Source organism: Anarhichas minor, unplaced genomic scaffold (genome assembly GCF_050575085.1).
Source record: "Anarhichas minor isolate MPS153535 unplaced genomic scaffold, ASM5057508v1 ptg000073l, whole genome shotgun sequence".
Lineage (NCBI taxonomy): Eukaryota > Metazoa > Chordata > Actinopteri > Perciformes > Anarhichadidae > Anarhichas > Anarhichas minor.
The window spans coordinates 5,822,322-5,966,500 of NW_027466519.1; the positions used below are offsets into that span (position 1 = coordinate 5,822,322).

The 144,179-nt window shown below is 43.1% G+C and overlaps 1 protein-coding gene across 1 annotated transcript; it reads left to right on the plus strand.

The window, feature by feature from the left end:
* The first annotated feature begins 11,704 nt into the window (after nt 1-11,704).
* On the plus strand, nt 11,705-107,972 carry LOC142935248 (leucine-rich repeat transmembrane neuronal protein 4). The gene is made up of 3 exons (XM_076079463.1): nt 11,705-11,717; nt 12,548-14,109; nt 107,658-107,972. The coding sequence occupies exons 1-3, from the start codon at nt 11,705-11,707 to the stop codon at nt 107,970-107,972; spliced, it is 1,890 nt and encodes a 629-aa protein (XP_075935578.1).
* Nucleotides 107,973-144,179: the final 36,207 nt, after the last annotated feature.

A 144,179-nucleotide genomic window follows, 5' to 3' on the forward strand; every position in this document is an offset into this window, starting at 1 on the left:
GGTGCAACGTGTGAGAATTGGCCAGAATTTTAGTTTAAAAACATTCAAAGAAATTAACCAACATTATCAAAAGAATGTGAAGAAGCAACAAGTTTGTGCAGAATGCGTAAATGTATTGTGCTGATGTCATTCATTTCATAATATGGCAGAAATTAGAAAATGACTTGAGCCGTCTCGCCTCGTCCAGCCTCCTCACTGCCGGGAGGCTGCTTGCTAGGGAGAGCATCCGGCAACAGCTAGCTCAAGTTCAGCCAACCAAAAACCCCGGCAGTGTTGTAAAAATTGGCCTTCCTCCCATGAGACCGCTGTTCGTTCCTGAAACGATAAGTCAAGGATGATTTATTTGTCACGTGACGTCCATACTGAAGTAACTGCCCTACTGTAGTTTTGTTGTCCAACTAAGTACTTCATGATCTTTTCCTAAACTTAACCGAGTAGTTCTGTTGCCTAAACCCCACTAAGTTGTTTCCTGTAAAGACGGAGGTTTATTTTTTATTGGAACGTGTGTATGTAACGCGCGGAAAGTGACACATGTTGCTGAACTTTCGTAGGAAAACGCAAAAAAAAGTGAGGAGTAACTTTCTCGTAAGATATCATTCAAACCATTGGATCAGGGATACATTGGCAGATTATAAGCTGTTTCTTTGACCGGCTCTCAGAGGTTCAGAAATGTAGTTGAATGTTGTTATCTTACTGCCCTGGCTTTTCTTTGATAACTGACGACTGCAAATTGATATTGTTAGGACCCAGTAGAAGAGGTAAAATACTGCCTCCCCCCCCCCCCTATTTCTTAAGAGCAGATGGCGAGACATTACATGTTGCACATTTAAAACTATATTTTGTTAGGGGAGGACACAATCTCTCATGACAGCGACCGGCTACAGTCGGCTGAATATTGTCAAAAAACCCTCTAAATGACTCTTCTTTTCCCCAGCTGTGCAGATGTTGAATAAGACCTACCTGACACTTAAACCAACAAGCAAAGGCAATTCATTGGTAGAGTAAAAGAAAAGGTGAGGGTAAACTACACACAGTTATATTTCTTCAGGATAGACACCACTGCTGTGGGCTGGCACTGTCTCTGTCTCCATAACTTCACAGGGTATTAATTGTTTCAGCGCCGTCAGCAGAATGGCCTCTGCTTGTTGAACCACATCCAGGAGTAAAGTCATCAGACAAATTGCACGGGAGCCAATGCTGAGGCTGAGCCACGGAGCAAGATGCTGAATTTGAAGACGGTGCCGGAGAATCGTCCGAGAGGTGCATTGAAAACAGGTAACCGAGCAGATGAATGGGCGCGGCCGGTCGATAGCATGGGAAATAGCTAATGCATCAGGACGGGATGACTGTAAAATGACGTGATAGAGCTGAGAGATGTCATTGACATTCATGCGACATGTCTCACCGACGCTGATCTACAGTGCTGATTAGTATGCGAGGATATAATATACCATGAGATCAAGTGAAGAGAGGCATTTGGTGGCAGTCACATACCACAGTGATTAGCTGGGAATAAGTGCAGGAGGTGCCGCAGGGTGTAAACCTCTGTGCTAGCTTAAAACGCTGGGGGGACACTTTCATTTAAATAGTCCGACCTTCCACAGGGAAAGACATACGTCACCCAGAAGGTTCCATTTAGCAAGGTCTCCAAGAATGTTAGTGGTGGAAGTGGTATTCAGATCCTTTATTGAAGTAAAAGTACTATGATAGAAAACTACTCCATTTCTGGAATTTGGTAATTTGCTAAAGTAAAAGTGCGAACATGTAGCTGGAGCATATACTGGAGTAGCAAACAATACAAGTTCTCTCTGTGACGGTTGGTACATTGAGAATATTAAATCATCATTTCAGCTGTATATATATATATATATATACACATATATATGTACATATATTTAAATGTATATATACAAAGATAGTGAAGAAATAAGTAGTAGTTATTATTAAAATGGAGAAAAGTTCAAATATGCAAAATGTAAAAACCCAAGTGAAGAACCAGCACTTCTGCCAGTCCAAACAAATATATAACAAAAAAGAAAAACAAATTACCAAATAATTCCTGACTTAAGAGTTATTTATAGATGATATGGTTGCATGGAAGCCAGTAGGAGGCAGCTGTATTGCAGTCTGAAAGAAAGGGGGAACATAGATTAGCAACCCAGTGCAGATGCAATCCACATTAAAAATTCAGCTGCCCGTTCCTTCCTTAAATACACCCAAGCTCTAAAAAGGCAGCTGGGGGCGATGTGGAGGGAGGCCGCTGTCGATTAAGTGCCGTTTGCGTTTCCATCCGGGTTGGTGCAGAATGTTAAGTAGGATTCTGTTCATGACTTCTGGTTCCGGTCGTTCCCTAGAACCTGTCACTGTTAGAAACTAGGAAGCAGAAACCCTGGGCAGTTCCGAAAATCAGACACATTTCAGCACCACGGACAGCGTCCTGGAGCTGTCTGTATTGGTTCACAGTATGTAGGTTACCCTCACAATGGACCTCGTTCCCACACACGCAGGCCGGTGCATGTTCTTTACAACACAACACAATGCATTTCAGCGATTCTAACCACAGACGTAACGACAATAACCTGCAAGCATTTATCTAACCTGAATCTAAACCTTATTCTAACCTTGAGTCTGAAACTCTTTCTCTGCCCTTAAACAACATGTCACTCTGAAGGTGTCACACTCGAAAACGGTCCTCACAAATATAGAAGAGCACACACACACACACACACACACACACACACACACACGCATTTAAGCATTCCATGTTTAGGAAATGATAACTAATTAATTCCTTATTATATACAAATTCCTATCTACCTGCGCATATGCTTAACACAGGATTTTGGAAACACATGAGGCTGTTAAAATAATGAAGGGGTCGCTTGTGATATTTGGTTTTCGGTTCCTCCGTGATGGGGGGGGGGGGGGGGGGGGGGGGGTAGTGTCGGTGTAGTCCGTGGCAGCACCCTCCCCTAACACACGTCGCACCCTCAGACGAGTTCACGGGTCGCGGTCTCGCCAGAAGAGGGCATTCCGATTCTGCCTGACAAAGTTGCATTGACACGCGGACGTGATTAACCACGGCGTCACGCCTGCATTCCAATACCGAGCGGCGACGAGACCGAGAGGAGGATTTGGACCAAAACAATTAAACAGATGGATATTCGGATGGGTGATTGTTCCGCGTGACTCCTTTCACGGCGGTTTCGCAGTGACTTGTGGACAGCCGACCGTTACTTTTGTTTCCTTCTGTGCGCCATGCGCGGATCCGACTGAGCATCCTCGAGGATAGAGACGCCAGGGGTTCACTTGGTTGAGGAATCTAAGGGCTGCTTGACTCATTTTGGAAAATAACGTCTTGTTGGTTTTTCTGTGTGCACCATGCCACCCGATTTGTGAAGTTTCTTTTGCGACAGGATTTCCCCGGATTCTTCGTGTAAGACTGACACGAATCACTTGGACGTGGCTCCGTTATTGTCTGCGCCTACTGCAGTACTCTTTTTGGCTGTAACTTGAAAAAAAAAAGAGCGATTCTCCCGCTGCGAAGACATGGATAGGGAGTTTTGAAACCGGATATTTCTTTTAATCTGGAGTTGGAAGTAAATGACATTCGCTCCGGTGTGGCTGCGCGGTTATAGATGCAGAACTAAACCGGATAGCACAACCAGGTCCGGGAGAGTAAAAAAAGGGCAGGTGCGCTCTGGAAATCGGCGGCTGCGCGGAGAGACCGGGCTAGTGGATTAGGACGGTACCTGTCTGTGGAGAGCGCGTCATGCGGACTCGGATGTCGCGCACCAGAAGCCATTAAAACCTGTAGGCTGGAGCTGACAGAGACGCGGACATGGGTGAGTTCTGTTTCGTGTTATCATCTTTCATCATATTCAAAAAATATATATTTATATATATTCTCCTGCTGTCTTTCTCACAATACAACACGAGGACGCCTCTGTGTCTCTTCCGAGCGGAACCTGGGTTACATATGTGTGCATCAAAAACGGTCTTCTTTTTTTTCAAAATGCACACTTGCAATGTCTAGTATGGGGGTTTGGTGTCTTTTGTGAAGTGGTTCGGGGAGCTTGAAGGATGTGGCTGAAGCCTGTTAGTCGCAGAGCTGCAATGTGTTTTTCTCCTCCATTTCTTGCTGGTATGTGGCTTATTAGAGCCTCTACTTATACTTGTATTTTACAACGCTGTGCGCTAAAATATTTGGTTCAACAATCGCTAGCAGAGCAAATAAGCTCGTGTGTCTAAATGAGGTCTATCCTTTTTTTTTTTTTTTTTTTCCTTGACTAGTTAGAGTCGCTGGCTCATTGGCGTGGACTGAAATGCTAATCACGGCAAACGCTGGACGCCAGTCAACTTTATAAAGCGTGGCCCTGCATAATCATTGATTTGGGCTTAATCTGTGCGCACGAAGCCCCATTGTCCAGTTTCAGCCCGGTGCTGACGCCTCCCCCGAAACTCTTTGCGGGCTGAAGGCGCGGGGGTCGTGCAGGTTTTTTTCTTCTTTTTTTTTTTTTGCTTAGCGGACTGATTTTCATTCAGAGACAGCCGTCGTGTTCTGCACCTGGCACCGAGAGGGACTCTCCAAAATCCAGCAGAAAACTGCGCGTCCATCTATCGATATACTCTGCGCCTGTGTGTGTGTGTGTGTGTTTGCAGGCGTGTGTGTGTGTAAACACCTCACTCTTTCAGCAATGCATCATCTTGTTTCTCTGTCTGCGCGCGTGCACGTGTTTCAACCACCTTGTTCGCAATCATATATAATGAGAATTAACCATTTTTCGCTCCGTTCTGTGTCCTTTACGCGTGCGCCAGTTGCACACTCGTAGCCCCCCACTGCCCCCCCCCCCCACACACACACACTCTGTCCCTCTCCTGGTATTTAACTGTTAGCTGTGTCGTAGTAATTCATGCCTTTCCTCCAGAAAAAAATCAAATCAAATCAAACATTGAGCTTCTTCTCCTCCATCTTTTGTTTTTGCATTGTCTCGGTCTGATTTCATTGTCTGGGCTTGCCCTAATCTCCTCAGCCATCCTTAACTGGTATACAGATGGCCAAGTTCACTGGTGGTGCTGTGCCATTAATTGCGAGGCCGCATGATGTATCGACCCACGGTGGGTTACTGCACCACATCAATATAAGCTACAACAGCGCAGAAAAGCCATACAGTATGGGCCGGTGGGAGCTCAGATGTAATTTATGTGTGCTGCAAAGCAACCATATATTGTTAATCATAGAGGTCCAGTTTATGGGCCCCCGTTCCTTAATTTAATACCAGAGCGTGTCAAAAGAACCCTGCATAGTTGACGTGCAGAGATTTTTTTGCTCCAAACGTATTTCAGGCCAGCCCCCGAAACTGCAACTCTTGTCGACCACACGGCTTCACGCTGGTGCCCACAATTATTTCACGATTATGCGTCGCCGTAATCTCAGTCATCCGCCAGTGTAGCTGACAGCGATGCTCTTCATTAGCAGCATGCAATGCACTTATGTTTCATGGGCCATATCATTGGAGATCTCCCTTGCAGGAGAACAGTAGGGTAGGGGTTGTAAAAATTAAATAAATAAATAAAAAGCCACAGCCAATGAGGCGGTTGCAGAGCTTTAAGATGAATTCACAGGCCTGAATGACATCCCACATGGTGTCTGCATTATACAAAATAAAAACAGATGCACTGTTTCTTTGCATCCGTGCGACAGTGGCTCGTCCGGCGAGCTCACAGTACTCAGTGTTATGGGCAACAGATGACATTCTTCTAGCCCTCCAGCATCCAACAGGTAGCATTGTTGAAATGCCATGGTAAAGCAAGTCAAGGGCCGGGGATTAAAAGGCCCTTAGAGGGCGATATGGGGCCTTTTCTTATTGACATTTACTTATTTTGAAACGAAAAAAAATCAATTGCTTGTGAGGCGCTTGGGATCCAGCATTCATAACCTGCAATATACATGCTGATCCTGTCCAGGTTCTTAGGGCCTGGATGCATTGAGCTACACCCTGGAAAGGTTTGCCAGTAACATTTCATACGTGTACTAATGCAATCTAATCATCAGCAATGTTAGGCAATAGTCCCAGTCAAAGAGATATAAATATACTGTTTTTTATTTTCTCTACAAGAACACAGTTGACATGGAGGAAGTCAGTTACAATGCTAATCTAAACCCTAAAACAGATCTTTGAGGAAGTGTGGGGAAATCAAATGTGATCCTCACAAATGAAAAACCAGAGCAAGGCCAATTTTCTACTTGCAGAGTTATGCATGTTTTTATTGTTCCTTTGCTCCTTTGTCGGGGGGGGGGGGGGGGGGGTGTTGCGCAGTCAAGAAAGCAATCCCATCACTATGGATTCATTAGTTCAACCTGACAAGGATGCTGTTCTTTTGTTGGGTATCTGAGCTATTGAAGGATGACATGGTAGAATAAAAACAAAGCACAACCTTGACATATGAGGTCAAAAAGTTTGTATTGAGCCCTGAACAGGAGGAAAGCTGTTGCCTGGTTACTGTTCATTTACCTTTTGTTCTGCAAACTGGATGGGATAAGGGTTAGGTGATCACTTCTACTTTCACATCATCCATTTGGGGTTACTCGAGATCGCCAATAGGTAATCTCAATCGCCAGGGGGGTGGAGTGGGAGAGGGTGTTATGTCACAGCACGCCAGTGAAATGCCATCATGGAAGACTTTGTCTTTGTGTCAAAAATATGTAGTATCTTGTATTTGGGGATCAGATGGGTTTTACCCAGATGTCACGTAACTTCAATGCATAAGTAATGCCACTTCCATAGTTACTTTTACCAAAACAACAATCTTTTCTTAAACCTAACTAAATATTTTGTTGCCTACCTGCGACCCAAAACCAAGATGGCAAAGGCCAAAATGACTACATATCACAAACCAATGAGTGACGTCACAGTGATTATGTCCACTTCTTGTATTCAGTCTATGGTTCCAACTCACACAAGCTCCGCCCTCTGCTAGAGTCCATGCATAGTACTCTTCTCCAATCACAGGCGTGCATTTAGTCCAGTCGAGGGCCAAGGCTGAGTTTATTGAGCTAGACTTACAGTACTGTAACCTTCCTATAAATTACGTGGATATACATTGATAAAAAGAGTGTGAACATTTTATGTAAAACATTGAAAAAAAATTGAAAGACGGCCCTGCTATCCACTTAGCCACAATCGCCCCGCGGTATTGTCACATAGTGCGACAATACCACAACCTACTTGTTCCATTTACCATCAATATATTATTTTAATATCTCAAGATAAATCACATCCCTAATGTTAACTTCTCTTATGGAGCACAATGCAACATTCGTTGAGTGGGCATATGGATATCCATGGAAAAGAGACGGCAAACTGGTTCATAATGAAGGATTTAATATTCACTTGTAGCTCGTGATGATTAATTGCGCTCAGTGGGCGGACATGCCATTCCACCGGAAACATCTCTAAATACACAGTGGGTCTCAGATTATAGAGATTTTTTTAAATAACATCTTAGGTCTGATAGCAAGTTAGTTAAAATCGCTTTAATATCGTAGAAAAAAAAATCGATGTATACGATCCGATCGCCAACCCGCATTAGCCTAGATTGTACATTAATTTCAGTCTCGAAAACTTTGGGAGATGTAGCATTATAATGCGTTATCACAGTAACCATAATGAAAAGTAGCCTATTAGGGCAAGAGACTTTCTCCACTGCGGTACAGTGAAGAGTGAAGGTTGATTGGTCATACTGTGTGTGTCTGTGTGTGTGTGTGTGTTCACAGTATTCATAACAATACTCCCTGTAGTGCATTTCCATCTTCTACCCTAATCAGTGCTACATATACAAGACGGGCACGCCAGGACACACTGTTTCCTAACCACTGTTGAGATGGGCCTAACTTGGCAGGCCTTGCTATCATCTCAAAGATAATTGGAGACTAATAGGATGGCTTAGGCTGGTCCGGGGACGTCCTTCCCTGTGTGTTCGGCTCTTGTCCAGCCTTTATGTGCAGTCAAGGCTGAGGCTGGTAGCCGCTTTGTCAATGACAGGCAGCAGATAGCAATGAGCCACTCGTGTGCACTCAAAGTGCACCAGTTAGCGAGTCCATTTGCCAAGTTATTAAGCTACATTTGGTTTTATTTTAGGTCAGCAGTAAAGTGCACTTACTCTCTCCATGCGTTAGGGTTGAGAGGCAGAAAACGGCTATCTTCCCGTGCTGAGGACAGCAAGGCCATCTGCTACACAACTAAGCTTGACGAACATGCCTTGAGACAAACTTGAGCTTTGACTCTTCCATTCGTATTAGATCCAGACAGATAAACTGCAGAGGGTGACACATAAAAAATGAGAATCACAGGTGTCCTAAAAGCTGGATCTGATCGAGGCAAGGAAAAAAAGACGTTTGGAGGGCGAAAATGGAAATCAGCAAGGGAAGCGAAAGGGCCGCGGAGATAAAGAATAGGCATCACATTCTAGCAACAGCCTGATGGCAGCATGGTTCAAGGACGTGAATAACTAGCATATTTTCAAAAAGGACAGAACAGAATGAGGGAGAAATTATTCATCTCACTAGATCCTGCATAAGAACAGTAATGGTGGGAGGTGCATCAGGTAAGAGGTAATGGAGACACAAACCTCACGATGTGACAGCTCAAAGGGTGACTTGTGCTCCTTTGTGAATAAGATAAGAGGAGTAGAAGGGAAGGAGACGACTTACAGAGGCATTAGAGCACAGGGCGCTCATTAAACCGCATACAGTGTCAGTGTGTGCGTGTGGGGGGGGGTGTGGTCTTGTGAGGCAGGCTCAGTCTGAAAGAGATGGCGGAGTCACTTCTAATAAAACAAGCCTATTATGCACATGGTAAATAAAAGCAATAGGGGTCTGTTTCTACAGCCTCCTGGGAGTCGCGAGTCAGACACAAAATTTAGAAAGCATGCATTCATGTTTAACAGCCCACACATTCTGTTCCCCAGTCTATTAAAATTGCTTTAAATGCACATGGAACATTACACATGGCCATTGTTCTATATCGGCATTCGTCTGCCGTTTCTACCTTTTTTTCCTTTGATGCACCGTGTTGTTGGCAAATTAGTTGAAGCTACATTCAGAAACCTGGCCTGTAAAAAAGCAAACAAATTGGCTGCACTCGGATGTACTGCGTCTTGTGATCGCCGTCTTTTGTCTCCGCAACGTTCACGGGAATGTATAGTTGTTGGAATCCAAGATGAAGAAAGGTGATTGATGTATCTGCTGGTATAATCAATAGCCAGCACAAATTATCTGTACAGTTCCATGGTTCCCTCAATCTGTAAGGAATGATGAAAGATTCCTCTGAAAAACAAACAGTAAGTGTGTCTCCCTCCCTCAGTCAATACCCATATGGGATCAGCAGATGCTTGGCAAGGAGCGGAATGGCTATGTTAGATAGCATATGCTCCATGATGCCTCTCAGCCACTCTATGTCAGGGAATTATTTCTGACAAATCCTGCAAAGATTACAGAAAACACTCGAAAAATCCAAATAACGCTCATTGCCTCAACTGTACCGGTTATTCCATGTTTTTAGCTCATCCTCAATGCAACACATTCATTTCTGTTACAAAAATCATCATGGTGCGTGCCAACACATTTTGTCAGCTATTTAAAGTGTGGACTACTTCCATTGTGACATATTAATATTATCTCACTATGATAGTGGTAATAAAGTCCACACTTGATGATATTGCCTTGAGAGACACATATAAGTAGTGAATCCCAACATACCACGCCCTCAAGGGGAAATCAATGCATCTTAATGACACATCATTAGTGGCTCTGTAAAGGGGAACGATTTTAATGGAAACAACTCTGTCTCACCTCAGAACAAGGAATGATATCACAGGGAGCTACTGACCACTGCTTTTCACTTTTCAGATAGTATTTGAAGCCCTGCTGCACACACACACACACACACACACACACACACAATCATATTTCCATGACTTTTGGGGACATTACATTGACTTACATTCATTTGCTGGAGACTTACCACAACAGCTACCAGCTTTTTCCTCACCCTTACCCTAAACTTACCCTAACCTTAAAGCAAGTCTTCACCATAAAATGTAATGACTTACGTTATGGAAAAGCAATTACCGTATTTTCCGCACTATAAGGCGCATTTAAAAGCCTTTAATTTTCTCAAAAAACGACAGTGCGCCTTGTAATCCGGAGCGCCTTATATATGGATCAATTGGTTAATTGGTTGATCCATACTGGTTGTACACGGCGCTCTGTCAAAATGTTTCAGTACGACTGGTAAACTACAAAGCCGCACCGCGGTAAACACCGGTACTGTGCTTACTCCTAGTCCAACACCACTTGTGTGTATAAAGACCCCAAAATGGCACCTTTCAAGAGACACGCTTACGACGCTATTCTATTCTATGCGCCTTATAATCCGGTGCGCCCTATATATAAAAACAGTTCTAAAATAGGCCATTCATTGAAGGTGCGCCTTATAATCCGGTGCGCTTTATAGTGCGGAAAATACGGTAATCCCCAAAAGCAAGGCTAGTCCACACAATGTCACGGTCTAAACAGAGCAATGTTCCCACAGGACAGGTAAAACACGCCTACACACACACACACACACACACACACACACACACACACACACGCACACACAATTAAGAAATTTACATCATAGAAAAATAGCAATTCTCCACAGACACATTTTGGCATTCAGTTAGTTGTTTTCTGCAGCACAGATGAGTTGTGTAATTCCATAGGATTTATAGTGATTTCTTTAATCTGAACCAGTGGAAAGCAGAATCGATGATTCATGCTGAACCTGTACTCCTTCGGTTTTGGTTATACATGAAATGGCTGGAATTTTGAATTGAAAACGCCTCCGGGATTGTATGCACAACCACCAGCCCCTGAATGATAATTTGCTCTGTACACGCTGCCTTTCACGACTTATCTGCCTCTGCCATTGGTGCAATGATGGCTTATGGGTTGACTGAATACAAACACAGATAGAGATATGACTGAGCAAATTGTAAGTTGCTTCGCCTCAACACTGGTTGTCAGTGTGTATTCGTTGTAAACATGCAGGGGCAAATTACATTAATTGAAACAGATAAGAGCATGTTATTTGAGGTCATGCATCCACACAATGTTCTGCATCTGATTATAAAATGTTTTTGTGATTTGAAATAAGACTTTGGCTATACTATTCGATCATTAAGTGGGAAAATTCTATTTTCAAAAGAACCAATATTACTTAGTATATAACAGCTCCTACTGCTTTAAAATAAATCAATAAAAACGTACAGTCAATTCAAATTAACAAGTCAGTCTTCAAAGTTTTAAGTCACAGTAAAATCACAGTGATGATCATGGTCATGATTAGGCACAAGTCATGAACCCTCGGGGTCCAAACAAGTCATGCTATAAAACTAAGCTTGTGAGATGTACTTTGGTTATTATAGATGACAAATCCCTTTACATCTACTGAAGCTAAAGAGGCGTCTATCTTTACTAGGCAAGGCTTCCTTTGCCCCAACCTACATAGAAGTTGCACTGTGGAGTTTTGTAAAACATATCTATAGCTGCAGTGGTGGTTTGAAGGCACCAGGTTTGATGACTTACTGTAAAGGACATTCTCCTCAATTGTAAAATGGGATGTGACTGGACCTAAGTGTCAATAGTTTTGTCGTAAGGATGGTGAACAAAGGTCCGTGTGGCGTGAGGTGTTAACAATGTATTTTACAACCTTAGAGACTGAACATTTTCACAGGTTGATTTACAACACTGCTGTGACAGTTGAGTGGAAGTAGGGGGTTCCCAAGAAAAGGAAAAATGGAAACTGGAAATACTGAATGGACAACCAGTTTTGAAGGTAACAAATTCTGAAAAGTGACCCTGACAAGTGGACCTCATTGTTAAATTCTTCCTTCCTCTAGTGTAAGGGGCAGAACTGGCAGGCATGATGAGTCACAAGTGGATTTAAAAAAAGAGGGGTTATATACCCCAAAATAAAGCCAGCAATTGTCAAAATAAGTAAATTAGGTCTGAGCTCATAAAAGGGGTCAACTAAACAGAACTACACTCAGGCTACAATAACTTAACATAAATGGATGAGAACTGAACAGACTAAACTGACCTAGTAATGACAAAAAGTCACCAAACAAACTGAACTCAAAGGGTGGTGGATGATGGACCATTATATTTGATGCCGTTTCTGGATACCTCTTCAGTAGTGGTAAGCAAAACCGCAGAGTTTGCTGTGCCTCAAGTTTGTATCGGCAATAAGTCAGGTCTGGATGTGTTGAAATATATTCTTATTTTCTTTTCGAGAAAACAACAACCATTGGTTGGTGAACACCATCATTTACAATACTGAACACAAGGACAAAAAATAAGCTACTCAGTTTGTAGCATGCATTTGTTTACCTAAGGAGAATTATAAATGCTGGTTTAGGGTTTCTTTAATCAACTCATCTGCTTAACTTTTTTTTCTCCTTTGCCATTTTCCTCTCCCCCTCCCCCTTCCCCTTCCTGTAGGCTCAGCTTTGCGGCGTCGCTGGTTAGTGGTCCAACTCCTGATGCAGGTGTGGCTGGCGGCAAATCCATCTCTGAGTGAGCGCGCATGCCCGAAGAGTTGTCGTTGTGATGGAAAAATTGTCTATTGTGAGTCAAGCGCCTTTCGTGATGTCCCCAAGAACCTCTCAGGAGGCTGCGAAGGCCTGTCTTTACGGTACAACAGCCTTGTCAGTCTTCGCGCAGGCCAGTTTGTAGGCCTCAACCACCTCATCTGGCTCTACTTGGACCACAATTACATTGCCTCTGTGGATGGATTGGCCTTTCAGGGGGTCCGCAGGCTCAAAGAGCTGATCCTGAGTTCCAACAAAATCACGTCGCTCCACAATACCACATTCCACCCTGTCCCCAATTTGCGTAACCTGGACCTGTCGTACAACAAGCTGCAAGCCTTGCAGCCTGGGCAGTTCCAAGGCCTACGGAAGCTTCTCAGCCTTCACATACGCTCAAATTCTCTAAAAACTGTCCCAGTGCGTCTGTTCCAAGATTGCAGAAATCTTGAGTTCCTGGATCTGGGTTACAACCGCTTGCGCAGTATCACTCGGAATGCCTTTTCAGGCCTAGTCAAGCTCACTGAGCTGCATTTGGAGCATAACCAGTTCTCAAAGATCAATTTCTCCCACTTCCCTCGCCTCTACAATCTGCGGGCACTTTACTTGCAGTGGAATCGAATTCGCTCAATGAACCAGGGCCTCACCTGGACCTGGGCCTCCATCCAGAAACTGGATCTGTCTGGAAATGATTTGATGGAAGTGGATGCTGTTGTTTACCAATGTCTACCTAACCTGCAGACCCTCAACCTGGACTCCAACAAGCTGACCAATGTCTCGCAGGAGGTGGTTGATGCCTGGATCTCTTTGACTACGATAAGCTTAGCTGGGAATGTATGGGACTGTGGGCCTGCCATGTGTCCTCTGGCGGCCTGGCTGAGAAACTTCAGAGGGGCAAAGGAGACCACAATGATCTGCGCCTCCCCCAAGAAAGCCCAGGGGGAGAAAGTGATGGATGCTGTCGAAGCTTTTGGTATTTGTCAATCAAATCCAGCGACAACGCTCACTGTGAGTATCCCTCCAACCCCATCCAGATTCCCTTTGCAGACTGAACGCCGACCAGCCATTCTGGCTTCACCTACTGGTTCTGGAAAGAAAGGAGAGGGATCTATCAGGGGTCCCACATTGTCAGCTGTTACCCCACCTGTGGCCCTTCCCCCAGAGCAAGACATGGAGCCTGTGTCCTTTCACAAGATTGTGGCTGGAAGCGTTGCCCTTTTTCTATCTGTTGCGATGATCCTGTTGGTGATCTACGTGTCTTGGAAGCGCTATCCTAGCAGTGTGAAGCAGCTGCAGGAGCATTCGGCAGCAGCCCGCAAACGCCGCAAGAAAGCTAGAGAGACGGAGCGCACCCTGAGCTCTCCACTTCAGGAGTACTATGTGGACTACAAGCCCACCAACTCTGAGGCCATGGATGTGCTTGTGAATGGGACCGGACCCTGCACCTATACCATCTCAGGCTCCCGAGAATGCGAGGTATGACCCACACCACCGCCACTCCTCCTAAACAAAACTCTATCCACAGCGCTGCGACCAGAGGTAATTATTTACACTGCTTTGATAGATGATTACATCTGCTACTTGATTACTTAGCCACACAGCAGGTTAGGTAAACACTATATACACATGGATTATTACAGAAGTGGTTTAGCATCACTTTGTATACTACGAGATATCTGCTGTTTTCAGATGCTTGTTTGCATATTCGCTTAAACCTTAATCTCTGCTGAGTTTGTTTTGCTGCAAAAAAAGTGAACAGACATACAGATAAATGAGACTGATTGCATTTCCTATTACGCATAATCTTGAGCCTCAGCAATTCCGTTTGTGATGAGACATTTGTGCTTGTTTAGGTACTTGTTTGCTTGTTTTTTTGCTCGGGTATCACAGGCTTTGAGCTTTGTGTGTTTGCTCTACTGCTATTCAATCTTTGATGAGGAGTATTGTGTAGGGACAATAGCTGAATGGTGGTTAGATTCACTTCTGGACACTGGATGTGAATGCTAAAAGAGACTCTTGTCACTGAATAGAGCTTCCCCTGAGCATATGACTGTACACTTTTCTTGACATAGCTATGGCTCAAGACAGTTGGAAAAGACTTAATGCCCATAGTCCCCCAATAGCACATCCTTCTCTGATATGTTTCCTTCATTTTCACACGGACTTGCTGAAGTTACTCACTGCCTAATCGATTAGTCACACAAACTGAAATGCATGCTTTCACTGGCCATCCACCATTTAACTAACACAGGGATAGGAAAAAAATGCACATTTTGTGACAAACAGACACAGAAAGAAGTAGCGTTTGAGACTCCCGAAAGGAGTGGGACTCCTTTGAAATGTTTTGTTCACAGGCAAGTGAATTTCTTCAAAACAGTTTTTACAGACTACAGCAATGTGGGAATACTACTTTTCTCCCTTTGCTTTCAGCTGCTGCACTCTTGTGTACCTGACATACTGTACCATTCTTGGTTAAACATTGTATTCTACTGCTGAGTTTATCCAGGTTTTCCGCACAATATCTAATCAAAGCTTGTGGAGGAACGTATTCATCATCAATGATTAACCGGCATATTTGTAGCGTAAAGAATGAGTAAAGAAAGGGCTAAGCCCACACGGATGATTAGGTAGCCCACCATCAGAAGCTGCAACCCAAGCGACATAAGACATATTTTGGTTAAGCTCTCTATATATTTTCACATTACCAGCCCACTCATACTAAGTCTAGTTCCAAGATTCCTTCGGCATTTCCATCACATGAATTTCTGGCAGGCTCTCTCTGGAGGAATGACTATAAATGCAGAGGTTTAAACAGCATGGCGGAGGAGGAGGACTCTATACCTCAAATTATTTTCTATTTCTGTTACTGCCCGTCTGGCTTTCCTGCAGGTCCCCTGGTAATATGTTATACTTGCAGGACTGTGAAGAGGGACCACCAATCACAGCTGCCATTTTGTTGTTATTTGCCCTGCCCTCTCCCATATATGCTTTCGGTGCCTCCTTGCAGCCTACAGTGCTGTTTTCTGTTTGAATGTTAGACTCCATTGACAGTGATGTTGGATGGATGGAAGGGGAAAAAAAGAGGATGCTGCAGTCAATTTTCAACGGCTGTACTTCAATGCTGTACAAACATCCATTTGAATTATGCGCTTTTCACATTATTGCATTTTGATTATCTATAGGAGAAAGGCATGAGTTGCAATAAAGATGAATATTCTCAATTACTGAAAAAGGGAAAAAAGTTATATGGATACGGATTACATTTTGATATCCTTTGTCAGACGAAGATAGTTGTAATTAAAACATAATTGAAAATAGTAATCAATATGGACCCCTGGATTCTCACTGTGTCTACGCCATATTTAAATGTGTCTCAGGGAACTAAATAACAGACAACAAGCATATGTTACCATTGTTTGGTAGAGAACTGCTAATGCCGACAGCTACATGATAATATACAAACAATTGAAAGGTAGATGAAGGCGAACAAAAAAGTGCATTGATTGCCTTCCTCTATGTCACGTCACAAGGGATAAAATGGCTAATTTTTTTCACACTCATATTGCACATATAGAAAGTATCTATAAAAAGGTGCCCCCCCAACCTCACGTCGCTCTAAGGGACCCCCACACAAACTACCTTGCAGCCTCTCCATCAGCGTAAGCTAGAAGCAGGCCTGCAATTTACCATTGAAATCATTGCATCTATCATTAGCCTTTTATCTTGACTTGATTGAACTTGGCAATTTAGCTGGCTCTTTTATCTTTCATCTGAGCAAAATAAAGCAGGAATTAACCCAGACTAAGAGGGGCAAGGGCCAAATCAACATTAGAGAGCCAGCCGAGTGTAACAACTCACTGGAAAATAAGGTACTGGAAATATCTGTGACTCATAGACAAGGGTATAGGAATCGTCAACAAAGAAATAAGATGCAGAAGAAAAGAGTTTAAGTTTTGTCATTTAGGGCAAATCAGGAGTAGATCAAGTAATTCAATGAAAAGGTGGATAAAGGAGAGAGTAAGTGAAGTGAGCCATTCTCTCTACAAAAGTACACAGTAAAAAATAAATATATTGCCAACATGGTAAGGCTCCCAATAGAAAGTTGACACAGTCTCATGAACCACAATTAAATCAAATGATCTCCAGTAGGTTCATTCATTCTGATTAACCGACTACCTAAGCTAAGGAGGGAATCCGGCACACACAGGTGACGTAAATCAGGCCATTAGCTGAATTATTTTTTGTACTCTTATGAATGTGAGGTGTGTTAACATTCTGTAAATATCAATAGAAATACATGTGAACAAAGCTAATCAAAGCATCAATAATTACTGGGAAAAAAAGTAACACTAGATGCAATATGGAGCCCTACGGTCCACATTCTTACCTTCTTTTGGTCTTCTTTTGTTAACACTGCAACAGAGTAATGCATTGTTGAAAATGATTACATTAATGTCTTATATTCTTTTAATATTGAGCAGAATTTCTTAGATTTAGCATTTGTGAAAGTGAAAGACAGACCTGTCATTCTTATGCAGGGCATACATGAGGAGTAGAATAGCAGTATGGGCTCCACGTTGTCCACCTTGTGTGTGTGCCTCCCTCCCCTGCTTTCTGCAATCTGCTAATTCATTCAATACACCTGTAGGGGATTGTTACTGTCAGCACTGTGGCATGTTGGCCTCCGGTCTCTTACAGCTACAGCCTCTCTGTAGCCATATTGCGTGTAAAGCGTTTAAACTCTTTGTGTGAACACCTGGAGGAGAAGCGAGTGACGGCCCGGCTTCCTTTTCTCTCCCTCCGCTCTCCTCCATTTTGTTTCTTGAGATATATCCTTGGGAATGCATTCTTTCCAGCCTTATCTGTCCCTCTGTATCGTCCCTAAAACATTGCGGAGGGCGGACGGGAACTATCAGTCAGCGGTCCCAAGTTCATCTCAGAATGTGCTCCGATCTTGTTCCTACATTCCGCTGCTCTCGCGTGGACATAAATCACTCGGCGAGAAGGGGGCGGCAGCACCTGCACTTGCTCTCTCCACCACCTCACATCCCCGGCTGCATCTCCTTCAGGCTCCAGGCCGTGGCGGCTCGGGGCCTGTTCATCTCCTCTGAGCTAGAATTGTTTATACCCTCCCGTGTGTCACTCATACCTTTTTCTATCATTTGGATTCCGTGCCATCACCATAACTCACCGTGGACCTCTTCACATGATTGTCCTTTATCAGCCCCCAGGTCCAACCCTGACATGGATGCGTGGTCGGTAGCCTTTCTAGTGAATTGCCAATCCTCATTTTTCCGATGTCACTTCAACCTTCCCACAGCGAGGCTTATTTGTATCACTTCACCCCCATCTTCTGGGCTCATGTTTCCTTTTCATGTCTCAACATCACTATTCCGTTCTTTGCATTTTTTTTTCTGTATTCCATCTCGAACCTGGCCACACTACAAGTTAAGACTTGCCGCCATTTTAAAAAAAACAACCAATTCCTTTCTCATTTCCTTTCACTTTGCTCAATCTGTCTAGCAGCTCATATCATCATCCGTTGACCTCCGCTCATTTGTTGTATCCTGCCCCCTTTGGTGGTCTGAACCCCAGTGAGTAAGTGATAGAGAAGTGGCCGAAATCTTCTTTTTTTATAAATGCTTTGGTGATATGCCAAGCCTGTTCTGCCATCTACCCAGCAGTTCTATCCCTAATTGACTCAGTACTGTCTCATCTTACCCAACATTTCTGCAGGCAGGACATGCTATTTTCCCTCTTTCGACTCTACCTCCTCAGCTCTTCCTTTGTTACTGCTGCTGACCTTTTCCAAACTGCAATCTCATCCACTTGCTGTAATGTCACACTGCATTTAGCTGTTTTTGAATTAATTAATGTTGTGCCTATTTTTGAGAAACTCTGACATCTGATGCGAAAACCTAGACAAATGATACCGCACCTACTTCTCCTGAATGTGCTGCCCTTTAACCAACTTACTCAATAGGTCTTACAATGCTGAGGTTGCTCTCATTGCACTCACAATTGTAACTCGCTACAGCAAAGAGGGAAATTACTCAAACTCTTTGAACCTACTGTGCTACAGTATTCATGGTACACATGCTGAACTTTGACCTTGCATTTGCTTTAATTGGCTCTTACAGCCTTAACAAAGTGGGGGGCTTCCTTTTTTTTATTTTGCAAATAAATATATTTTATCAAACCGCTGTTTTGGACATGAATACATTCACACAAAACATGAATATTCCGTGGTGAAAAAATTATATTTTTCTCGTTCCCAACGAGAACAAAGGCATCAACCAATCACATGCGGAAGAGACTTATTTAATATGTACACTACGTTATACAGTAAAACGGCAACAGACTGCCAGACATTGCTCTTGGCCAATAGGATCTTGATAGTTGATCTTCTATTCAAATCTTTTATTAAAAAAGCGTTACAACTGTCAAATTCCCATATAGCCAGGCACGTTGTTTATCGAGCAAACGCGGGGAATGCTAGACACCGTTCCACTATGAATAGCAAAATACATGCTAGCTGTAGCACTAATGATTGGACTCATGCCGATGACGTTCCCCTTTATATTCCATCCTGGTACTCAGAATTAAAGCAAAACTTACCGTACAATGTTACCATTGCATGGTTCTGTGTAACAAAACCATCTGGCAGGTCAGGTTACACACAATGTAGGTTTTGTGTAAACTACTTGAAATAAAAACTTTTAAGATTCTCTTCATAGTTAAAAAGAAACAACATTAAATGTGTTTGGTTAGGTTAGGTGACAATGCTTTTTACGCGAATTGAGGCACTTACAAACTGTAATTGCTAATTTCATTCATATCCATAGTGCGGATTGTTGCTTTTGTGTATTTTTCGCAGATGTGTCAAAGATTTATGATATGAGAAAGCATTTTGTGGGGTTTGTTGGATGCCTTTCATAGTAGACGTAGCTACTGAAATGTGACGCTTCTGTGTCAGTCAAAGGCCATGATGTAACACTCTGAAATGAAGAAGTGCACACATTGTTGTGCTAAAATGTAAAAAGGTTAACCGTACTGTTACTAACGTGACCTGTGTCACCGCACAGTGGGAGCTGTTTCTTCAGGTATGAGGCATTTTCTTCTCTCCCTGCCGCTCTCCCCTTCTTTGCCCGACGCAAGGTCACGGTATCAGATTGTTAATTGCTCCGAATAAAATCAACACAAACACTGGGAGGCGAGCCAAGGGCAAGCGAGCTATCTGTAATTCAGTGGGGAGGCTGAACTTCTCGATGCTAGTGTCTTCAGTCGACAATTAGCCGTGTGGGAGACTTCAAACATGCACTGTGCTTGAGAGAACATCTCTCTCATCCTGCTAATCCTGTCTGTTTCACACTCTGGTTCCATGCCGCTGCTTTCTGCACCGGCGTTTGATCCATGCTTAATGAGGGTGTTAGATCACCAATATAGCAATTACATTACCTTGGAAGAGAAGGAAGACTCTTTTCTTTTCGCCCCAGTTTCCACCGTGCAAACTCTTGTGCATCGTTAATGCTGAGCTTCCTGACTCGCTGCCTCTGTTAGGGTCGCTGCTCGTCAGACATGCTCATCTCAAATCCTTTTACAATTTTCATGTAGTGCGCTTGCTTTCTACCTTCCCGCTCAGCAATTATTATTATCCCCCCCGGTGGTGTGTTCACCCTCAAAGGCTTTTTTGTTTTACACAGGTCTCTTGCCATTTTTACTGCCACTTACTTGTTTCACTACCTACTGATACAAGTAGTGTTGCTCTACACCGCTTGTTCTATTCAGCCCCCCCCCCCCCGGTTTGGATCAGAATACTAGCATTGTATATTGTAACTGCATGTGAATGGATGAAAAAAAATAACTCATCCAGTTTTTATTAATTGGGTATCATAAAAAAAGCCTAGATTATGAACACAGAACAAATGCTGAAAGGGTAATACCACATTAGAGCCACTACTTGGTTGCTTGCCCCCGAGTGATCGGTGTTTGTTGTCTTTTCAATTTTTGACAATGCATTTAATTACAGTGAATCCTTCACCTTTTTTTCCAGCATGAATCCTCCCCTTTGAGGATTTTCCACATTTATGTCTTTTCTATATTGAAACAAGAAGGAATAAATCTGATTTGGATTCAAAAGAGACTTATCTGTTGGAGGGAAATACGAGTGATTAAAGCTGCAGTTGGTAACTTAGAATATAAGAGAATTATTATTTTTTTAAGTCTATTTTTCCTGAGTCTAGGACATGAGACAATCTAAAATAAAATCAGGTTCCTCCGCCTCATCTTCATTTTAGTGCTCCTAAATGGATTTGCAAGTATCCACCAAAAAGATTTGCAAGATTTCCACCGGCCGTAGAAAACGTTCTAATTGGCTAAACAGTCCACTAAGGATAGAAATAGGCTAAGCAGTAACAGAGTCTCGATTCATGTTCGATTAATTAGTTTGACAGTTTGATCATAATTCACGTGCTACGCGAGCAGTGATTGGAAGCTGCGTTATACAGACTGCTCGGCTCTGATTGGTTGTTTTCCTTTGGGCGCAGTTAGAATCTGGAAAACGCCATTAGAAGCACTAAAAGGAGGCAGAGAAACCAGATTTTTTGCAGATTATATGTCTTGTGTACTACTGTCAGGATAGTGAGTTTGAGCAAATGTTCTAAAAAGGTTTTTTTTTCAAAGGAGTTACCAACTGCAGCTTCAAGTCTTATTTTTGATGGTAAATGGAATTTTAGCATATTTTTCAAAAGAAAAAAAAATCCATTTCACGAAGCAATTTGACTCTTTTCATAGTTGATTGTAGGTGTCTTGTTTGTAATGATAATTGCTCGGAAGCTGTGTGGAATGAAGGGAAACAAGGTTAGACATTAGTGTGGATCCAGAGCAATGGAGCACTAATTTTTCCTCATTAGTGGACAGCCTTACTATCACTTTGCGCATTAGTCTCAAAACTAAAATACTTATCAGCTAAGCATGAGGGAGGATGAGTCACTCATGGACCTGCATCTGAGTCCACACCTGCAGCAGAGCATCTGTTCAGCCCTAAAGTGACATAAAATGAAGACGTGAAAGGCGAACTAGCCATACCTATGATAAGCTTTTTAAATCATATCTTTCTTTTTTGTTCTGTTTTCAGAGCACTTCTGCTAAAGTTGTGCAGACTTGTTCACTCTTACCAGAAAAAAGTATGCGCCATTTTATGATTTGACAAAGAGTGAAGTGTAATTAGCCTGTCATCCTTGCATAACGCCGCTGTCAGATGAAAATATTAAAGCTCTCCAAAGTCCATCTTTTTAAGTTTAATACGTTTCACGAGGGCCCAGTGTCAAGAAACGTACGTAGAATTACAACACTGCATCTTTTAAGGAAATAAACTCTCAATTCATTGCTTCTTGGAAGAGTCGTTATCCGGTTCTATAGTGCGTCCTAATTAACCAACTACTGTAATTAGAGGAACAGTCTGAAAAGAGAGGGTAGAGGCCTTGTTCTCTGTGGGTGAACTGAGTACAAAGAGACCACAGATCTGTGTCTCAATAGGATTTCTGTTATCCAGCCTGCTTTTTTTTTTAACCGTTCCTCTAACTAAAGAACAAAGTACATGATCTTTCCACTGACATTTAAGTCTCTTGCGATAGCGCTTTCATGTCTCTCTATGAAACCATTCACATAGAGGAAAGAGGGGAAAAAAAGGGATTTTGTGTGAAACAATTCTCTCACTTCCTAACCCAGAAATCATCTCGGGACCCCTTGGTAGGGGTCAGCGATGCAATGTGTTCTCGGCACACCCTCTCAGCTGTTTCCACTTAACTGATTACACGTCTTCACAGCAACGTGTGGGCATGGACGCGCTGCGCGTGATTGGCTTCCCTCTAAATCTCCTGTTACTGACGGAGCTCTTGTACCGGTTAGGATGTGAAAATGTACAGCTCGATCGGTCCTATTCATGGACTCACGTGTAACCTCACCTGTAGACATTAGGTCAGCAGCCTTACATACAATAAACCTGCTCTCAGACTGGCTAAAGTAGTATGATACAGTAATATACAAAAATAAAAGATTTCTACATTTTTGTAACGCAGTAAGAAAGCCTATGAGAAAATGACTCTACTCCTCACTTGAGTGTATGGTCTCAATCGCTAGTTTTAATTCTTCTTAAATACACTATAATGTAAATGATGGTCCCCCTTAGAGTCAAATAGACCATTAAGCAGGGTATGCTTTATGGCAGGGCTACCTCGTGATTGACAGGTCACTACCACGGCGTTTAACCCTTTCGCTGTTTTTTCAGTTCATGAAAGTTGTAACATTTTGTTTCCCAAAAAAATGTCTTGTTCAGCATCTGGTTGTATTTAGCTCCACCCTCTTCTGTCACTTCTGGTTGCAATAAACCAAGATGGCGACGACCAAAAACCAAGTTGTTGACGGACAACATACAAAGATGGTGACGGTCAAAATGCTGAACTCGAGTCTTTAAAAAAACGCAGTCCAATGGGTGACGTCATTTTGACTATGTCCACTTCTTATAAACTGTACTGTCTTTGGTGGCTATTGGCCGACCGCACAAATTAAAGTCCAGACATCACCTTGAATAAAGGATGAGCAAGGAGGAACCCACTAGCTTAATAAACTGTACAAATAAATAAAAAATAAAACAATAATAATAATTCAGCATATTTTAAATGATAAAATATTCACATTGTATCAATGCATTGTATTAAAACACATTCAATCTTAAGACATTATGTATCTCTATGAAGTCTTCAGAAAATGTCTCCAGTTTCCCCAGACATGAGAAGACGCATGTGCGCTTATTGGTACTGACAGCATTCAAGTCGCCCTGTTCAGCAAATTCAACAGGCGAAAGAGATAGACCTGCTCGGGGTTGAAGTGGAGTCAGACAGGTAGGCAAGTGAACCTGGCAGAGAAGCACGTTCAGGACAGAGCGGTGGACAGGCGGACAGGAGAAGCAGTTAGACAGCCAGCAGAAATCAGGCAGTCATCCAGACTCAACAGCTAGATTGGCAGGCGTCCGTCCACAAAGACACACAGGCCTTTGTCCGCGGACAGCTGTCCAATCCTCTGATCGGTGATGGCTCAAAGCCTTTTTTTTGTTTTTTGAAGTAAGATAATAAGTTGGAGGCAAGGCCCAGCAGATTGGCATATTTTCCCCCCAGTGGTCACATCAAGACTGCTATGCACCGCCGATGGTGTGTGCGTTTTTCAGAATTAAAGGGCACTTTTGATCAAAATTGTGTCAAACTTGTTGGGTTAATTATGCCATTTGGAGTGGAAAAATTACAGCTGAGATGAAAAAGTTAAAGTACAAATGCATTAACTACCAGCCTATTTTAATACCACTGTTGAACAGACTCCACAATACAGGCCCAGACAAACACATTGTTTCCTGTCCGTATTGGACAGATCGGAGATATTTCCATTTAAATTGCTATTTCAGTGCAAAGTCAATTAGTTGATAATTGAGTAGAGTTGATACTGAAATGTAATCAACAACAATTAATGTAAATGCAGATTGAATATCTTTGGGTTTTTAACTGTTGGGTGAAACCATGCAACCATTTTAGGGTTTAAGAAATGTCTATGTATATATATATATATATATATTTATATATATACAGTATGTATATACATAACAATTTGGGTCCGCTCCCAGCACTTTGCTTTTTTTTTGCTGAAGTCGTTTAATCAATTAAAATGAATGCATAATTTAGCTCCTTCAGTTTCACATCCCATTCAAACCAATCACATCACGTGCATTATTTACATCAAAGCGCTTGTGCGCTGCGCGAGAGTGTCGCTCCCTAACATTTCTACAAGTTACGCCAGTCCAACGCGAGCACAAGCAATCAGACATCGCATTTCCCCCAACGTCGCTGTGATGAGCTGCCAGCCTTGTATGCTGCGTATATGAAGAACTCGCATGAAGGGCTGCGGGTGAGTGAAATCTATTGATGTTGAAAATCTAATGAAACTTTCCCATGCCTTTCAAGTTTGATCCTTCTCCGGTGTTGGACCTGCATGTGCCCGCATCCACTTGCATCTGCATGCAAAAGCAACCTTCATCTCTCTCCGGCTAGGCTATTCTCGGAGGTTTCATTCCATTGTGTCTCCTATTTCTTTTTTAGCCCTTTTTTTTTTTTGCTCGGCAATGTCGAGCACATATTATTTTTAGTTAATTACCTGTCTCTGTCAACCTCCAGCGTCCCACGCTGTGGCCTCACTGCATCAGCCTGGAGTTCAGGCTGTCTTCCGCTGCAGGAAAATGCACAGCTCTGATGATTGATGACTTCTATTCTCCCACGGCTTCACTTTAGGATTCCGGCCTCACGTGTCCGAGCTGCAAGGAACATAATATAAACACTTGGCCTGCAGAATAAGTCCCAGCCCATTGTACACTGTTTTTTTTTTGTCATGTGTGGTGTTCCGACACAAACAGAAAGACATTTTTTATTTTGAAAAGGGAAAGATAAGGGGGGAGACGGAAGTATTAGAGCTCTCGAATACACATACTCGAGCAATATCCACTCTACCGTGCAACACCCTCCATGTTGCAAGTCATATATATGGAGACCATATTTCACCGTAAAAATATAACGGTCCCACTTTTCTATTGAATTAGCAAGGTAATAAAAGCTCTGTATTGACAAAAGTGACAATGGCTACGTTGGGGATTGATGGTGCCATGAAGCTAGCGAGGCTACTTAGGGATCCGCACTCCTCTCTGCATTCATCAACTGCCTCTTGGAAACATGAAAGAGAAGATCACAGATAATGATGATCATAAAATGATGAAATAAGGATGAGTGCAGAAACCCACCTGAGCCCCGTGTCTTTTTATATATCACGACATCTGTTTCCCCACAAAGTCCTTGGACATCTTTTAAGAGTACACGCAGTAATTACGGTATTTATTTGGAATGACCACATTCGTATAATTGCAAATTGCTCTCAAGGTCAGCATTTGAATATGTTTCATATGCTCCATGGAGAACGAGACAGAGTCAAACCAGCCCTCCATCTCCTGGGGGGCGGAAACATTTTTAATCTTACGTAAGCACAGTACCAGCAATTAAAACACCGTGTATCTTTTTAGACTTAATAGCTCATCTGTGGTTTTGGCAGGGTGCGGTATTAAAGCAGCGGCGATGCTTCGTGCTATCCCTGCAAGAAAGCAGTGCAGTTGTTTCAGCAGTCAGACAGTATCTCCAGCCCAGACAAGCTGCTAGATTTAGCCCAATCAGATTGTGACACAGCCCTGGTGGGTCCCGCCTACATTAATTAAACCTTTACTAATTGATTTTCTGACCTTTTTGAGAATATAATATCCCACAGTTAATCGACTGGTCGACTAATTTCTGGGAGTATAGTTGGTGACTGCTAAAATACAGCAGTTGTGAATGCCCTTGCTGCAACTGGCATGAAACGCCCCATATTCTATCAAACTTGAGATGCATCGTGGGTAATATAGGTGCCTGGTTTTGACAGGGAAGAAGAATGAGAGGCATGAAAAAGTACAATATCTCTGGTTCGGCTTTTCTTTTCTTTTTTTTTAGAATGGGCCCCCGGGGGCAGATTCATTCATTTTGACTGGTTGGTAATACAGCCTTGTGTACGTAATATATTTGGTAATGTTGGAGTATATTTCCCTTAAAAGTTAACTTCTCTGTAATCATTTTGCGGAGTTGCTGTCAGCGAATCATGCACCATCTGAGCGGTTGAGTCAGTTTTGTCCTGTACGTATAAAATAATAAATTGATCCACGATAATGGATAATGAACGCCGCCGCGTTGCCTCCTGTTACCCTCCTAATGACTCCTACAGTGAATGACTGGTGTGCTCTACGGGCTCTAAAAGGGCAGTTATTCTTTGTGCGACCGCTTATTGTTGTGAATTTTAAACTGAAAATCATTTGCAAAAGTCATCTCTCGTGCTTTCTAACTGTTGCACCACTGCATGAATATGATGATCTGTTTTATATCATTGTTAATGAAATATCTGATGAATCAGAAATGAAACATGATCATCAGTTGCAGCCCCTAATGCAACTGTTCTTCTTCGACCTGTCTGTCCTTCATGGCGAACCCATCAAGAGACCGTCTTTTTCATCGTTTCCTACATTCCGTCCATTTATCTTACCTGATACGCAGCCTTTGAGATATGATTCTCCGCTGCTATTTTGCCCCCGATTATAACTATTAACAAGCAGAATGGATGGGGTCACTACCCTCAGCATTAAAACATTCAGTATGATTTACTGGGTGCTCTCACCAAGCGGGAAAACTGCGCTCTTTGCAACGTGGGACATTCAAAAGGGGGGGACGCATTCCAGAGTGCATCACAATCGACGCATATAGAGCGTTTTAATCACCTCCGCCACTCTCCTCCAACTCTGTTCTGATGAATTGAGTTGTTCACTGCTGCGTGTCTGATTTGACAATGTGGCTTGAATGCTATGACACATCCGAGCCCTTGTGTATATATAAATTGTAACTTTTGGAGCGGAGAAGCATTAGTGTGGTTGTAATAGTTGTGTACTTGAACAGTAATAATTCAATTCTGCAGTCCCATTTTTTTTAAAGATGTGAACTGCCCACAAATTAAACAGTTAAGCTGATTTTTTTTTTCATCATAATAAGGGGCAGAGCAGGGCAGTAATCATCATCAGGCCAACCATAAATGGGTTAACAAATTGATGTTTTGGACCTATGACCGCTATAGGTGATGCTGGCAGAACAATCTGCACAGCGTGCATGGGTGCACAGATTAAAGTGGTGGGTGTCAGTCGGGTTATCCTTTCAACGGCGAATTAAATCACCTGTAAGGGATAAAAACGATAAAAATAGAGAGCAATGCAGGGAATCGTGACAAATACAGAAAAAGGTACAATAACACAAGGTACTATGGGGAACATTTTACGCTTTCACCTACTGTATATTTATCAAAAATAAAAGGTGTGGTACAGAAAAAGACACAGCAAAGCAATGGAAAATTACAGGTTGAGCCAAAAGATAGGAGTAGACAAAAGGCAAGAGATAGAGAAATGGGCAGGTGGACCCGGAGTGGTGTGGGATTGGGGACGGAGAGAAATTGATAGTTGGAGTGGCGCAGGGCGCACACACAGTCGCGCTCTCAGCTCTCTCTGACCTGAGAGGCACAGCCGGTTTGATTTAGTGCCAATCAGATTTTTTAATGTCGGTGCAGTGCATCATAATTTATTAGGATTATCATAAACTTGCGCTGGGAGTTGGAGAGGGGGCACTTGTGCCTCCCTCTCAGAATGAATTACTTGCTGCGAGCTGGAGTGTCAATCAGGCCAGAAATGGCGACACCAGCTCCCCCTCCAAACACTTTGTTTTGGTTCTTTTCTCGTCTTCAACCTTTCCATGCGGCCCATGAAAGCCGGGACCCACAATGAATATTCATCCCATCATATTCCACCCTAGATGGGGTGGCAAGGATATGAGGTGAAGGAGAACTAAAGAAAGGCAAGTTTAAATTGCATTCTAGACTGGAGCGGAGTGTCTCTGTCATCAACAGCGAAGGTGGGGGCTATTTTTAGGGGAGGCTTTGGATTCATTATACTAGTGCAGTACCCATTTGGGGCATGGCTCTTTGGGAGCGCGTGCCTGCTCTTAACGGGTCCATGTCATGGCTCCTGGCATTGCTGCTAGTAGTGTTGTCAAGAGGGCGTGCCCGTTCAGAGCTCGTGGCCATTGGGAGCATGTAGCCATTTTTGGCGCATTGCCGCGTGAATGTTCACAGCGGGGCCCGAACAAGTGCTGCTTGTGGCGTTGTGGAGGAACCAGCTCACCTCTCGTTTACTCCAGCGAAGTTATCTGGATTGTGGGTCGGGTAGGAGCAGTCGACTGTGGTCAATGAGCCACGGCCTGTAAAGGCTCGCTGGAAACCACATGCAAACCCCCGAAGCCTCGCCCCCCCACTGATGAGCGTGTCGCGTGGTCGAAATGTTCCCAACTTGGACACTGCACGTCCTTGGCTCCCTAGCAATACAGACGCCAAGTGTGAAGAAGATCGGATGAACGGTTCTCGAGATATGCAATGGTCACACAGACATCGGACAGACAGAGATTCCTTGATTTATAGTGCGAAGCGCCTAAAACTATAGAGGCAAATTCTTATGTTCCTCCTCCATCCAAAATATATTAACAGATGAGGTAAAGAGCAAACACAATCTCACAGATATACAGACCAATTTGGAATAGCAGCTTTTCTTCCTCATCGTGGACAATGACTCATTTGATTTGCATCTCTGATTTATAGTGGAATTATTGCCATTAATACAATTAATAATTATCACTTTTTTCAACTTCGTCCCACCACCCCTCCTGCATATACCGTATTTTCCGCACTATAAGGCGCACTTAAAAGCCTTTAATTTTCTCAAAAACGACAGTGCGCCTTGTAATCCGGAGCGCCTTATATATGGATCAATTGGTTAATTGGTTGATCCATACTGGTTGTACACGGCGCTCTGTCAAAATGTTTCAGTACGACTGGTAAACTACAAAGCCGCACCGCGGTAAACACCGGTACTGTGCTTACTCCTAGTCCAACACCACTTGTGTGTATAAAGACCCCAAAACGGCACCTTTCAAGAGACACGCTTACGACGCTATTCTATTCTATGCGCCTTATAATCCGGTGCGCCCTATATATAAAAACAGTTCTAAAATAGGCCATTCATTATGCGCCTTATAATCCGGTGCGCTTTATAGTGCGGAAAATACTGTAATTCCAATATTGACTAAGTGAGCTTTCTGCTTCCTTTTGTGACAGCTGAGATTCCGGCTTAATTGGAACGCCGGGTAAAGGGGACACTTGTCCCTGGCTGTGTCTGTCGAGATTGAAGAGGAGACTCTTCTGCTAAGCCTTGTCATTCCATTTTAATCACGTAAGAAGGAAAGAACCATTGAAAGCACCGCTTTAAATAATACCGTGTTGAAGTGTTAGTGTCTCTTTCGACATGATGAACTAATATTGAATTAATTTACTCCGGGTAACAAATGGGTGAGTGGGAAGAAAAACAAAGGTGATGATGTAAGTTGAGAAAGATTATTAGCTTTTTATAAAAAACAAATCCTTTTGTACTTTTGTCAAGATGTGAAATAAATACCAGATATTAATTCATTTGGAGTTCAAACGACCCTGCGAAAGCCTCAAAGTCTAAATTGACTCATTTAAGTTTTCTCTTCTTTTAAAAAGGGAAAATCTGTCAGTGGAGTCAGTTAAGAGGAATAATAAGTATTTGAACTAGACATAAGTCCACAATATTAAATATTTCAGTAACTCATTTCTAGAAAATACTTGAATTATTTATATGGAAAAAAGTATTTTGTGAACAGGGTGCACATCCCAAAAAATGGAACTGGTGCTGGATCAAAAAGTCAACTAAGGCACGAATACCCCCCAAAAATCTGAAATATATATATATATATATATTATCCCATTAAAGTTACATATTACTCTTTCCCTACTTTTTGTACTTTTTGTTTATATTTTCTGATATTATTTTGATCTACTATTTTTTCTACTTTTTCTAGGAATTTTTGTATGAAGCATAACTAGAACAATTGGGGTTTTTCCCCGTAGGAGACTACATTTTGATCTTATATTTAATATGTGCTTGCCTAATATTGATCTTGATGTTTCTAGTTCATAGGTCATAGGTGGGAGTTGCAGACGGCGTTGTTCAGCTCTGCTCTGATTGGGCCAATTTGAGAGTAGATTGACTTTTATGCCCTGTCCACACTACTCCGTTTCTCCTTGGATGCAGATTTGTCAAATAGAAACGATCTCTGTCCACACGGGAGTTTCAGCATCATTCTCGAGTTGATCTGCGTCCACACGGCAGCCGTCGAAGGCGGACAGCACGTGACCATTAACTACACTGGGCATGCGCGTGACGGTGTAAACAGGAAGTGAATTGCTTGCTTAGTTAAAAAAAAAAAAAATACTCGCTCTGTCTCTCTCTCTCCAAATTTACTTTAACATCAACACTTACACATAAACGTTTACTAGATTATGGGTCCATCAATGTGGTCTCTCACTCGTTTCCTCCGTGTTGTTGATGTCTGTTCTCACTAGTAGCTCTGAACGTCATGTCCGCCTAGCTAGCTTCTAAGCTAATTTTAACATTACCGCCAATGGAGAAATGCTAACCGCGATTAGCATTACAGCGGTGCGGGTCTATCTCTCTCACATCAAATTTACTTTAAAATCAACACTTACACGTAAACGTTTACTAGAATATGGGTCCATACATGTGGTCAACACACGTCTCTCACTCTATTCTGCTCTTCCTTCGTGCAGGAAAGCTTAGCAGATCGCTAACAGTAGATCCGTGAAATAAAGACCATGGAATCCATAGAAGAGTTTCAAGACTTCAGTGTGAATCTTTATTTGTAAAACTGTGGAAGCACAATATGAAATATGGCTTTACGAACTGTCCCTATACACATTACACGAATACAAAACAACAATCCATGATATAGCCAGCATGTAACATGTCCGCCTAGCTAGCTTCTAAGCTAATTTTAACATTACCGCCAATGGAGAAATGCTAACCGCGATTAGCATTTAATACAACACAAATGTTATACTAAACACGCGAATAGAATATATCTACGTACATATTTTCATGCTCCATAAATACATACTTACAGACTAAGGTCTCTCAAGGCTACCAAACGGAAGAAGTAAAACGTTAGAGCAGCATGTCTTCTCATTAGAATCTAAAAACAACGGGCTGCTCCATAGGGCTGATGCCGGTCACGCCGCTCGCTAATCACTCCAATAACAGCTGCTTCCTCCACAGAAATGCAGACTTTTACTGCATAGCTGCTGCTAGCTGTTGTGCTAGCAGCAACGCTTGCAATTAGTTATCCATGTTGAAATGAGTCGCTGGTAGCCCAGTTTGTTTTCTTCCGGGTACGGGTCATGTGATAGAGTGTGACGAATCAGGGACAGAGACGTCATGGTTGCCAAGAACCAATCCAGTAGCGAACACGGGTGTGGGCGTAATTTTTTCTAAGCACATCCGTATCCGACCGTCCACACGCAAACGCAACCCCGGAGTTCTCAAACACCTCCAACCTCGCCGGAGTTTTCAGATCCCTCCGTTTAGGGTGCTCCAAAACTCCGGCGTAGTGTGGCCGCTCAGTGTAAACGTAGCAAATACGGAGTAACACTACTCCGTAAAAACGGAGTAGTGTGGACATGGCCTGAGGCCATGTCCACACTACTCCGTTTTTACTCAGTCATGCACAGTCATGCAGATCCAGATCACCTGAGTGAGGAATGTGTTTGTGTCCACAAACTGCTTTGTGATGGTGATTGGATAACGTCTGACATAAGATCTTGGTTAGATCGAAACATTGCATTACTAAAAAATGCAGGGCCCTTTCAATTTGTCTTTTGTTTGGACTGGGAGATAGTTTCCTCTTAAGATAAGCTCCATTGTGGTCGGATATTACTTGAAAAGCAAATATTTGCAGTAGTGCAACCTAAGTGGGCAGCATCACGAGCACTTCATCACAAAGTAAAAAGGACCTCAACTACTAAACATTTCACCTTATAGCATATAAAGCCTCTTTAACCACATGTGGCTCGCAGTAAATCGCATGTGCTCAGGCAAGCACCAGGTTGTGTCTTCCCTTTTTAAGGGTCATTTTACTGTGATTTACAGAATTTACAGCATGGCTTTTAAACCCCACAGTGGCCTGCAGTGATAGTGGAAACAGACTTTCCAGTCAGTGAATGGTAAATCTGTGGAACAATAGATGGGCTGGCTTTTGGGAACTGGTTTGGGGCCTGTATGCTGGCATGAAGCTCAGTGGGAGTATGAGAGGCAGGCACACTGGAAGCCTAATTAATCCAGCCTTCCTTAATTAGTCTCCCTCACTGTCCGTGACGCGCTCGCCAACCTTCTGACGCTCCCCTCTCCCTCCTCCGCTCTTCCTGAAAAGTGCTCTCTTCTTTTCCCCCTCAATCCACATTCCCCCGTCTATTGCCTCCCTTCCACTCCCGCTCTGTCCCGTCTGCCGTGCTTTTGCAGGCATGACCGAACGGTGACAATATGTTCTGAGGTGATAAAACACAGCGGCACGCTGCTGCAGAGGGCAGCTCAGGCAAAAGCTACGGCAATCTGTGCCGTGTGTGTCTGCCCAGCTGTAGGCGGCAGAGATTGCCGGCAGCCGCATTGTTTTTTGGAGATACACGGGCGGGTCTCACAATGCAGGTGGTCGCCCGCGCGGCTGGATGGCGCGACGCCCTCGAGCGCTCATGCCTCCTTTGCGTGCAGTAATTGCGCCGGTAATCTGCGAATGCGGGCGCAGGTGGGGGGCGGAGCTGCTGAATGCATCCCTCCAGTTTGGCAGGGAAAACAGGCCAGGGCAGTAGCTGTGACCGTGCGCGGCTGAGCTCAAAGATGATGACATTAACGGCCCCGGCCCTCTCACTCTGTGCCCAGAATAATGAGGCAGTTATTTTCACTTGTGGCCGTGGCCAATCAAAATGACTGCACTGTGTGAATACTGATCAAGACTAAAACTGTTGACATTTTCACGCACCATGCTGGCTCCGTAATGAGCTGCATGATGAACTCATCAGGGTTTGCTTCATCTTTCTTGCGGGAAAAGTAATGTACTCCACTTCAAACGTAGAATCTGATGTTGCAGCAAAGTAAACTGTTCCTTATTTATTAGTGATCAGTGTTACGCTAAAAATTATGAAAAATAATGAGCCTAGACCATATATTTCCAGTGAAAATGCGTCTTATTTTAAGTTCCAACATTCTTACTGTATTGCTGCATCAATCTTTTTTTAAAAATACAAATCTATATTGAAATTTGATAAAATAACAGGTAATGTAATGATGAACCCATGGAGGATAACCACTTACTCGGCAGCTCTGATAAACCCACTGGCCAATATCTGCCCATGCAGCACAGAATAGCAGACAGACAGACAGCACCACATGGAGCGGCTAAACAGCTAGATAGATTTCTCCCGAGTTGGTGGGGAACAAACCAGAGCTCATAGGAGAGTACATTCAACTTGCGGACATAAACATGACACCAAATGAATGGGAATGCATCGTTCCTGTCACGGGACATGATGAGGACTCAACTCCTCCGAGGCCGAGAGTCAGAGTCCACAACCGGGTGGGTGGAGGGGGTCCGGAGGAGGGATGGCCGGCCTGGCAGACTGGGGAGACTGAGGGTCCGGAGGACGGAGCTCTGGAGACTGAGGGTCCGGGGGTCGGAACTCTAGAGACTGGGGGTCGGAACTCTAGAGACTGGGGGTCCGGGGGTGGGAACTCGAGAGACTGGGGGTCCGGGGGTGGGAACTCGAGAGACTGGGAACCAGGAGGGGAACTGCACTCGAGAGACTGGGAACCAGGAGGGGAACTGCACTCGAGAGACTGGGAACCAGGAGGGGAACTGCACTCGAGAGACTGGGAACCAGGAGGGGAACTGCACTCGAGAGACTGGGAACCAGGAGGGGAACTGCACTCGAGAGACTGGGAACCAGGAGGGGAACTGCACTCGAGAGACTGGGAACCAGGAGGGGAACTGCACTCGAGAGACTGGGAACCAGGAGGGGAACTGCACTCGAGAGACTGGGAACCAGGAGGGGAACTGCACTCGAGAGACTGGGAACCAGGAGGGGAACTGGACTGGAGATCGGACGGGGAACCAGGAGGGGAACTGGACAGGAGATCGGACGGGGAACAGGGCTCCAGGGGCTGGAGATCGGACGGGGAACAGGGCTCCAGGGGCTGGAGATCGGACGGGGAACAGGGCTCCAGGGGCTGGAGATCAGACGGGGAACAGGGCTCCAGGGGCTGGAGATCAGACGGGGAACAGGGCTCCAGGGGCTGGAGATCAGACGGGGAACAGGGCTCCAGGGGCTGGAGATCAGACGGGGAACAGGTCTCCAGGGGCTGGAGATGAGGCTCTGGGCAACCGGAGTCCATAGACTGGGGCTCAGGGGGATAGACTGATGACCCAGCGGGGTAAAGGGCTGGAGGTCGTTGCAGCGCGGAGGCGGCAGCGGCCGGGACTGGAGGTCGCTGCGGTTCGGAGACGGCGGCGGCCGGGACTGGAGGTCGTTGCGGTTCGGAGACGGCGGCCGGGACTGGAGGTCGCTGCGGTTCGGAGACGGCGGCGGCCGGGACTGGAGGTCGCTGCGGTTCGGAGACGGCGGCGGCCGGGACTGGAGGTCGCTGCGGTTCGGAGACGGCCGGGACTGGAGGTCGCTGCGGTTCGGAGACGGCGGCGGCCGGGACTGGAGGTCGCTGCGGTTCGGAGGCGGCCGGGACTGGAGGTCGCTGCGGTTCGGAGACGGCGGCGGCCGGGACTGGAGGTCGCTGCGGTTCGGAGACGGCGGCGGCCGGGACTGGAGGTCGCTGCGGTTCGGAGACGGTGGCGGCCGGGACTGGAGGTCGCTGCGGTTCGGCGGCGGCCGGGACTGGAGGTCGCTGCGGTTCGGAGACGGCGGCGGCCGGGACTGGAGGTCGCTGCGGTTCGGAGACTGCGGCGGCCCGGACTGGAGGTCGCTGCGGTTCGGAGACGGCGGCGGCCCGGACTGGAGGTCGCTGCGGTTCGGAGACGGCGGCGGCCCGGACTGGAGGTCGCTGCGGTTCGGAGATGGCGGCGGCCCGGATTGGAGGTCGCTGCGGTTCGGAGACGGCGGCGGCCCGGACTGGGGATAGCTGCTGCTCCGAGGCGACAGCTGGAGTCGGCTGGATCGCCGACCGGACACAGGGATCTGGAGTCGGCTGCGGCCCAGCGGGAGCGGGGAATAACTGCGGCCCAGCGGGAGAGGGAGTCTGGCCCTTCCTCTGCCTCTGTCTCCTTCGAGGTTTGACCGATATGTCCATTAGGTCACGGTCTGCCTTCTGGACACTTCGAGGTCCTCCAAAGGCCAGACGGGTTCCCATGAATTGTTCATACCAGTCGGGAAGACGACACTCCATACTGTGGTCTGCTGAGTCCATCTTGGGCCAGATCATTCTGTCACGGGGCATGATGAGGACTCAAAGCAGACAGTCAGGTGTAGTGAAAAAATAAGGTTTTTAATCAACCAAAAACAAAACAGGGAATCCAGGGACAAGACAAAAGAAGAGGGGGAAAATCCGGCAGGAAAAGGCAGAACAGGCAGACTGGAAAACCGGGAACAGGACGAGCAAAACGGGCGGGTTGGACGGAAAACAAACACAATGATCTGGCAGTGAGTGAGTGAAAGACAGGGGTTTAAATAGTGACTAGGCAGAGTGAACAGGTGAGAGTAATGAGCTGATGAGGTGAGTGTGACTGGCAGGTGCACTGAATGAACTGATTAGGTGAGTGAGGAGCTACAGAAAGAAACAGACACAGAACACACAGGGCAAAGCCTGATCGTGACAGTTCCGGCTTTTTCACACCCAATACAGATACCTGTGCTTTGGGTTATCGGCCGATACCGATTACTGATCCAATACCAGTGCTTACTTAACAAGCTTTGCATCAGTCTTGATTTAAACACTGCTTTAGCTGTGTAAAACAAAATGTAACACATACATAAGTAGTTGTAAATTTACGGAAATGTTATTTATAACTTGGTTAAAAATCTCCAAACCTACCAGGGATTACAATTCAACTGTAAACCTTTTTTTTTTTTTTATGCAGCAACAAATTATCATTTTAATTCCTGATTAAGTTTTGACTAAAGTAGTAATAAGTACCGGTCCATCCCATAACGCGGGTCTGTGTCTGCTGTAAATAGGCAAATTTACAAGGTGATATGTTTTGTTTATGTTTTTTCTTTACAATATTTTCCAGGATAATTGATTTTTCCAGATGATTTTAAATTCCATATATATATATATATATATATATGAGACTCTATCCCCCATGTGGGAGTATGAGACAGCCTCGTTCAGCTCTGCTCCGATTAGGGCCATGCTTGACAGTAGATTGACTCTCAATCATGCAGATCACGACCACATGAGAGAGGAGTGTGTCCAGCACCTGTTGGGATCTTCTCTGGATGTGCCTACCCTGCAACCTGTTCATCTTTAGCATCAATCTTCTCATCTAACTCTCTGCAAAAGTTATAAAAAAAAGAATTTCCTAAAATGTCATGCTATTTCTTCAGGCAAATCAGAGGTATGTTTTAACCACATTATGCACTTTCACTGAATACACGCTCATCTTTTTATCTCAATTTTGTTTGCATTAAAAATACTATTAGACTTTTTATTTAATGATAAATGACCAAAATATTTGATCTGAAAGACAGCGTATTAAGACGAAGTTAATGGAGTTAAGTTGGATGGGGTTTGATACTGCACCATGCATCTTAAGAGGCAGCTCCTACCCCACCTTCACTCCATGTATATAAAAAAAGCTGGTGAAAAATATGATAGAGCAGAAGGTGATAATTACCTGAGATCTGCCACACTGCCAATGGACCATAATTTGATAAATAACTCAAGGGATTATTTCCCCCCTTTAAAGATTGGCTATTCCTGTATCAAGGTCATCTTGCATCCTTGCTGCATATCCACAGAACACTTGCCAGTGTTTTGTTTTTTTCTTTCGCTCTATTTCTGTCTCTTTACTCATCACCATCTATATAAATAGCTATATACTGTATATTTTTTTCACTTTCACTTCTGACCTCTTTATTTCCACGGGGTCTGAAATAGAGACCAGAAAAGGGTTGAGGTGAAAGTTGTCTTTTACACTCCAGGAGCTGAAAATTCCTTTTTTTTTTCTCCTCCGTGCTCCCCTGTAATAATGTTTCAAATGTCAAACCTTGGTCATGATTGCCTTCCACCATATCAGATGAGGCTTTGGTGGCATTTTGCAGTGAAGTCGGTTTTCAAATGAGATAAAAACACCCCCAAAAAAAAAAGAATTGGATTGTTTCAGCTGGTATTTTTGGGGGGGGGGGGTTTCAGGAGGAAACTTGAAAGGTTTACGATTGAGACATGAACACCATCTGCAGTGTGCTGTAGCTTTGTGTAACTCATACAGTTCAGCTCCGGGGAAAAACCCGCGGACGGAGTGATCCCTTCTAAGAGGCAAGCGTTGCCAGAAACACAAGCCGGAGTTGTCAGCTTCTTGTAGATTGTAGCGTGTAGCGGGCTTGGCGAGTTCGTCTCCAACTCCTTACCCCCTGCCTGTAATCCCAGGTTACTCCGAGGACGTGTGGGTCTGAGATCTAGGAGCTTTCAAGGTTCTGCACTCTTAACTGGTGCATATAGTGACTCACCGCTCACACTACAGTCTGCAGACTTAACCGTCGCAGTCCCCGAGCGCTGAGCGTAAATCTGTTCAGTCTGCTCCAGTTTCTTCTTTCCCCCACATTTCCTGTATATTTCATGCCGTGATTCACCGGCTTTGCATCTCCTCTTTGAGAATATCCGATTTTTGGTGCAAAAAAACCCTATTTTTTGGCCTGTTAAGTGTGGCCCATTTCTTCTGTTTTTTTTATTTTGGCTCTCTCTATGTCTATATTTCTATCTCTCTCTCTCTCTCTCTCTTTCCCAGGGCCTCCTCGGCATCATTTGCATGGCCTACTTTCCATACGTGGTTTGGTTTAATACCCACAAGTAGACACTCAAGCAGTAAACACTTCCCTTGCCGGCCTGACTACCAGCGGGCTTTCCTGAATGAACTGATCCACTTAGGGCTTGATCTGTGTAATGCCCGCTATACCATGCTGGACCATGCTTCAGCATCTTGACCGAGCAATCGCACACCTCCGCAGGGTCAAAAGAATTCACTTCCCTCTGAAAGACAAGACACTTATTACAATAATGAGATTCATTTAGTTCTTAGCAGGGCGATATAATCTGCACTCATTTCAGCAGTTCACTCTCTCACATAGAAGAGTGAGAGGTCGTAACGAGTCCTGTGTGAAAACCTGAGTTAGCTCATCAGAGAATACTGAAACCTGCATTTTGTAGCAGTGAGGATTGTTTCAAAGAGCATTGGCAACGCTACCTGACTGAAACAGTATAAGAGCCATCAAAATACTCAACAGGAGAAGAAAAAAAACAAGGAACATGCTGCAAATTATGGTTATTGATCTTACTGACAGATTTTCAGCAGACAGGAAGACACAACATTTTGACGTACAGTTCTTCCAGGTTCCCGAACAGTCAGTGCGGTGCGATCACTTCCACCTGTCACGGTCCCTTTCAAATTGAGCTTCAGATGTGCTACAGCTGAATCTAGTCAGGAGCTGACAGCTGCGCGCCTCTTTCACTTGAGAGGAAAATCTGTTCCTCCTCGTCAATTTGTTTCCTACTGTGCTCATTACAAAGTTGAAATTCCTCAAAACATATTCAAAAAGTTGTGAGATGAGTTGCAATGTTTGTTTTTTTAAGCTGTAACATGGATTTTCTAACTTCAAATTCATTCCGTATTAGTTCCCCTGTATTCAGCATTTATAAGCCAGCCATGTGTTTTTTTTTTTACACATTTAAATTGCCACATGCACACGCACGAGGCATAAAGGTGCAGGAATGATGTATTTTTGCAGGCCAACCCAGGAAGTTAGCATCAAAGCCAATGTGATTTTTCCAATAAGCTCTGTGGCAAACAAGCGTTTATGATACTTACATGTTGGATTCAGCAAGATGATCTTCTCAAATCAACATCACTTTTCTGATTTTTGAAGTGTGAATACAATAGTCCAAAGTAAAAAGCTAATGTGAGTGGGCGTGATGAATTTTTTGTCATCTTATTTCGCCACTTGTTTTTTAAGACACTAAAAAGCTTCAAAACGTACAAGAGGGGTATCTACTGATGTATTTTTTTTTATGGTAAAACAAAAAGTTGAAGACCTTATTTCAGGCATTTAACCAAAAACCGATTAAAGTAACCCATTGACTTCAAGCAGGGGGAAGTGCAAAAATGCTGACTCATTTCCGGGGTAGTCGGACTCACTCCTGCAGCACTCTATTATGTGCATATAGACACACAGCCACATATAGTGTATGAATGAAAAAAGGCAGAGTATATGCAATGCACAGGCCTACAAAACAACATCAGCGACGGGCTTCACCTGTCAACCCGAGCGCCGTTATCCATATACCTCCAGGGTACTCCACTATTTCTCCATGAAGTGTTCCCTACAGAGATGGGAAAGGAAAATAGTATCAAATGCATAACTTCACAGCAAATGTTCGGCAGCATTTGCATTCATTTCTTCGGTATTTGGGAGTTGGGGGGTGGAAGATGTGGGCTGGGGGATGAGGATCTCAGAAAGCTAATCTCCCACTGCATTTGCAAGGCTTTCTGGGACACCAGCACCCCAGGAGGAAGCTGTCTGCGCACTATAAACAACTTCTCAGAATTTATTTTCTTCTTCTTTGAGAGAGAGAGCGGGAGAGATAGACACGGAGGTTTGTCTTCCCTAAGATGGGAGCGGCGAAATAAGAGATGAGCAAATGCATGAGAGATAGAGAGTGTGGGAGCAGGGTTCATACATAATGGCTGACTGGTAGAGAATGAGAATTGGCTGTTTTTCATTTCACCTGTCGTCGTCGTAAAGGAAGCGCCTGCCACAATCGGGGGCAATGTCACCAGGACGGATGATGTTTCCATGACAACTGGGAATCCCCCCCCCCCCCCCCCCCCCACCCCTCCTTCGTTCTGATTTGTGTTGAGCTGTAGGATGAGGTCTTTAAGTACTGCCGTTCTACCTTTTTTTGTTACACGGAACGTGAGTGAGCCCGCGTTATGTCCACTCTGAACAGTGTTGCGTCTTTCTCTCTCTTCGTCGTCACATCGCTCTCCGTGTCGTTGTCTCCGTGCTGCTGTTGCTGTTTAATCCCGCTCACTTCAAGCTGCGGCCTTTTGATCGTCACTCTGCTTGTTCTACATCAAACGCCGGCAGGGAGAGTGAATTTAACAGTCTGTCGTGCTGTCGCTAATGTGTTACATCTGTGTTTAACATCTTGCCAGCATTTAGGTTGCCATTTGCAGATACTCAGGTACTCTCCCAAGTTTTGCTCGTGTTTTGGGAAGAGCTGGAGGAAAAAATAATAAATAAAAGAGGCACCGGAGATACCGCTTTGTCCAACAGAACAAAGAGCGCACAGGTTAAGATCCCCATGGCTGTCTATAAAGATAACAACAGCCCATCGTGGTTCAGGACGTCTCCCGTGCTATCCGTGAAATCCCCAGGATGAAATGTATCAGCGCTGTGATCCAGGATAAGACCGTGCTGCATACTGACACACAGCAGTGACTCAGTTCATCCGAGTGGTTTAATAAGAGAAAAAAAAAAGAGGGAACATCCTAAACCCCTGCTCAGTTATCATCACAGTGTGTTTGTGTGTAAAGGGTCTGTTCATACCAATCACAAATAACAAATGTGTGATGTTAAAAACACTTATTAAAATACTTTATTTTAAAAAAAATCACTTGCAACAGAATCAGTGTCTAAACTATAGATAAACCACAAAGCACGCTGTCATTTAGGGATGCAGCGATTTATCAGCTGAACATCTGTACTGCCCAGCATTGCCTAAGTAAGGTATATGTGTGTGTAACACTGCTTATATGTTTCAAATCACTTTAAATATAAATATTGTTTTTGGTGGTACAGAAACACGCTTCTCATTTATTTTTTCTTTCATTCAAAAGAAGGTTATGTTAATTAAAGACTGCTTCATGAATTTGTGCTCTGAATAACTTTAAAACAGCTCAGTTATTTAAGTATTTTTTTTATTATAATAAAGATGTCTTTTTCTTCCTGGCGTCAAAAGTTGAATGAATAACATCAAAAACAACCAAAACATCAGTATTGACCAGGAATTTCACAATCAGTACTACTGAATCAGTCCCTAATTTCAATGATGTTTGTTTTTTCTTCTGTAGACAGTTGTTGAAAAAGGGAAAAAAACCTTCACAGCAAGTAGATAATCGACAGTAACCTGTTTATGGAAAGACACATTGATGTTGAATTGTTCTAATGTAATTTCACAGTGCCGAATATCTCAAAAACCTCAACAGATAAATCCAAATCCTACCTGCATTCGTAGATACCACTGGAGACGAGCAAGAAAATGTGTTTCCTGTTGTAATTTGGATGAACCAACACTGAAATTGTGTGAGGCGCTTCGACCGGGGGGGGGGGCAGGATGTAAGTGATGGCACTGATTCAGATAAGATCTCCCACAAAGCACCACGCAAGGTCTTTTGTGGTTGGTATTGTTCCGACGTTGTATGCTTGCTCACAATCAGACCTGACGTGGAAAGAAGAAGAAAAGGAGTTTGAGCGAAATCAGGGGCCACTTTTCCATTGTCACGCAGTTGGAAAATGATGAGGACAATCTGTGCCACGCTGGGAGAGACAGTCCCCTGTAGGCTTACTGATTTTAAGGAAGTACGTTTATGTCATGTTCCTCCATCTCTCATTTCGGGAGCTGCAGGTGGGCTTTTTTTTTGTTTTGTTTTCTGGCATTGAGTCACTTCCCGACAGACCTACAGTAGCACTGCGCCATTTTCAAGATGTATTTACTGTGGTCAACAGTTATAATCGAGGTCCATTTCACCTCCACTGAAGCACATTATTAGGTGCTATATCGCAATAATACGTTTTGGTTTCAGAAGCATTTCTTGGATATCATATATATATACAATATATATATATACAATATATATATTTATATATATATATATATATATATATAGTGTGTGAGGCAATCAAATGATGTTGATTTGAATTGTGTGGTCCAGTGGAAACGGTTGGAACAAATGGAGAAGTGATGATAAGCACTTATATTCCACATATTGATTCCCATCCGAGCCGCACATTCGTAATCATCTGTGATCCAAATCTTGACCACAGAGCTTCATTAAGATTCTGACAAAGTACAGTATTATAATTATGCAAATGTCAGGCTTCTTTTTAAGTCCCTCTAAAAAATCCAGCCCTGCAAATGTGATTTATTCACATCGAATCGGTGGAAACACACAAAAGAGGAGACTGTTTGTTTGACATTGCAGGACTTGGTGCTGGTGAAACCGTATTTTCAATTAAAGGCTGGCGTTCTTTGCCAAGAAACTTTTTCTAGTTTTTCTATAACAATCAACTTGAGGCTGAAATAAGGCCAAAGTATTACTCGCTCCCAGAATCAATCAGCTATTTTTGTCCTTTTTCCCCCTTTTTTTTTTGTTGCTGTCGCCACTTTGTTGATCGGTTTCTTTTTTAATCAATACGTGCTTGGATTTCTGTTTGAAAGAATATCACTTCATTTATTAGATAGATTTGTTACATAACCATGTCAATATTATCGAGTGCGAAATATGAGGTCGATCAAAGTAAAACATTGTTTTTAGCAAGAACAAAAAACAATAAAAAGGTTCTGGGCTGAGTGACATATAACTGGAAGAACATGGATGAAGACGGATGTGTATTAAGCAGCATTTACTGGTCCCCACACTTTGATCAACTCCACATGAACAATACCTCCTGGTTTCTCTCTGGCATGAATTAGAAACGGATCGAAAGCTACAGGACAACAGTACTAAATGTGAAGACAAACAACAAGGGTGCAAGAACTGCAGCAGTTTATTGGTATTCTCTAAGCTGCTGGTAGCATTTAAACTTGTTAATATGTAAACACTTGAACTCTGTGTGTATACACTGCAACTAGAGTTTTTGTGTCCCTGACTAAGTATTCACATTGTCAAATTTGATAGGTCAAGCCTTTCCTACCGTCAAACGATCGTTGAATCATGGTGTCCTTGGCATTTCCAGAAGAATAGGATCAACAACGTTATTGACTGTGATACATGTGATTATTGCTTGGCTGTTTCAGAATAATGGGTAGTGTGAGGGTGTGGGTGGATGTGGCACTTCCCAGAGTACTGTTCTGGATCGATAGATAGACACCGTTTTGTCCTGCTGGCTTTTCATGGTAGTGTTTCTACGCACCTCCTTCTGATTTTAGAGAATTTTTCATATATTCAAATAACTATTTTGCACTTTGACAGTTCTATATTCTTATATGAGTACTATGATCAATCAACGTGTTCATTGATTTATTTAGCTTTTCTGAGGCCAAGATGCTGCTCCGATGGTCCTGCAAATTTGAAAAGTGCAACTTAGTCTACGTGGTTCATGCCCACTTGATTGAAAGCTAAAATTGTTATTCACAGTATTATTAATAGGCTGATATGTATGCCCAAATAGGCTATGATTTAATGACAGAAACCAAGCAATTCTATGTATAATCAGACATTCAGCGCATCATTTTGTTCCTTCAAATAGCTGACTATTCCGGGTCACCTTTCATACTTTAACTTCTCAAGCACAATAAGAGGCTTGAAGGACTGGCAGCAGGTTTGCTGCAGCCTACAGACATCTGGACAGCACATCACACATCTAAAGTCTTATCCACGCCTCATGTAAACGTTGTGAAAGTAATCCATTAAAGTTCTGGTCACGGTTGGTATGGAGAGCTGTAAGTATAGTCAGTTCGGGCACTTGGCTTGTCATGAGAAATGCATGAAGTCTGTGGTTCTATCACCTCCCCGACTCCCACGGTACCAGCCACGCTTGGTTCGATCAGTCTGGAGCCGGGTTGTCAGTTTGAGGGGTCAGAGTTGAGACAGAACTCTTAATGACTCCCAGCAGAGACGACATCAAGGCTGTGGTCTCTCACTACTGGCGTGATGCAAATACACTGGAAGTGTGCATTGATTTCCCCATCATGTCAGGACTATTCAGCAGCGCCAAATCCTTTCCCAGTCTCTCCCAATTAGCTTTCGGTCCGGGGAACACTGTCGATCCCCATCTGCCTATCTGCCTGTCAGTGGCTTCATTCCACCAAAAGGAGAGAGAGAGAGAGATAGGGAAGGGGAAGCAGGGAAGGAAATGAGCAAGAGAGCAAGCAAGCAATGGATAATTCCGTGTTTGGCGGCTACGGGCGAGAAAGCTTGGCAGATCTGTCCACAGCTAAAGCCAGTAGGGGTGGTTTGGAAGCGGAAGGACTCCCTGAGAGAGATACTGTTGTTTGGATGATAGAACGAGGCACAATGCCCACTTGCTCTCTCCGCAGCCATTTATCAATGAAAACATAGGACTCGTTCTCCGTACGGCCTTTGCCAAAAGGAGGGATGTAGATTTCTTGTTTTCGCTGTGTTATTCGTCTCCGTTTCTGTCCATCTTCCATATCTCCCCCTCGGGATGGAGCTATCACAGCGCCGCCCTGAAGGTTAGGGAAACTGGTCCAGATAATGGCCTGTCTGAGAGGACTTCGGCTGAGTCTTTCATTCTCCCAAAAGGCCTTGGTGTTTGAAGTTGGCAGAGCCAGATGGACGCTCTGTATGATTGCCGTCTCATCACTTTCCTCTGGCTTCTCCCCCCACCCCCCCGAAAAAGAAGATAGTCCCCCCCTGAAATTTGACTAGAATATATCCTCACAGTCGCCAACCGCGTCAAACATCGCTCCGTATCCTCAACTGCCCAAAAAAAATCTGCCACATGCCACAATCGTCAATTTGGTGGCTGGATTGAGAAATCTGCACAGAGATGAGTAAAAAAAAAAAAATAGTCCTGTCTGTCAAATTTTATTTGACATCCAGTTTTATCCTCGCAAGGAGTGTTCTCTGCCTTGCCAACCTCCCACAGCTGAACAGTGCATAGTTGTATTCATATGGAGTAGCTGTTGTATTCAATTGGCCGTGAGTGGTTCCATCCTTTTGGCTCATGACAGAGGCTTTGTCCACTCACATTTAAATGAGAGTCGACGCCGCTCTCCTCGCTCATTGGTATTCCTCCTCACCCTTTGTCCCCCATGGGTGTAATTACTGAAGCCACGGGGAAGTGGCTGGATTTTATATCGTTCGTAAAAAGCCTGCTGGGAGCTGCCCACTAGCGGGGAGGAGGAGAAGGACACGCCGCCCTTTCGTGACCTCATCGACTGGCCACTAAAACCACAAATTTGATGAGAAAAAAAGTAATGCATCCACACGAACACAGTTGTTCAGTCATGATTGGACGCTATCATCCATGCACACAAAACGCCGCTTGGAAAAACACTCGTATAAATGCATGCTCACACGGCAGGGCATGTAGTCACACATTGTGAAAAAGTAGCTGTCCGCCCCTGCACGCAAACAGATAAAGTCGCCATTGGCCCGGGCTGCAGGCCGATAAATCCCCCCCACTCCATCCCTTTATGGGTTGTGCTTTATTTTGCTGCTGGGGTTTTATCTGGGGGCAGCAGTAGCTGAATCCGCATATCCCGGGCCCTGGCACAGCCGAGACTTCGCCTACAGTGCATTAGCTCTCACATGAAGAATGAGTTTTTTGATGAAACGGCCCACCATTCTCCGGCCTGATGGAACACCAATGCAGGTTTAGCCACAGTGATCTAATCCGCAGCTAGGTCCAGACACCGGCAGATATACCGGTGAGAGGGCAGGCAGACAGAGAGAGATTGAAGGAGCTGAATAGAAGAGATGTGGAGTAAGAGCGGGGGGATTGAACCAGAATGAAAGGGATACACTCTGCGAAGGAGAAACAGCGTGAGAGGATCTTCCATTGGAGAGTCCATATTTGGCATGTGTGTGTGTGTATGTGTCTCACCCATCTTGCTGGCAGATAAACAACGCCTTGCATGACTGCAGGCGCACCGGTGGGTCAGCGCGGTGTGTTTGAGGGGGTAGATCGCGAGAACAAACATTGATAACAACAGCCAAAGTAAGCAACAACAGCGGCGGCGGCGGTAGAGAAACCCTGGAGGAGCAGAGGCTACATTCAGGATTGTGGGCATGACTCATCGGTGGGCTATAATGACCACAGATGGCCATTAGCGAGGTGTGAGGTGAACTGCGCACCGGGCCCCTAGGGCCGCAGAGGTGCACGCTGCTCAGTTATGACAGGCTCAGACTTGATGGGCGTCTAACGAGCCCCCTGGTAAGTTGTTCTCGTTGTACGGGGATGGCGACCTCTTTTCACCTGTGGGAGAACATTTTGTTTGCTGTAGGAATACTCCACATCTAAAATCATGGAAAGTCTTGACTGTTTTTTTTTTTTAAACGGATTCTCCGGCTGAAATAAAGTCACATTCTCTAGCCTGTCAATCAAAATGTGTTTTGAGTGGGATAAGTACTTTTACAGGATAAAAAGTAATTCCTTCATATTTTAAGGCAATGTGTTTTTTTTATTGTTGTTGTTGTTGTTGTTGGCATGCCATGATTCTAACTATGCTAATCTTCACACACACAGTAGATGGTATTCCCTACCTGCCCTCCGGTAAGAAATAATCAATTTCCATTGATCACACTAATTCATAAAAACTTGGGAATAATGTGGTTGTTTAAATGGATGCTGAAAATCTTTCTATGGAATCTAGTTTTTGGAGAAATCAGAGCAGCGCACGACTTCCCTTTCTTTCCTTTCCGGGCCTTGTGTGAATTTTGCATGCGTATGACCCGCTTTCTCAAGCATCCTTCTCCCTGCATCCTTCCCTCTTCCCTTATATCACCTCCTGTGCGAGGAGGGTCTCACTCAGCTGCCTCAGGGTCTCATGACACTCTTATTCCCCAGGTGCTTTCTGTGTAACTGTACGGAGGGGGGTTGCTAAGCCCCCCCCCCCCTCTCTGCTGGGGAGTGGGTGCTCAAACACCTCGAGTAGTTTGGCTGGAGTGGGGGTTTGCTACTTCCTCTATCGCCCGCGGTTTGTCCCACATCCCTGACTCTTCCTCCTCTCCCTCTGTCTCCCATCTTTCTCTATAAGCTCATTTAGATTTCCTGCCAGGTTCCATTGTAGCTAAGTTGAACAAATCCCTGCATATTTTCCTAATGGCAGCAGGGCTGGGACATTTGGGTTTTATTTATAAAAAAAAAAAAATAGTGAGGGAGGAGAGGGAAACAGACTTGTAGTCGGATCTAAAGCAGTATTGGCCTACTAATATGTGTTTTCCTTTATTTACACACAGACTAAAGGGGGTATGTATTCAACCAACCATGATATTTTTCCAAAACTTAATTAAGTGGTCTTGTTGCCTAAACTTAATGTTTAAATATGCCACCTTCACGTAATGCGCTTTTAAGAGGTTGTGGTTGTTTTCATGTATTTCTGTGAGATCACGTTGACCTTTTTCCTCAGTATTTGTCCACCTGTTCTTGTCTGCCACAACATTGTAAGCCACATTTTTTTTTATTTTGCTCTACCACTGACACTTGCACACCTTGGTCATGTGGCCTCAATAAGAGGATATAGCTCACACAAATTGGGATGCAGCCTGATGCTGTGAACACCAATCCTCTGCCCGCCACATACCGGGTGAAGCCATGTATTATTAATAGGGTACATGGCACCAAGTCTGGAACAGCCAGAACCTCTCCAGAAAGGGAAATGCGACAAGTCCAAGCAAGTGCATGGACACCACTGTCCCATTTTCTGGTGTGTTCCTCTTTGTCAGGTTTAGTTTGACACTTTTTTCCAGTTTTACTTGCAATTTCATAGATTGGAACTCCGGTCACACACCTGTCCCAAATCTGCCTGCAGAGTTACACCTACCTTATTTTTTTTTTGTTGCTCTCTCGGCTCTACTTTCAACTCACCTTATTGTATTCTACCCATTATATTTTGAAAAGCATAAACCCTAAAGCTATTCACGGATTGTGCATGCGTTTCACCATATTGAACTTGGAAAATCGTAATCCAAACCCTTCAATGTGCACATACTTGAAAAGTTGCTCAAATTGAGCAGCAACATGATTTGCTTTGATGTGTGGTCACCTTTTTAATATTTAAGTCGGCTGCATATGTAGATATTAGGCAAATGTAGAAAAATGGCTATAGCACTATGTGCACAGCCGGATCTCAAGTTCTGTTCTGCTGGAAAATAACAAGCATGTCCTTTCAAATATATTGGCCTAATTCCCATTCAGATAATGCCAACGTGCATCCATGGGCACAATATTTTAGATTTTTTTCCACAATAGTTGAGTGACTGTTTCATAACTTTTCCCATTAGTGTCTAACATGACTAAAACTAGCTTGCACCTTGCAACAGGATCAAACAGTTTTCATTTGCCACATCCTTTTTCCTGAAGCTCAAAACTTCTTCAAAGAAAAGCATTGCATAGCAAGAATGATTCCAACTAGTTACGCTTTGAATTTCTCTATCCTGTCCTCTCGTTCGTCAAAACAACAGAGTCTGATCCCCCATGCTAATAGGTTCTGGGCGTCCTTCGTGGTCCGTTATGGTGCATCAGGCTGTGTGACGGAGCGGCTTTGCTCGACTCAGCAGGTATCCGTCTCCAACTCCTCCTCTCTTGTGGGGAGCTCGGACACCGAGCGGACAGAAGCGCAGAAGCCTGTGGCGGGGCCCGAGCGATTTCATCACATAAAACCAAAGCAAGCTGACTGTAAATGAGCACGGGAGCAGACAGTGGGAGGGGGGGGGGGGGGGGGGGGGAGTGGATGCAGAATGGCGGCGTCTGGGTGAGGCAAGGAGCCAACAGGCCTCGGACCAGACGCTCCGATTCAACACATCTAATCATTCACACTGCCTTGCGCCACAGCGGGGGTATTATTGGATTCTTCGGGATTTTCTTTTTCAGCTTTGTGACTGACAGCTATCTACATTGATTGACACTGAGGGAACTAGCAGCCCGCTGAGAGGCGGGGGTGGGGGGGGGGGGGGGGGGAGTATGGCTAATTGACTGTCTTCCAGCTGGTTGATGGCTGACTTCGGAAGAAACGGCTGGGCCCCGCAGCCCACCGCCATTTTTTTCCCTCTGCAGATCTGCCTGGAAGTGATGAATCGTAGCTGCTGGAATGTCTTTGGCAGAGATGCATGAACTCGGCTCAGCCAATTCTCACTTTGTCTTTTTCCATAAACATGTGGATGTGGTTAATGTGAGTCACCAGCGCCGCCACCCTGGGTGTGGTTTTTTTTTGTTGTCGTTATGAACACTGTCTCCACGCTCCAAAGGCAGGAATTGGAATTAGACGGAGCCAAGGGGGTCTACTGAATAAAGCATTTCAGTGTTTGAATTATTGAACAAATAGAGATGTATACCTGCGAGCAAAACACTGGGGCCTGATGGTCTTTTTGAACACAGCAGCAGAGTCATTCATGTATTAAATTACGTGTTCCAATTATTTGCTCCAGCGTACAGCGTTGGACTAGGAGGTTATTTTTTTAACAAGACCATGATTGGTAAATAATAGATATTGCACGTAGAACATAAGCGTGCATTGGAAGTAATGACAGAAGCTTCTGAGAAGACGAGCCAAAACTGTAACTGAAAAGGCTGCTGTAGTTTGCCACGGCAGCACAAATTCACATAAAAATGGATCATCATTTCATTCACCAAATACAAAGCCCACGTTGGCCTCAAACATATGATTATGAACACACCGAATACCACGGTTTATTAGGGCGACATGAAATTAATTTAATTTTTTTCCAGATTCACTTTTTTTCTGTTTATATTTTGCTGAATTCTGTGTTTTACGACACGAGCATGTTTTGTCATCATGTGGCGGATGAATACAATTTCAACAATTCACAAGAAATTCTTCAAAATTGAATGAATATCAATGTATTTGAGGTAACACAACATTGAAAAAACATTGAAACCCATTCCATTACTTATTTGTCCAATAAAGGGCTCTAAATGTAGCTGTTAGTGTTAACTTCCTCAGGTTTTTGGATGACTAATAGGTGAACACTCTCCAAAGTTCCTCACCAACACATGTCCTATGCTCTGTTTGGCTGTAGCTCCCCAACAGGTCAGATATTTAGCCTGCTAGGTGATCCATCTCGCCTCGAGTCTTTGAACAGCGAGCACCGAGCCAACGCTCCTTTGCCTCTGATCTGGGGCTTTCGTTGGGAGAAAAATCAGGGCTGAAGTCATGTAGTGAGAACTATGCTAGCCGTCTCAGAGGGCCTGTTTGTGCAAATTCCACGACATTAAAAAACAAAAAAAAAAAATGATTTATTTCTCCATCTTACTTTAGAAATGTCTCCTCTCTGTTCTTCATGCAGAACTTTAAAATAAACTTTACGAGCGAGACAACGTTAACAAAAACACCATTTCAATCCATTTGAAATATCTCTTCAGCAATGCTGATAAACAATATCTGATCCACAGCTAATATCCATTTTAATTTGCAGCAGATACACAATGTCTGCACTGAGGTCATCCCATTGATTTAATGTAAGCTGCCTCAATGGGAAGAAAATGACATTCATTGAACCCACACAAAGAGGGTTGCATTCGAAATAGTTTTTGCGAGACGACACAGTCGCTGTAATGTTTCAGTACACCCCGACTATGAAATCTTTAACACAAATTAATACATTTGATCTAACTGTGGCTGTGGAAAATGAATAGCTAAGGTGAAGGCTTGATGAACCATAAAAAACGTCCTAGTCAACTCTTATGTAAGCCACAAGGGAGAGTGGCCGGCGTGGAATTTGGATAGACCATCCAATTCTTTGCTCCAGCAGATGTCTGTGGGTGTTAGGTGTGCTTGTGGAAGGCCACACTTTGGTGGTACCGCATGGAGACTTCAGTTTAGAGTCAAAGAGTGTACAGAACTAAAACAGGTAGGTAGATAGAGAGGCCCTGACTAACCGTTTGAAAGCACTGGCCTGCATTTGTGTGTATGGTGTTGCTCCACAGCTCTGGCTTGGGCCTCGGCATTGACGAGCTGTCCACATCTCACTGTAACTTAGAGACCTTATCTCGGAGAGCGGGTCTGAGTTATAAGGTTTCTCTCTACCCACCCTTCCTACCTTTCTCGCTCCTTCCTCCTCCCTCGACCCATCCTTCTTTTTCCAATGTGATTTGGTTTTTCTCCTCGCCATTGAATTTATTAGAGGGGGTTCTTTGGGTTCCTGCGACTTGGATCTTTCATACTTATAGCCATCATTCTTGTCATTTGTCTGAGACGCATCAGGCTTTATATCTATGGATGGTTGGGTCAAACAGACATGGGAGACTGCTGTTTGTGTCCCGTGTGAAATCGAGTCAACATGACTTATTTAACCCAGCATACGCAAGTTACGCAACAAATTATATTGTTGCCTAAACCAAACTAAAACTAACAAAACTAGTCCGACGTTACAGGTTGATTTTGAAGACAGTTTACGTATGTAACAATCTCAGAGCCCATCGGCTATCAGTCCGACGACGGATCAGCCTCTTGGGGCAAGGGGCTATATATCTGGGTTTCTGTCATAACCAGCGCATATCCAGGCCAAGACTTCCTTTTCCTTGTGCTTCTCATGGTTTGCACTCCACTCAGCAACTAGAGTTGAGAGTTTGAAGTAGAACTCAAGAGACAATATATACGACTGGATTTTTTCACAAGTAGGCGGTTTACAAGCAAATTTGAAACCAATAATAAGCTAAATCTTCATCAGACGACAGACGGTGGCCCCTTTTAGCCCCAACAGCAGCTGGTTTGGTGCCGCACTCTAAAAGAAAACAACACCAATCTCATAAGTGTATTTTTCTACGTGGGTTTAATGGAATTCTGAATGGAATTTTGCATCATCTTGCCATTATAATGCACAGAAGTGTATCTAATTTTGACAAGTAGATTGGAATGGAACGTTCTCTGCTCCGGGATACTGCAGAGGTTAGTAATTGTAAAAGCTTTTCCCCCCACATCTGAATATATCCTCTGTGGTCCGAACCTTCTTTATAAAAGCACATGTCTCCAATCAGCCGGAGTCCTTGCTCGGGTGTCCCACAAGACTGGTTAGAAGTTGTTTTTCTTTACGCATGACTGAGAAACAATTACATGAAATGAAAATGGACATCCCCTTGGGCACAAAAGAAGCCGTTTATCAAAACTTTCATTTTGTACCAGAAAATTACCGCGTAATTCTGTCCTCCCGCTTCCAAAACAGATGCCTGTGATCAGCTCAAAATTTATTCTGACAAACGTTTCGGTTTTCAAAGCGGCCAAGGTAAGAAGTCGGTTCCAGAGAGGTTCCATGCGCCTCATCACTGTTGACATTTCCATCTGATAGCAAGAAATTAAGACCGGCCACTTTAGATGCTAATTCAACGGTTTAGCACACGATTTTTCCATTCTCGGCAAAGCTTTACTCCCACCATAAAGCTTTCGCTCCTTGCAAGCTGAGGTTCAGAGGTACACAGCAGTCCTCCCCCACCCCCGCCGAGAGGAACGACAACCTTCACTCTGTTAAGTTTTAATCACTTAATCCGTGCTTTAATACAGAAGTAAACAAATAAAAGCACATCTGAGTAAATGAACGGTTGGAGTTGTTCTATAATAGCTCGTAAATCTTTCAGAGTTTGTAATGAGCTCCTCTCTCCTCTGGGCTCGGCGGCAAGAGATCGGCACTTCACACGCGAGTGAGAGCGCCGCGCAAGCAGATTCCCACTCCAAATGTGCACTATTGGGAGACTTGGAGGGGTTAGATTGGATTGTGTGTTTGGGTAGGTTGCGCTAATCTCTGTCTGTGTGTGTGTGTGTGTGTGTGCAATTTTACAGTGCTCGCCATTTGATGAACGCCTTCAGGAAACAATACGGGAATGTGGCTTTGTTTAACATGCATGGATGTAATCACACAACTATCGAACTATCGTGTTTGTGCTCAATTTAAGCATTTGACACCTAACATTAAGATTAGGTGACCACCATTTCTTTCCTGTATCTAGGCAACAAGAAAAGCACATGACATTTCCCATCTTTTCTTTCCGTCTCCGTCTCTAACTCTCTATCTATTGCGCTCCGGGGAACACTCCGTCTTACTTTACAAATTAAAGGCTCATGCAGAATATTTTTCTTTTCCCTTTAAATGTGTATTCACACTTTCCCTTTAAAGGCAAAGAAAAAAAGAAACAAAAAGATGTGCTGGTGTGCTCCTGGTGCATCATCCGCTGAGCAGTGACTGTGTTTTATGGGTCTCCTTGAGGAGTGATGAAATGTTTACCAGTGGGTGAGGAGCAAACAGGGCAGAGGCGGCGGAGGGAGGGAGGGAGGGGGGGTTGGTGGGGGGTGATATGTGGGAGGACTGGCTCACTCTGACCACAGGAGGGATGGGCAGGGAGGAGGAAGAGGAGGAGGGGTTTGATGTCATCTAGGCACAACCCCCACAGAGATAAATCAAATGTGTGTACAAAGTTATAGAACGCCGTGTTTTCCTCTATATGTGCGTCACGTCCACATGGACGTTTTTTGCCGCAGCATGCATTTCCATTTTTTCCCTCCATGCCATTGGACTGTTTTTTTTTGCAATTTATCCTGCTCTAAATGTTTCTGTTTTCTGCCCACCAGTCTTCAATTTGCAATGATTTCCGGGCACCAGACTTACATAATCTTCATTTGCCCATGATGTCTGGTATTCAGCACTGATGCTTTGAAATCCAGTTGCCACAGAAACGGTGCTAGATTTTTACTGCTGGCGGAAAAACAAGATAAAATAAGACGGCTTTGACTAACAATTGAGTTTTAAAGGCACAAGGGGGCCATTCATTGTGTTGAGTAATAACCATTCCTCAGTAGCCTATGATCAATTATTTGCAATTGTTTTCTTGATATGACATGTCGTCAGCGTTGTATACACATAGACTAGTTTAATTTGATTTAAATTTGTCTGCTTTCAACTTATAAATATGTGGGTGATTCATTTTTTCTAATTAGCCTCAGATGATAGGAACAGAGAGCTGCCTCTTCCAGGAAATCTTTTCTTATTTTCTTTCCCCTATTTCTCAATCATCCCCTCTATCATTGAGATTTCTTTACACACTTTTCTCTTTTCCCATCTTTTTTTACATTTTAAAAATAAACAAACTGAGGATTAACTTGCACACGAGCCCCTGGTGCATAGTTTATGTTGTCTCTTTGTTTAATCTCTTTATTTTACTCTGCCACATAAGCTTTTAATAGTTCAGTAGTTCAATTGATGTATTGGTGGAGTTTCTATGCTGAGAGGTTAAAGAGTTAATTTGTCTTTATTTTATATTTTTCTCTCTCTCGCTACCGCAATCCCCTGGTGTGCATAGCATAATATTAAGTGACAATACACAGTATCTGTAGCAATACAAATGACAGCCTCCACACAGTGAGAGCTATTTCAGGCGCTGGGTGCTGTAAACACAGTGTTGCCCTGCTTGTTTCCAACGTGTACAGTAAGGAATATCTTTTTTTTTTTGTTTTGAAGTAGAGAGAATGTTGATTGACTGCACAGATACTATCTCCAAATGTTCATCCCCCGTATGATAACCCGTTCACCTTTTTAAGTGACGAAGCATGAAGAATGGAAAGAAAACGTTGCAGGTGTAGCTGCTGGTACGAGTTCCGCTCATGTTTTAATTTATTGCGCTTGCAGCAAAATAAGTGCACCCGCTGAAGTCCCAAAGTATCCATGCTTTTAGTTATTCCAGATTTTTTTTTAGTTTTTTACTTTGAGAATATATGGCAGAAAATAACCTAAATGCTGTAGCACAACCTGGAAAATATGTGTATATACAGATATATAAATTGTAATAAGTATCAGGAAAAGGATTGGCATTCAGTTTGGGGGGCAACAATGTGTTTATAATTTTACTAAAATAGATAAATAGATAATATTTTGGAGATGCTGGAGGATTAATAAAATATGCAGGATGCAGATAAATGTACCAGGTGACCAGACCACTAAAATATACTGTATTGTACAGTTGCTTTGCAATAGTCTCTGATTTATAACTGTCAACATGTTGCAATCTACATGTCCAACAGACACAAAGCAATTAGCATTCATCCTGGGGGAAAGTTTCTATCCAGGGTAGGATTTTAATACTGCAATATCTGGCTCTTAGCTTCTATAATTCACATTATGTGTGTACAAAAAGAAATAAAACAGACTAATGGAGCTGTAACAAAGAGAATACTTGCCCAAGATGCATACGTTTCACCTGCACTTAGATTTGCTCTTGATCCTCAGAAAGCAGTAAGGAAGCAGGAAGGCTACGGAGGGAGATGAGACACTGACTCCGGCTGATAGCTCTGCATGATGGATGTGGCTCACAGGTGACAATTCATGCTGACAACCCCAATGACAGCGCCATGCTTTATAGCGGGCTGGTGAACTACTACCTGCAGCTCAGTATATCCTCTGCAGTGTAAAAATCACTTGTGCCACAGTGATTCCGCAGAGTGATGCCATTGAGAAGTGCCACCATGTAGGGGTAAAGCGGGGTCGGCTGCACAGACTGTAAAGTCACAGCCACACACACACACACAAAATGTTGTCGGTGTTTAGGTTCTTCAACGTGACTGACATAAAGCTTTAAGGAACAACCTTGAAAACATTTGGAGCAACTAACTTAATCAGACACTTGTGTATATTGTAATTCATTCCCATGCATGATGCTCAGAGTAATCGCAGGTCTCTTTCTCGCACAGTTCTGCATGTAACAATGCTAACCGCTAACATGAACGGCGGTTGCATTGACTTGCAGTAGGTTGCTTTCAAGCTCTGCTCAGTAAAACTGAGAAGTGGGCGAAGGCTGTCGAGCAGTATACCCGCCATGAGTTGCAGCGACGAATTACTAGTGCAGTTTTTAATTATAACCAAGGTGCATTGCACAAGCACATATCAGGGCACTGAGCTCGAAGCGTATGTGTGTGTGAAGGTGAGGGTGGTGTGTTTCTGTCCGTGTAGCCTGTAGACATGTGCATGTTTGTATGTGCACCTCATGTCTGTGTGTAAACGGCATCATGCCACACATTTTCCCAGGTACTAGCGTTAGCATTAGCATCAGAATTTGAGATATGGCTTACAGGAGGACGCAGAGAACAAACACAGAAATCCCACAGCCTATAGATATTTTTTTTTTTATGGGAGGTAAAAGAAAGGGGGGCAAACGGGTTCCTGTCAAATCTTACCGTTCGCAGATTCATTCCATGACCTTATTTTTCCTCCAAAAAACCCCCATCCTTTCAAGAAGAGAAACCTGCGGGGGAGAAAACAAAACGTCAACACCTTGCTGTCTACTTTTCTATTGTCTCACTCTTCTTAGCGAACCGTACTATGTGGCAAACCGAGACTTATTAGAGGGCATGAGAAGAACTGAGTAAGGAAGATAAGCTCAGACTCTACTTTAAATACCTCTCCATCCATTAAGATGGAGATTATAGTTTCAAAGCTAATTTTTTATTTTTTTCCCCCTCTCTTTATTATTCTTTTCATGAAGAATGTGCAGGAAGTCAAGAAGTCTTTCTTTTCAATTTCCTTCCTAATAAATCTCCCCCCTGCTTTTATCCCTTGTCCTAATATATAACGGCAAATTAAAATTCATTGAATTTCAACATGTTCATTAGGCTCTGAAGGTGAGCTCTCTGCGAGAGGATGTGCTGCTCTGGAGCCACTTGTCTCCCGCTGTATAAGTGAATGACAAATAGAGATGGAGTGTCATAAGTGAATGCAGAACGAGAGGCGGCAGAGGCTCCCTCTTTCGCTGAAGCAGTTTCACTTAAAGTGTGCCGTATACCATTATGCTTAGAACTCTGCACTGCGGAAACACAATGGATAGCCGATGGCATACGGATCCATTCATACTGTGCTAGCCCCATGCACTATGCACCAGTCATGAGATGGTTGGCTACTTATTACAGATGACAATTCAGGAGTTTCGGATGCTGACGCGACGATACAAAAAGTGGTTCTGGCAGCTGTCGGGGAGTCATGTGCAAGAACAGACAATGGGTCAGTAACCCTGACTTCCTCACGGAGATGCAAGCAGACGGTCGCGAGGGGAAACACTGAGAAGAAACTGACTTGGTACGATGTTGATGTACACGTATAGTTGCCAAATGTGATTATATGTCATTCTAATAATGCTACCGTCACACTGCTGCTTTGCTCAAAGCAACAACAAAACAATGGTGCATCATTATCAATCTTTAAACTCTCTTTTATAATCTTGAACAGACTTAGAATTGTAGTTTGGTGAGATTACAGTGGTATCGGTGAGGTCTGACGTGAGGCGGTGACTGTGTATAAAGGGGGTGATTCTGTGTAATGCGTGTCGGTGCACCGTACCAGGCTGCTGCTGCTTCTATGTATTTGTCCTGTCAGGTTGTTTGGGGTTTTTTTCAGCCTCAGACGAAGCCCAAATCAAGGTGTCTGCAGAGTAAAATTGGGGTTGAGTCACCTGAGTTAGGTTTTATATAAGTGATTATTTTGAGGTCACAGCAGGACAATGGAGTCTGACTTGACTTGAATGCTGGCATCTGTGTATGTCTTAAGAGCTGGGAAGATCTTTCTTTTTGTTTTTTTTCCCAAAATCGACATTATTTTTCATTGTCATTGAAGCAAGTTATAGCTACCATCTAGTAATTAGAGGCTAGAGACATTTCTTAACACGACCTGTGTATGCTGCTAAGATGTGCTACACTATGTCTGCGTGACATCAATAATGCATTGTGAATGATTGCAGCCAGCAGTCAAGGTAATGTTTAAGTATTATCCCAAATTGGTCGAACTTGTCATCATTGTTAGCTATAACTAAAACTGCAAGAGGAAAACAAGCGTGTAGAAAAAAGTAAATACAGATTTCAGTGTCATTTCAACAGATTTGGTTCCAAGAAAAGAGTCATTTGGATCCCAGCAGGGAGATGGGGGAATATAGCATTTTTTATTGCGGTGAAGACCTTAAGGTTAAGTGATTAATTGTTTTGATCGAGGGAGGGGGCAATTCTCCACTCCGTAAAAAAAAAGAAGAAAAAAACCTTCTGGGTATTCGTTTGCTGCCTGGGATGCAATAAAAAATACGTGTCTGAACAAAATGTAAGGCAAAGTGATTCCAGTATATGTTTTACTGCCATTTGATAGAGTCTTAGACCAGGGGTCTCAAACTCCTGGCCCGCGGACCAAATCCGGCCGCCACGTCATTTTATGTGGCCCGCGAATCCGCCAGCAAAATAAAAAAAATAAAATAAAAAAATGAAGTTAAAAGTTAGACTTGATAATAAAAATATCCCCATAGTCGAAGTTATGAGATAGAAAGTCAAAATGATGAGATACTTAAACACAGTCACAGAAGCAGCTCTTTGGCTGGTTACTGTACACTTGAAATGGAAATATATTGTGAGTACATTGAAGACTACTTTAAACGTGGCTTTAAACACATGAAATACTTCACGTGGGATTGTGCAAACGCACCCTTGAAAGGATTTTAAGCATTGAACAAAGTTATTGTAATAACTTGTGTTTGATATTTGTCTTTGCTATTTTCTTTAATAGTTTGATCTTTGATAGAGTAATGTGGGTTTCTTAACCCTAAATTAAAAGGATTTAAGTTATAACAACAAAAATGTGCTTAAATATATTTTTACATTTATATAACTGCATGTACAATATTTTTACACTTGAATAAACAATAATCAAATGCAGACAGTTATTTACCAATATGTTAGGAGTAGATACATTTACAGAGTCTTAAACTTACAACCGGCCCTTTGAGGGCGACCGTGATGCTGATGTGGCCCAGAGTGAAGAAGAGTTTGAGACCCCTGTCTTAGACAGATAACATTGTGAATCTCAGCAACTTTGGCCGGGATAATCGGGACACTTTCATATTGTCCTGTGCCTACTTCCGAGTACCCATACATGAATGGAAATGCCGTCAGTTTTTTTTCTACTGTATGTCTGTCTGTTGTTAATGCAAGTAACACTTAGATATGAATTTAGATGCATGCATGAAAATGTAGAAAAAAAAAATGTATTTTTACAAACAAGTAGTGCAAGCACTCATAGATACCATCACCCCTAATGGATTTACATTAAACGTAATACCGTAGATATGAATTAAGCATGTAGGATTCCCAGTAAACGATCGCATGATGTATCTAAGCGGGTGCATTAATTCCCTCCCACAAGCTTTTGACCTTGTTGTTTTGTTCTGAGGGAGAGACAATGACAAAGAGAGGGGAGAGGGAGAGGTAGATAGTGAGGTGATGGACAGAGAAAACAACAGAGTTCCTAATGTCTCGGGCCTACTGCGAAGTATGCGTGTGGGGGGGGGGGGGGAAGAGTCTGAGCGTGTGAGTGTATTGGGATTTCAGGGTGATGAGAAAAACCAAGGACAGCCGCCTGTGCCTTCCCTAACTCTGTTAGGCCAGACTGGCATTTTAATAAAGCCTGCTGAATACCACTGCTTCATCCCCTGGGGAACAAACACAAATCTTCGGCCACATGCACACAAAGTACACAGAGAGAGGTAGAGGCACAAATCAGGTCTGAATGAGCGCTAACACACAACGATGCTATGTAGGCCTATATATGTATTAAAATAAACTCCATGTCTATATATTATAAAGATAGCCCACCGGTTCGAGATATTGAATTACCTCAAAAGTGAATCTATAAATGACTTAAGTGGCTGGCAGAGACCATGGGAAACCCTTCCCCACATTGCAATACCATTACTGTCCATACAAGGGTGGGCCGTGTGAATGCGAGAGAGCTTCACACATGTGGAGCACACAGAGGCCGCAGACAATAAGGGGGGGGGGGGGGGGTGACGAAAAAACGGCACGGGGCTCGCATTAGCGTCAGCGGCCTCTGGTAGCGACACATCGGGCCACAGTCGGCGGAAGAATGCAGATAGATGAGCTCTGCCTCGTATTGCCCATCGCTGATGAAAACAAAGAGTCGCTGCACGGTGTTCACACGTACCAAGTCCGCTTACTGCGATCGATTCCCAGGCGTGGAAGCAGCGGGAGACGGCGGCCGGGCTGCGATGCACTCATTGGATTATCCTCACCCGCGTCACAATGTGCGCAATGCATCTCTGCACGGAAGCTCGGCCTACAACACTCCCTTTGTTTAACCTGCTTCGATTAACAAACAAAAAAAAGAAGAAATGCCATCAGCTAGAAAATGCAGAACATTTTTATGTAATTTGTTTTCATTTTATTTCGAACAAGAGTGGAAACACAATGACTTTGACTCCAACGAGTCGCAAATGCAGTTTGGGAACCAAACTAATATTTTGACCTTTTAAGCTGACAAGTGTGTAATGTGATTGCACGCACGCGGATCCGTTTCTATTTTGCTAGTGCTTCGTTTTCACGCGGCAGGGAGAGCGGCTCGTGACGGGGATCAGATCGGTTTGCGATACCGCTCGGCCTTTTTTTTCTTTAATTAAAGAGATGAAACAGAGCAACGTCCTCATTGAAGATAAATGCACCCCGATTAGCTTTGCTTGGCTCCTTATGTTCTTGTTGCTACTCCTACTTTTTCTTCCCTGTACTTGTTTTATTTTCTTTTACTTGCCAGTCCAACCGTAATGTAAAGTCTGTCATAAAATACTGATAAGCTCGGATAATTATTCTCTCTTTAAAAGCTCATTTTCAGCTGATATCAGAATTGTACTCAAACGAATAAACACCAATGAATAATTTGATTTCAGCTGAAGTGGTTGGAGGGTCATGCATGCATGCAAACAGGGGCATGCATGATTACATTGTGAATTGTCATATGCATTACTTCAATTCAATTATTTTATAAGAAAATATTGGTTTTGCACATTACATCTTGATTTATTCATTTTCATTTTCCCACCAAGAGCAATGGAGAACAGCAGGGTCCGTGCGTTTAAAAAAATAAATCGTTTTGCTTCCATTTTGACCTTATCTATACACACCTATGTATAACCCCAACATGCATAGGCTCTGGGTCGTCCCTTTACATTATTGGAATTGCCCAATGGGCATTGACAGTGGGGTTTAATGAATTAAAGTGGACATAGCTGACTCAGCTCAATCGATAACTGGTCCCCTGTGGAGCACTCTGCTCCGTGTGCCAGAAACAGCAGAGAAGGGGAGATAGAAAGACGGGGAGATAGAAAGACGGGGAGATAGAGTGACGAAGAGAGCGAGAGAGGAAAATGAAAGAGAGAGAGAGAAAAGAGTAAAAAAAAAGCATAGATAAAAGGGAAAACGAGAAGGGACTAACCCTCAAGAGAGAGATGATGTGAGGGGAGAGAACCAGGGATGGAGCGGAATACAAAAACGAATGGAAGCGATGAATGAGGTCCGGCCGATGAAAGGGTTAAGTGTTTTGCAGTTCCTCACCCTAATGGCTCCTGAGGCTTCTCCTCAAGAGGGCTAGTTTGTACTATATCCCCCCTCCCCCCCTCCAAAGATCCTGGGTGATGCACACTTGATTCCTGTTTTTTTTTTTGTTTTTTTTTCATCCCAACAGCGGCTTGTTTGTACTTTACAGCACCAACAAACTGGGACTTTATAACACATGTGGCCTCATTCAGTCCAGCGCTCACAGAAGCAACATTTGTCTTGCTCGTCATCTCAGCGCTGAAATCTTAATCGTTGCGGAATAAACACTTTCCACGGGTACGCTTTGTTCCAACACGCGATCCGGCAGGAAAGAAAAAGCGAGGTTTTTTTTTTGCGTCAAGATACTAAAGAAAAATGCTGGCCTCGAGAAAAAATGCAAAGCACACCCATCTCACAAGGCTGAATTCTCTCCGTCTCCGTTTCCAACCACTCTTCATTAAATGTATTTTGGCGGTGTCATGAGTATTTCACATGCGAGTATAGATGCTAATATTGGCCACTGGGTCAAACAAAACAGGACAGACATAGTGTGACACACGATTGTTTAATTTGTTAGCGAACAGTTGCCGACACATCCAGCAGGCATTAAGCAACACAAGCATTGATTTAGGGCCACCTATTGTTTGTCCGGGTCCAACGTTCACTCTCCTTTTAGCTCTGGCTTAGTCACCACCAAACCCCTGTTTGTTCGCTGGAAACGAGGTTGCTAAATGTGCCATACAACCAAAAACAATAATCTAAGGTCCCGATCAGACGGAGGTTGAAAACGCTATATGCCTTTTTTTAATTCAATTGATAAAAAGAGCAGCTCGCTGATAGCTCAAACAAAAACTAAAGGACTTTCAACCAGGAGACAGATCTTCATGTCCCAAAGTGTTGTGTAGTTATTTTGAAGTTCTGTGTTTTCGCTACAATATTTAATTTGCATATGTTTTACTTATCACGCATAGTTATTTTAAGCCCAATCGTGACGTTTTTCTTAAACTAAATGTTTTAGTTTGAGTACAACGTTAACCACGTGTACCCAGTGCATTAGAAAGTGTCGCCAAGAGTTCCGACTAAAGCGTCAGTTGGGATAAGAACGTGTTGTCAAATGATTTAGTTCCGGTTATCCGGCAACACCACTAAATTCATGCGTTTTTACAATGGCAAAACAAAACGACGATGTCAATGAGTAGAAAAACGTGAGGCCGCACGGATGGCATATAAGTAAAGTTTAGAATAAATGTTGGAGAATAAGGTACAGTAGAACATGAATCGAATATTGTGTTACCTATGAAAATCTCATTGTAATATCCAGGTTCAAAGACTGGACAGAATATAACCACGCCAATCTTACACAGGAGTAAACACATCGGTCCGTTCTGAAGCGATCGCCTACGTCAGGTCCTGTTCTCATATTCTATTATTTTTGTTTTATTTTGTTTTAGTACCCCCCGCCCCCCTGTGCTCTCTTTTTGTATTATTCTGCCTTGACAGGAAACGGTCTCGCCTGTCATGTCACACTTGTGACTGACTGCATGATGGATGGTATTCTGGTTAGAGCTCCGCTCTGTTAAAGGCACACAGCGGGGCTGAAGCAACCCGCCACCACCCACTCCACCTGTCACGCACCGCACCCTACTCACGTCACCCCGTGTTAGGTTTTTCTCTTACTGGCTCTCCATGCATTTGTTGTTTTTTCACTCTTCACATGGCACCGTTTGTCCTTCTGCTGTGTATCCGTCTGCTGAAGACGGCAGATCATTATCTTATACTTTGCGCTGTGATTCTTTCTGCATTTACATTTCTGCCATTGTTTTAAGCACAAGGTAATAATTACCTCCGGTAAACATAGTCGTAGAGTTTTATATATTTCCTAAAGCTCCTCTGCAGCTCCTCATTCCTCTCTCCGCACTATTGTCTTTCAACAAAGACAGTGTAATCTAATGGTAGCTTGTTTAACACTTCTACCATCTTCTTGTTCCCCTGCAGTAGCCCATCTCGCTAACCTTCGGTGTGCGTGTGGACAAGAAGTGTTAAAATGTAGTTATGCTAACAAGGAGCGGGGCAAACTGCAGCATCTTTCCGGCGTTGCCCCGGTAATGGGTCCTTGACTGATTGACAGGCCTATTCTCTGCTCCTCCTGACTGACAAGTCTGCAGTCACCGCTGCGTCGTAGGAAATGAGAGTGGAATTACAATACCAACCATGTCACCTCCTCAGGGGACAGGAAAATACAATCACAGTCCCCATCAAACACACACACAAACACACACACACACACACAAAGACGCAGTCTCCATTTAGCTGCACTCTGGTGGAGAAAAAAAACACGCATTGCCCGCACACACTTAGACCCCAGCAATGTTTTTACCTGCTGTTATACTGGTCGGTACTTATAGGGAAAATCCGCCACCCTTTTACGTGAATGTCCAATCAGTGTTGGTGGTAAATGGAGTGGATTGAAGCAATACATTCCTCAGTGTGTGCAATATTAACCATGCTGGCAGCGCCTACATGTACCAGGATGCATTGCGTGCAAGGTTCCCTACCAGCCGTATCCTCTGGCATGTCTTATGCGGCCTCTTTAGGCTGTATTCCTCTGGCTGCACAAACTGGCTTGAATAAATAATATCCAGCCAAAACACTGTAAAAATGTATCGTCACCCGTAACATAGCTAGCTTTCCAATCCAAGCGAAGAGAACAAGAACGTTCTGTTAAAGGTGTCGACTCGAATCCCAAGTAGAACTGGCCTGTAGTTGCAAACTCAGCTGTCACTGTCAATTTAACTCGCGCTGAGGAATTCATCGTTTCAATCGACCACATTAACCATCAACACTGACATCCACGTAAAAAGGTTGGCGAATTGAACCTTTTAAAGCTTAAAATGCAATCCAGTCCAGCTGTTAAGACAATTACAATGAGTGAAAGGCTGTATCTCTGTGGACATGTAGTGTTTGGATAATGGTGCTTGTTTTCTTACAAGAGAAAACCATGTAAAATAAAGCACACTTGATCAAATTCAGTCCATTATATTTTATTAATTAAGGTTGTTTTTTTTCTGTTTGGAAACATTTGGGCTTTGGAGCAAGTGACAATGTGAATACAAGACGAGGGCAATCCATTTCATCCTACTGCGGGGACATTTAAGTAAGTGGGTGAATAAGTGTGGTTTTCTAAGAAAGTACTGTGAAAACACCCTTAATATTTTAGGGTGTCCCAGGGATTTGTTTAAAGAAAAAGGAAAAAAAAAAAAAACTCTCTCTCTGCAAATGTGTTTTCTACTTGTGCATGAAACTGAAAGGACAGGGGGGGGGGGGGAAGAAAGCATGCAGGAATTTCGAGGTATCTATTTACACCACACGAGGAAATGCAAATTCAAAATCCGCAGATTTCTCCTCTGTCAGTCAAGTCTAAGTAATATAATCCTTGTAAGCATGGGGTGGGGGGGGGAGATACTGGTGTTGACCGAGGCGTCAACCGCTGAGTGAACCGCAAGTGCCTTTTTTGCCAGTTTGTGCTGCAAATTTGCCTGTGTGCACGGGACATCACCAAGTCTGGTTTTAATACAGTGCCAGGGTAGATTAAAGTCTAAATTGGGACGCTTTGTATTACGGAGTCCGTTTGTGCTGCATTTACTGTGGTGCGAGCGGGGATGGGGGGGGGGGGGGGGGGGGGGGTTATGAGTTCATAAAAGGCCCATGACGCATCACCATGCTTTTACAAATTCAGACATGAAAACTCGGCCCACATGTCCTTCCCTCTTCCCCCCCCCCCCTTGTTAAACTGGGCCGCTTTGGGGTTGTTACATGCCGCCGCAATCTCTGGCAGGGGATTCATTTCCACCACCGTTAAAAACGAAGGGCAAAAAATGGGTTCACGTCGGCCATATATAATTTACAGATACCGAGATCTTTAGAGGAGGAGGAGGGACTGCTGTGATGTTACTTGAAGGTGTGGCCTCTGGGAGACAGGCGTCTAGACACGAGGCAGGTTGGTTAGCGCTCGCAAACGATGGCGGGGCCTCTTCGTGGCGTGACAGCCCAACAAGAAGGGAAGGGGTTTTCGGGCCCGTAAGAGCGGGAGAGGTCCGGAGGCAGACGGACGGATCCGTCTATGGACGGGTACAATAATGAACTCTATTGAAGGTGAGCAGGAGCCAGGTGGCCGGCCCTTTCAGGGGTGGATAAAAGGCAATCAGCCCTCAGCCCCCCCACACACACACATTGTTTGTTTGTTTGTTTGTGTGTGTGTGTGTGTGTATATGATGCACACGTTCCTGTACAAGAGGGAAGAAGGGATCAGTCAGAGAATGGAATTGTGTGCGAGCGTCGAGAATTGCTTCCAGGGGAGCTGGTGAGTGCTGCTGTAGATGGACTGGTTCTATAGCCTCAGCTAGACATCCATTGGGAAATCCCCTCAGGATTCGTTGTGGTAAGAATAAAGTCCCGATGTCAAGCATAAGACCGTTCAATAATTCTCCACTGTAAATTGATAGTTTGGAGTATGTTGCTCCTCATGGTGTCATGGGCTTCTCAAACAGTTTTCTTCTTCTTTTTTTTGAGCTATACGTTTTTGCATCCGGCAGTTAATGAAACTTGTGTTTTATTCTCCCAACCGCAATCATCCATACTTCGAGATTCAAACCGAGCAGCACCTGTTTGAATGAGTGAGGGCCAGCGCAATATTGTGCTGTTAAGGAGCGTCATATGGGGGGGAGAATGATGATTGTCTCCTTCTCAGAGAGGTTCCTCGGAAGGCACAGCATGGCGCCCACTCCATAGATAAACCATCAGATGTTTCGCCTCCTTCGATTCAGGCTATGAATCTTCTTAACTGCGGCTCAACCCTCCCTCCCCGCCCCACACAAAATGACAGAACAAGTAATGGTCAAATCACTATTTGTGACCCCCCTACAATTTCAGCTCTCCCGACAACCGCCGTCGAAGCTTTCCCTTTCACTCGTCCCCACCCCTTCGACTCCACGGCCCTTTCTCACCTTTTTCCGACGGGGTTTAGCTCCTGTGGCATGCACGCTGCGCTGTTCGCTGGCGCTAATGCATTTACTATCAATGGCTAATTAAAAACGGAAGCATCGCTTTGGTAAAACATCTGTTCCGTTTCTCAATGAGCGGGGGCTGTCTTGAAGCGATTGCACTAAGTGTCATTAAGTGCTGATCAAACGATGCTGCCCGGTCAGTGGTGGTGAATGTTGCCGGATGTGTGCATGCCCTGAATCCAAATACATCCAATACACAACAATCACAGTTTATCTTCTTCTTCCTTTTTTTTTTTGTTTTGGGGGGGGTCTATGCTCTGCCATTGCTGTATGTGGTCTGTTCTTTCTTTTGCATGCAGTGTGCTGCTTTTCTTCTTTAAATATCTTCACTTTGTTACCAATTCATTTATTTGGTTGTGTGCTTCTTAACATCTCTTCAGGGACTCTATGTTAGCCCTCTAGGCTAATATAAAGTTTTGCTGTAAATAAAGATAAAGAAAGAAAAGAAAAAGGGTCATTTTGAAATATTGTTTCAAATATTTATGATCCACATTCTTGGTTCTCATGTTATTTGTGTTCTGGACCGCTTGCCCCTTCACGCATGGACATGTGAATGTTGTTCTAGTTGTTGCATGACAACTTACTTAACAGTCTAAATTGTCCCTGATTGTTGGTGTTTTGACATCAACAATGGGGATTTTGAAACCGTTTACCAAAATGAAGCTGTTTCCAACAAATGCTACCCCTGCATGTATCTGGGGCACACATTTACATACAGACAAAACCGAGACGGGGAGAATGAGAGAGACTGGGGAGAGAGAGGAGAAGAGGGAAAGATATCCCAAGACAAAAGAACCATCAAAAGGGGAGTGAATTTTAAGCGAGGTGCGGGATACTTCAGAGAGACTGATGGTGTGTTTCCTAACTAGGTCAGACAAAGGAACCCTTGACATCTGAGTGACTTTAATGATATATGGTGAGATAATGTAGCTGATGGTCTGACTTCTCAGGCCAACCCTGTCTCCTACAGAATTACCTTCACGTACAACTAAACTACACTCTGAATTACGTTTTGAGGGAACTGTATTACACTCTCTGATTAAGGTCGCAGTCTTAAACACATGGTTGACGTTGTAGATTGTAACCAACCCAACAACCAGGGATCTTTCAGCCAGGCGGCCATTGTTCTTGCCCATGTTAATGTTGGAGTTTTTTTATTTTTTTTTAACTTAAGTTACGCCACTTACGTGGTTATGTAAACCAAACATGGCTCTTTTCTGTGAAGACGGAATTTTATTTTGAAAAGACTGTCTGCATGTAACGGTAGCAGTAATTGACACGCGCTGCTGGCTTTCGTAGGAAAACGTACGAAAAATGAGGAGTAACTTTTCCCCGTAAGCTATCACACGAACTGTTGTATTAGGATACGTTGCCTGGGTGAAAGTCACACACCATACTCAGCCATACACTTTGATTTGAAATGTATGTTAGCAATTTGGTGTCACATACACAATACCCTACAAATGATCAACATCAGCCCTTCTATCCTTTATTCACACAGTGTCACAAAGAAGACAAGGATCAGTTCACTAACGTATGTCAGTTATGGTTATGCATTCAGCAGCAGGTGAGCTCCGTTGGCTGAGAGCTCATTCCATATATATGCATCACTATCTTTTATTTAAAAGTTTGATTCTTAAGATTATCTCGAGGGCGACTGAACGTACTTTGTTAAACCATAAAAACAACAACAAAGTGAGTCATGTCAAGGTTTACAGACTGCATAAAGTTTATTGCCCATGTGATAGTCTTTTTTATTAAGACCTAATGGATTTGGCCGGTAAGCGCAACTCTCCAAGGCTTTTGTGTTTCCAAAGATGCTCTTTTTTAAACTCCCCCCCTCCCCCCTTGCTCTTTGCTATCTCCTGCCGTCCCTGCCCGAATCGTCACTTTCTGAATTACTGTGTTTCCCTTCTCCAGTCTTTTCTGTGCATCCCCTCTATGTGAGCGTGGTCTGTAGCTTGTGCCCATATAATGTCTAAAAGGCAGCATTCTAGGTCCTATTGTGTAACGCATTGGTGTGCATTGCTGAACTAATGGCTTTTAAGATGTCAAAAGGGAAATGTAGCGCGCAGAAAAAGAAAACTCCCTGCCCTGTGTGGCGTTTTCATCTAAAATTGGTTCCTGTGCACTCGGACGGCTGCCATTCATTCTGCGAGAAACCTCTTTCCCCCTCTCTCTCTTTCTCTCTCAAAGAATGGTTAACAGCAGCAGGCAACCGTGGCAATTCAAGTGGATGCATATTAAATTCTCTTAATGTTCACACCGCCTTGTGAACTTGAAAGCACGGCGTACAAAAGATGTCGACTGTCTTTTTTTTATCGTTTCGTGCGACTCTCGAATGCGGCGCTCTCGGGTGGCAGTGGGATGGATCTGAATCAGTTATTTCCACTCCTGGCTTTGTTAAAAACAGCGTCCGGTCCGCTCTCAGGTGAGCAAAGAAATCTCACACCCGCCCCGCCGCCACAACGGCTCGCACGGCGCTTCTTTGCTCTGGCAATCTTTTTCTTACCCGGCAAATAAAAAGGAGCTGCGTGAGTTTTATCGGCAGCACAACGCTCCCTCTGAAGGCTCCCTCTCAGGAAATGGAGGAGGAAGTGAGGGGTTGTGCACCGTCAGTTATCAGATATACAGTAGTTGCTCTGGGATATTACTCGCTGATAGATTCTGAACAAGACATCTGCCGGTGCTCTTCACAGGAGAGCGGACACTATTTGATTCCGAGATTGGAAATCCAAAGCAAGTTGCAATTGTTCCAGTTGTTATCGGGGCAACATAGTGAAATTGCACAGCCGTGCTGACTCCCTCCACACTCCCTAATTTACCAAGCCATGTAGGTTAAGAGGATGTGTAACCAAGACAAGGGGACATCTCTGCTACATCCACAACACTTGCACGGACACATCCAGACAGGTGCTAAAATGAGACATAAGGGCCTGTAAAACACGGAAGGTAGCTGAGGAGCTGCAGATTCTGAGGGGACAAGGAGACTCCGCCGTCTCAGGCCATAACCCCCCCTCCCCCACACACACACACACACAACAGCATAACCACATACCATTAGTCTTCACGGATGTGACACTCTTTAATTATTTCCAGGGGAGGCTGAATGATTTGTATTTCCGTCGATGAGCTACGGGCCCCTTTTCTTCATCTCGTGTTAATGATTTAACAAAGTGCCTCTCATGTGCTTTATCTGCATATGTATTCTGTTCCCCATATTTTTATTATTTTTAAAGCCCATCATATTCCCACTGATGGCTGTATGATTCTCTGGCTCCTGCTTCATTGTCATTATTATTGGAGTATAAGGTAATCACTACCGTTGCTATTGCTATAATTGGCTTTACTGCGTGTATATGTGTGTGTGTTGCTGTTTTTTCAAAGAGATGTCCTTCGGTCGACATGAAGCTCTTTTTGAGAATCAACCTGCGAGCTTTGAAGCTCTGCCTCTCGCTCTGTTTCTTTGTTTTGGTTTGTTTACCTTGTACATTGGTGAAACCTCTCCTGAACCCCCCCCCCCCCCCCTTTTTTTTCCCCCCTCCCCATTTCCCAAGACATTGTCGCTGTAAATAGATTTACCTTTCCCCATAGTCCTTTCTGCATATGTTTCATCTCCCCGATCAAGCCTTTCATCCTCCCTCTTCTCACTTTGGGACTACACTGAGGGGGCAGATTGATTCAAGGTTTCGCCCCCCCCCCCCCACCCCATCTAGCATCTCAATTGTGTCGTTAAGTTTGGTTCTATTTGTTCTCTCACACCATTAAGCGCTAAGGACTTCCTTGTTGTTCTATCTGCATCTAATTAATTGTGTACGTCCCTCTATTTCATTAGAAAGCAGCATAAACAAACCCGAGATGTGCTTTTTCTTGAGGTGAAAATGGCCTGTTTTAAAGATGCATTTGCACAAGCCGCCATTATAACAGCCTCGCTAAGCTGACAGTGTTACCTCTCCATTCATTCAACATTTAAATCTGCCTGCCACATGTCGGCAAACAATGGAGGAGTGGCTTCCAAAATCCCCGGTAATCCATCTTCTCGCCGAATACCGTGAAAGGACTGGCTGGTAACTGCTTGTGACAGCCAACACGACGCGCCGAGACAGATGTCATAAGTTATTTTCGTTGGCAGTCAAGAGGCGTTATGCAACTTTAATGATGACTTTTCGTCGAGCCTCACAAAGCCCCCCTCCGACTTCGAGCATGGATGTCGTGTGTCGTACGATGTCTCCACGAATGCCCCCACGAATTCGCCACTCAAAGAGCCCTGAGCCTGCTGCTAGAGGAGGCGTCGCTCCCCTCCAGCCACCTTGAGTTGTGCCGCCGCTCCTCAAATAACTCATTGTGCAGAAGGAAGTTGCTTTAAGCGCAATGGATGTGCTCAGTCGGCAGCGATGGCCCCGAAGGAGTCCCGAGAACACAAATGAGGCCTGGGAAATAACGATTCAATCCCTCCCTCTTTCTCCTCTCTCTGTCATCCGTGCACGCATGCACAACATGCGATGCCCCCCCCCATGTCTCTTTTTCTCTACCAAGTTTGGTTCTCAGAACATTTCACTGCGATGGCGGAAGAAGTCCTCCTATTCCTCCGCTCGCTAATGTTCAGACGCAGTAGCTCCTGTTCCAGCTTCCTTCCCCGACCCCTCCAACATGTCACCTGCCTATTTTCGCCCCCATAGCTCACGCCTAAATCCTCCTCCGTAGGTCTAGCATGTCCCACTGTCTCCCATTACCCTCAGTTGCCCCGGCCCCCGTTCTGTGCGGCGTCGTGGAAACCCACTCATCTACAAAATGTTTCCTTTTCACTTTACGCATGGTTACCGGCCGACCACGGATACATAATCCTCTACCCAGCTCATCGGGGCTGCCGACAGCGGCGGTCGCTCTTGCCAAAGCCACCCAGAGCGGAGGAAGAGAGAGAGAGAGAGAACGAGGGCAGGGGCCGGGGTTTTCGGTCTGCAGGGTGGGCGGAGACAACTAGGTGGGGAAGCGAATTATCCCGAGGATGATCTGGCTTCTGGACTGAGCAAAAAAAAATTCATATTAATTTGCCAAAGACCAAGTGTAATGTGCAGCCCTAATGAATGGGAATAGCAAATTATAAACTGGCATATACAAACACAGGCTGTCTGAATAATTCCATTAGAAAACAGTCAATGTTAATTTGGGCCGTAATTAGGCTCCTTCTCCCAGAGACATGCTGGCCTGATTGATAGGCAAATTGCAGGAGATTGTGTTTACTTTTTCATCCCATCTAGTTAGGAATTCTCCCTACGTCGCATGTCTCATGTTCTGTCTTTCATCCCCGACCCCCCCCCCCCCCCACCCATAACAATCCGTCTCATGAATAAACCAACAGAATGGCCGGAGGTTTATTCTTGGAAACAGGAAACACAATTATTGTAAACTCCAGGTACACCTCTCTAAAGGGAGGATTGAGGGGCTAAAGCAGTTTAATTTCATCACTATGTGTGTGTGTGTGTGTATATGCTTGCTTTTACCCCCCCCCCCCCCCATAAAAAATATCATTTGTCCGTCAATGCTCACAAAATGTGGCTTTTTGAAACATTTAAATAGTGTTTTCTATTGTGCCTTTGGTCGAAAATGTTTGCTTCCTCCATGGCTCGTGGCGGAATGTTTAATCTGCGAGAGTACAGGTATGGCATCACGGTGTCATCATGGTCCTTGAAATCTTTAGCCCCGGGGCGGCGCACGCTTCCCACTGTGTTGCAGTGTTTCTGCAGAGGAGGAGTGTGCCTTCCAGTGCAGTGTTTTGTGCGGTTAACATTTTTTGTTGTTGGTCCTTTTATGTCACCGTGTGGGTGGTATTCGCTGCAACGTTGGATGTCACGTGCTGCTCTCGTAGCGCACTGAATGACTTGAATGAAAATCCGGGTGGATCCTGATTGCGTCCAAACGGCCAGTCGGTCTGAGTCTTGTGATTGTAATGAGCGGCTGTTTTTTTTTCTTGTTTTTTTTTTTTTAACGCTGCTCGGATGTATTTACAAAAATCCATCCGTCTGGCTTTCCAAATTTTTGTTTTTATCCGCCCTTCCTAGATTCCTCCAGTGTCCCCATTAATACAAGAAAAAAGGGAAAGCAGAAAGTGACATCCTACTCTTTTTTTTCTTTGACCATTCAACCAGCTGAAGGGGGGCCGGTGCATTTCATAAGTGCCCCGCGACAGCAGTTTTGTTTTCTTTATTGTCCGCTCAGGAGTCTGGGGGCTGCTGAAAAAAACAAAACGAAAAAACACAACACCGCCCGCATCCAATGGCAGCACACTCGCCCTATGTGCATAATCGGAGTGTGCTGGCAGCGCCTGCAGTAATGACTTAATATCAGTCCTCCCACGGCGGAGCAGATGAGAGCACAGGTGTGCAAACTGTCCCCCTGTCACATGGCACTGCAGGGGCCCACACAAGCCATTCTCCATTACTTATCACCACCATCGGGCCATTAATGCACATACTGGCATTGACATATATATATGTCCTCTACTCTGGTAGCTCTTCCTAGCTCTTTTGCATACGAGGCATGTGCAGCCCATTGCCCCTTAGGTGTGGAAACATCCTACCCTCAGGTGAGGATGTGCTTCCACTCGCCCTCTTGTCTCTTTCTCCCTGTTTCCCTCTCTCACACACACACACACACACACACACCCATGCACCCGCAAGTGCCAACACGACTACATTGTCTAGCACAAAAACGCAGCAGGGGAGAGAGGAGAGGTAAGGTGAGGAGAGAGGGGAATGGCGATGACTAGTGATGGGGATGTGTTTCAGCTCAAATCTCATCCAAAGCCCCCCCCCCGTCCATGGCAGGACGGACCCAGCTGCCATCAGGACAGAGCGTGCACGGCCCTGTTAACAGGTCAGGTCGGCTCTGCTGCCACCGCACTCCGTTACTCCTCTCTGAGTTAGCAGCCTTTTTTTTTTTTGTGTCGACAAATGGCTTGAAATGGAGACAAAATCACAGCATGCATATCAAACACGTATTTCATTCAGGCTTGAAAAGAATGATTTAAAAATGGGTCCCATTTGAGTAGTTTTGGCCGTTGTTTTCGTTCACGCCGCAATGGTTGCGTTTACCGATCTCAGCAGTTACTTTGGTGTAATCATCACCCAGGAAAAACACACAGCCGAATCCATTATGATAACTTTATTTCTTTTTTTTAAAAATAAGCTAGAATATCCTTTAACACGCTTCATTTGACACAGCTGTGGCACATTGCAGGTGAGAGACGTGAAGTCAACGAGAAGAGGCCGACTCTTTTTCACGATAATCTCAAGAGCATTTTTGCATACAAGTTATGGCAGCAAGTTGATCTGACCATAGCTGCCAAAAGGTATAAGACAATTGCACTAAAATACAAACAAACAAACATCATAACATGAATGTTTCATTTGAGTAATTCTACGGCTGAGAGCATCATCTCGTTGGGAATTTAAATGCATTCGGTGTGTATTCATTGCACATATCCTGGAAGCAGCTGCAGCACGTTGGTCTCAGCTCACAGTTCGAAAGAAAACACATCAAGGCAGTTTGACTCGCTGCTGGACACCAAAACATTTGCTGCGTTTGAAAAGAGAAAAAAAACAAGAAAGAAACTGACTCTTACAGCGTGCTCGTGGCTTCACAGCTAAAACAAGTCGTACTGTAGATGAGCTAGAGCGGGATGAGATGACCGAAAAGACCTGGGAAACCAATGGTAATTGACTTCACGCGGTTTTCTGTGAGTAATTATCATTTTTTGTGTGTTGATTATAAACGACAGTGTCTGAGTAGAGAAGTTCAAAGGGAAAGTTAATGTTGTTAGTTGTATCTCAACAATAAAATAACCATGTAATGTAGACCAGACATTACAGACGTCTGCATGACACCGTCGTGGAGCACAAGGTCAGCTGTGATGTATATTTTCCAGGAACATAAATGCTTGATTTCTGTCATTGATTTCCTTCTTAAATCTTGTTTAAAAATTCATGCAGAATTAATTTGCACTGTCGAGATGATTTTCTAAGCAGCAAATGTAGCCCCCAACAGGCTGTAGCTGCGTTCCAAGGAGCCGGATCTGTTCAAAGCAGTAGATGTACATATCTGAGAAACGTCTATTTCAAGGTTGATGAGTTTGTGTAACAAATGACAAAAAGCCAGAACAGAAACATGATTTGCAACCAGCGGAGACTAAATTACCTCTGACAACTGTTTTAAATGGTTACTGTGATGTCAGACGAGGCCTGTTCAAACCAATGAAATATAAAACAGAAATAAAGTAATGAACGTAAAGCGTAAAAATACCACCCACTGGTTTAATGTTTCCTAGATACGTATTTTTTGACCGAAATTGTCGCACATTAAAAAAAAATAAAAAATACAACCTCATGCTGTGTCAGTCACGTCTACACACCGACTCTGAAACCTTCTGTAGTCACTAAAGTTTTTGGAACAGGTTTGATTTTCAGTGTTTTTTTCCCCATTATTCAGTTGTTTGACCAATCAGAGCCACCTTAAGAACACAATGGCAGCTGATTCCCTCAAATCCATGCATCTCCCAGCACAAAGCGCTCCATGACAAACAAAGTGAAGAATACAGCGATGCAGAATTTATGCATTATTTCTGAGCATAACATTTTATATTTGATGGTGGGTTTAGAAACTCACCGAACTGATGACACGGGGGGGGGGGGGGCGACATGAGAAACAAGCCAGTCTTCACTGTGATAGTGTGCGTTTCTCTTCCCAACACCGTAGATTTTGCATCAAGCATTCACTCCCATGATGTTCTTCCATCACTGGGAGGTCAAGTTCAGGCCAGCGTGCTATTTCCCTGCAACATAGCTTCAAAGAAATGTGGGGCCATTCAGAAACTCTTTGAGCTGGCTTAGTTCTGTTTTTTCCTTTCATAGATATATATATATATATATATATATGTGTGTTGTGTGTGTACATGCTGGTAGCAAGGATCCCACTGGTTGCTGTTTGAGATGTTGTGTTGTCGTCTTCAGACCAAATAAGTCCCTGTATGAGTGGAGTAAAGGGAATCCCACAAGCTTAAATTTAACCTTAAAACATGAATAATCTGTGAGGTCCATGTCATTTTCAAAAATAAGTTTCACACTGAAAAAGTAGTCTCCACAGATATGTTACTACATGTATCGAAATCTGGTGTTTTTATGAATTTGGTTCATCACTATTGAATTTCCAATCTTCTTTGCAATGCCTTACTAAGTCTAGTACCTGCAATAATTTGCGTTTTAGACTTATTTTAATAAACATACCTGTTTTAATAAAATGTTTGAAATATAGGCTGTTTTCAGGCTGTTAACCTGGCTGAAAAGAGCCTAAATTCCTATCACCACATCCGCACAAGTAGTGCTATTCAAACATTAGCTGTTAATTTGGCTAACCTTATGACATGTGGGGTACCTCACAGCTTCACAAATGCATGATTCATATTGTTCGTGGCGGAGCGGAGTGGCTTGTGGGTGTCGAATTTGAGATGAGCTTGAAATATGAAAGGCTGTGCGCGGAGTTCATTATTTGGCGACTTAGGCATTCAGAAATAGTGCTGGAAGATCAATAAAACCCAGGCACTCTTTGATAAGTTGAAAAAAAAAAAACCTCTATAGATGTCTTACCTTGTATTGAGAGGGTTAGGGAAATAACGCTGAAAAGTGAAGTGCAATTGGAAGGGGGGGGGGGTTGTGATAACTGCATCCACCTGAAGTGAACTGTGAAATCATGAAAATACAAGTTGCATTTCCAGTGAAGTAGCTGTTATGGAATTGTGCTTCCGAGAGGTATGTAATCCATACACGGAGTGATAATCTGAAAAAGCAGAGCAGATGTGCTATGCACGTGGACTCATGCCCTATACAATGAGCAAGATCCTAGGGAAGTGACCGCAGTCTAATCCAGAAGAGCTCAGAAAAGAAGGTGCTGTACAGATGTTGGTTGCTAATATTAGAATGTTAACAAACGGAGAACAAACCGGAGATCTAGGGCAGGCAGGCTGATTGTATTTACACATACAGGTTCAGTTCATTGCTCAAGAAGCTAGGCACGTTAACTATTAAAGAGTCCATACTGACACATGAATAAAATACCGTATGAGATGGAAATGAAATAATGATGATTGCACAGTCTGTAGCAGTTCAATGAAAGTTATGAGGATCGCATTTCATTCCGTATTAATTACCATTTTCGCTACGTAACTGGAGGGTACAAGTCGCCCTTTCCATTGAGAGCGGCTAGTGTGGATGAAAAAGCCCATTGTTGGAGGGGTTCTCTGGGGCCAGCGTTTTGTGATAGCTGTTCAGCTTGCAGCCACAAATATCACTTTTCACATAAACCCCCAAATACAGCAAGAGGAACATTGAAGTTACTCTAAAGCAATTAAAAACCTGATTACTTCGCAATTAAACATTCTCCCAGAAAGGTTTGGGTAATGCCAGTGGGTGTACTGTCATCGATACTGGGACCCGGTTAATGTAGAATTTTGTTTGACAGATATTACACACGGAGAAAAAATAACAATGTTCACCATGAGTTTACTGCGACCACAGTGGAGCATCATAGTTTGAAGAGCTGTGCTACTCAGAGCGTTAGAAAGTGACACGAAGGGTCCTGACCAAGAGTCATTATCTGACCGGTTAGAAAAGAGAACGGGTTGGACACATCTTTATGTCTGGTATTGTATAGGCACCAACAATTGTTAAGACCTTAAGACACAGGGGCTTAGCAAAAAAACAACACAACAATGTGAAATACTCGCTTGCAAATATTACATGTCGAGGGCTTTTATTGTGAAAGATAAGAAGAGAAGTCTGCATCGGTATGCGCTGCCTTTGTCAAGGTTTAAGGGGATGATTAAGTTTGCCATCTTCGTTTGGAATACGGAGCCACCGAGATGTTAAATATGTTGATATAAACATAGGCGTAACTCAACCCTTTTCGCACGACTTCATTGGGTGATGCCTTTTTTCGCTGTCCGAAAGCTCAGAAAAATTTAACTTGTTCTGGAAACAAATCACGTCGCTTTGTCACAGCAGTATATTCATATTTGGCACAAAAGTATTCATGACAAAACAGCTGTTTGAAAAATTTCCTGAAGTTAAATTAATCGATTGAAAAGAAATGCCCCCCCGATAACAAAACAACTGTGAAGTTCACAGTTAACACTATGTGTTAACATTATTAACAATTTATCCAAATCCCAAATCTCTCCCGAACCTTAACCAGAGTGCTGTTGTTGCCTCAACCTAAAAACACACTGGTTTTAGGATTACATTTTTATTAACCCTGACATCCTCCCATCAGACTGTTTTCTGTTCAAAAAATGTCAGCATAATCCAAACGGCAACTGCTGTATTTGGAAAATACATAATTGCTGCTAGCAATACTGAAAATTGGCTTCCTTGATCATTTGTTGAAATGCTTAAAACATGTTCCCTGACCTCTTGTTATCATGCAGATGAACACTGCAGGTAAGTCAGGTCAGTGAAGCATTGGAGCCTATGCTAGGGAATTATCTATATTGTACCATATGTATCCATATGAATGTCTGTGAAAATCCAATTATTGATTATTCACGCTGGACTTAACCTTTAGGGCATTGGTGCCTTGTTAGTATTGACCTAATGATACGCACACCGACCTGCTTGACTGCACCTGTGTCAATTATCCAGCGCCGCCTTGATTGCAATTGGCGGTCAGCTGACACCAGCCGTGGTATGTCTGTGAGCTTTTCACACAACCTGAAGAAGGCTGTGTGTTGAAATGTGGAGTTGCTAAGACAATTTGTTTTGTATCTATTTTTTTAAGCTTCATATTTTTGCGTTATGACTTATTGATCACAACGCTGAGTACAAGTCTAACCTTTCTTTGGTCTCTTGATATGTCCTTGGATCCAAAGAGCCCCTTTTCTTTATTTTGTTCTCCTTTTATACCTGCATTCGTGAAGTAGCACTCCACAGCCAATACCAGCATTTTGGACTTTCCATTGCAAAATGAGTGTGACAATGTGACAATCACACTGCATGGTACCAGTGTTGCTTCAACGCAGGGGAGCGCAGTTTTAGGTTTTGTCTCGTATCAACAGTCAATATTAGTTTATTTGAAAGTTTTGGGTTTCCTAAACTCTTCTTCACTAATAGGGGCTGCAGATCACAAAACACTCCATGAGTCATGTAGTGCTTTTGGAAGACAAACTACCTACAGCATTTCATCATCTTGTGTTTGTAAACTTGCTTTAAACCTTACTCTGTGCCGTTTGTTTCCCCTACATCATGTGGAACACATTCCCCTTATTTTGAAATAACTCAAAAGCCTCATCTTTCCTTTTTTTTTTTTTGAAGGAAAGTGATGGAGACAGTGTTTTTTCTCAGAGTGTAATACGATTGACTCAGATGACACACCCGCTTCATCACCGCTAATTGCCCTTTCTTGCAACTACGCCACAGAGGGATTTGTATGAACCCGCAGGACATCAAAGACAAGCATCCGTCTGCTCATCCATATATCCCCCGTCTCTTTAACATCCCCTCTTATAAAAAACAGTGGTTTGGCTTAATTGACTCTGCCCCATCCGGAGTAGCTCTTCCATATTACTGAAACCTAAGCTGCTTGCGAGTGTCATGAAGCAAGCCAGCACGGGCCCGGGGGGGGGCTAGAAAATATTCTGCGACAGCTTCCCCCTCTTCCCCGAGCCCTTATTGTTCTTCCTCCAGCGCCATTGGCTGAGAATGGAACATTTGGTTGATTAAAGGGGATTTGGTGGTGCGCTGTGTCATGTTCCTGTAATCTCCCAGATGATGGATTATGGGTCTGCCCTTTCATATTCCCCTAATCTTGCGGCCCGCCCCCCCCCCCCCGATGACGTCTGTGCGGCGAGTCCCAGTTGCCTTGACACCCACGTCGCCTTCCCAGAGGCCTCGGCTGTCCTGGAGGAGCAATTTGATCCAGTCAGCCAGATTCCTGAATACAATTGCATTGCATGAGCGGCTTACAGTCAGCGAATGCCTGGCACTTATCTCTCTGCATTCCTAAACTATAGCCATAATAGAGAGATTGTTGAATATTCTCTGTTTTTTTTTCCGTCTTCATATTTGATCCATATATCCCTTTTCTTCGAGATCAGAAAGGGTGGTGGTTGTAGAGCGAGATAATTACTATTCAGAGTATTTTTAAACCCAAGGGAGCGTCAGACTCGCCATCTGTCATGACGCATATTCTCACCTGACACCGATGATTCGGCCGGTGGGTCTCTCGGGATTTTGCATATGATGAGGCAGAAATATATTGAAATTAATAAGGTGAAATAGACGGACGCGAGCCTTGGCCTTTGCCTTTTAAGTGGCTGACAGTCATCGCCCTCCGAGACGCTTCACGAGGAGAGAGGGACGAGAGTGAGAGAGAAATAGAAAAGGGACAGAGTTGGACGAGGCGAGAGAATAGTTTTCCACTGCCGCCGCCCCTAACAATAGCCCTGTCATTTCCCTGCAAGGAGCAGATGCCCAGGTTTCCCGGTGGCATCTCCAGAGAGAATGTCAGGGGAGAAATAAATCTCCCAGCCAATTTATGTGAGGAAGGTGAAGTTTTTTAGTTTCTTATTCTTCCTTTCCATGGTAAAGGCGAGAAAGGAAAATCACTGACAGCTCTGAGTGGAGATTTTCTTTCTTCTTTCCTCGTTGACATGGCATTTTTATTCATTGGACCTCCCGAATGCACTCTTGTGCAACGTGGGGGTGAAAGAGAGTCAAAACCAGTCCATGTGAAACTCCCCAGACAGCTGAATGGTAAAAAAGTGAGAAATGTTTCTTTTTACAATAGAGCTCGAAACCCCACCGATCTACTGGCTGTTTATTTTTGTTGTTGTGCGGTAAGATTCCATAATAGCCAAGCTGTAAATACTCATGCGAGGAGCACATTGTGTCCTTGAAAACACATGACCCCACATACACCTTCCTTTACAAGCTTCCGTTGTACATGTTATGTGGCATTTACCTCAAAGCAAAGTAACAAGAACATCCAATGGCAAACTGAAGCACATACAATTTGCTGTAATGATCTGTTTGTGTTGCTCTTAGTGATCCTGAAAAATGAGGACAAAAAAAAAAAATCAAGCCAATCAGTTTGGTGGTAAAAACACATATTTGGTTGCGGGTCTATACAGTAACTGCCTTCAATATGTCTGCTCTCACAAAACACACTGTAGCACGGGGGAAACATGCTCGGGATTCAGCACACGTCGGACACGCTGATGTATCATTTCACACCAAACAAAGCAGTTAATAAGCTTGAAAAGAAGTGAGGGGGAAACCAAGAATCCTGCAATTTACAGCATAGCAGACGAGAGGAAGAGGTTACAGAAGCGTAATGTGAATTTACGTAACAGTACCACCTCGGAAATGCCATGCAGAAGAGAACACCCACATCGCTACTCTTCTACGGCAAAAAAACATCAGAATTATTTGCATGCTAGATTTGGTGATTAGCTCTTAACACTAAGTAGAGCAGAGGCTGATGGGATTCAATAGTTTTGCAGGTATTTGTAATTATGAACCAGTATTGTAAGAATCAGTTTTTTTCTCTTGATGATGCACCTAATGAAAAGTTTAGGGATTGGTTTCCTCACAATACATTTGTAGTTACAATTCTTCCTGAACACATGGACGTCTGTACCAAATGTCATGCCGATCCATTCAGGAGTGACACTCTGAAAAAGCAGAGCAGATGTGCTATGCACGTGGACTCATGCCCTATACAATGAGCAAGATCCTAGGGAAGTGACCGCAGTCTAATCCAGAAGAGCTCAGAAAAGAAGGTGCTGTACAGATGTTGGTTGCTAATATTAGAATGTTAACAAACGGAGAACAAACCGGAGATCTAGGGCAGGCAGGCTGATTGTATTTACACATACAGGTTCAGTTCATTGCTCAAGAAGCTAGGCACGTTAACTATTAAAGAGTCCATACTGACACATGAATAAAATACCGTATGAGATGGAAATGAAATAATGATGATTGCACAGTCTGTAGCGGTTCAATGAAAGTTATGAGGATCGCATTTCATTCCGTATTAATTACCATTTTCGCTACGTAACTGGAGGGTACAAGTCGCCCTTTCCATTGAGAGCGGCTAGTGTGGATGAAAAAGCCCATTGTTGGAGGGGTTCTCTGGGGCCAGCGTTTTGTGATAGCTGTTCAGCTTGCAGCCACAAATATCACTTTTCACATAAACCCCCAAATACAGCAAGAGGAACATTGAAGTTACTCTAAAGCAATTAAAAACCTGATACCTTCGCAATTAAACATTCTCCCAGAAAGGTTTGGGTAATGCCAGTGGGTGTACTGTCATCGATACTGGGACCCGGTTAATGTAGAATTTTGCTTGACAGATATTACACACGGAAAAAATAACAATGTTCACCATGAGTTTACTGCGACCACAGTGGAGCATCATAGTTTGAAGAGCTGTGCTACTCAGAGCGTTAGAAAGTGACACGAAGGGTCCTGACCAAGAGTCACTATCTGACCAGTTGGACACATCTGTATGCCTGGTATTGTATAGGCACCCAACAATTGTTAAGACCTTAAGACACAGGGGCTTAGCAAAAAAACAACACAACAATGTGAAATACTCGCTTGCAAATATTACATGTCGAGGGCTTTTATTGTGAAAGATAAGAACATATGTCTGCATCGGTATGCGCTGCCTTTGTCAAGGTTTAAGGGGATGATTACGTTTGAACAAAAACATGAAGCCAATCAGTTTGGCGGTAAAAACACATATCTGGTTGCTGCGGGTCTATACAGTAACTGCCTTCAATATGTCTGCTCTCAAAAAACATACTGTAGCACGAGGGAAACATGCTCCGGATTCAGCACACGCTGATGTTTAGGGATTGGTTTCCTCACAATTCATCTGTAGTTACAATTCATCCTGAACACATGGATGTCTGTACCAAATGTCATGCCGATCCATTCAGTGGTTGTCAAAACAACCACGATGTCAACATTTGTGGAGTTCCAGGAAAAGTCAAAAGGGAAAACTCATGAGGCTTCACCCTCTGTCACCGCATGACTGTCTTTATAAAAGTCTTTACCAAAGTGGTCAGCAAACAAACAGTGGTTAAACAGTGAAAAGATCTGGCAGTTCTGAAGTTGATGTAGCACTCGTTACTCATGAACAATGCATGCTGCAGATGCAATGAGGGAAAGGTTTGATTTTATACACACATATGGGTGCTCTCCCAAAAGTATCAGCCCCTATACTGGATCTCTTGATTGTACCACATGATAGCAATTCATTCTTGATCTCGTCAGACTGTGACTTAACTTTTCTCAATTACTTGAGTGTCTCTAACTCAAGATTTTGGCCTTTACAGCCCTTATTGAAGTAGTTTTTGTTCCAACAAGTTCTCATTCCAACTTGTCACATACTTGCACTTTGCCAGATCCCTTTGCATCATTTTCTAAAGCGCTGGGTAGCCCAGCACATGGACGCAGTGAATACATGGTTAGTGTTGTGAATTCAAACATTTGCTAAGGTTTAGGAAACACATCACGGTTGGGCTTTAAACAACTACGTAAATTAAGAGAAATGCAAGAAATGCAAGTAAGTGCTTTGGGACACAAACACCGGCCCTTTGTGCGTCGGTATGGACGACAAGGGGTGTCACAAAGCGTCTGTGTTTTGACGCTCTGGGAATGTTTGTTTGCGGAGTTAAAGAACAGACATTAACTAAGCCAATGAGTTAAATGAATGAATGGAAGCAGTGTTCCATGCCAAGTTCCATCAATGAAAGTGAAACATGATCAAAATGTGGAGATGCTGTGTCAGCAAGAGAAAACTGAGGCTATTGAAAGTTTGAAAAAGTTGAATTTCTCGAAGATCACGTACATTTCTCAGGAGTGGGACCCGTGTGTGCTGGTATGTTAGTGTGTGTCTGTGTTTCCTCTGGTGTAAGCCAAGGATGACAGCGTTGTAGGGCACCAGAGGGTTTCACACCGCAGAGGTCAGCGACTACTTTCATTCGTTCAGCGATGACGAGGTTTTGCACTTAAGAGCATAACACTCAAGTTTTGCCAGGCAGCGCAGCGAAGATATTGACAAGCCACTACATGACGATGTAGATAGCGAGAAGTGTTAATTAGAGAAAGAAAAAAAAAGCTTCTTCACATCGCTGGTTGATGACTCAGTGGCAGTCAAAGCCATGAAAACATTTTTTTTTTTAAGCTGTTGTTCGCAAGAAACAGTGAAAAAGTATTTTTTTTTTCACTCAGGATTTCAATTAAACTGAGTATGAGTCTTCTTGGCCTTATTGCACAAGAGGAAAGTCAAGAATAATTCAGAAAGAAAATCATTAATCTTTGTGCCACATCCAGAGTTCAAGTGGAAAGCTGGTGCGGAGGAGGTCTTATTCACATCCACCCTGTTCCGTCTGTCCCGCTCGGCGGAGCCTCCTGGCCCCGTGGGGGTCTGCCCGCTAGCGTGGCACACAACTTGGCGCAGGGATCCGCAGTGCCGGCTGGTTGCCGGGCAGAGTTCACATCTATTTCTGTCCGTTGCGGTGCATTTTCTTTCTTTTTTTTTTTTTTTTTTGTTGGGGTGGCTCCTCCTCGGCAGGAATGTCAGCTATAGGCCTACCTATAACGGTGTGCAGAAACGTTAACGTGCGCTGCCAAGGCGCTACCAGAGAAGCCCGCTCTCTTTTTAATGAGCCGGGCCCCATAAACTGGCACATCACCTGCACTGCCTGGGCACGAGGAAGCTCATTGGTATGTGCATAAAACACAAGGTGTACAAAATGGTATGCCGTCCCTCCATCCGATGTGGTGTTATTTTGTGCATATCATTCCCTCCCTGGCCGATGTATTCAATGTGTAGAGTGTAAATGTATTTCGCCGTAGGAGACTGTCATTGTGAAACTGTTTGTAGGTATTTTTATCTGTTGAACATCACGGCAGCATATTTACAGTGAGCCAGATATTGTTTGGATGCCTGAATACAGATTGTACTGTGCGCCTGGACGACAGGCTTATTCTCTTTCATATTGCCACGATGCTGCAACCATGTAAGTCACTGTCATTATCTATTGAACACTAGAGGAACAGTATTGACCGAGAACATTGGACGTGGTGTACTGTGGCAATTTTTGCTGCCGATTCCATATCGAGCTCTGCTTTTCTCCAACGACAAAATAAGTTGTTTAGATTCAAGCGATGGGTTTGGTCAATTTCAGTCTAAAACTGCTTGGTCTAGGTTAGAGAAGGATCGTGGTCATGGTCAAAGGAAACTAGTATCGACTGTTCTCAGGAGATGGTCAGACACAATGTGCAGGCAGTTATCCTTGCTTGCAGTCTGGTTTTCCAATTCATCCCGACAAACAAACACGGGACTTTTGTCGAGGAGACCGCTGTTCGTGTCCCGTGCCAAAATTGAAGTTAAATTGACATGTTTTCTTTGGTCTCTTGATTCGTTTGTGTGGTTAGTCACCAGTCACGTGACTTGTTAGTTTGTTTAGTTTTATCAGTCACATGACTCACGTGAGATTGGACTTGGCGTGAGTCATTAGTCAAGTTACCGTCAACTAAGCTCTTCCTAAACATGTGTTTTTTTTTTTTTGCCTAAACCTAACTTCCTGTGACGATGGAAGATTATTTTGAAAAGACACTGTGCATGTTAAGAGTGTATATTGACACGCCGTCCCTGACACGTCCAAAACCAACACTAGAGTGGTACGTAGATTATTAAACGACAAAGTGCTCTTATATGCGACTATTGCTTTTACAGCTGAGCTGATCAAAACATTTCATTTTTTCGGGGGACCCTGTGCTAAACTACACATGACTAAAAATTCTAAACTTGCAACATGAATTTCTATTGTCATCACGTGCTGTAGCGTTACGACACTGACAAACATAATCAGACCAAAAGTACTTAGGCGGGTGGCTGTCCGAATACTTTTGGCCACATGTGTTTTGTCATTTGGTTGAACCAGTCCTTTATTTTGGGTCCTATTCCCGGGCTTTTTCTCTCTCACTTATGTTTTTTTTTTTTTTTCACAATGCTGCAACCACAAAATTCACAGTCAATATCCATTGAACACTGGAGGAGCATTACGGAGTAAGCGCATTAGACGTAACAAATTTGCTGTTTTCTGCATGTCCGCTTCTGCTTTCATCCAGCCCACTGTTTTAATAACGGCATCATCTCCATGTCACATCCCACATTACAGTGCAATTTGTCCTGATTCGAAGTGTATTGTTCGTTTGGCGGCGACACGCGGGCCACGTTGGGACGTCGTTAATACTGTCAGATGGCATCGCTTTTCAGCCAGTGTATTTGTGTGTGAATGTCTATGTGATTTTCCCCTTTTTATTTTGTGTTGTCGCCATGTGTGTATATATGTGTAAGCGTGCACGTCCACTGTGGGACCGAGCTCTCCTCTGGACATGCCAGAGAGGGGGGGTAGGAGGGGGTTTCGGGTGATGGGATACACTGCCGCTGTCGGCCATCCTTCTGAGATAATGTCATAATGGGGGGGACAGCTGGCAGCTTCGTTTCCTGTCGGCGCACATTTTCTACTACATCAATAATGAGTGCCACAGCCCAGCCATGAGCGCCACGGCTCAGTAGGCGCATGACTGTATTCTCATGTGTCCTCTCGTTCCGCCTCTCCTTTCCCCCCCTCTGTCTGCATATCCTCCCTCCCTCGCTTATCTGTTGTTGTTTTTCTTTGTTTTTTTCATCTGTATTCTACCTCCTTCACTCTTTTTTCCACCTCACCATTTCCAACCTCAAGTATGTGTGATATCAATTGTTTCCTCCCACACAAATCTGCTGGTCCTCATTGCTATTCGCCTCTCTAGATACCTTTTTCATGTGAAATGAAGCATAAAAGCAAGCACGGTTTACTGTGTCTCAAAACATGAGCAGCGTTGTGATATTAGAAGAGGTTTTCAGCAACGCCCAGGTATGTTTTTGGTAAATATTGCCATATTTCAGGGCACATACAATGTAACTCCCATTAACTCAAATATAATATGGCCTATGTTTACGCGCAGCTCGACAGGACTCCTCCAGCCTTAATTCTAATTACGAAGGATGCTTGAAAGCCATTGAGTAGATGATCCATTTCTGTTTCAATTTAATTTTGTTGCTCGACCAATATTGAATTTTGGGGGTTTTCTAGTAGAATTTTGCTCGGCCCTGTCCCAATTATAAAACAACATATTTACAAGGTGCACAGTAAACTAGAGACAGTTCTGCTCTCGACATGTTTTGCTATAAGGGGTAAGGAAGTGACAGGGAAGTCAAAGTGGGCAAAAGTGACTACTGTGTGTCATTAGGGACCAGTGGTTGACATGAAAATGTGGCTGTCAAATGTAACTTGGGCTTTCATGACTACACATGTAAGCTGAAGTTATGTGTCTTTCAAAGAACATGAACGAAACGCAGTAGAAAATCGGAGTGCAGTAACAGGAAATTCCCCGCATTTCAGTACAACCACCTGTACAGACTTCAACTGAGATGGGATATATATGTACACATATTGTTATTGAGCCAAGAAGCCTTGTAAAGTAGCATCACACGGTGAGTCATTTATCAAGTTGCCCAGCAACAATCTGACAACATATGACCATTGCTGGACCAATGTCATCCTAAATTTAAAAAAAGACCTCTGTAGGACCTTTCAGCTTAAACCCCTGTGATTAAATCTAAACTTTGACACACAGAGACATGAACATGACAGTCAGAGCTCCCATTTTGCACCAATCAGCAGAGGGAAGGCTCCCCCCCCCCCCCCCCCTTCCACACTTTGAATGCATCGCATGGGAAATTCCACACTCCAATCTGATGTCATTTGTAGACCATGTGTTGGCCCTCCGTCGAGGCAGCGTTGATGCGTGGCAGAATTGAGAGACGTCGTTATAGCTTACTGTTAGGCATATTTTTCAGCTCCAGATATCTTGACTGACTACACAACTGAAGGAACACATCAGTAGATAATGAAAACATGTTACGATACCAAACTGTAAAAGTATTATGTTGTCATTGTCACAAATGAGTTGTACAGTGTGATGCATGCACATACATCGGTGCTGTCATTGGTTTATAGACATGGCAATGTCCGTCAGTCGGCCTCCGCCACTATGGTCCGGACATATCTCAACGATCGTTGGATAGACTGATCAAATATTGTACAGACATTCATGATCCCCAGAGGATGAACCCTTTCAGGCACCACAAACAGGTCTCAACAATGTCATAGCTAATCTTTAAGCAATTCATCAACTCTTTTATTTACTTTTTTTGTCTTGTACTTTTATTCTTTGCAGTAACTGTGAGTCATTCCTGTTGTTTGGCTGTTTTGCATTCTCTTCCAGTCTTTTAAGTGTTTCAATCTTGATATGTGTCTGTAAAGCACTTTGCGACTTGGTTTTAAAAAGCACTTTAGTCAAGTAAAGCTCATTATAATTTCAGTTCGCCAGTCCATTATTGCAACTTTGGTTTTGATTGTACCAGGACTGAGTAATGACCTGGCAGAACCAGTTTTTTTTAACAAAAAAAAAAAGAATTAAACACACTCAATATTCACTCCTTCCAAACACAACAGTGTCAGAAGGAAATAAAACTAGCATGTGGGCATGCAAATCGCTTTTCTACCATAATTAAGATAACAATTGTTTGAACAACATAGGCCGTGGGTGCCAGATCAAAACGCTGGTTGCAGTTTCCCAACATGACGGTTCTATTATCCTGCTACTAGCTGGGCTGGTAGCTTTGCTGCTGTTGCAGATTGAAGGGGGGGGGGGCTTTGAAAATGTTAACGCAGAGTGCAGAGCAGAAGGAGATGGAGCCGGCCAAAACCTGCTGGAACCAATGGAGGCATTATCTGGAGTCAAACATCTGGTGAGTTAGACTATTGTTAGGCTGCCAATATATTTTACTGGTTGTCTTTATATTTTTTTCTTCCTTTCATTGAATATTGGATACAGGGGCAGTCATGTGGCCCACTGCTGATATGATGGAGGTGCATCCCAGACCACAGCTAGGACAAAATGTGTAAAAACCTCCAGTAACATTTGATGGTTTTGCAAATCGTATCTACTTATTTTACTTTGGTAAATGGTTTTTGTTAGCAATACGTTTTTCAGGTGAAGTCAGCATTGTGGCCAGGATTCCACTATCATTAAATGTATGAAATTAGTCACTTTCTTTCAAATTCAGCCACTGCAAGTATTCATTAAATCTAAGTATTGCCTGGTGACTTAAACACTTCTTCTTAGGCATGTTTATTTAGTTGGAAACTCAGAAGTCTTGACGTTTTATCGCATTGCTGCGTTGAACTTTTCTGTGTATATATTTGAGTTTGGAGCCTCGCTACATAAAAAACCAACATATAGCTTTAGTATGGAGCCTGCTCGTTATCCATGTCCCTCACATTTTGTAACAAGTCATAACGAGCGTTGTCTCATCTTGATATCAAACAGCTGCAACATTTGTTTCAAGTCCCTTTGAGTTAACATTCTGCTGCTGAACATAGTAGCTCTCGTCTGAAGTGCCTCTCCGAGATAAACACGAAGCCAAATCATTCTGCTAATATGAAGACCTGATGTCTCATATTACAATTCAACAGAACCCATAGCTGTGGAAGCATGCCGCAGAGAAATTTGAGCATTTACCAGACTTGCAATGCATAAACAGTGTAATAATGACAGCCACTCTGGGGTGCCCCATTCTGTGATTTCAAACAGCATTTCACAGCCACACATGAGACAAATATTCACACCAAGATGGCAGTGAAAATCCTCTTAACAATGTTGTGTGATTTATTGTTTCTCAAGACAACATATTTTGCAAGAACTTACAGTTGAAACAAAAAAAATGTGGTAGTTGATATTGCACGTCGACAAGGCATGAGTGACACTGCAGAGAAAACAATCAATTGTTCCCAAAAAACCGAGCCTTAATTGAGTCGACTTTGCATCAGACGCTTGCGAGAACTTTTTGATGCGTGTCTGGAGGTGTCGCCATGGAAACGTCGCTCTTAATGCCCAGGACATGACCGAGCAATCAGACCACTTAGGCCGGCGGTCTGAGGAAGGTGCTTCTTTGGCTCCCTCTCCTCCCTGTAATTCGGTTACCACTAGGCTGTCATTTAGCTCCGGTAGACTGACAGGGCTTTAAAAGTAAGGAAGAAACTGCAATTACCCCGGGAGGACTGCAATAAAAAAGGCTGGAGCCATCAGGCCACTTTCATGTCTACTCCGACACACGAGAAGTGAAGGGAACGGCTTTGCGTTCCGCATCACTGAGACTGAAGAAAGCGTCTTCAATCTTTTGATTCCCTTTTTTCTTCTTTCTCCGTACAGAACGCGCCGCATTTTGAGGCCATTAGATGTGATAAGACTCTCGTAGCATCGTCGGTTGGACCGCATGTCATGTATATCAGTGTGCTACACATCAAATGCAGCCAGTATCTGTCATTTGATAAGGAGCTGATTCAAATACAGAGATACGTCTGCCCGCAGGCAGTTTCTGACACATCCTGTCCAGTTGATGATATTTTCTGTAGCAGATTTGTTCTTTGGAGCCTTCACATCACAGACTGGACCTTTCTAACTTCTCGCCGTGTAGCTGTGTTTGACTTCAGTCTGCAGTCTATTCATATCAGCGTTTAATCCGCGGTGGCAAGCCACGGCAGCAAGATACGCTTGGCAACTGATTAACGCGTCTTGTGTGAAAAAAAACAAAAACCTTTGTGTCAGTACTCATTAAAACTAGAGCATACAAACATCATACACATCCTGTTCAAATGAGCAGACCTTACTCTTTATAGTGCTTGATGTCCGATGAAGACGAATCACCAGTAAATCAAGTTGAATTTCATCCAAAAAAGGCATTCCTTATTACTTCAGATCTGGCATGGTAGTCACAAGTAATCAGGTTTATGTTCTTTGTACATAGAGTACAGTCACATGATTGGACCATAGTGCCAGAAACTGAATGACAGTAGGAGGGATGAACTGAACCCAAATCATATGAACCAACTGTGAAACACTAACTGAATAAATGATTACAACTCAACTCATTATTATAAAAATGTTAATATGATTGTAACACATTTCATTTCATGTATTTATTTTTTTGACAGCAGTGCTGTCACCATCCTTTCACGCTTAACAACTGCTGCCAGATGCAGCCAAATGTCAAACTAATTCTGAATCAATTAACATGTTTTGTTATTTTTTAATTTTTTTCACAAGTAGTAACAATGCCTCCATACAGGGAGTGAAGACTGAGGAGAAAAAATATTGGAGCAATAATTATCATAATTATCTAGCATTTTAGTCCAGAATCACCCATACAGACACAAGCTGGTGTGTAATTAGCCAAACAAAGAGTTCACTTTCTAAATGAGCGCGAAACTAAAACAAAATTATCCTCAGATCACCTCATACTGCCGCAATAACACACAACGTAAAATAAAAAATGATATTTTTCTTATCATCGTGAGGGATAACGAACTGTTCTGACAAGGACATCCAACTACGCTCTATTAAAAGTCTGACGAGGTTTCAATAGGGTATGCAGCTAGGTATTAGTGTTCCAGATCAGTATGAAGATGCCCTGAGACAGTTCGGCTGTATTAATGAATATTTGTATTGCTCCATAAACATGAGGATTTGTCTGTGATGCTGCTGCGGGAAGAGAACTGACTTCACCGAGGACAAGAGGGATCCCCGAGGTCTTAAGTCCTTGGTCACCTCTCACCATCCGCGGTCCATTGTGAGTGCCGTTCCCACAGATTTACACTGTGGAGGGGATGTTTGATTTTGCAGTCAGGGCAGAGTGGGCCAGTTATTCTACATCTGTCAGCTTTAAATTCCGTCCGAGTACATACCAGGATACAAATTGAGCTCGCCTGCGTGCGCTTCGCTCGGCTCAAAACCCGTGTTCAGTTGTTGGGTTCTGCCAATCAGTGAAATGTAATTTGGAGTAGAACTAGAGGGAAATGTTACGGGTCTGGTCCAGAAGAGGGAAATGTAATATCTGAAAATGTACCATAAAAAGACAAGGCGGCGTGTGTGAATCTGTTTCAGGAGTGTACAAGACCGAATATGCGTCCAGCTGGACCGAGTGAGCGATTGATCGTCAAACTTGCCACCGGCAAGCTGACTATCAGCCAGAAGAACTCTGGAGTGCTAGTTTGGGCTGACACTTGACTTGGCCGGGAGCAAGGTGGTAAAAAAATGACACAGCTCGTCTATTTATTGTCTCCGAGCACGAGAGATGTCTTTTCGAAAGACACGGCACCTACCAAAGTGTGTTTACTTGAGTCACTACTGTATCTGATGTTTCTTAACAATACGTCTGCTGCGGTGTGCAGTCTGCCAGCTCATTAGTCAGCTGCTCACTGGAGGACAGGCCTGCCAGGCTCGTCTTGAAGTTTACTTGAGCAGGGGGAATTAAATCATGACACTGATTTACCTCCAGATGAAACATCCGCAGCGTTGTCGACTTGAAACATAAAAGTGTGAGGTTCCCTTCATCGTTTCTGTTTGGGAGGGTTTGAGGCTTTGCATAACACCTTAACTCCGAACCTTTTCAACAAAATAATAATGTGACAGCAAAAGGATCGTTCAAAATGTCATGAAAGCTAAGGATTAAGACCAATTTTGTTTCAACCTAACTAATGTACATGGGCGGGACAGTGTGTTGGTTTTGTTGGCATCTAGAATAAATATTCTGATTATCAATTTGTGTGCATTATGTCCGTGACACCTCGTCCTACTGGCTCTGACCGATGCTAACACACTTTTGTTGGAGGCCCTGTTTTTTATCTATTCCTGTCGCTCACTTTGAAAGAGGAACGGCTTATTGGTGAGGTTTAAATGAGGAGTTATCTCTGTGATACCTCCTTATTTCACAATATAAAAAACCTAAACAAGGCTGGCTGTTTCCTACCCGCTGTTGTTGGCTAAATGTTACGCCATTTCCAGTGATTATCACAATATATTTAAAAAAATGTGTTTAAAAAGTACAAACGTTGGGAGATAACAAGTAATACCGTCCATCTTTTGGGTGGTTAAGTCTCCAGTCTGATCTGGAGCTCACAGCTGATGATTTACGTTCCGTTTACATGAAGTAACGTAGCGCTTCCTGTTAGGACACGGTGTTCTCTGCCAACAATATCGTTGTTGTTATTCCTCGTTACATTTCATTTTCAATTGATAAAGTGATGTTGTGTGACTATTGAATATTGTGTATATATATATATATATATATAATGCTAGACACTGGCCCTTTAAGTGTCCAGCATCTGTAACTCATGTCCTGCAGCTACTTCACAGTAAGGTAGTGCTGTTTGATTTTGAATCAAGAGAACTCTGAAACTCGTTGTTCCTAAGCATTATATTTAGTCCATTCATTACATTGTTCAGCCATAAATTAAATGATTTAAGGACTTGACAGGAGAAACCATCTGATTCTGAGAATAGCTTCATTTTAAAGTTATTTAAAATCATTTCAAACAAGCAAATTAAAGCATAAAGTAGACACGTGCAGAATCATCCAAAAAATACTCATTGGTTTGAATCAGACAAGCGTGGGCGACTTGATGACCACATACTTAGCATGTAGAGCTCTGCATGTACTCGTATAGTTTACTGTGTCTCTGAATCATTTGTGCGACCTGCGCTGAGCAACAGAGAGGAGAAGATGATGGACAGATGAGGGAAAGAGCAATAAAACGAGGTAAGAGAACAGCTCGTAGGCGAGAGACAGTGACAGGGAGCCTGGCGGTGCATGTAAACACATTGCTGTTGGCTCGGACCAACTGCTGTTCAAAGTGCAGCAGACTGGGGTATTTTGATGTTAAAAAACTCAGGTTTCAGACCCCCAATTCTAGTTGTGTAACCTTGTATGTTAACAGAAGTGCTTTGAAGTCCTGCAGTGCCCCCTCAGGGTTTCAGACTGCAATATTTAAAAAAAAAAGTTATGCGGGTCCAAGAGGATCATCACTCAAACTGATTTTCTATAGATCTTTCAGTCACCGACAACAGAGGAGCGATATCTTTTATTCACATTGACACGTTGTTCATATTGTACATTGGTGTGACATCCATCCAGCCATCCAGCCATCCATCTGTCATACACACTTGTCTATTATCTGGTCATGGAGTTGTACAGACTTGTCCCATTATGCATTGGGTGAAAGACAGGAAATAAATGATGTTCATGTATTCACATTAACTGTGTGTGAACCAACAAAGTCAGTGAAAAATGCAGTTCTGTTCAAAGACATATTGTCAGTCCCATCTTGTGTATTTTCATTGTGCAGAACTTGTTACAATTCTACGCAGTGTTTATTTCCTATTGGGAGTGTTTACATATGAATTCGAGCTAATTACTATATTGCTGAAGTTCTGAACAAAATAGCACAAGTGTGATTGTTTGCTTCTGTAATAGCAGCCAGACGCTTCCTGTGAATATGCATGTGTGATTGTGTACGAGCATGACAAGTGCCATTACTCACCGCGCCGTGTGTGTTTATATGCATGCATCTGTACGGTACTTGTATGCTTATGCAAGTTTGTGTTCCCAGTGCCATCTGTGAGACAGAGAGTGGGCGGGAGGGGGGGGACTACTAAAGGCAATTTGAATACTGTTGCTCTATTACAACAGCAATCACCAAGAGCCACCTGATGAAATATCTATCAGGGATTTGAGGATTCAGGCGGTTTTAATTACCATTTGCCAACCAGGCATCTCGCAAGGTTTACTATGGCGCCGTCGGTCCTGTCAGTCATTGTTTGCTTGTCTCCTCTGCTTGCAGCGACATGTTTTGTTCTGTGTGCGTTACAAGATGAGGAACATGGTAAACTAACACAGGAAACTTATTGTGGTTTCTTTTTGTCTGATTTCATAGCCAAAAGGTTGGTTTCCCTTAAATTACAGTGGCTTATAATATGGCATAGTACAACACAGATAAGTCAAACTTAAGATAGACATCTAATTGCATCTGTTGCATAAAGCTGTGTGCTAACAGCACAAACAGTGCAAATATATTAATGCTCTCAATTCTGACTGTAACGCCTTTTAAGTGGAACTCATTTGCTGTGAGAGTGGGTGTATTGACAACTGAAATCGGCAAAAAGAAATGTTTGCCTTCTGGAATAATTCATTATTTGCACTTACATTTTACTGTGGAAATTCAGTAAAATAAAATAAAACGTCAACAAATGCAAACCTGAGGTGAGACGCTGTGATTTCTTAATATGACATTAATGGGACTTCTGCTGACTCATCAGTCGGGCTTTGGATAGTTTATTTGGGCAAACGAAAACTGCCTAGTCTTATTGTAGGATCAATAAGATTAAGATTGGCCGAACACTTAAGACCAGTCTAAAAGCTCTTTGTGAAAAAAATCCACACTACATTTTTCTCCAAGGGCTTTACAATCTTTAGCATATGACCCCATTCATCCTCAGACCCTCTATTAGGATTAAGATCATTTCTCATATGCAAAGAATCATACTGTAGTTACAATATACAACCAAGGACTGAGAATGAGAATTAAGATGCCACAAAGCAGAAGACAGCAACACTATGGCGTAAGAAGTGACGACTGTGGGTCAAGCTGTAGATCAATGGAGATTGAAGGAGATGACAAAAGTGTTTTGGTAAACGATTGCTGCGATACAATAAAGAGCATGCCATTCAATTATAATACGATTATTTAGGTGATGGTGTTATGCAGTTGATTTTAAACTAATGAATATGGATTTATAGTCTTAGCTGGGAAATGAAATATCTTGTATCAAAGTAAATGAAGAGAGATGAAACGGGCACCGGGCTGCACTTCCTGTCAAACAATGGAAAGATGATCAAAGGAGTTATTTGCCACAGATTCTCTGAATTCCACATGACTGCATTGCTTCGTCGCTGTCGGGTTTAGTTCCATTTGCACAACCTCTAATTGAAATTCAGACTAGAGATGTTCTGGCCCCTGAGGAACAGTCTGGTCAAGGTTTCTCAGTGAACAGGTTCTCTCTCGGGGGGATTCGCTCTGCAAAAATGTCCCCTCGGGGACTGCCTGCAGCGACCTGGATTTTCCCGCGATTACTTCAGCCCTATGGCTAATTACCTTTTTCAGATGAAAACATACGCCTCCTCATTAATTCAACACTCCACCATCTATCATAATTACTGCCAAATAAGTTGTTGTTATCGCTTTAATTTAAATTAGTGGCTGCTCCATGCATGTGTGTGCGTAGCAAAGTAAAAGAAAAACACACCCAATGTAACCTTTTACTAGTTCAGAGTGTGTTTTTTTTAAAGCGTGCTAACTCTAAGGATTCTACATTTAAGCTATACTTCTAAATCTAAGTTTTGTAAAGCAGATATATGATATTAATGTTTTGTAAATAGCAGGACCATACATTTTTATATTAGTGTGTTATGGCATTACATTTGAAAAGGTCACAAAAATCTCTTACGTGCCAGCCAGGACTTGTGATACTACCCAGAAGCAGCCCGGTCTCCCTAACAGGGCGTCAAATACCGATGCTTGGTCAGCGCCCCTCAGCGTCTTTATACTGTCGCACAGGACACCCTTTAGCATCTGTATGAGACACACCGGGCTTTCAGCTAACTCCAATATACATCTGTGTCATTATTAGACCTAAGAAGAAGAGAAGTCCTCTAAAGGCCGGTGGTGTATGGGACAAACAAACAGGACTCTGACTTAGGGGACCTTACACTATTTGCCTGAAGCACGTGAAGTTGTGTCCTTATTTTAAGCCAAACCAGATGTTTTTCCGAATCGTTACTTACTTACAGCCACCGTTTCACAGCGATGGCTTTCCACAACCACGCCTTACAATGTTATACAATGTTGTTACAATGCCCATAGACTGTGTAGAAGAAGTGGACGCTGTCATCATGACGTCACCCATTGGTTTGTGGACTGCCGTTTTGAAGCCTCATGTTTGGCAATTTGGCCGTCGCCATCTTGGATTACGGCTGTCGCCATCTTGGCTTTTTGCAACCGGCGAACAGAAGTGACCCTATTTGGAATGTGGAGAAGTGACGTAGGGACGCAGTATACGGCTCTGGTAGCGGCAGTAAACTTAAAGCATACTCTGCTTAATGGTCTATTTGACTCTAAATGGGACCACAATTTACAAAATGAACATCATGCTGTATTGAAGAAGACTTGAAACTAGAGTGAGACCATAAACTCATGTTTACAATGTTTACTGAGGTAATAAATCAAGATGTAGAGTCATTTTCTCATAGACTTCTATACAACCACATGCTATAAGTTATTATTAAAAATAAATACTAGCCCTTCACTAATCAGTTTCCAGTAGCTTCTCTATCTGACGTTCTAATCAAATGCTTGTCAATAATCTTACAAGGATAATACCCCTTACACCACCGTATTGCATCAGCAATCGTTTGTTCAATTAAGTGCATTAATGCCATGTTTTCCTTTTAAATTGAGGAGTATTCCTACCTGTGTTGTATAACAGATCAGTCAGAGCTCCCTATACGTGTCCATCTCCCCTATTTTTTGCTTTCCATCTTCCTCTTCAATCAAATGAGGTACCAACCGCTCAATCACTGCTGTGTGCCAGAGGCCGACAAGAGTAGGTGGGGAGGAGTGCCTCGCCAAGCAATGATTAAAACAAACAGGCATTTCACACATTTAATTCCGAAACGGAACGTGTTGATTCGAGGAGGCGAATCTGCAGTGAACTTCGGCTGTTCCTGATCCTCGTCTCAACTTTTAAAACGATCACGCAAGGGTTGAAAATCCGCTGAGAGCCAAGAGAGAGAGACAGAAAATGATTAAGCGTGAACGCCACATGCTGCGTTGAGATGTTTTTTTTTTTTTGTGTTGTTAGTATGCATTGGTGAATATCTAGCTTTGTTAAATAAAAAAGGCCATCTGTGTCCGAATGCTGTCGAGGCAGTGCGCGGTGAGTCAGGATGGGGAAGCAGATATGGAGGTCTGCGTAACGGCTCTGGCTGCTGCCCAGCTCCCTTTGACATGTCTTATTAGTCAGGTCTTTAAAAGCCCCGGCATTGCCTTCCCAGGCACACTCCTGCCCAATATCCCTGATTAAAGTGCGACTGACGCTCCCGCTGTAGAGCCAAGTTGGCCACACAGCGTTTGTGTTGGGTCATGCTCATTACTCAGAGCACACTGCCAGTGCCGCTGCGACTGGAGGCGGCACATAAAGCGAGACACCGACCAGCCGAGAGATTTGGGGACTTTGAATTCCATGTGGGACGGCAGAAATGGAACTACAAATTGTTCTCCTTTGACACAACCGTCATTCTGCCTTCTTAATATGCGCTGGGGCACCAGGGAATGGGTGAAGGAGATTTATTGTATAAGTGGAGCTGGAGGCAATTGAAATGTGTTTCTTCAGCGTGCCCTTACTTTGATCATTTGCATGCATGTAGATAACATAAAAATAAAAGGACATAGATGGTTTTATCTGCACATGGTGCCTGTTATAGGGTTAATTTATTCTACACCACCCAGATTTAATAGAAGTGATGGCAACTAATAACTAACCAAATATAAAATACAATAATTGTTTAGTCCTCATAATGTTTTATCTCCTGTGATTAATATGTGCTATTCCTAAAAACTAGAGTGTTGAGTTGTTTGTGCATGCAGAAAAGGCAAAATGCTTTCTTTTTGTTTTGCCTAAGTTGCGCCTAAAGGTAATAACACCCAGGGCAGCTTGTATGTAGCCTGAGAGGTAGACCCAGGGCAACAGAAAATCACTCGCTTCTGCTCTTTGAACTGATTGCTGAGAGAATCTGCAATTATGATAATCAATTCACCATCAAATCCTGCTTCCAGCTATGAAATGTGAGACTGTACAGTTGTTGTTTTTTGCTGTTTTATTTAATTACAAATGGAATATCTTTGAGCTTTGAACTGGTGGCCGGACAAAACAAGCTATTTTTAAGGTTTTTCTTTGTGACGTTTTAAATATAGTAAACTAATAATCGAGGGAAAATAGTTAACAGTGATACTAATCATTAGTTGCAGCCCTAATCTGTACTGACAGAAGTGAGCCAACATGAGACTCTTAGAAAAAAACTAAACGTAACAACTGTAAGCATGTACTGTACACGGCAAGCTCTGCCATTGTTCACACATTCTCAGCCCCCGCGTTCATTAGTTGCTGTAATTGTGTGTTGTGCTGAATGCCTGTGTGTGTGTGTGAATGCTAAGTAACGTGTCGAGCATTGAGTAACATTTCACGGCCCATTTGCTGTGGTCAGTGGAAGCTCTACTGTACGTACCGTCGAGTGGGAGGAGGCTGTGATGAGCCGACCCATCGGTGCGTGAAGGGGGGCCTCCATCCTTGTTCTCTCCTTCTCTCCCCAGTTTTTCCTCTCTCTTTCTCTCGCTTTCCCTTCCTCTAAACCAGCTCCCTAAATGGAGTTCTGCATGTATTTACTAGTGTGTCCATCTATCTGTGTGTGGTAAATGTGTGTGTGTGTGTTGTGCCAGGGACCTGTAATCAAGAGTCACGGCACATAAAGGGACCTCCAGTCATTAAGGAATTAGTGGGAGGCTAACGGCTTGTTTAGAGAATCAATTAGTTTAAAATGTGGACATGTGGGCTCATTTTCACACACAGCTCTGCGAGGGGAATGTCAAGGTTGTACATTCTGCCTCTGAAGTTAACTGACCCTTTATGGCTCCGCGGCTATCGAAGTCCTGGGAGGCCTCTTGAATCCACTGGAAGTTTGTCTTCGAGACACAATGAAGCAGAAATTAGAGCGTCTTCGGCTTCCGCCATGTGATCTGGGTGAATTGGAATATGTGAGCAGGGTACAATTTCAGGAAAGATTTGATGGGATCGCTGGGGGGAGGGGGGTATTCGATCATTTGAAAGCGGGCGTTAATTAATGAGCACACAGCGATCCCTCAAATTGCGTTGTTGTATCGGGACGCTGAGGGAGGAGGAAGAGTGAATCAATTGCAGCCACTTCGACCGCAACGGGATTTTTTAGAAATGTGACACATGAGAGGAGACATGCACACACACGCTTGCACACACAGCTGGGAAGTCTTCCTCTTGGGGTGCACTGTCTGAAATCAAACCGATGGTGTTTAGCTTCACACCCCCTCAGACACGTCCATGCACACCGCTCTGCTGAAAGCCTGACTGGTGGGCTCCGTGTCATTGATGCCCACCTGGCAACATCTGTGCTGACTACCCTCACATGCTAGTGCCGCGTGCAATTGGAAGACGGCGCGTGCAAACCACCACAGCACGCGGTGTCATGGGTGGACACTCACACACACACACACACACACACACACACACACAGGGGCGCTGTTTGCAGAGGACGTGTGATATAGTTGTTTCAGTTTTGAGAGTGAACTTGTGAGTTTATGATTTCACAAAGCATGATGAATCATTTGATGAGCAAGAGACATCTGTATATACATATTTACACACCTCGAGTATATGCTATTAACATATGGCATTTTGCAAGCTGTAGCTGTTTAGGATGCATCACTCTGTCACTTGTTTCACTGAACTGCTCACACAGGTACTGAACAATGCTGTATTCTTAAATCTCTTTTGTCATGTGTTCAGTTTTGTACCGTACATGACTACAAGTTGGAATTAACCACCATCACATCCAGCACTACTACTACCAGTACTGCCACTAGTACTACTACCACCGCATCCACCACTACTATTTCTACCACCACTAGTACTACTACAATCACCACCACATCCACCTCCACCACTAATACTACTACCACCACTACCACGACCACTATTACTATTACCTCCACTATCACCACATCCATCTTCACCACTACTACTAATACTACTACCATCACTACTAACAGTACTACTACTGTCACCAATAAGACCACCACAACTATTGTTACAACCACCAATACTAGTACTACTACTATTACTACCGTCACATCCACCGCTACTACATCTACCAACCCTTACTTTGCTACTACCACCACTACCAGAGCTACTACTGCCACCACCACCAATGCTACCACTACTTATACTACTACCACCAATACAACTATTACTACTACCACCACCATCACTAACAGTACTACCACTGCCACCAATACTATTGCTAAAATCACCACTGCTACCACCACATCCACCTCCACCACTACCACCACATCCAATACTGCTACTACCAACACATCCACCACTACTATTGCTACTACCACCACTGCCAGTACTACTACTACCACCACATCTGGGAAGCTGTGGCTCAGGTGGAGCTGGTCGTCCTGTGTGCGAGTGTGTGTGAATGTGAATTAGTAGTATGCTACTAACGTGAATGCTTTAGAATATATATATATATATATATATATATATATATATAAATGCATGGTATTAACAATCTGTACCATTACTTTCTGATCACACATTCAACTTAAATGTATTATAAAGCAATGTAATACTAATTTGTTATTTCATTAAACAATATGCAAGTAAAAGCGAAGACACGATAGTAGTGGAAGAGGAAATCATTTTGTTGTGGGTGGAAAAAGCATGGAAGAAACAAAACCCACAGCTCAGTGGGAGCTGAGATGTATCCCCAGTGGCAGCAAGTACTTTGTACAACAACACAGCACTGTGGGACATGGTGATACTGAAACAGTCTCAACAACATAAACACTGGACCTTTACATCAAATATGCATCACAGCCTACTTTTAATATAAATGGACAAAAGTGATTATTGGTAATATATCTCTAGACTTCTACAAAGAGGACTAGAGGGATGAGAATTAGACAAAGAAAATAGTAATTAGACAGTTATTTCCAGTAACTCAGTTTATTTCAATAATTCTCCAAAATGAAGAGTAAGCCTTGAAATGTGTTGATAATTAACAACGCAATATAGATAAACATATACATGCTGAAAACAATGTTATAGAAGAATAACAGTCTTTAAAAAAAACGAGTGATTTTTAACAATGTATGAAAAAATATCTTTGGGGGAAATACAGTGTGATGTCCACAGAGGCAGACAAAAAAAGAACTCAAAATGCTTTAATAACAATGAATTCCCAACTTGATTCATGGGAGTACATACATAAAAGGCTGATCATTAATGAGAATAAAAAGAAAGTTACATTTAAGTGGGAGTGTGTTGCACCTCCTCTTCACCGTGTCGCCCTGCTGTGTGCCACAATACGGTGACTTGAGAGGATCAAAGTGTTTGGCCGTGAGAGCGGCAGACTTTTGAACCGTGATGCTCCTAAAGCCTGGGGTGGCATTAGCATGGTCTGCCTGTGGCACAGTTAGTGTCTTCCTTAGCTGCTCATGAAAGCGTAAATACAAAAAAAAGAAACACAACTTCGGAGGGCCGCTGGAACGCTGTGAAAGAATGAGTTTATGGGGATTTGGGTCTCCTTTTAAGAGACTCCCTTTGCAAATTAGAGCTGCTCTGAGGAAGTAGAAATAGCCACAGATGGAGGGATTCTCTAATCAGGTTTTTACAGTCTGGTTAATCAGGCAAGTGTTTGTGCACAGTGGTACTCAGGTGTCAATAAACAGAGAAAAATATGAAAACAAAAGAGTCTGTGCAATAACAATTTTAGTTGAACAGCACCTTCAAATTGTACCAGCAACAAAATATCACACAGCTGGTATTTCAACATACAAAAATCAAAAGAAACATAAGTCTCTCAGATGAAAGCCAGTTTAGGAAAAAAGATTTCAAAGATGGACTGATCTGGGGGGCTTAATGTCCTTGGGCAGGTTGCTTCAATGCTTTGGGGACAAAATGGCTCTAAGGTCACTCTAGTGTGTTCAGGCATTCGGAGATAAAGAGGCAGGATGCCAGTCATTGTCAGCCGGAGCACAAATAGGTACAGGTGGCAGAGATCCAAAGAAGCAAAAAAATCATCCAGTGCTGCAGCATTTCGAGTTGAGTTTTTCTTTCCTATCTGTCTTTCTGACAGGTGGAAGCTGCAGTAAACAACACAGCATATAGGATGATGCACAGTTCAGTTGAAACAGTGTAAGCTAGCTCACTGGCTGTTTTTTTTCTTTCAATATTGATCAAAGGACGAGGGTATCAACATACCTCATGTTGCTCTTAAACGTAACAGAATTGAGTATTCTTGAATGTTTTATGTTTATTTATTCATTAAATTTTGTTTCAAATTGGACATCTTCAATATTTTTGTTTTTATGTAAGACTATAGCTTGAAGTTCTTTCATTAATAAATGGAAAGCAAAGTTATATTCGTCTCCTCCCCTTCTCTTTGCTTATCCAAACCGTGACTCAAAAACTTGCATCGCAATGTTTTCACAGTAGCCCAGAATGGACAAACCAAACACTGGCTCTAGATGGGGCCATTAGGGTGTTATTTTCAATAGCCATCATAGTTCTCGTACACACTTTGCATACATGAGAGGCTCCAATTAGTTGCAATCCGCCACCAAATCCTGCACACTGACCTTTTTAAACTGAAATACATAATTAAAAAACATCTCTGTGCTACCTGCTGCATAGTGACGTGACCGTATGCTACCCGTTTCCACTGCACTATACTCTGTACTCCACCTTGCACAGCTCTTCCCCCGTGACCAACACAGGACTTTAAGTGATGTCGGATATTGCAAAGTAAAGACACCATATAAAGCAATCATTCCCTAAAGACATAACAACCCGGTTGAAGATGAACCAATTTGTCAAGCATCAGTAAATGCTATGTCAGACCTACTTTTTTTCCCACACAGTGGCAACAGAGACGGGCGCCCATTCAGAGCTGAATATGTAAATGATGTGCTCAGTGCTAAACAAGCCTGAAAGCCACAGATTTCGTGAGGGAGCCAGCCTGCGTCATTGGGTCTTTATGCTCGGATGGAAGGAGCGTCTAGACCTTGTGACTGCCAGGAGGTTCCTGCCGGAGGGTCTCAAGTTGCACTCACAGGGGCTCACCGGTACAAAAATAGAGGAATATAAAGTGTCCGAACAAAGACACGCCCGTGTGCTGATCGTTGAAGTGCTCGATTCAGTTCTGATTCGCAGTTATAGGCTGCAAGGATGCTGAAAACAGAATAATATGAGCTATTACACCATCCTTCTCTCCTCGAATTTATGCAGAAACCACCCTCTGAATGCGATTAAGCATAAATGTACACAGCCAACATGTTTTCCAGTTTACTTTTGGAAGCAGAGACCAGAAATCTAATTATTGACAGATGAAATATTACAATTTAGAAAGACCTTTTTTTCATAGGCACTTAACATTTATCTGGCAGGAAGAGGATGTCATTGGTGGATAAAGGGTCAGAAGAGCCAAGATTCATATCTCAGTGAATAGTAATGGACGGATCACACACAGAGAACGATTGGCCCTGTGATTTATTTCACTTTGTGAAAAAAAGAACATCTGTTGAGAACAAAACTTCTCAACAGTGTATACCTTTTAGATAAGCCCCCAACATCATCCATTCCCACCTACACCACGTATTTTTTTATAGAACATTTGGAAAATAAATTGAATTGTCTGCTGTATATTTGTTAGTCTGGCCAGATGTTATCCGTTCCCATATTTGGCAGTCTCCACAGTAAACAGACTATCCAGTGTGAGGAATTAATAATTTCCTAATGCTGAGAGGCACAAAGAGAGGCCGATGGCATTTCTAATGAGCTAACGGTTCCTCATAACTACACGGATGGCTGGTGAATATCAATAGCATCTTTTTTTTCTCGGAAACTGCCATTAATGAGCGTTTTGCATCACTGACTTCGTCCGACAAGCCAAGTCAGGTTGTCTGATATCGACGTTGCATGTTCTTTTTAGAGCTGCACTGAATGTTGAAATGTCAAACTGGTGCATACAACTCTTACTGTATCTTTAGCGTTTTTTTCTCTGTTTCTGTCACGCTCAGCCCCTTCTAACTTCCGCAGGCGTCCACGTACAAATACGCAACAACACACTTAAATCACTCTCTGCACGATGGGCCAGATTTGTGCATCGACAATGTGATAGAATCCACTGAAACGGTCAGGACTTAATATGGGTTAATTAATCCGTTGGACCTGTGAGCAGAGCTGAGGTGGTGGTGGTGGTGGTGGCGTCAGGGTTGGTGAAGGGTTTAAACTGAAAGGGGAATGAGGGGAGTAATCCACTGAGTGCCTGTAATGTAATGAGTCAGCCGCGTTTAATGGGAGTCCATTTGAGGGGGAACGAGGTATGAACGGCGGTGGCTCTGGAGGTGCGTAGTTGGAGCTGAAAGAAAAGGCTGGGTTGGAGGATTTAAAGCTGGAAATTTAACTCCGGTTTCATACATTATCTCCGGACCAGACGAGCAGTCTCTCAGCAGCTGTTTTATCGGAGAATACACCACTACAACTTTGCTGAATTGTAATGCAGCACTGCATCATTGAAGCGTGTTGCAGTAAAAGCTTGAGGCAACAAATAACACTTTTTTTAAAATCTAAAACAGAACTGGTGTTAATGTGTTCAGAGTGGCTTTATCTCAGCCCCGCGGTTCATGGTAATTCCTGAACCGCCGAGCTGCGTTAGCCCAGACTGTTTCCATTTGACTTTGAAATCTGTGCTCTCTTAGACACACACACTATTCCCCCTTCTCAGCCAGCATATATCTGCATTTCATTGACACAGTCGGCCCTCTTTTCACAAATCCTGGCATGAATTCTCTCAAGTTCCCTGAAATAGGATTGCTCCACTCCGAATGCCATTGTATGATAAGTATAATAAATGTACAAGGATATTGGTGACACGTTTTCTGGGTCGCACGTAGCAGTGATTCTCTTTTTTTCTCAGTCCACTTGGTTGACTTTGCTTTGTTCCTCTGGGACATAATTTGTAGTTCCTTCGGGATCACTATGAGAGTATCAGTTCAGCAAATTAAAAATGATATTTTCTTATTTGCTACATGGCAGCTAGTTTTGACTTACGTAGTTTCAAGGTTTTGAGATCAGTGCATCTAGAATAACTATTCTTCAATGAAAACTGTTCAAACCAATGTGTGTCTATTAACCAGGCAAACCAGAGGATCTGTTGCTTGAGAGCTCTTCGAATGTAATTTTTCAATGATTTGGAAAAGTACTAGTGAAATTCAGTGACAGCCCTAGACTTAGCCCTAGCCCTAGACAGTCACCGTCACGTCACCTGTCGGTTTGTGGAATAACGATTTGAAGCCTGGAGTTTGGCATTTTTGCCTGTTGCCATCTTGTTTTCTGGCCGTCGCCATCTTGGTTTAAGACCATAAACTCATGTTTACAATGTTTACTGAGGTAATAAATCAAGTAAGAAGTAGAGTCATTTTTGCCTTTTTGTAAATAGGGCGACCTGATTTATAGGTAATCTCACTTGTGAATATATATACATATATATATATTATTTCATTCAATTTGTTCCTCAAGATCTAGTTACCATCAATGGTTAAGGTTTAAAAGGAAACCTCAAAGATGTGCAAGGGAGACGGTGCAGTTGTGGCACTTGCTCTGCCTCCAATGCCTCCTCAAGTGTCAGGAGTTATATTATTCATGTCTTCCTTGTTGGTGTCAAATCTGCAGCTCCCACTGTTGTCGTGCGTTTCTTGTCGCCTGCGTGTACAGACCTGATGATCTGTCGCTCTGCCAGGCTGCAGCGTTTAATCCAGGTCAGCTGCCATCTTACCCTGCTGTTACCACAGCCTGTTAGAAATCTTTTAATTGGCCTCCTTTTTTCATTTTTCAAGCGAATAAGTTTGCGATTTAGTTGGGCAGACAGAGTGTCACGAGAGTCTCATCTGTTTTGTTTGGCACTGTGTTAAGGTTTTGGGGACGGAACACGCGACCAGACACATAGCCAGATGTGACGAGTGCTCCTGGCAGAGACACAAGTGACCTGGCACCGGAGAGAGAGAGCTGCGGGCTTATTCGCTCCAGCTCTTGTACAAACGGTTCAACCCAAAAGAGGTCGTGGTCGTAATGCAGCGCGGTCTGTGTGTCATTCATACATATGTCTTAACATGCAAATGCACATCTTCTTATTCAGTCAGCGTGCAGTGCAGGAAGTGTAGGAGTGAAATGCTTCGCAATTCTGTTAAAAAAAAAAGCAGTTGTCGCAGATGCTTCGCAGCCTACATTTTTGGAGGGACTTTGAAGCAAATGGGTTTTCGGCAAGCTGCAGGCTCAGGTGGTCACCATGTGAGGATGATTACAGAGGGCCAGCAGTTAACTGCCAAACTAACTGTGCTGTAGGCTTGGAGTCACACAGGCACAATGAAATGTTGTGTGACAAATTAACTGCATTGAGAAAAAAAAAAGAAACATTATTTGAAAGTGTGCAATATTTATTTGAAAAACAGCCCTGGCTGTTGTAGCTGCAGTACAACCAGGGATGGCTGTTTTTTCAATCATAAAATGAAAATGTTAGTTTACCATCATCACAAAACTACAGAACTTTTTTTTTGGGGGGGGAGGGGACTGTTTCTCATATATTTTTTAAAATATGATAGGACATTGTTTCTGGTGTTGCAATTCACCTTTTTCATTATTACAAAAGTGAATTTTTTATATAAAAGAAAAAAAACTGCAGAAATTGGAATAAAATCTGATTACATAAACTCTCTACACAACAAAAGTATTATTTGGTTTTACTATGAACATCACTTTTTTGGCTAACATATATATTTTTTTCTCCCTGTCCCCTTTTGTTTCCTTGTCTCCTTCACTCTTGTACAATCCTACCCATGTGCCCACTACCCTGATGTCATCCTTTCCATCGCATCCTCCCTCTGTCTTTGCCCTCTCTGCTCTCTGTCTGTCTGTCTAAAACAGGTCCCCCACCAGTTGGGTGCGTTGACCTTCTACCGCTACGAGCAGCCTATTGTGGACTACTGCCAGGCCCATCAACCCCTGCGGCTCAACATGGGCTATGAGGGACCCCCACAGGGCCTGGAGGGCCTGGGGCCGTGTGATAGGGGCACCATACAGACAGTGGCGCTGCCGGCCGTGCCCTCCGCTGCCAGCATAGGTGCCCCCGTGCCAGGGCCTCGCTCTCCTCCGCCGCCCCTCAGACCACCGACGGAAGGTCCCAGCGGCGGTCCTTTCCTCCCCACCGAGCGCACCGGCACGCTCAAATTCGGACGCTAGCGGGCCGAGCTCAGTTCATGGAAGTGGGCCAAGGGCCTCTGAATCGACGTGACTTTGTAACGAAGGGGCAGGCGAGCTGGTTATTCAGTGGGGCCTTGTTTTCAGAACAAGAGTATGTGAACTAGAGGACAAAACATTTTTATAATTCTGCCTGGAGGGATTTGGCATCTGAAACACACAGTCTCACTAATATACAGTAGAGGGTGAGACATCCTTGCAGATGATTTTTATTTCTTTTTCCAAAGCACCTCATATAAAACTACTGAATCACGGGAGGTATTACAGCATTATGACAGAAAGAAAACGCATTACCTTGTTTCCACATCCGGTCTTTGCCATATTTTGCCATATCCCATCATGGGGCACCTGTTCACAGCAGTCCACGTGCACTGAGACAGGAGTGAAAGGGGAAGTGCAATAAACACGAGGTCTCGATCATGTGAAGGCAGTAAAGTAAAACAGAGAGGTGGAGCTGGACATCATGTGAAGGGGCTTCTTACTGTGATTATAATTAAAATATCGAGTCAGTGTTTCATAAAGATGACACGTTCTCCCGAGACAATTTCATTGAATTTCTCGATCCTTTTGTCTTACTTTCTTTTGCTTCGTTAGATGTGGGACTTCACGCTGAATTCCATTAATGTGCATGTCAAACCAAAGAGTTTACTTCTATGTTTTTTTCATTTTTTCTTTTTTTTTCTTTTTAATGAACATTAGCTACTTTAGCTGGGGGCATTCTTAAAATGCCAGTTGATCTACTACAATAGCTTCTGCCAACTCACATTCACATTTACAACCAAAACCCCCCCGTTGGTTTCAGACGGACTGGGCTCGTCTCAACAGATAAGCAGAGTAACAGTACGATAAATACGAGTGAGGTAATGGAACTCAAATTTTAAATATATATTTATCATGATGATTGCCTGGTCCTCCCAACATCAATTTTAACTGGTGACACTACAAAACAGCAACACACCACGCAAACACTTTAGAGGACATGTTATGGGCGTGTTCCATAAAACTTCCATAAAACTCCCTTCTCGCAGCAGAATGGCAGGTCTTTGTATATGATTACATCCCAGCTGATTGACTTCACTATGCTTTAAAGAGGTCATCATGGGGAATTCATGGTGGCAAAATAAGTACATGTGAATGCAAAGTATTGTACATATTCTGACAAAAAATGTCCACTTTACTGAAGGTCGAACCACTCTCACTGCCCCAAACGGTCATTTGAAACATCGTCGAGTCAATGTCTGACTTTTATCACACTGGACAATTCGGAGAGCACCATCTTGCTGGGTTGGCAAGGCTCTGGCCATGTGCTCCCGCCCCACCCCCCCACCCCCCCCCCCCCCCCCCTCCCTCCACAGCAGAGAACAACAGTGCCTAGTTGGGGGCATGTTGTACCGGCACGTTGACTTCTCTTTAACCTGCGTATGAACCCATGGACTGCACTGGGAATATTGCCTGACATCATCATTTTATTTTTTTTCAGAAAGTTCGCCTGCAGTGCTGGACTTTATTGCACTTGGTAACCCGTCGTCCACCGTGTCGAGCACTGCTACCCATTGACTTGTGGAGCTAATGAGGACATGAGACGCGGCTGTGATGGCCTGTCCAAATGTCATCTCCGGCTTTATCCAAGCAGTGCACCGGGTTGTTTCTTACATGTCAGCGGCCGTACTCTCGGGAGTTGTGAAAACTCTGCTTGGTGCGGCGCAACCGGTTGATCCACATATGATATTGCGAGGGGCCAAAATTTCCCGCCCAACAGCGGGCGTATCCTCAAGATAAGAGGAAAAAAAATTGTTTTTTGTTTTTTTTTCTTTCGTCTTTTTGTCTCAGAACATAAAAGACAGTTTTTTTTGAGGTGTTCAAAGATGATGTCAAGAAATTCTATGAGACTAATCAAAGGACAAAATCGAATAGAACTTATTTATCGTGTAAATAGTGAATCTTTAAAGATGAAGGAAAAAAAAAAAAAAGTATGAACTTCACTTCTTCTGAAACACAAAACTTGCTTGTGAACAGAGGAGGAGCCTTATTCACTTCCCGGTGGGAATCTGTTACCAAGATGACTCGGTGAAGAGGTTCTGTACTGTAATGCTCCTGTTGTTTCAATGATAAATATTTTTCTATCTGCTCCCGCCACTATTCTACCATCCAACACCAATTATGTTACTGAGGTTGTTTCTCAAACCTAATTGTTTTACGGAATCACAGGAAGGAGGGAACGATCGGGAGCCCAACCGCACAGAGATCCACATTTTCTGTTCTGACTTCTGACATGTTTCATATAGCGGAGGGTGTGTTGACTGGGTGCATCCCAATCCACGTTGGACAACTCCATCACTATCTGCCATTTCAAGGTCTACTCGGGGAGAAGAAGTGTGCTATTCTTTGTACCAAGAGTTTAACTTGGGAAGCTCTTTTTTTTGATGTGCCATTATTGTGTTTTTACAAACAAAAAAACTAAAAAAACAGCCACAAAACAGGTGACCCCAAAAGTCTTCATGGTTTCACGACCAAGGAGGGGTTCAGTCCCCTTTGTGTACAGGATAAATGCATAAAAGATGCAGTTAAATTCGCTCAGTACGGTTGCTTAATAGTGCTGGTGGAGTTTACTTTGTAATAGCAGCTGTGCCGATGTCTTTATAATGGGAGCTCTCTCAATTCTATCCATGTATTGTCTTGCCTTGCTCTATATCACCCCTGCTAACTCCTTGGCCTGAATTTCATGTCTGCCTCCGGGTGACTCGGGTGAACCTGTTTAATGATGTTCTATTTCTGTCCGCATGCTGATATTTTGGGAAAGTATGTCCAGTTAGGGAGGAGCGCTGAACCGGAGACGAACAGTACGGGAGACGTTTCCTGTCTGGAGTGCCCTAGAACCAGCAGCACGTGTCACGGACAACTTCACAGATTTATTTTTTCTTTCTTTTTAAAGCAACTTGTTTGCTGACCCGTCCCTGCCCCTGTCTCTCCCAAAGTACAATTCCCTGGCACTGCATAGGCTGTTAAACACATAAATTGGCCTGCGCTGGGCACTCACTCCAGGGAAAAACCTTCCCTTTAAGTCTCCTGCAAAAAAAGCCCAGCACCGCATACGTGGTAATTACCTCAGTTTTATTTTTCCGGTAGCGATAATGGTTAAATTCGGTCCAAACACAATGATCAAAGCTAGTTCGCCCATCATGTGTAATTAGAATACGCTATTAAAATCTTTGTCTGTTCACAATTAAATCAACTACTAATAAGCGATTGATTAATCGTGACTACCTCCCTGATAAGATCGGATATGTTCGGCGGAATGCTTGAATCCTGCTGCCAGTAATTATTTAGTCTTTTGTCCGTTTCTTTTTTTTTTTTCTGCCATCGGAGAGCTGGAAGCACAGGCGTCGCATGCTAATGATTGCATGTTTGAGCTGAACTCCAGGACTGTCTGCGGCCCGGCCCGCGATGCCCGTGGGCTTCACTTCCCTCCTCAGCTTTGTTGGTTTAACCCAAGCCCTCTCCCCACACACACACAACCCCTTCAGTCTTCGAGTTTGGGCTCAAGTCCCCACTTGGAACATTCCTCTCTCTTTTTTTTTTGGGGGGGGGGGGCTTCTGGGGGGGGGTTATTAAAGGTCTGAAGAATTGTGGCGAAAAGTTCCATATTTCAGTGTTAACGAGCAGAGGAAGAGGACAGGATAGCCGGGGAGACGAGAGGGGGGGTCAGACACTCCGTACAATGTGGGATGATATGGAGGGACAAATGGGTAAGTATAAAGGAAACCTTCTGTTACAATGACAGCCTCGTGATGTATCTGCACACACGTACTGTAAGTACTCCTGCGGAGTTACATATGGCACACGCAGGTAAAAACAAAAGGCGTACTCAAATCAACTGGCATTTTCTAAACAATGTGTATGATGCATGCTCGCGTACACAGATAAACAGACACGCTCAAACGTTTTAAACGCCTTATTTGCTCATTTGTTACCGAGGAACCATTTTATTCTTGTCAACCTTTAACTGCAGAACAATGACGCATATATATATATATATATATATATACTGTATATATTGTGTGTATATATATATATATATTGAAAATACTGCAAACACAGGTAACACACATGCCTTGATAAATGATAATAAACTTCTGCAGGTTTTGACGCTCTCATCCATTTCCATCCACCCAAGGCCATCTGCGACGGTTCAGTAGGTTCTAATCCATTACCTGATGAATACATTTGAAAAATTAATTTCGAGCCAGACGTGTTGCAGCTTTCTTTTTTCTTTGTTTTTCTCTCCCTCTACCATACATCTGTGTCTTACCCACAGGCAACGCTAGGACATACCCACTCAGCACACGGTCATGACTCCAGACAGTCAGCATGTATACACACAGATCAGGGAGAATAAGCAGGGAAAGAGAAAAATAAGTTAATGCTCCCCATCTGCCACTTCTTGACTCCTAATTTGAGTTTCTATTTTTGTTAGTGTGTCATTAGTGTGTGTGTGCAGACTGCAAAGTGGTAAGAATGAATAACTTTTTCATGCTAAAAGGTAGAGACTGGGAGCATTGCTAGTGAGTTAGCTACCCCGCATGTACCCAGATGGCATGTGTGTGTGTGTGTGTATATCTATAGCAGCACTTCCTCCTCTACCTCCTCTGAACCAACGTCACCATTACCGATGTTCAGGCCTGCTCCGGTCCCCGTCGATTGTTATTGTTCCATGATTCACATTAGCAGGAAGTCTTTAACCACTGACCCCGCATTATCCGGACTCTGTTTTTCTGCCATTGCTTGTGTCAGAGGGGACACAGAAAGGGGAAGGCATGATCATTAACCTCTGTCAGGGAAACAGACTCTTTTTTCCGACAAAGCCCCGTTTACGCCCCTAATTGGATTTAATGTGAGCACCGAAGAAAGGAAGGTTCTTTTTTTTTCTCAAATGGGCTGTGTAGCGATAGAGGCAGCAGAGAGAGGCAGATAGAAAGCAATATCAGAATTACTCTTTGTTTCCTTGCAGGTTGAAAGTACTCTACTTATTTCTTTTTTTTGCTGCCACTTAAAACACTTTCCACAGAATACCAGGGGATCCCCGCTGTCTCCTTTTCGTCCATCTCCTGCAGAAAGCATTGCTTTCTGTAGATGTAAATATGCGCTGCATTGTTTTCTTTGGTAGTTGGTTTTGTTGTTGAGTTTTGTTTTTTTTTATTGTTTTTTTTAATCTTATTTGGATTTTTGTTATTTTTACTGTATTCAGACCGAAAGCATTTTTGTGGAGACCTGGTCCAAGCGCAAAAATATGGCTCTTCTTTGAGTATATTATTGTCAGAAAATGTTTTGTAAAAATTTTGATGATGATATCAGAAATAAACATCTAAAGATGGGAGCTGCCATGTCTTGTTTACTTTAATGTAACCTGCATTAAAGGAGAGTTTAACAGATTTTACTCATCATCAATGGATAACTATTCATGAGCAGTAATACCCTGTGAACACAGTGTTTGTGTCAACTTAACAATATATGGTTTTCTTTTGTCATGAAGGAGCTTTCTCATCATCTGTGAAAGTTACCAGTGATGTAATAATGCATACAACAAGGTTACCCGGTACAATAGGAGGTTTATGATCTGGTGCTTTTGGAGCTACCTGGGACTAAAAGTTAAACTTCATCAATTTTGATCGTTTTTCTTTTACTTTATGAAGGTGCAAGACTAAAGTCCTGATTGCTCTTTTAACACCAGGATTCTACCAGCCGCAGCAACTGGTCTGCCAGACTGTCACATGTAAATTCATTGTTTGTGTTCATAAGCACATAAATAATGCATTTGTTTGATGACGTTATTAAAGATGATGCGATATTACCAAAACACAGATCATAGAGCAGGTTTGGCAGGTCTTTACAATGCCCCGAGCTAATTTACAATGTTTATATCATTTCATAAAGTGCATTGATTTAGCTATACTGCTGCAGCACGTCTCCGGTCCAAACAGACCAATTTGCTTTGCGATACTAAAATACAACCACACTGATATATAACGTGATGCCTACTATATTGTAGGCTTCAGGTCATAGTGTTTTGTCTATGACAAACTTAATGTCTCTGATATGCTGCATGCGAGAGACTGACTTTAAGCCGAGATGCTAACTGTTATGCCATTTCGATGAAGGCCGTATACCATAATAATGTATACTCTGGTATACTATGAAGGCCTTATACCATAATAATGTATACTCTGGTATACTATGAAGGCCTTATACCATAATAATGTATACTATGGTATACTATGAAGGCCTTATACCATAATAATGTATACTCTGGTATACTATGAAGGCCTTATACCATAATAATGTATACTATGGTATACTATGAAGGCCTTATACTATAATAATGTATACTCTGGTATACTATGAAGGCCTTATACTATAATAATGTATACTCTGGTATACTATGAATGCCTTATACCATAATAATGTATACTATGGTATACTATGAAGGCCTTATACCATAATAATGTATACTCTGGTATACTATGAAGGCCTTATACTATAATAATGTATACTATGGTATACTATGAAGGCCTTATACTATAATAATGTATACTATGGTATACTATGAAGGCCTTATACTATAATAATGTATACTATGGTATACTATGAAGGCCTTATACTATAATAATGTATACTATGGTATACTATGAAGGCCTTATACTATAATAATGTATACTATGGTATACTATGAAGGCCTTATACTATAATAATGTATACTATGGTATACTATGAAGGCCTTATACCATAATAATGTATACTATGGTATACTATGAAGGCCTTATACCATAATAATGTATACTATGGTATACTATGAAGGCCTTATACTATAATAATGTATACTCTGGTATACTATGAAGGCCTTATACCATAATAATGTATACTATGGTATACTATGAAGGCCTTATACTATAATAATGTATACTCTGGTATACTATGAAGGCCTTATCCCATAATAATGTATACTAATATAATATATAATAATGTAATGTAGACCTTTTAATGACGCATGCTGAGTTCATAGCACAAGGTGGTAATTCACAGGTAAGAAAGAGCAGTTGTTTCCCAGTGAGGGCTGGAGCAGTATGTCACTGAGAAGGCTGCCAGAAGAAACGAAGAAAAAGTGCAAAGAAATTCAAGGATCATGCCGATTGTGCTTATTTGAATTTGTTAAAATCTGAGTTTTTAAAATGACAGCTTTTAACCCTGGCTTTTGATTTACCGTGAACACGTTGACGGTAGAATACACTTGTCTCATCGGTTCGATCTGCAGTTGTTTCTGCTCCCTTTGCAGGATTTTTACAAGCTGTGTGGATTTTACAGAGAATGCGGCTCCGGCTGTTGGAGATACATCTTTGCTATGTTTAATGATTGAGGCCGATCTGATTTCTTAAGTTAAGTAATTACCTGGCAAATTTCACCACAATTGTGCATGGGAAGATGTATTCCAGTCATAGCAATACAAATATATAAAAGCTATTCTGCTAAACTGGACTGTAACTGACAAGTTAAAGACATTTCAACACTCATCCAAACAAATCCACAGTAGTGAGTGTAATCTGGACCTTTCACCACCTGCAGGACTGCAATCACAGAGTCCAAAGAGAAGGAGTAAAATCACAGCCAGCGGGGGCTCTGACAGCCTGTGATGAGCCTGACTGGGGCGAGTAAAACTCAAAATAGCAACACGGACCCACAGAGAGCACCATAAGAACAAGAAACACGGACCGCAATGAGACACATTGTGATCTGTGAAACCTGTGAGATTGTCATCCCCCGTAGCTGGTTTACACATGAAAGTGTGCCCAACATACTGACAATAGTGCTTCAGGCACATACTGTAAATGGATTTCATACCAAAACATAATCTTAGTTGAAGTGTCTATGTTGTTAAGCTGCTTCGTATGTAGGTGGGTATTTACTCCAAATACTACTCAGTACTCAGGAGCCTGTTAAGGCTATGCTATAGACAAAGCTGTAGCTCATTTAGAACACTTTTAGTGCTGGGATTAGGAGCAGAGTTTATCCTAAACTGGTCTGGAAATAGAACACGAAACGGAGACGTAAATGTGAACAAAAGCCGTTTTCTAAAAGCATCTTGAAGAGCAGCTTCATACTTGCCGAAGATATTGCTTGTTTACGTTTTCACCTTTGCCGCAGTGATGCAGAAGTGCACCTCATGGTGTGTCAGTACACCTTGACATGACTGTTGGGTGTGGTTACACACTTGCAACGGCGCTCACTTCTAACCACACCCAACAACACCCACCCAGCATCAGGGTGTTGGCAGAGGTGCAACATCCTTGGAGTGCAATGAAACCATACTTTTACAAAGATACTTTAAATAAAAAATGCAGCAGAAGCAGAGATATTGTATTTCCTCGCCCCTTCCTTTTCAAAACCTGCCGCCTGCATTACCCACAAAGCAACTCAATCGTTGCGTCGGAGATTAGTGGTGGACCCCAGCTGTCTGGTAAGCTCCCTTCTTTCTACTGAAGCGGCATCACTTGTTGCTCTGGAGCATAACAATACTCCTCAAGACCTGTCAACAGACTTTGATGTGTATATTGGTGAATATATGGTGAAGCTCCGTTTTTAAGATGCTTTTGGGAAATGGGGGCCCTGTTCCAAACAGAAAGGTGTTGTTGATGGCACATAGCTCAAATGTATCACCAATGAGGCTCCTACAACCGTGCCTCCGCTCCCTCCGAGGCGCGCTGTGAGTCACCTTGATACCGAACGGGCCCAGCAGAGAGTGCAAACCTTAAGAAAATGCAAAAATAAAAAAAGGAAAAGTTTGTGTTTATTTTATAAACTTTCGGGAGACGGCGCTGTCATACGAGCACTCAGGATGTAAACTTAATGAATGCGACCGTCTCGCTCTGAGTGAACCAAATACCCTCGGCGAAAGGAGCTCTGTCAGAGTCGCGGCGATGGAAGATCTGTTTGCTCCAGCCCGCTGTCACTTCAGATGCACACGTCGCGCCGTCACCGCCTCGGTAAGGAACATGACAGGCTCGCTCACTCTCCGGCTCACAGCGGTTTCCAGGACATGAGGTCCTCGCTATCTTTTACCGTTCTCCTCCTGATGGTCGCACACCCTCTGGAGAAACATCAAGCCAAGAACGTCAAGAAATAAGCAGTGCTCATGTATCGAATTCAGACCTGTAGCCAGGTAACCATCAGTTAGGTGACACGCTGGTTCGTGACCTTTTTCCCACTGCTAATGCAGGCTGCAAATCACGCTCATAGCTCTAGAACGCACCTTCATTAGTGAAATATTTCACTTATAATTCAACACATGTAAGCGTTAACCAAACTTTTAAATATTTAGCCTATTTAACCAAAAGCGTGTATATTTTTCTTACATATAAGAAACTGAAACGCTGTGAGCGACATCATATCAATTTATTCCAAATTGCTATGCTTTGGAAGGGTACCAGCTTTTCCCCCTGCATAGCACGTCTTATCTGAAAGGTTAAAAAAAAAAAAAGGTCTGACTTGGCTGAGGGGTCAGCCTCTTTCAGCTGATTGCACACAGCCCACCTCATCTGATTCGGTGTGAAAAAAAAAAGCCTGTGGCTGGCGGTTGATTGGCCGGGTCAGGTGACTTGGTAAGTTTGCAGTGTCTGATTCGCGGTGACCTTTTAAAGCAGCATGGTGGTGTGTGTGTCGGGAGGGGTGTGTGTGTGGGGGGGGGGGGAGGTAGCGGACACGTCACGGGTTTTATACACTCCGAGGTTGTTTCGCAACAGTAACTCTTTTTCTTTTCCCAACCAGGCCGAGATTTCTATGTCACTATTGGCCCTGCATCCACTGTAAGTAATGGAGCTCCTCGGGCATGTAAGAAATGTCTTGTCCTCATACAGCCTACACTGGCTTTCAACAGTCTGGAGCAAGCTTAAGTAAATTTCATCCACAATTGTTGCCCTCTATAGAAAGCCGAAGAGAGCCCTTTTCCTGTTCCCTTTGGCACTTTCCTTTAACACTCTGCGCCGAGTCTTCCTCTTGACCTGAAATGAGCAGTCTGCATGATACAAATAGTTTGTATTTCACTGCGTTTGCTCTCTCTTTTGGTTTTTATGCTCACATGCGGCTTTTTCTTCCAGCGTTTCCAAATATAAATGATTTTACTTTTAGATGTTTTCGGAGATTCACTGCTTTGTAAATACATGAAATAAATATAACCGCGTTCATGACTGCTCTATGCACAACAGATTTGAAAATATCTACAACCACGGAGGTAGAAGTGAAGATTAGTGAAAAAAATGTAATTAATGTTCACCTCAAATAAAATGAACAGCTCCAAAAATATAAAGCATTTAGAATTGTGTTGACAAAGTGTCACATACTGAGCTAACCTCTTTTGAAATTACGTTAAAATGAATGCAGAATGTGTTCAAAATGAATCAAAAGAGCTACGGACATGTTTTCAAATTTAGTTGTAATTATATTCTTTATTTTATGTATTGCCAGTGTCCACACAACAATGAACATGAACCAATCAGATCTTGAACATGCAACATGAGCAAGTGCATATCAGCTACATGACCCTCTTCACCATCTCCCAGCTTCTGGGCAATCTCAAACCATAGATTGTCCTTTATTTGGCTGTTCGCTGTAGTTGTCGATGTGTTTTTCCTACAAAATTTGGGTGTTGAGAAAACAAACTTGACACAAAAAAAGTCCCTCAATTTTGGCAGCAGGCTACCTGGAGGTATGACATCACTTGGAAGAAAGGATTTCAGGTCCATCCAAATATGTTTTCCCCCGCACGAATGTTTCCAACCTGATCTCAGAAATACTTTAAACCTCTTAAGCCCTAGCCCTATTTGTAGGCCTCTGCTCGAAAATTGTATACCCATACTCAAAAGAGTGCATCTTTGCAACCACAAGGTCTATTTGAATAATTGTTGTGTTGTAATAAAAGGGAACACTTGTGAGATTTGATCAGATGTGTAAATATCAGTGTATAAGTTACTGGTTAAGAGTAAATGAAGATGGCACACAGCTCAAATTGAAAAGTTGCAGGTTCGCCTAAATAAAAAAGCCCTTTTATTGTTATTATTTCATTGAAATGATGCAGCTACCAGCCTAAAACATCTCCCAAATCATAGCACATATATGTGAACAGTCTCTCTGCAAAGTTTTACTTTGATAAAGTGAAGCAGAACAAAATGAGAGGTTTTAGTACAGAAAGTTTAGGCGAGATTTCCAAAATGTGCATTTGGGCACAATGTGTGCCATTTGAATTTCCTCATGTACTAAACTACATATTTCACTTGTATATTACTAATGGTGTTCAATACATCTAAATACAGCAGTTTCTTTTTTTTTTTTTGGGAAAATTCAACCAGACATCTATAATTTTCCCATTCAAAAAAAACACAAATCAACTGAATGTTGAATCCAAATGGAACAGATTTAATTTGAGCAAACTGTAAAAACACAGGTAAAACCAATAAACTATTTACACAATTCTCCATTATGCCGTTACATACGACGTCCCAGGAAAAACTCCCCCATCAGAAAGTTATTGTCCAGTGTGCCACAGCTGGAAGCACTTCTTTTTTGGGTTGAGGCAGAGAGGAACATCACACCTCGTGCAATAAATGGATGTCTTCACCCTCAGCATTCCCGCATCTTGGCACCTCTTGCAATATCTCCTTACCCTTGTTTTACTCGCTGTCTTGGCCAACTGCTCCATGAAGCCCTTGTGGGTGTCGAGCTGCTTTCCGGCTTGCTGGCTGTGAGGCACTTGAAGGACCTGGAACACTGGCATGGGGTGGCTCGTAATCGTCATCACTGTAAACACGAATGTGGAAGAAAAATAAATATGTGCATTCAGTGGTCTGGTTCTGAAATTGTAATACATGAAACTAGAAAAGCAACTTCAGCCCCCCCCCCCCCCCTCCCTTCCCCACCCACACACAAACAAACCTCCATCACATACACACTACAATCAGACCTAGCTAAGCTTAGGAGTTTGGCCTGAGCAGGCTGGATAGCCAGAAAATCCGATACCAATAAATCAATAAATATAACATTTATAAGACAATCCATACCATTCCGATGATGAAAGACAGTAATCAGAGTCACTGGTGTCCTGTGTTTTTTCCCGAACCACGAGGCCCTTTTCATCAGACACGAATCCTCAGGACAAAGGACGTTCCCAGGCTCAGTTCCCAGGCTCAGTTCCCAGGCTCAGTTCCCAGGCTGCAGCAGTTCCAGTATTTCCTCCCTGGTGAAATGTGTCTTCGAGACTTGTTTAGACATCTTTCTCTAAATCAATTTCCAAAAGTATTGAAAAAGAAACCGTAAAAGTTACTCACAGGACGCTGCAAAACATGCAGAAGCTTTGCGTAAACTCGGTGCGTAATGCTGCCTCTTGTCTTGCTGGCTCTGTTTCACATACGCACGTCCATAACTTTTGATTCCCTTGGCGGAGCTCAAAGGTTCATACCTCTCTGGCTTCGTCAGAGCCAATAGAATTGAGATAATCACTTCAAAATGATTGACAGGCCTGTTAGCCAGTCGAAATCATCAAGTCTCCGAAAATAGTGAGGCGCAGGCTCCGAGGTAGAGAGCACGTTCCTCCTCTCCCTGAGGGGTGAAATCCCCCCTCCCAAAGGAAAGGTGTGTCTCTGTTCCTAGACAGGAAGTCCGTTGAACCTTTTCCGGCGAAATAATGCGGGGATATTCGATTTTTCTTCTTGAAAACGTCAAAAGTGAGTCATATTTATGATCATGAAGCGATAATGTGATTTGTGTTGCTGGTGTCTGTTGGCTCATATCTCAGCGATAGTATGACGGAGAGAAATGTTACGGCTATGTCCGTAACCGTTGTGTTCGTGGCGTGCTTTCTGCCATCTCGCTTTGTTTGTTAGCATCAAGCTACGATTGCTAAGTCCGGAAATGTGCCGAGTGTGCACACTTCTGGCGAAATATGAATATGGTGTTGTAGTTATGCTAAAGGTTGGTGACGGAGTTGCTTTTGGAGTATGTTCAAACGGATTTTATATTATTTTAACCCAGGTTCTGACGTTTCACGTGGTATGCGACATCATTATATTCATAGTCATTAATATGTGTTCAATGGTCCAAAAATGACACTACAGAGGGTCCCCTTTAAAGGGGACGCTCGGCATTAAGTCCACAGCTGCGTTGGTTATAATTAGTTGTCATCACCACGAAAACAATGCCAACGGAAAGTCAATTAGGATCCACTGTCTTCATGGACACACGGATGAAACTCATCCATGTGAATAGGCAATGCTCAGAGACAGTGATGCAGCATAAACAGTAAAACATACACTGGACATTCAACTATGAGACCCATGTTGTAGACCTGTATATGTGTCGAAAGACTTATTGTGAATTTACATGAGTGAAATTTTTCATGAACCCAACTAAATATTTGTGTTGCCTATTTTGTTGTTCATGTACATATTTTAAGCCCAACCATAAGGTCATTTTTATAATTTTCCGTGCTAATTTTTTTTTCAGACAAAGATTTGCGCTTGCCGTGGAACAGCTTTAAATGTGTACAAAAGACATCTTCAGACTTTGTTGTTGTAACTTCATGTTTTCTTCTCAGAGAAACACAGAGAAGTGGGCAACAGATGACTGTAGGATGCCAGCAGCAAAAGCTTTAATCCGGGGTTTTCCACCACAGCGACCCACTGATTCAGAAGAGGGAGAGTCCATCCCCACGCGACGGAGCAGAACAAAGCTTGGCTGCAGACGTTCACAGATTTGTAGATGCACAATCAAGGTCACTAATGTTTCCACGATGAAATCCCAAGGCTTTAACCAGACAGATGTTTACTTCCAGCAGAAAGCATCAGGGTGTAATGGAGGGAAAGCTGGGACGCCATGCAGGCCCCTGGAGGGAGGGTAATGAGCTTAAGCTGCTGCTTTCGCCTACGCTACAGTGTCACATGAAGACGGGGGAGGACCGTTGAGGATGCAGACACTTGGAAGGCTCTGTCAAAGATGGTGTTGGTACTGTACACATTGTTTGCAGAGGGCGTGGAGGCATGTCAATTTTTTTACAGCATGATCGATGAAGAATTTTCACCTAATACAATGCATGCTGGGAAATATAAACTCATGAGTTTACAATGCTTCTAAAAGAAACTCAATTTGATAAGGTAAAGGATCAACTTGACATTTAGTCAACCCAACAGATGAATTGAAATTCTGAAAGTGATAATTAGACGTTTTAAACTTGACAAAACGTCAAGTTCACTGAGTTGAATAAAATAAAAGTTCGTGTCGTAAAACTTATGAGATTTTACAGTGCTAAGAATAAAGTAAAAAGTAAAAAAATGCTTTCCCTGCTACCCTATACTGAAAAACACAAGTTAACAGAACTTCATCGCTTTGTAATGAATCACACGCACTAAGATTCCAAAGTATCGAGTTGATTATTTTGGTCTTTCAAAGGTCGAACAACTTGTAATCTAAACCAGTTCTCTGATCTTCCGTCTTGTTTTCTGTATTTTTTTGCTGTAGAATATTTCAGTTTTGCAGTATTTCAAACTTGTATGCCATTTTTTTTAAAAGCATCGGAAATGTATGCAGAGCAAAACGTTAAGTTTTAATTTGGTCGATTCCACAGATAGTGATTTGCATTGATATATCAGCTAGGACAAAATACATTTCCTGTGTTGGCAAGGTAGTTGCAAAGCACAACTGTTTCACTTCACGGGCTTGAACAAATGGATACTTTCTGTCTCCTGTTTTTTTTTTTTCACTACAAACCATCTTTGACTCCCTCGTGCGGAGGTTTCAGTCTCTCTCATGGGGTGCAATCACTCTACAGATCTGGACCTCTCTTCCCTGACTTCAACCACTTTTGTCTAAATCGCTGCTTCTTCCTGATGCAGTGTCTCCTCAGGCAGAACACACACACACACACACACACACACACACACACACACAACTCATGCATTATTTGAAAAGCTACTGAGGGAAGGCTGGACTAATACCCTCCACTGGGTAGGGCCTTTAGTATTGAAAGGGAGGAACGGACGCCATCACAGCGCAACAAAGCCAGTGGAGCATACCAATGGGGCTCCTATATGGTGGATGGACAGCTAGAACAAGAGCAGGCCACTAAGTGATTTCACTGGAGCTCCAAAATAGCAGGGATTTGTGAATATGTAACAAAAACACAGATATGAACTGAACATTTTCAAAGTAAAACACATCATCAGACTGTTCTCATGTGGGGCAAATATGAAAAAGGTATTTGTGGTTGGGTTGATAGATGAGTCAATTGGCTTTAACTGTAATAACACAGAAATGTTAATCGGCAGCTGCTTCCCTAAGGTCATTTTACAAGTCCAACCAGGTAACCAATCCCTCATGTCACAATACATTGAATTTACATGTCCACTTCTTAATAACTTCACAAATAAACTGTATCAGAGTGTGCCCTCAATTTATATCACAAATGAATTACAGGAAGAAAACAAACAAGTACAGTTAAAAAAAAAAAAAAAAAAAAGCTGGTGAGGGATGTGCATAAGTATTTAAGGGGAGTATTGCAGCATATGTGGGTTCTCCAAAGTATTTTTGGGCTACAGGGAGAGCTCTCTGGAGGCTGATACATTACATCTGGACTCTAACAGGCAGAAAACTGTCCATCCTCAGTCCTTCTACATTTTTTCTGAGATTTACCTTGAATGTTTTGGACTAACTCTTCATGTATTCCATTTGTTCAACACGTTAATCCATCTAGCTTCAGTTTTTCAGCAATACATTTCCAACTTGCCTAGACTAAATCATCTGAGGTGACGGGAATGGTGTGTCTAATTGGCAGTGGCATATAATTAAATTCCCTGTGAAATAAAGTTTCTCGCTATATATCTGTAATCTTTCAGAGCTCAGTGTGTTCAGACAGTCTGTGCTGTCTTGGAAGAGGAAAGGCAGCGTAGCTGAGAAGTGGAAGAGTATGGTTGGCATTTAAATTGGTACCCCGCAGAGCATGAGCTTATTGGCTGTGTGCGCGTGTGTGTTGCTGTTGATTTTAATCCCTTACCTTCTACGATGCACTTTGAAATCAAATATATGTTAAAAGTTGCCTTTATGGTACTTAACTTGCATTACACATACTAAACTGATCAAGGTTAAAGACTGTGAGGAGAGGGGCAGACATGTAGGGAACTTTACACAATTTAAATTTGGCTTTTTGATAAATGTGTGACCTTGGTATCAAACTAAATTCTCTCAGACCCCAAGAGAGGGGTTGAATATTTTAAAGCTACAAATCAGAGTAAAGTTGGGTCCTCTCAGTGGGAATTTAAAGAAAATACTGCATATATGCAGGGGTGTCAAACTCAATCCCAGGGAGGGCCAAAATTAAAAATTGTGACTACGTTGAGGGCCAAATAGAGTCACCATTTAATAAACAAGATAGAAGGGATATTGGACAAAGTGCAAAAAGAATACATGTTTAGGTAGGCTACATTATTTTATGCATATGTACCAGAGCCAGATGTCTGGCATCTTTTCTTGGCTGCCAGTTCATTAATATCTGGGGTTAGGTTCTGTGGAAACCCTCAAGATGGAGTGAAGATGTGCATCAGTGAGACGACTCCTGTGTGGGTTTTTGTTCATCTTCATCACAGAGAAAAGCTGCTCACACAAGTATGTGCTTCCAAACATGCAGAGCGTTTGAGCAGAATGTAGGCGGAGTTAAGGCATCGTTTCGGGGGTGAAGCTTGGAAACTGTGCAGCGCCCTCAGAGTCATACTTTGCCTTGAGTGTCATTACACTGGAGGTCTATCAGCTCCACAGGTGCTCTTTCCACGTCAACTGCAAACGGATTGCTGAGCAGTTCAAATTTAAATTTCTGAGCTGCAAAGTCGACAAATCGCCGAGTGAACTCTGTGCCAAGTGCGCCCAGTTTATCAGCAAAATGCTCAGTCGGGAACACAGCGGTGGAGACTTGTACTGCATCATACATGTCTGTGATCACACGTCCCCGTCCCTGAAGCTGGAGGTTTAGCGCAGTGAGATGCTTCGTTATGTCGCACAAAAAGCCAGCTCACATCGCCACTTCTCGTCCCGGAGCTCTGTGGTGTGGTGGGCCGGTTATGATAAACATGATATTTTCTGGCGGGCCGTTATACCGAAGGCCGGATATATGCTGACAATTTAATGGCAAGTCTCTCAATGTGTTGATCCTTACTCGGCTTTTCATCTGGGTTATCTTGTCCAGGGCCCAGTTCAGAGTCTGCATTTTTCCTTTTCAAATATTTCTCCATCGCTGTTCGTCTCGTCACCGCAACCTCTCCCGCGCGTCATTTCATTCTACTGTCCTAAATGAACACGTCATTACTGCGCTACCTACTGCCACCCACTGGCATGGAAGAGTATTTATTACTTAGCCAGCCACTATATTGCAGCTCAGACGCCCGGCAAAGTATTTGCAACAACTAAATAATGTTTTTTTGGACTCAAGTGAAATTGGACATTTTCCCACGGCACACCTGACGATCTCTCACGGCACACTGGTGTGTTGCGGCACAGCGGTTGAAAATCACTGCTATAGAGACCTGAATCGGTCCTTTACAGTTTTGCAAAGTGGCATTGTGGCTGTCAAATTCTGTCCATGCCCTCAGACTTTCCCTACTACCCCCCCCCCCCCCCATAATTTGACGGCGTCACCCATCTACATACCTGTCCCCACTTCCCTCATCTCATTGCCTCATCACCCTCTCAGTTCAAATGCCGGTGCAGTTCCATTCCTTCCCTGCCAGAAAGTTGCCATGAGCATTGAACTTGTGGGCCTTCCTTTATTACTACCTGGGTCCTGTTCCCCGTTTTACATGTGTGCATTGTGGCAAGGCTCTTTATCAGCCGACAGGCAATGCTTTGTGAATGAGAGTTGAACAATTCCATATGATTTAATTTGATCAGCAAACCCTGAAAGCAAAACTGACAGACAATGGCGACTTCCAATCATCTGATCAGAGAAAAAGGAAAACGCAGTCCTGGCAATTAATTTGCTCGAAGGTTGGCAACGCATCATGCCTTCTACTGTGTACTTTCCATCTTTCTGTCTTGCTTCTGAAGAAACATGTTCTTATGTAAACGTTTACTAAAAAGGAACGTTGAGACGATAATTATGTGTATACTATACTGCTTCTTGAGGACTGCATGGGCCTGACATTTTGACCATAGCTAACAAAACCCTTCTGAGACCAGGCCAGAGGGGTTTGGAAAAAGCAATAGTGCAATGTGTGTGAAAAGAGACTATCCACCTAAAATAAAATCATTGCACCTTCACAATTTAAATATTTAAGTATTCCTATTTTTATACTTAATTAAAAATGTCATCTATTGTAGACAGAAAAAGGATAAGAGTGTGCTCATTTGTTATAATTTAACAGTCCACAATTAAATACCAGTACACAATTATTCATGGTTGCCTTCAGGTTTTACACGGGACACAGCCTGTGATCTCCTGGGTGAAAGACCAGTTTTAGACCTATCCACCCTTACCTTCTCCCAAAGCATACTGCGTGTTTATTAACGAACGATCGTCAACGTATGTCACATGTCATTTTGGGACACTTGCTGAAACAACTGTCATTCTTCTTGAGCGGTCTCCTTTTGCTACCATCAGAATTACCAATTACCCTTAAACAGGGGTTATAGGGTTAGCCACGGAAAAAAAGCTGCTCCATTCTCTTCAGTGTGCAGTTGTATGCCAGAACGATTACCAGAATTCCACTCATCTGCATAAACACAACCTGAGCTGCAGCTCTCCGCCCTCCCACGCAAAAGCACACTCATTTGTAGCCACGAAATTAACAAATGTGAGGCGCAAAAACAATGGTGTTGTTGCGACCGAGGAAAAAAAATGCTTCCACGGGAGCCGAGCATGTTTATCTGTTGATAGTTTTCTCGTTCCTGCAGGGATAATATCGGTTGGAATAATATGTACTGTAGCCCTGTGCGAGCAATTCCGAGGCATAATGTGATAAATACTGAATATTGAATATTGAATAGCAGCAGAACAGCCCATTTAAAAAAAACAAAAAAAACAAAAAGCGACAATCCTTATTTATGCTCCATTTACTGAACGTTTCATTTCTAGCTTAGACATTATTACACAATCCTATTTTTCCTTAGGGGTTAGGTAGAAGATAAATGAATGACTCTCACAAAATAGTAATCAAGCTGAAACACTGCAGCTCCGGCACCATGAGCACCTCTGATAATGAACACGGTACAATGCCTCTGTACATGTAGTCCAATCCAAAATTGTGTTCTTCTTGGTGCAATCCTGAGGGTCAATCTTAATGTTCTTGGAGTTTTTTCTTTCCCATCCTCACTTTAGGGTATTTCTTTTGTCCGTGTTAGAAGAAGAAATCCTTATATAATGGCGTTTAAGCAGGTTAATGACATATTGCTCTCCTCCAGTCACAGGCCAAAGTAATGCAGCACAGAGCTGTAACAGGCAACTAATTTATCTGAATGATGGGCGAAATTTATCAAAGGCACATTGGTCTCCGCAGGGCAGCGACGGCGCTGGCGGGAGTCTAATGGCCGGATGGGAGGAAATTGTCAAAAGGACCCGTGAGGAAGCCGTTGCATAGCCCCTGACCTCTAGACCGGAGCGAGGCTCAAGCCGAGTCGTCCTATTCGTCATCGTAGGAACACGCTCAATACGGAAAATATACAAGGATGGTATTGTCTCTAGAAAGGAAGGAAGGGGTGCATTTAGATGTGTCCTTAATACACGTTTCATAGATAGATAGATTAAAAGTATGTCAATGGTTCTTTGTTTTTTAAGCCATTTGGTTCCATGGACGTGTGGTTAAAAAATAAAAATAAACTTAGCAATAGAGTGCATCTGATCTTTCCTTCCAGGCTCCAGACAGCAGTCTCTAACTCATTTGTGGTCATCTTCAAGGGCACAAAAGAACTCAAATCCTCAATCGTCCTGAATCGGTCTTCGCCAACAAAGCTCCATGGCGCTCTTCTCTAACTCTCTCTCTCTCTCCTTCACCATCAAATAAACCTCGGTTATCTAAAAATGTATGAGCTCAACACAGGAAATAGATCTTAAGTTCAATTGAAAAAAAAAAACACTGAAAAACTTTGCCTTTTTGAAAGTTTCTGGCATGTTATTTTCAGTAGAGCTCTTGTTTGCACCAAGGCCGCTAGCTTCTAAAGAAGTGAATCACGCCTCCGGAGAGTAACGAGTAGAATTCAGCTCTTATCCCTTCCACCATTTAAGCAGTTGCAAAGCTCAAACTCAACACCGTTATCAAACAGAGAGGAAGAGACGCTCTTTTTGGGGGGGGGGGGGGGGGGGCTCTCGATCTGTGATGTATTTTTAAAAAAATGCATGGAAGTTGTTTTGCCCGCAAGGTTTCAGAAGTCAAAGCAAATAACATCTCAATATATCACACTACCGGGAGAGGGGCTACAGTGATTAATAAGCCTTTCGTTGTGGTTGTAGTGAGCCGCGCACATTTCAAAATGTATCAGCTTTGCAATTTACTGTAACCGCACGGCGTAAGGAGCTCATAGAGGAAGCAGATACTACACCTCGTTCTCTGTAGATAGACTCTCTGAACCGTGCGTCTATCGCTTTTTACTGCAGCAATACTGCCGCTCAATGAGCAACACTTGAAACCAGCAGTACAATAGATCCAAATCCACAATATCCTCTCTCGGAAGCCAGAGCAGCAGTATAACCCCCCACACACACACATTGTATTGAATGCCCTGCTGGTAGTGTAACCCACTGTTCCTTAATTCTCTTGATTTTTATTATTACACAAATCCCCTGCTGTCTCTGATTTATTAGTCTGTTTGAAGTTATCCACTCATTAACAATACAATAGTATTTCCTCACTACAGTTTTACTGTTCCCACATCAGGCTCCTACTTCATTTCATCAAATAAATAAAAAATAAAAAGCTCTTAATAATGGCTTACCATAATAATGAACAGATCAGTTCAAGTTCAGTTTACTCATCACAGTGAGTCCTACTACGGGACTAATCTATTGGCCCCGCCACCCTCAACCATAACTGTAATCAAACCTCACTGAAAGGAATGTGTGACGTCTGGCAACATGTTCCATACAAACAGGGGCCAGCAGCACGGCTGACAGATGGTCAAAATTTTCGTTTGCAGCTTCTGCTTATATTGTGTTTACAGTGCCACCAGCCTGGGAGCTGTACGTTCTGTTTACATTACCATAGTTGATGACCTGCACCCTTTGTAGTTTTTGTCGGCCAGGAGGACAGCGTGCAGCGGCTCCAGGAGACGGACCCCATTCAGTGGCTGCCGCAACGCGAATCCAAGACTGCACAGACCCCAGCGCCGGGAGTGACAGTGGGGAGGTTGAGCGCTGCAACAGGAAGTTGGCCGATCCGGTAGGTGGTTGGGGCGGGCCCCTGAAATCAGACCCCCTGTGCTGGGGTTTGCACCACTGGTTGAATTCCACATTGGATTTAATCCACCAAACGATCAAACTTCCACAAATCACTTAATAACAATCCCTCGGGGCAGCTCTAAGTCTTTGTCATGTTGGAGGGACTGGACGCTATAGTGACTTTCGCCTCTTGAGGTACAAGCGGTATTACAAGACAGGGCCAGGACTAGCTGGTTAGCACGCTAATCTCTGCAACACAACACACAACCCTCTTCACATTCTGTTTTAAACATCGTTAAATGGAAATTCTGTCCGTATCTCACACATTGCACCCATTAACAGCAATCATTTTGCATACTCGTAAAATGTCAAAAACAGGTTTTGACTTCAGCTAAAGCTTTAACTTTTAACTATCTATTAACATGCGTTTGCTTGTCTTTTTCTTTCGAGAACTCGGAGAGCTACCGTCAGAGAACCGGGCCGAGAGTGACGTTTTGTCTAACAGCATCACGTTCTATGCTCCCACTAAGCCGAGGCATGATGCATGGAGCTCCGGGCCCTGCAGTACTGGGAAATCATTTGAAATATTTGACAGGGGGGAAATTAGCTCTGCGCTAAAATACAGGGCTAAACTTGAATTAGAGTCTCTGCAAAGAAGCCCCCGAAGAGAGAAAAACAGAGAGAGAAAGCGAGGGGGAAAGGAGGATTAGTGGGAGAATGAGGCAGACGAGAGTGAGACATACAAACAAACAGCTCAACAGATTGACCGGGGATGGAGGGACAGATGAAAGCCACTGACTGTAAGAGTGACTCAGCCCAACATTCATAATCTTGCCGCGGCACTGAAGGAGGGAGAGTTGTTTTCAAACATGATGACCTGTGATGAGCGCCTCCTTCCAATATTGGCGTAAGACTCTCCCTCGTGAGAATTGAGGGATAAAGAGGTAAAACGGACTGCTGGGAAGAAAAAAAGATGATGTATTCCGAGCACAAGATACCTGCCGCCGCTTAATTACAGGATCAGTGTCTTAATTACTGTCTGTAATCAGCCGGCAGAATGACTTTCCTTTCTCTCATTACCTGAAGCGTCAGCGCTGCAATGGACTTTTCAGAGCATCTTCCTCTGTAGTGGATTTCCATCGGTGGGCTAAACATGGGCTCTTGTGTTTGAAGAGCACCTGCGAGGAAAGGAACTGTCAACGAGTTAAGCCAGAAATGAATGTGCTGGGTTTAATATATTTTTCATGCAGGCTGTTTCCTCTTTGGAAGAACTCACTGCATAGGCTATCACTGGTTTACTTATTATTTTTAAACTATCCTTAAGTGGGGCAGGGCAATAGATCAAATCTAGTAGTTTCCAATGCAATTTCCCTCTCCGCATGTTGAATGATGACAGGTTTTATTCTCGGTTTTATTCTCGTTTTCAAGCGCTTGTTGGCGGAATAATTTCTCAGAGGTGATCAACCTCAAAATGTATCAGTGCCAGCAGAGAGCACCCCGCTAGGATATATCATTTAATATAATTACTGCTTTCTTGTTGCCAAGGCAGCCAAACTTGAGATGCTTTTTATTGCAGCAGTCTTCATTCTGTCCACTGAAACAGCCTTGAGGTTTTTTTTTCCCCCTTTGTCAGGCTGCGCTGGATTATCAGTACTAACTTAATAGTAGGTAAATTCATTTTGAATGACAATGTGTGAAAAGAAACTCTCCGGTTTTATGTAGCGAGGCGGAACACTTGAAGATTTTCATATTGGCTGAACTCGGTTGTCAAAGCTCAAGGTGGATAATGTAAATATGCTGTGATGGACTTATTGTTCAGGTGAGGAGATGCTGAGTCTGCGCACATCGAGGGCTGAGTAAAACACCCCTGGGACCAATTACCGGGCAGTATTTGCAATACAAAACAATCGGAAAATCACAAACACCTAACTACGAATTATTAATTTTTTCCCTCCTCTGTGTGGCACAGCAGAGGGAGGAAAACACCTGTTCCTCCATTTGCTCCTACAGACAGAAGCTCCAGAGACACGAGGTCCATCGTCAGGTTGTAAATCTTTTACTTTTCTTTTTTCCTCTCTTTCTGGGTGGCGTTTCTGGAATGCCGGTAAATTTAGCTAATTAGTAGGAGCCAGGTGTTAATTAGCCGAGGGTAGGGGGGGGGGGGGGGTCGGTTTGGTTCCGATCCATACTGCGACGTCTCACGGAGCTCCAACTCTTTGATCTCCCCTGCAGGGCTAAACGCGCCACCGTGCTTGTCATTTCCAATTAGGATGTTAAACAGATATTCCCAAGATATCCCCCCTCCTCGCAAAACCCCTTCCCTTCCTCGTCCCAGTCGGATGAGTGGAACAAGGAGGATGACAAAATCGGCGGAGTGAATATTTTCTTTCTGTCAAGCGTTCTCCAGTCAGCCGTCTGTTGGGGAGCTGTAGCTCTGATACGCAGAGCAGCACCTGCTGAGGAGGACACGCCAAGTATATAAACGAATACGGTCTTTTCTTTTGTCGGTTTGGATGAAACCCAATGAGATCACCCCCCTGCCCCTCTTTGCAGTTATTATTTCGGTGATTAGTGAGAAAGGTAATTCACTGGTAGCTGTTGTTTAAACTGGCAACACTCAGCCTGAATGTTCTGTTCACACAATAAATACACAAGTTGAAGTGAAGTCTAAATGTGTCACCAGCTGAATTGAGGGGTAATTCAGGCCAATCAATCACCACATTATGCTAATTGAGTGTGTTGGCTGGCGCGGCCCCTCAGAGGCTTACACAAGGGCACGCGTTTCGCCAGAGATGGAATACAGCCAGCTGTGTGTGGCACGCCAGGTGCAGGTGACAACATATATCAGTCATGGGGCACTTTAAAGCCAGGGTTGGTAATCTTCAAAAAACATGTTATGATTTTTGAAATCCTCTTAACACCTTGACAGCAGTCAATAAATCAAATGCTGTGACGACAAAAAAATAAAAGAGAAAATTAAGCCTGTCCAATCATTTTACTGGGCCACAATGAAATGACATGATGGCCAACCTGCTTTTATATACCTACCTGCCTACCTGCGTGCACTCTACCCGTGCAATAATTTGTTGTCCGTGGAGTCTTCCACAAGCTGCTAACAATAGCCATGTTTGTTGTTTACCTTTTTTATTATGATAATTTGGGGGGAGTGGCTTTGGGAGCAGGCCTGAATGGGCTGTCAGTGTCGCCAAATTGGCAACTTCCTCGCTAGATTTAGTAACTTATTGAGCTAGTGCTGCTCGCTACTTTCAAAAGAGTTGGCAACACTGGGCTAGTTTCTCAAGTTTACTAACTTTAGCTTTCAGTACATTGAGCCGATAGTACTTACTTCAGTAAGATTTCAAAAGCAGTTCTTACCTTTGATGAGGCAGCCTATTCTCATATTGCCACTTTTCCGTCTTACACCGCTGTTGGATACCGATGTAAACGGAGAATAAAATAGAACATAACAAGCTCTCCAACCAATGGACAGCCGTGAACTTCCTCCGTTCCATTGAATATTTAGCACAAATGTTCTGAATCCCATGGTTGGTAAAGTTAAAAGGGTAACATCAATGTAAATGCATTACACAGAGAAATACATAAATAGTTGATACATAATAGTAAATTATATCACTCCTCTGTTGAATAAAACCTGTTTAAAAGTTTTTTTTAAAAAAATGCAGAAACTGCTTCCCTTTACTTTCAACTGTGTTGCTTCATTTTATAACATTTGCACGGCCCCAAATAAATAGAGACACTAAAACACTGCTCCACAGTGCCAATATTGGTCATAAACACAAACAGAACCTTTTTAATATGCAGGAAGATTCCAGATGTTTCGATGAACATGAACAGATGTGGGAAAAGCTGTTGATGACATGTTGAGTGAACGCTTATGCAAGTCTGAAGATAAAATGTAAATGACTTGTGTGTTTGGCCATGTCCTGTCTTGTCATTAACGTCATACTTGCTAATTTAATGGCTCGATGTCCTTTTCATGGACGTTTGTCGTGCTTAAGGCAATCATACAAGTTTGCCGGGGTCTTATCACGTCTCGACATTCTATTCTGATTTATGAAAGAGACGGCACAGCGTGAATATGCATAGAAAATGGATTAGTGGCTGCAGAATGTTCACTGGTGTCTAATTTGCATCTCTGCAGTGCCTCAAATATCATCTAGCAGCAGTTTCTGCACTGAATCTTGTAAACACCTTTTGTTTTGTATGATGAAAGGCAGGTTGGGGGGGGGGGGGGGGGGGGGGAACAGCATGCAGATACAAAATAATAAAGGGTTAGCAGAGAGACATTTGCATATGAAAAACTGTTCACTTATGGGGAAAGCTTGATGCCTACAGTCTATGGATGATCGCTCAGATGAGTAATGAGTCTTATGGATGCGCATGTGCAGGAATAGCTCACGCGTTCTCCTCAGTAGGATCCAATTGATGGGCTTACATAGAATTAGCCTGGCTCTGGAACTGTAGGATCCTCCGGCACGGACACATAATGACAGGTCATTTAACATGCTGCTGTACTGCTGTGGCGTAATGTGGTAATTGTTTGCCCGTGTAAATATGAGCCCGAGTGTTCTCGTTTTTGAACTGCAAATCTGTGTGAGCAAACCATGGAGGAAATGGACAATTAATTTAATGGGTGGCACATATGTCCTGTGTTTGCACAGTGGATGGGATGGATGGGTAACAGCGCGGAGGGAATTTCTGGCTACAGTAAGATGTGCAATTGCAGCCTTTAGGACACAGAACCTGTGTGTGTGTGTCAGCGGGAAGGGCAGAAGCAAAAAACAGGGACAGAGGGCAAAGAAAATCCATCAGAGATTTAAAAGGCATGTCACTCAACTGAGAAAGTCAGGCAGGTTTATGCACAGAGACAGATGGGGGCACAAAGGGGGAGAGAAGAAGGGAGTCTGAGAATAAAGCTGGGGAGGAGACAAAAAAGCAATTGAGTGATACTCCTCTCACACTTAATTTTGGAGTAAAGCAGCTTCAAGGGGTTAGAATGGGGAAAATGTTTGAATTGAGGGACTTAAAGACCGAGAAGAAACAGAGACATGGAAGAGGAGGCGGGAGTTGGGGGGGGGGGGGGATGTAGGGGTGACACACAGAAAGAGAGAGACTTGAGTAGTTGCCAAGACTACAGCACAGGATCAGCATCATAAGAACAAAAGAATAAGAAATAATTGACAAATTACACTAAAAAAAAGACAACTGTTAACTAATTTACAGTTAGTACTTCACTTGGTGGTCCCATGAGCGAGGTGCTTACAACACATTTCTGGCTGATTCATAAAGGGTCAGTGCACCGCTCTTGGTCTGGCCCCTCACCTAGGACCACTTTGCCTTGGAGGACCCTACCAGTATCACGTCTGGAGAGCAGGCAACAGGGGATGGACCCAAATGCAGATAAGCTTGTAAGCGTTTTTTTCAAATGAAATCATTGCATCTTCTTCAAATCTGAGGCAGTTGTTCACTGATAGTATAGTTGCAGCCCTATACTGTCCTTTACCTGTACAGATACAGCCACGGGCAGTTATTTATACTGAAAGACACTTTATTTTAGGCGGACAAAAATCTTCAATTTTTACTGACTTCAAAGGCCTGATCTGTATGACCTACAGGTTTTCTGACACTTCCACAAGGAACCTTAGGGGGTTTTCTTTCTAGAAAGACCTCATTGATGCATATAGTCAGAGTGGTTCAGAAGCTACAGCCATTTTAATTTGGGTATGTCATTTTAGGCGGGTTTGCTCCAAAATAGGGGGGAATTGGAAAAGGTTAAGTTCAACAGAACAGGCAGGAAACAGCAAGCAAGGACAAGGGCAAAATGGTAAGGACGAAGAACAAAAGAACAAAAGAACCGGGCTGGTATAAATATCGACTGAGTAATGGGAACAAGTGACAAAAGAGCTGACCATAGACAAGTTAAACTTATGAGGTAACGGGGATAACAACGAAAATACAGGAAGTAAAACCAGACAAAACACATGAGGAATTAACTCGAAAACCTGAATTAAAAACATGAAACAAGGACAAACAAACGGAATACACTAAACACAAAATGATCTTGAAACAGAAAGATGCAACACAGTCCAGTCTCTACAGAAAAAGTGAGCTGCCAGCTCCCCATTGCCAAGTCGTTGAAATGCGCCCCCATCTCAGATCCAGCACCCTTTAATGATTTCTGCACATATGTTGTGTCCACAGCTTCTATAAAAATTTGATTTGCTTCTAACAGAATAAAGACCCTGAATATAAACATCTCCCTTGTAGAACAGGAATGTATTGCAAATAATTTACAAATATATTTCGATTTCTTTTCCAAAACACTATCAAAGACTAGAGGATATAGGATGAAAAAAATGACGGCGTCGCTTGAACGATACAAGATAAAACCATATCTTTTGGATTGCATTTCAAATTGTTTGATCGATGTCTCAGCAATGCTTTTCATGCTCGATAATTGCGGGCTATGAGATTTGTGACATGGAAAGGCTGGAAGCAGTGGTAGGTCATGACCCCACAACGAGCACAACACATGACTGTAAAAGCTCAAATTCATCAGATCATTAGAGATGTACATACTGCACATGGTAGACGGATGGCCAGCGAAGAAGCGCATCGCCGAATGGCAGCACCGCCACTAAAAGTCTCACAGTGAAAGCCAACAACAAAACTAAATGTAATATAATAAGCACTGACGTGTTCCTATGGCCACCATGTCCCTGTTTTTTGTAAAGCCTGTCATTCAATCTGGGCTGGAGACCCTGAAGGCTTTTATCAATCAATGTCTCTGCAGAGGCAATTATAAGGAGAAGCACTTCTGCTGTAAACCCCAATCATCCTCATGCATTGCCTCCCAATAAATGTTCGGCGGCACTGGCAATGCTGCATTAGGTGGAAATTGAAAAGCACTACACTGTTATGCTTCACGGACTGTAAAACAGTTTTTTTTTAACCCAATCACACAAAAGATCCCAGATGCTAATTGAGACAGCATGAATCACTGCACTCATGCTCACAGAAATGTCTGAACCCAAGCGCTTGTCGCTGACATATTCTAACGGGAGGTTGCTATAAACACAGATGTTTTCTATATTTCAAGACTGTATCCGTGTTTCACCATCTTTCTTTCTCCCCTGCTCCCTTTCTCGGTCATTCAGGGGTGTGATAGAGTGACCTATAGAGATATAAATGACATGAATTCCTATCTATCAGTCCTCCCTTCCCTCTCCCCTTCCTCCTCCCTTGCGTTGTGGAAATCAAAGACTGCTGAGCCAAGGGAAAAAGAAAAAAAAAAAAGATTCCATCAATCTTCGCTTGTCCCGAACAGTCACGTTTACCTGACAAAGTTGCACAGCACTCTGTGAAATGGGGCTCCTTCCTGCCAAAGCCTTGGCTTATGCCCCTGAAATACTGTTTCTTTCTTTATATTAAATTCTATCAAATGGGCTGCCTTGGTGTCCCGGCAGGCGTATGGGTGCATAATGTGAACTTGCAAGATCATGGAATCTGTCTCATGACCTTCGTCACGTCTCCCTCTCTCTATTTTAAGCTGCATTTATTCAGGGAGGGTTTGCTGAGCACGCAGAATCACTTACAACAATGCCTTGCTTAACATTCACACAGATACACACATTGGGGTGGGAGCTGCCCCGCACTGACACAGTCCTCACTGTTGGACATTGAGCAGCTCTAGACTTAACTTAAATAGCGCTTTCATGTCGTTATATTACAGTTCTGTAAAAGGTCAGTATAGGAAAGTTCTATAACTAATCAGGTACCTAGAAGTTAAATTCAGAATACAGTATTCACATGCACTATTATGCACATTCACTGAGTTATTTGTCGCTGTAATTGATCCTGCTCTCCATACTGGCTGTATGGGGATGGGAGACAAAAATCGACAAAAGTGCACTCTAAAGTTTTTAATTTGAGGCTTCAGCACACTTCAAATCAAATGGATTATCTACCAAAGCAAAGTCTTGTTGAGGAGGTGTCGAGGCACGGCGGAACAAAGGGGGAGTTTTGCACAAAAATACTGGAACTATGGAAGAAACTCACTTGTTAAGTGGAGCACAGACTGCTCAGACCTTTTGAAAGAAGACCATTTAAACCTTAGTCAAACGTGGTTGTGGAGAGTCGCACAGAACAAGGACTGGATTTTGTTCCCCAAGCCCTTCTGTTGGAAACACACCAGAAAAAGGATTTCACACCCGGTTTAGAGAACAGGAACAATTACAGCGACCTATACCTTCTGAAACGTTGTACACGTGAGTATTGTCATAACACGGACCTGACTTTTTTGTTTTTATACTTTTTAAACCATGAAAAAACGTTTTTGGATAATCATAGCTCTACAACTGTTTACAATTTAGGAGGGTGCAGCCCATTCTCTTTTCAAAATAATGGCCCTCTACCAAAAACACAATGCTGTGATTGTGCATTTGGTGTGAAAGCCCAGTACAGGGGCAGCCACACTGATCCACTGCACCTGTCCCTGTGTGTTATTTTCAGGCCTTTCAATGGTGGGTGGATGTGATTTTGTTTGCTGTATTGGTGATTGGGAAACACATTGTATTGATACTTTCTCATAATAATACATCCCAACTCATTTTGCCAATTAGAGGCGCACTCACATTTATTTTGTGAGAAATTGTGACATCAATGCAATCACTGTTTTTATTAGATTCAAACTTAAAAAAAAAAAAGAAACGGCAAAATAAAACCTCGTAATCCTAGATAATGTTTGGATTATTGGAGGTTTTCCAGGTCATTTTGTTATTTAATGTTTACTGTACGTTCTAGTTTGTCTATTTAGTAGCTCTGCTTTGAGATGAAAAAAAACTTGTCTGCATTCCTCCTTTCTGCTCAGCACATTTCTGCCAAAGCCATTTGTTTAATGGCACAAACGACACAAAAAGATGAATCTATTCTCTTCAAAAGAGCGAACCATTTTCAGATTCATGGTTTATGGCCCATTTTTAAAAATAACCACAAAAACGTTATTTCATAAAAAGATATAAAGAATTGTCTTTGATTAAAGTGGAGACGGTTACTCAGCACTTTTCCCCCCCAAATTCATGCATATTTTTTGGGCTGTTTGAGCTTTTTTTTTTCTATTAAAGTACAGTTTAAGTCCTCTCAATAATTGTTGCTGTCACTTTCCAGCAAATGCCAAGATTGGAAACGAATCTGTAAAAACTTTTGTTTCAGGCTTTCAGTCTCACCCAATTACTAGAGTGGATTTACTTCAAGTAGTCGGTCATTATATAACAGTCGTGTATGCTCACTGTACATGAGTAATTCCTCTCTGACATCCTATGATATGCAGATAGGGAATCGTCCTCAGCTAACCGCTGAATGAATTACATGTTAAATGTGGACAAGGAGTGCTTTGCACAGTCTCCAAAGCTTGAGTATATCTGTCCTCATTATTCTGATATGATAGTGCCCTAAGACAGATCAGACAGCAGATGCTAACTACTCCACTAAGCTTGAATAACCCCAAGAATCTTTTGCCCAGCCTTATTTGTCATTGCTGAGCAAAAAATTGCCCTGATAATGTTATTGCAGATATGCTTATGATGGTCTTTCTAAGTATAGCAAGTTCCCCCGGGTTTGGCTGTAAGCCTAGAGGATCAACATATCATTGCGGGCCGAAGAAGAGCTGCCCAGAAGCGTGTCCCCGTCGGCTGCTTAATGAGAGGACAGAGAACGGGGAGGAGGGCTTGAAGCCTGCTGTTCTCAGAGACCAGTTGAAAACGCCTGCAGTGAATGTGTTGACAATATCCGTGGGGCCTCTCTAGACAATGTCACGACCCCGTTCTGCCTCCCGGCTAGCCGGCAACGCCGTTTATCCAACACGATAGCCCCGGTCAGGCTGACTTAACATGAGATGACTCCACAGCTAAAGCAGAGTTCCCGAGGATACACGGCTCATCTGAGAGAATACTGCCCCCCTTAGCATCCTATTTATTGTGTTGTTAACACAAAGAGACATATAGCCACCTCTGGAGTACACCGTGACAGGTGTGTGATGTTATTGCTCAGTATCGGGGCTGCACAGAGCATCATAATTCTGCAACAGTATCCTTCAGGGTGTTGGGTTGGAGAAATACTCTGAAAGGCCGGGAGCTACTCTTGAGTTAACTGCCAGGTCCATGTCTGGTGTTTAACCTCGATTTTTATTGTACAGCAGCTTCATGTCAAACAGTTCACTAATGGTGTTACAAAGGATTCAGAATAAAACACGTAGTAGAGCTTTGACTGTGAGCAAAGCCACAAGGCATGAAAGTAGCATTAAAACAACGGGAAATATATTGTGTTAAATAAGTACTTTCGATTGTATTTCTCCAACTGCCCTTTTCTTTGAGCTCCACAGGAGCAAAGACTCAGGACAGTTGGTGTTCAGAGAAGCTATGCGCTTTTCGAAGCAACATGTGAAAACCTTAATAGCGGCCTCTGCTCCATGTCAGCTCTGTGGCAAGGCTTTGTTTGGTACATATTGACATGAGAGAGCATTGAAAAGGAAACACAGAAACAGCGTTTCGTCATGTGGAGGACAGCCGTGAGCATTATATGAAGTAGGAGCTCACAGTGGTGGAGGGGAGGGAGCAAAACTAAAGTTGGCTCTGGCCTTTAACCTCTGCAGGAAATTATAACGCAATAAACGGAAGCGACCTACTTTTCCAAATAGGAATATAAACAAATGATGGATAGCAATAATCGGAGCAGTCAGTGGAGCACATCGAAAAGCCCACATGACCACGTTGAAACGTTCAGGGAGAAAATAAATGGGGGAGAGGACCAAAATTAACAGTAAAAAAAAACAACAACAACAAGCTCCACTTCCATAAATAACTAGAATTACAGTCAGGGGAGAATTGGGGACAGGTAAAGAGTAAAAAAAAAAAAGTGAGATCAAAAAAACACCCAGCAGTTTGGAGGCCAGTGAAAGCCAGCATCCCATACACATCTGCTCTCTCGGAGTGTGTACGCAACTCTGTGTGTGGGTTGGCATGGCTGTGTGTGTGTGTCTGTCTCAGATGCTGCTCCAATGCAATGTTTGTACCGGGCAGTGGGTGCAGGTGCAGTGTTGGCCTGGAAGTCCCATCTCCCTGCTGCACCATGTTTTTGTATTCTGTGTATTGCACAGAAATGATTCCAAATTGTCTTCCCTTTATGCGCAATAACATATTTATTTTTTTATGTATAACCTTAATACTGGTTTTAACATTTAACAAGACTAAGAGTTGTTAGCGATGCTCGTGGCTGTGGGAGACTGTACTTAGGCACAGCACTGCTTTGAGGTCAATGCTACGCAAACATGCTAATGTTTACGACGTTCACCAATTTAGTTTACATTTTAGCATGATAGCATTTGCTAATTGGCACAAAGTACAGCTGAGGTTGATGGGAATGTCATTAGCTTAGCAGGTATTTGGTCATAAACCAAAGTATGGGAGTAATTGGAGTTTGATGATGCTATAGGAAATGTGTGGGAATCACCAAGTTATTAGGACTAAACATCTGGGTATCTGGGTACCCAGATGTGTTAAATTGTGCCAGTTCATTGAGTTGATAATGAGATAATTCCCAGAATAAGTGAAACGTTTATCTCAGTCTAGACCACACTGGTGGACCTATACACTGACATGGCTTAAAGTGAAGCCCCGAACAAAAAAACAAATGACTTAACCTTAAAGTTGCATTAATCACTCGGAGGCTCTCAATCTAAATTAGAACCAGAATCCGCATCAGCTTCATTGGCCAGGTATGACATAGGCTACCAGGCATTTGACTGCAGTTCTTGTTCCTCCCATTGTACTCACACAGATAATAGAACTACAGCTGAATACAAGGACAACAAAGCTGAACACGAGTAAACATAAACACGTAGCTGATATGTACATACCAGCGGGTGAAAGAAGTTACATACATGTGGAGGTGGTCACGGTTGGCCTTCAGCCGCAGGAGATGGAGAGGTGTGAGGGAGGCTCGTGACAGCAGTGGTGAGTTGATTGGCACAGCTGATGCTCGTTGTCTAATCATACAACCCCTCCCTTTTAAATGCATGTCGTGTGCTGGAACTCGGACGACCCACACACGCGTGAAAAGAACAGACGGACAACCTTACTTGACTGGCGTGGGAAGGTCGTTAGCTTGATTAACCTCACCTGGGCCTCCCAGTCTATTAGAGCGCTAGTCTATGTGCTCACTGTCTCTCTCCCTTTCTACAAACATCCACCCTGTCTTTTGGTTTCGCACCTACAACACCTCCACGGCACGCATGACTGCATGCATGGCTTTCATTACTGCTGATCTACACTCTCCATTGTTTGTGTTAACTGTAATTTCATAAATTGTGTTGGTTTTGAGTATAACCTTGCGTGGACTGCTTTCTTCTCACATTCCCTCAGCCAGTTTATGTCATACGGGTAATTTACTGTCGGCCTATATCATTACTCACTGTAATCATGAACCGTGTCTCCAGCACTAGCAGGCGCCTATTTTTAGGAAACAAGCCCCGACAATCTCACTGCAATCTATCCGTCCAGTAGCAGCAGACAACCAAAGTTGGTGACTAGCTAATAAAGACAGTGGAAGATGTAGCAGCTGAAGACGAAGATATTTGTCTCAAGAGTTGGCAAAGACCAAAACGAAGCTAAAAGGATAGGGAGTATTCAGCTCAAAATGGTCTCCTAATAATAATGTTCCCATATGACAAAACTGCATTGTGAATCCCAGTTCAAGGGGGAAACAAAACATTGTCTCTTGATGTGTTTCTAAAGTCTGTGGACGTCTTTGGAAGGAGGAAGTCAGGGTGGAGAGATGGGTCATGTAGCACACACAAGAACCTGACATAATAATGTGTTGGGGCTATTTGTTTGTCACCGTGATTTGTCTGCCCACCAGCTGCCAAAAAAGCGGTTAACACACCTTTTAAATGTCATTTTGCCATCACCAAAAGACACTGATATAACTTTGATCAAAGGGTATGAAACCAGCTGAACTGAGCTATAGCATAGACAAAATATCCTTGCTTGACAAAAGTCACCATATAGGCCTGATAACCAGGATAATATGCTGACCTACTGAACACACAACCAACTTGACAAGATGAGACCAAAGCTAACCCACGTATTCCTCAATTATTTTATTTTTACCCCAACTTTACAGTTAGGATCTAATGTTGCAGGTTTGAATTGCTAACACACGTGTCTTACTTGGATCATAATTTTGTGATTGATTATTGATCAGTTCGCTAGAGGTAGCGGGCATTGTCTGAGAAGTCGAAGTTGATGAAGCGCTGTGTGAATAAGTTGACGACACAGCTGAATTGACTACAAGCAAGCACGCCGCTGCCGCTCCATGGGGCCACAGGGGTCAGTGGTATCCTCCACTCAGAGCCCTTTCACGCCACCCAGAAACGTCCCCACTCACCTTGCAATGACCTGGTTATTGTTGTGTATTATTTGGAAGCAGACTGTATAAGCCATGTCAACTGGCCTGAATAATACCGTCACCTGAACAAGCAGGACTCAGCAGAGAGATGGATGGAGGGAGGGAGGGGGGGGGGGGGGGATTAGCCAGCGTTTTGGCTGCTTGCTCTCTTGCTGCTGAAGGGCAGATGGAAATTACTTGGAAAAAACAATTATATCAAACAATGTCAATATTAATATTAATCGCTCGGGGAGCAATTCTGTGAGTGAAACTCAAAGACAACAAAATCCAAACAAAAAGAACGGCAAACATTCATAGAAAGACAAACAGACAAAAGGTTCACACACAGAGACTTTGTGCACCGGCCAACACACACATTCACTGTACAGATGAAGGTCACTTAAGGACTACTCTGCAAAGGCTGCAAGCAATCGAACCCCAGATATGTGCAATCTAAATGGCCGATTGAAAAATGTTAAGGCTTGTCTTTCAGTGACTCTATTTCAATGTGTTCAAAAGCCTTGCCATTGCCAGTTTCAGACAGAGGCAGTTGTCATTTTCACGCCTATCGCCCGTGTTATGCAAGTAGCAAATGTACTTGCGCCCATGGGCGTGTTACACTTAAAACGATACATGCTCAGACACATTGATGGCGCATTGCTATCCTGAAGCAGCAGAAATAGATTGAGCCATTGACCAACAAAAACCTAGTCTAAAGTCAATGGTGCAGTATATTCCTGCTATTTAAAGGGGGCATTATTCAGATAATGATATGCGACTCTATAGGTGGGTACACAACAGCCAATTCTGAGCATCAAACATTTCCTGCGTTTGTATTTGTTTTACGGAAAACTCAGTCAAAGGCTAATGTGTCACTATGACCTTTTAAGTGCTATTTTTACTCCGTCCTGGGGATGGTACTCAAACGCCTCAGACTGGGCTCAGCGTCTCCTCTCCTCATTCCTTTGTGTGTGGAGACGTAGGCTACTTCAGAGTTTGCAAGCCCTCTCCTCCTAAACATGTTAAGGTGGATGTCTCCGCTCATTCTGCACCTCCTCTCCGACAGTGGCTTTAATGCAGTCTTTGGCTTCGGCAACCTCCGTCAATGGACAGCGAAAAATAGTTGATGGAGCGCCCTCCGAATCAGTCAATAGATTATGAATCTCATCAATATGAGACAATTCTACGGCTGTAGCAACTAGATGGAAGCTTGGAAGCTGCATTCATGTTGACATTTAAACTCCAAATCAACATTTGAATGTGCATGTCTATTAATTCTGTTTAAA

Bases quoted from the DNA above. Each gene is read 5' to 3' on its own strand.
- LOC142935248 (XM_076079463.1), top strand. The intron at 14,110-107,657 runs GTATGACCCACA...TGTCTAAAACAG, and splicing joins CAGGCTCCCGAGAATGCGAG to GTCCCCCACCAGTTGGGTGC.